The sequence below is a fragment of the Ranitomeya variabilis genome, chromosome 4, assembly GCF_051348905.1.
Source record: "Ranitomeya variabilis isolate aRanVar5 chromosome 4, aRanVar5.hap1, whole genome shotgun sequence".
NCBI lineage: Eukaryota > Metazoa > Chordata > Amphibia > Anura > Dendrobatidae > Ranitomeya > Ranitomeya variabilis.
Genome location: NC_135235.1, coordinates 8,608,721 through 8,752,899, shown reverse-complemented (window position 1 = coordinate 8,752,899; position 144,179 = coordinate 8,608,721). Strand labels below are relative to the sequence as shown.

The following is a 144,179-nucleotide window of genomic DNA, read 5'->3' as shown; positions in this document are numbered from 1 at the left end:
CGGGGGTTCTTGAATCTCCAGCGTGGATTTTTATAGGGTTTTTGTTGACCAGATAAGTTATCTTGCTATATTCTGCTATTAGTAAGCTGGCCTCTCTTTGCTGAACCTGGTTCATTTCTGTGTTTGTCATTTCCTCTTACCTCACCGTTATTATTTGTGGGGGGCTTGTATCTTGCTTTGGGGTCCCTTTCTCTGGAGGCAAGAGAGGTCTTTGTTTTCTTCTCCTAGGGGTAGTTAGATTCTCCGGCTGGCGCGAGTCATCTAGCGATCACCGTAGGCATGATCCCCGGCTACTTCTAGTGTTGGCGTTAGGAGTAGCTATTTGGTCAACCCAGTTACCACAGCCCTATGAGCTGGATTTTTGTATCTTGCAGACTTACACGTTCCTCTGAGACCCTGTCCACTGGGGTCGCAACAGTATGCCAGGCCTGTATTAAATGTTTAATGCATTGCAGAAGTGGGATTATAAGAAAGAAAATTTTGAGTTTTTTTTTTTTCCCTCTCTCATTTTTTTTTTTTCTTTTCCCCTTTACCTCAGAGTGGCTTAAGCTTGCTGCAGACATGAATGTCCAGACCTTGATTACAAGTGTGGACCAGCTTGCCGCTCGTGTGCAGGGTATACAAGATTATGTTACCAGAAATCCTAGGTCTGAACCCAAGATTCCGATTCCTGAACTGTTTTCAGGAGACCGATTTAAGTTTAGGAATTTCAGGAATAATTGTAAATTATTTTTGTCCCTGAAACCTTGTTCGTCTGGAGACTCTGCTCAACAAGTAAAAATTGTTATTTCATTCTTACGGGGTGACCCTCAGGATTGGGCTTTTTCGTTGGCGCCAGGAGATCCGGCATTGGCTGATATTGATGCATTTTTTCTGGCGCTCGGTTTACTTTATGAGGAACCCAATCTTGAGATTCAGGCAGAGAAAGCCTTGCTGGCTATGTCTCAGGGCCAGGACGAGGCTGAGGTGTATTGCCAAAAATTTCGGAAATGGTCCGTGCTGACACATTGGAACGAGTGTGCACTGGCCGCTAATTTTAGAAATGGCCTTTCTGAGGCCATTAAGAATGTTATGGTGGGTTTTCCCATTCCCACAGGTCTGAATGATACCATGTCCCTGGCTATTCAAATTGACCGGCGGTTGCGGGAGCGCAAAACCGCAAATTCCCTCATGTTGTTGTCTGAACAGACACCTGATGTGATGCAATGTGATAGAAAAACCGCAAATTCCCTCATGGTGTTGTCTGAACGGACACCTGATTTGATGCAATGTGATAGAATCCTGACTAGAAATGAGAGGAAAATTCATAGACGCCGGAATGGCTTGTGCTACTACTGTGGTGATTCTACACATGTTATCTCAGCATGCTCTAAACGTATAGCTAAGGTTGTTAGTCCTGTCACCGTTGGTAATTTGCATCCTAAGTTTATTCTGTCTGTAACTTTGATTTGCTCACTGTCATCTTATCCTGTCATGGCGTTTGTAGATTCAGGTGCTGCCCTGAGTCTTATGGATCTCTCATTTGCTAAGCGCTGTGGTTTTATTCTTGAACCATTAGAAAATCCTATCCCTCTTAGGGGTATTGATGCTACGCCATTGGCAGAAAATAAGCCGCAGTATTGGACACAGGTTACCATGTGCATGACTCCTGAACACCGCGAGGTGATACGTTTTCTCGTTCTACATAAAATGCATGATTTGGTTGTTTTGGGGCTGCCATGGTTACAGACCCATAATCCAGTCCTGGACTGGAAGGCTATGTCAGTCTCAAGTTGGGGCTGTCGTGGTATTCATGAGGATTCCCTGCCTGTGTCTATTGCTTCTTCTACGCCTTCGGAAGTTCCGGAGTACTTGTCTGATTATCAGGATGTCTTTAGCGAGTCCAGGTCCAGTGCATTGCCTCCTCATAGGGAATGTGACTGTGCAATAGATTTGATTCCAGGCAGTAAATTTCCTAAGGGAAGACTGTTTAATCTGTCGGTACCTGAACATACCGCTATGCGTTCATATATCAAGGAGTCTCTGGAGAAAGGACACATCCGTCCGTCTTCTTCCCCTCTTGGTGCGGGATTCTTTTTTGTGGCTAAAAAGGACGGATCTTTGAGGCCTTGTATTGACTATCGGCTTTTAAATAAGATCACTGTCAAATTTCAGTATCCTTTGCCGCTGTTGTCTGACTTGTTTGCCCGGATTAAAGGTGCCAAGTGGTTTACCAAGATAGACCTTCGTGGTGCGTACAACCTTGTGCGCATTAAGCAAGGGGATGAATGGAAAACCGCATTCAATACGCCCGAAGGTCATTTTGAGTACTTGGTGATGCCTTTTGGGCTCTCTAATGCCCCTTCAGTTTTTCAGTCCTTTATGCATGACATTTTCCGGAACTATCTGGATAAATTTCTGATCGTTTATCTGGATGATATTCTGTTTTTTTCTGATAATTGGGACTCGCATGTGGAGCAGGTCAGGATGGTCTTTAAAATTTTGCGTGAAAATTCTTTGTTTGTCAAGGGCTCAAAGTGTCTTTTTGGTGTACAGAAGGTTCCCTTTTTGGGGTTCATTTTTTCCCCTTCTGCTGTGGAGATGGACCCAGTCAAGGTCCGAGCTATTCTTGATTGGACTCAGCCCTCGTCAGTTAAGAGTCTTCAGAAGTTCTTGGGTTTCGCTAACTTCTACCGTCGTTTTATCGCTAACTTTTCTAGCATTGTGAAACCTTTGACAGATATGACCAAGAAGGGCTCCGATGTAGCTAACTGGGCTCCTGCTGCCGTGGAGGCTTTCCAGGAGTTGAAACGTCGGTTTACTTCGGCGCCTGTTTTGTGCCAGCCTGACATCTCACTTCCCTTTCAGGTTGAGGTGGATGCTTCAGAGATTGGAGCAGGGGCCGTTTTGTCGCAGAGAGGCCCTGGTTGCTCTGTTATGAGACCTTGCGCCTTTTTCTCTAGGAAGTTTTCGCCTGCGGAGCGAAATTATGATGTGGGCAATCGGGAGTTGTTGGCCATGAAATGGGCATTTGAGGAGTGGCGTCATTGGCTCGAGGGTGCTAAGCATCGTGTGGTGGTCTTGACTGATCACAAAAATCTGATGTATCTCGAGTCTGCTAAACGCCTGAATCCTAGACAGGCCCGCTGGTCATTGTTTTTCTCCCGATTTGACTTTGTTGTCTCGTATTTACCAGGTTCAAAGAATGTGAAGGCCGATGCTCTTTCCAGGAGCTTTGTGCCTGATGCTCCTGGAGTCGCTGAACCTGTTGGTATTCTTAAGGATGGTATTATCTTGTCAGCTATTTCTCCTGATCTGCGACGTGTGTTGCAGAGATTTCAGGCTGATAGGCCTGATTCTTGTCCACCTGACAGACTGTTTGTGCCTGATAAGTGGACCAGCAGAGTCATTTCCGAGGTTCATTCCTCGGTGTTGGCAGGTCACCCAGGAATTTTTGGCACCAGAGATCTGGTGGCCAGATCCTTTTGGTGGCCTTCCTTGTCTAGGGATGTGCGGTCATTTGTACAGTCCTGTGGGACTTGTGCTCGAGCTAAGCCTTGCTGTTCTCGTGCCAGCGGGTTGCTCTTGCCCTTGCCTGTCCCTAAGAGACCTTGGACACATATCTCCATGGATTTCATTTCTGATCTTCCGGTGTCTCAGGGCATGTCTGTTATCTGGGTGATATGTGATCGCTTCTCCAAGATGGTCCATTTGGTTCCTTTGCCTAAACTGCCTTCCTCTTCCGATCTGGTTCCTGTGTTTTTCCAGAACGTGGTTCGTTTGCACGGCATCCCTGAGAATATTGTGTCAGACAGAGGATCCCAGTTCGTTTCCAGATTCTGGCGATCCTTTTGTAGTAGGATGGGCATTGACTTGTCGTTTTCGTCTGCTTTCCATCCTCAGACTAATGGACAGACGGAGCGAACTAATCAGACTTTGGAGGCTTATTTGAGGTGTTTTGTCTCTGCTGATCAGGACGATTGGGTGACCTTCTTGCCGTTAGCTGAGTTTGCCCTTAATAATCGGGCTAGTTCCGCCACCTTGGTTTCGCCGTTTTTCTGCAACTCTGGTTTCCACCCTCGTTTTTCTTCGGGTCATGTGGAACCTTCTGACTGCCCTGGGGTGGATTCTGTGGTGGATAGGTTGCAGCGGATCTGGAATCTTGTGGTGGACAACTTGAAGTTGTCACAGGAGAGGGCTCAGCGCTTTGCCAACCGCCGCCGCGGTGTGGGTCCCCGACTACGTGTTGGGGATTTGGTGTGGCTTTCTTCCCGCTTTGTTCCTATGAAGGTTTCCTCTCCCAAATTTAAACCTCGTTTTATTGGTCCTTACAAGATATTGGAAATTCTTAATCCTGTATCCTTTCGCCTGGATCTACCTGTGTCGTTTGCTATCCACAACGTGTTTCATAGGTCCTTGTTGCGGCGGTACGTTGTGCCTGTGGTTCCTTCTGCTGAGCCTCCTGCTCCGGTGTTGGTTGAGGGCGAGTTGGAGTACGTGGTGGAGAAGATCTTGGATTCTCGTCTCTCCAGGCGGAGGCTTCAGTACCTGGTCAAGTGGAAGGGCTATGGTCAGGAAGATAATTCCTGGGTGGTCGCCTCTGATGTTCATGCAGCCGATTTAGTTCGTGCCTTTCACGCCGCTCATCCTGATCGCCCTGGTGGTCGTGGTGAGGGTTCGGTGACCCCTCACTAAGGGGGGGGTACTGTTGTGATTTTGCTTTTTGCTCCCTCTAGTGGTCATTAGTGATTTGACTCTGGAGCGTCTGTCTTTTCCTATATCCTCACCCGGGCCGTTAGTTCAGGGGCGTTGCTATATAAGCTCCCTGGACCTTCAGTTCAATGCCTGGCATCGTTGAAATCAGAGCTAATCTGTTGTGCTCTTGTCCTCTGATCCTGGTTCCTGTTTTTCAAGCTAAGTCTGCTTCTTTGCTTTTTGCTTTTGTTTTGTTTGGTATTTTTGTCCAGCTTGTTCCTATCTGTATCCTGACCTTTGCTGGAAGCTCTAGGGGGCTGGTGTTCTCCCCCCGGACCGTTAGACGGTTCAGGGGTTCTTGAATCTCCAGCGTGGATTTTTATAGGGTTTTTGTTGACCAGATAAGTTATCTTGCTATATTCTGCTATTAGTAAGCTGGCCTCTCTTTGCTGAACCTGGTTCATTTCTGTGTTTGTCATTTCCTCTTACCTCACCGTTATTATTTGTGGGGGGCTTGTATCTTGCTTTGGGGTCCCTTTCTCTGGAGGCAAGAGAGGTCTTTGTTTTCTTCTCCTAGGGGTAGTTAGATTCTCCGGCTGGCGCGAGTCATCTAGCGATCACCGTAGGCATGATCCCCGGCTACTTCTAGTGTTGGCGTTAGGAGTAGCTATTTGGTCAACCCAGTTACCACAGCCCTATGAGCTGGATTTTTGTATCTTGCAGACTTACACGTTCCTCTGAGACCCTGTCCACTGGGGTCATAACAGATGTCATAATATAGGGATATTACACACAGTGATGTCACAGTACAGGGATAATGCACACAGTGATGTCACAGTACAGGGATAATGCACACAGTGATGTCACAGTACAGGGATAATGCACACAGTGTTGTCACAGTACAGGGATAATGCACACAGTGATGTCACAGTACAGACATAATACATAGTGATGTCACAGTACAGGGATAATACATAGTGATGTCACAGTACAGGGATAATACACACAGTGATGTCACAGTACAGAGATAATATACACAGTGATGTCACAGTACAGGGATAATACATGCAGTGATGTCACAGTACAGGGATAATACATGCAGTGATGTCACAGTACAGGGATAATGCACACAGTGATGTCACAGTACAGGGATAATGCACACAGTGATGTCACAGTACAGGGATAATGCACACAGTGATGTCACAGTACAGGGATAATGCACACAGTGATGTCACAGTACAGGGATAATACACACAGTGATGTCACAGTACAGGGATAATACACACAGTGATGTCACAGTACAGAGATAATACACACAGTGATGTCACAGTACAGAAACAATACATAGTGATGTCACAGTACAGAAACAATACACCGTGATGCCATTGTTCAGTGATAATTTATACAGTAATGCTATTAGGTATTAGAAAAATAACTCCGCCACTCACATTTTCTCACTTCTATGATGAGGGGCTCTGTTATCCTCCTCCTTCTCGTTGTGCGGGCGGCTCAATACAATGACGTCATTGCACCACCTGTGGCCATATGCTGACATCCAACATGGTTGTGTTAGTTGGCGCTTCTTAAAACTGCTTAGAGCGGAGTGGCAGACAGACACTGCCAATCCACCAATCGGCGTTTACTTGCCTTCATATTGGCAGGTAGGTGACCTACGCACACCCTCTCCTCTGCAATGTGAAGACGAGTGAATGCTGATTGGTGGATAGGCAGCATAGGCCCCTCCCTCCCTGTCTCTCCTGTGTGGCCCCTATGTGACCACTGCCGATCAAACATGCCTGATGATGTTGCTGCCGCCTCCTGTGACCTGCCGCCATAGGTACAGGACATTCAGTGCCTAATGGTTTATACCCTGTTAGGTGATTCTGCAGTATTAGAGGGGTTTCATGAGCCTCTTCTTTTACAGCAACTTGGAATATAAAACTCGTCTTGCGCTCTGGGGGACCTGTCTGGTCCGGCATCATGCACACAACATACTGCTATGACCGGACACGGTCAGGCTTTATAGCTCTTCTGAATACAGCTATCCTCACAGTAAAGCTGATTGCTGGGAGGCCTTCAATTTCTAGGAAGAAGAGTTCAATTCTATAAATTTTGGAAATCCCATTAATATTAACAGGTCTTTTCCTTCTTCTGCCCTTCTAACCAGGCTGTTAATATGGTACATGCAGCCTTACCGCCAGGGCCGGACTGGCCATAGGGCACTTCTGGCAAATGCCAGAAGGGCCGGTGCCAGTGGTGGGCCGCTCAATCCGCCGCATTCAACTATACCGGCGTATAGACGCCGGTACAGTTGAATGCAATGATGGAGGAGAGAGCGTCTACAGACGCTCCTCTCCCATCATTCCCCGCTCTGCCTCTGACACTGCGGGTGCGCGATGATGTCATATCATCGCGCACCTGCTGTGTCCCGGGCAGACTGCAGCTGCTGAGACAGGAGCAGGAACCAGGAAGCAACGCTGGGCACGAGGAGAGGTGAGGAGAGTTTTTTTTTTCTGGACTGTGGGGCCATTCTCGGAGGAGGTGAGGGGAGGAAGAGAAGAGATGTGGGCTGTATATAGTTCTCTGTGGGCTGTGCTCTGTGCTGTATACTGCTGTGGGCTGTATATAGTTCTCTGTGGGCTGTGCTCTGTGCTGTATACTGCTGTGGGCTGTATATAGTTCTCTGTGGGCTGTGCTCTGTGCTGTATACTGCTGTGGGCTGTATATAGCTCTCTGTGGGCTGTGCTCTGTGCTGTATACTACTGTGGGCTGTATATAGTTCTCTGTGGGCTGTGCTCTGTGCTGTATACTACTGTGTGCTGTATATAGCTCTCTGTGGGCTGTGCTCTGTGCTGTATACTGCTGTGGGCTGTATATAGTTCTCTGTGGGCTGTGCTCTGTGCTGTATACTGCTGTGGGCTGTATATAGTTCTCTGTGGGCTGTGCTCTGTGCTGTATACTGCTGTGGGCTGTATATAGTTCTCTGTGGGCTGTGCTCTGTGCTGTATACTGCTGTGGGCTGTATATAGTTCTCTGTGGGCTGTGCTCTGTGCTGTATACTGCTGTGGGCTGTATATAGTTCTCTGTGGGCTGTGCTCTGTGCTGTATACTGCTGTGGGCTGTATATAGTTCTCTGTGGGCTGTGCTCTGTGCTGTATACTGCTGTGGGCTGTATATAGTTCTCTGTGGGCTGTGCTCTGTGCTGTATACTACTGTGGGCTGTATATAGTTCTCTGTGGGCTGTGCTCTGTGCTGTATACTGCTGTGGGCTGTATATAGCTCTCTGTGGGCTGTGCTCTGTGCTGTATACTGCTGTGGGCTGTATATAGCTCTCTGTGGGCTGTGCTCTGTGCTGTATACTACTGTGTGCTCTGTGCTATATATAGTTCTCTGTGGGCTGTGCTCTGTGCTGTATACTGCTGTGGGCTGTATATAGTTCTCTGTGGGCTGTGCTCTGTGCTGTATACTGCTGTGGGCTGTATATAGTTCTCTGTGGGCTGTGCTCTGTGCTGTATACTGCTGTGGGCTGTATATAGTTCTCTGTGGGCTGTGCTCTGTGCTGTATACTGCTGTGGGCTGTATATAGTTCTCTGTGGGCTGTGCTCTGTGCTGTATACTGCTGTGGGCTGTATATAGTTCTCTGTGGGCTGTGCTCTGTGCTGTATACTGCTGTGGGCTGTATATAGTTCTCTGTGGGCTGTGCTCTGTGCTGTATACTGCTGTGGGCTGTATATAGTTCTCTGTGGGCTGTGCTCTGTGCTGTATACTGCTGTGGGCTGTATATAGTTCTCTGTGGGCTGTGCTCTGTGCTGTATACTGCTGTGGGCTGTATATAGTTCTCTGTGGGCTGTGCTCTGTGCTGTATACTACTGTGGGCTGTATATAGTTCTCTGTGGGCTGTGCTCTGTGCTGTATACTGCTGTGGGCTGTATATAGCTCTCTGTGGGCTGTGCTCTGTGCTGTATACTGCTGTGGGCTGTATATAGCTCTCTGTGGGCTGTGCTCTGTGCTGTATACTACTGTGTGCTCTGTGCTATATATAGTTCTCTGTGGGCTGTGCTCTGTGCTGTATACTGCTGTGGGCTGTATATAGTTCTCTGTGGGCTGTGCTCTGTGCTGTATACTACTGTGGGCTGTATATAGCTCTCTGTGGGCTGTGCTGTATACTGCTGTGGGCTGTATATAGTTCTCTGTGGGCTGTGCTCTGTGCTGTATACTGCTGTGGGCTGTATATAGTTCTCTGTGGGTTGTGCTCTGCTGTATACTGCTGTGGGCTGTATATAGTTCTCTGTGGGCTGTGCTTTGTGCTGTATACTGCTGTGGGCTGTATATAGTTCTCTGTGGGCTGTGCTCTGTGCTGTATACTACTGTGGGCTGTATATAGTTCTCTGTGGGCTGTGCTCTGTGCTGTATACTGCTGTGGGCTGTATATAGCTCTCTGTGGGCTGTGCTCTGTGCTGTATACTGCTGTGGGCTGTATATAGCTCTCTGTGGGCTGTGCTCTGTGCTGTATACTACTGTGTGCTCTGTGCTATATATAGTTCTCTGTGGGCTGTGCTCTGTGCTGTATACTGCTGTGGGCTGTATATAGTTCTCTGTGGGCTGTGCTCTGTGCTGTATACTGCTGTGGGCTGTATATAGTTATCTGTGGGCTGTGCTCTGTGCTGTATACTACTGTGTGCTGTATATAGTTCTCTGTGGGCTGTGCTGTATATAGTACTCTGTGGGCTGTGCTGTATATAGTACTCTGTGGGCTGTGCTGTATATAGTACTCTGTGGGCTGTGCTGTATATAGTACTCTGTGGGCTGTGCTGTATATAGTACTCTGTGGGCTGTGCTGTATATAGTACTCTCTGGGCTGTGCTGTATATAGTACTCTCTGGGCTGTGCTGTATATAGTACTCTCTGGGCTGTGCTTTATATAGTACTCTGGGCTGTGCTGTATATAGTACTCTGGGCTGTGCTTTATATAGTTCTCTGTGGGCTGTGCTGTATATAGTTCTCTGTGGGCTGTGCTGTATATAGTTCTCTGTGGGCTGTGCTGTATATATTACTTTGTGGGCTGTGCTGTATATATTACTTTGTGGGCTGTGCTGTATATATTACTCTGTGGGCTGTGCTGTATACTACTGTGTGGACTGTGCTGTATACTTCTACGTGGGCTGTGCTGTATACTACTGTGTGGTCTGTGCTGTATACTACTGTGTGGTCTGTGCTGAATACTGCTGTGTGGGCTGTGTTATCTACTACGCGAGCTGTGCTATAGTATGCAGGCTGTGCTGTATACTATGCGGTTTGTGCTATATAATATGCGGGCTTTGCTATATACTATGGGGAGTATATTATATTCTATGGGGGAGGCCATGTTATGTACTATGTGGCTGTGTTATATACTATTGTGGGGGTATATTATATTCTATGGGGGAGGCTGCGTTATATACTATGGGGGGCTGCATTATATTCTATGGGGGGCTACATTATATATTATGGGGAGGTGGGCTGTATTATATTCTATGGGGGTTACATACTCTGGGGTGGCTGCATTATACTCTGTGGGGTGGCTGCATTATACTCTGGGGTGGCTGCATTATACTCTGGGGTGGCTGCATTATACTCTGGGGTGGCTGCATTATACTCTGGGGTGGCTGCATTATACTATATGTGGGCTGCATTATACTGTATCGAGGACTATGGGGAATACGTTATACTATATGAAGAACTATGGGGTGCATTATACTATGGGAAGTGAATTGTACTACATGGATGACTGGCGGTGCATTATACTATATGGAGCACTATGAGGATTGTATTATGCTATATGGAGGACTATGAGGATTGTATTATGCTATATGGAGGACTATGAGGAGTGTATTATACTATGTGGAGGACTGAGCAGTGTATTTTAATATATGGAGGACTATAGGGAGTGTATTATACTATATGGAGGACTATGGAGCACATTATAATATATGGAGGACTATGGGGTGTATTTTACTAAACAAGTAAAATGCTGCATATTCGGATTGTTTTTGCTGGAACAAAAAGCCTTGTTGTCAGCAGCACATTGCCAGTGTAAACTGTAGATGTGCTGCTGAAAACATGATACTGTATGGTGATCTATTAGTGATCGTTCTGTCTCATCATTATTCCTCAGCTGGTGGAAAGAGGCCGGGAAACAAGCGTTGAACAACTTCAGTATTGTCGATCAAACTCGTTTAGCGGCCTGAACTCAGCGCACGTAAATACAACAGAAAGGCTTCTGTGTGATGTGCAATATATTAGCATTTGGGGACCCATTTTAAACTTTGCCTAGGGCCCCACTTTGCCTAAAACCGGCCCTGCCTACAAGTGTACAAAGATATTATACAGTCACCATGTGACAAGTGGGCCTGTGTAACTTCAAATGCCAGGGCTGAATTTTAGTCCCAGTCCGGCCCTGATGCCGTTATACTGATTACACTGATACCTGCGATCAGGATTGTGCTCAGTAACTACAGACAGTGTCAGGTCAGTGCCTTTATACTGTTTACACTGATACCTTTGATCAGGATTGTGCTCATTGACTACTAACAGTGTCAGGTCAGTGCCGTTATACTGATTACACTGATACCTGTGATCAGGATTGTGCTCAGTGACTACAGACAGTGTCAGGTCGGTGCCGTTATACTGATTACACTGATACCTGTGATCAGGATTGTGCTCAGTGACTACAGGCAGTGTCAGGTCAGTGCCGTTATACTGATTACACTGATACCTGTGATTAGGATTGTGCTCAGTAACTACAGACAGTGTCAGGTCGGTGCCGTTATACTGATTACACTGATACCTGTGATCAGGATTGTGCTCAGTGACTACAGACAGTGTCAGGTTGGCGCCGTTATACTGATTACACTGATTCTTGTGATCATTATTGTGATCAGTGACTACAGGCAGTGTCAGGTCAGTGCCTTTATACTGATTACACTGATACCTGTGATCAGGATTGTGCTCAGTGACTATAGACAGTGTCAGGTCAGTGAGGTTATACTGATTAAACTGATACCTGTGATCAGGATTGTGCTCAGTGACTACAGACAGTGTCAGGTCGGTGCCATTATACTGATTACACTGATACCTGTGATCAGGATTGTGCTCAGTGACTACAGACAGTGTCAGGTCGGTGCCGTTATACTGATTACACTGATACCTGTGATCAGGATTGTGCTTAGTGACTACAGACAGTGTCAGGTCGGTGCCGTTATACTGATTACACTGATACCTGTGATTAGGATTGTGCTCAGTGACTACAGACAGTGTCAGGTCGGTGCCGTTATACTGATTACACTGATACCTGTGATTAGGATTGTGCTCAGTGACTACAGACAGTGTCAGGTAAGTTCTGTTATACTGATAACACTGATACCTGTGATCAGGATTGTGCTCAGTAACTACAGACAGTGTCAGGTCGGTGCCGTTATACTGATTACACTGATACCTGTGATCAGGATTGTGCTCAGTGACTACAGACAGTGTCAGGTTGATGCCGTTATACTGATTACACTGATACCTGTGATCAAGATTGTGCTCAGTGACTACAGACAGTGTCAGGTCGGTGCCATTATACTGATTTTACTGATACCTGTGATCAGGATTGTTCTCAGTGACTACAGACAGTGTCAGGTTGATGCCGTTATACTGATTACACTGATACCTGTGATCAGGATTGTGCTCAGTGACTACAGGCAGTGTCAGGTTGGTGCCATTTTACTGATTACACTGATACCTGTGATCAGGATTGTGCTCAGTGACTACAGACAGCGTCAGGTTGGTGGCGTTACACTGATTTAACTGATACCTGTGTTCAGGATTGTGCTCAGTGACTACAGACAGTGTCAGGTCGGTGCCGTTATACTGATTACACTGATACCTGTGATCAGGATTGTGCTCAGTGGCTACAGACAGTGTCAGGTCGGCACTGTTATACTGATTACACTGATACCTGTGATCAGGATTGTGCTCAGTGGCTACAGACAGTGTCAGGTCGGCACTGTTATACTGATTACACTGATACCTGTGATCAGGATTGTGCTCAGTAACTACAGACAGTGTCAGGTTGATGCCTTTATACTGATTACACTGATACCTGTGATCAGGATTGTGCTCAGTGACTACAGACAGTGTCAGGTCGGTGCCGTTATACTGATTACACTGATACCTGTGATCAGGATTGTGCTCAGTGGCTACAGACAGTGTCAGATTGATGCCGTTATACTGATTACACTGATACCTGTGATCAGGATTGTGCTCAGTGACTACAGACAGTGTCAGGTTGGCGCCGTTATACTGATACCTGTGATCATTATTGTGATCAGTGACTACAGGCAGTGTCAGGTCAGTGCCCTTATACTGATTACACTGATACCTGTGATCAGGATTGTGCTCAGTGACTACAGACAGTGTCAGGTCAGTGACATTATAGTGATTTAACTGATACCTGTGATCAGGATTGTGCTCAGTGACTACAGGCAGTGTCAGGTCGGTGCCGTTGTACTGATTACACTGATACTTGTGACCAGGATTGTGCTCAGTTACTACTGACAGTGTCAGGTTGGTGCCGTTATACTGATTACACTGATACCTGTGATCAGGATTGTGCTCAGTGACTACAGACAGCGTCAGGTCGGTGACATTATACTGATTTAACTGGTACCTGTGATCAGGATTGTGCTCAGTGACTACAGACAGTGTCAGGTTGATGCCGTTATACTGACTACACTGATACCTGCGATCAGGATTGTGCTCAGTAACTACAGACAGTGTCAGGTCAGTGCCTTTATACTGATTACACGGATACCTTTGATCAGGATTGTGCTCATTGACTACTAACAGTGTCAGGTCAGTGCCGTTATACTGATTACACTGATACCTGTGATCAGGATTGTGCTCAGTGACTACAGACAGTGTCAGGTCGGTGCCGTTATACTGATTACACTGATGAGTGTGATCAGGATTGTGCTCAGTGACTACAGACAGTGTCAGGTCAGTGACGTTATACTGATTCAACTGATACCTGTGATCAGGATTGTGCTCAGTGACTACAGGCAGTGTCAGTTCGGTGCCGTTATACTGATTACACTGATACCTGTGATCAGGATTGTGCTCAGTGACTACAGACAGTGTCAGGTCGGTGCCGTTATACTGATTATATTGATACCTGTGATCAGGATTGTGCTCAGTGACTACAGACAGTGTCAGGTCGGTGCCGTTATACTGATTACACTGATACCTGTGATCAGGATTGTGCTCAGTGACTACAGGCAGTGTCAGGTCAGTGACGTTATACTGATTACACTGATACCTGTGATCAGGATTGTGCTCAGTGACTACAGACAGTGTCAGGTCGGTGCCATTATACTGATTACACTGATACCTGTGATCAGGATTGTGCTCAGTGGCTACAGACAGTGTCAGATTGATGCCGTTATACTGATTACACTGATACCTGTGATCAGGATTGTTCTCAGTGACTACAGACAGTGTCAGGTTGGCGCCGTTATACTGATTACACTGATACCTGTGATCATTATTGTGATCAGTGACTACAGGCAGTGTCAGGTCAGTGCCCTTATACTGATTACACTGATACCTGTGATCAGGATTGTGCTCAGTGACTACAGACAGTGTCAGGTCAGTGACATTATAGTGATTTAACTGATACCTGTGATCAGGATTGTGCTCAGTGACTACAGACAGTGTCAGGTCGGCACTGTTATACTGATTACACTGATACCTGTGATCAGGATTGTGCTCAGTGACTACAGGCAGTGTCAGGTCAGTGCCATTATACTGATTACACTGATACCTGTGATCAGGATTGTGCTCAGTAACTACAGACAGTGTCAGGTTGGTGCCTTTATACTGATTACACTGATAACTGTGATCAGGATTGTGCTCAGTGACTACAGACAGTGTCAGGTCGGTGCCGTTATACTGATTACACTGATACCTGTGATCAGGATTGTGCTCAGTGGCTACAGACAGTGTCAGATTGATGCCGTTATACTGATTACACTGATACCTGTGATCAGGATTGTGCTCAGTGACTACAGACAGTGTCAGGTCGGTGCCGTTATACTGATTACACTGATACCTGTGATCAGGATTGTGCTCAGTGGCTACAGACAGTGTCAGTTTGATGCCGTTATACTGATTACACTGATACCTGTGATCAGGATTGTGCTCAGTGACTACAGACAGTGTCAGGTCGGTGCCGTTATACTGATTACACTGATACCTGTGATCAGGATTGTGCTCAGTGACTACAGACAGTGTCAGGTCGGTGCCGTTATACTGATTACACTGATACCTGTGATCATTATTGTGATCAGTGACTACAGGCAGTGTCAGGTCAGTGCCCTTATACTGATTACACTGATACCTGTGATCAGGATTGTGCTCAGTGACTACAGACAGTGTCAGGTCAGTGACATCATAGTGATTTAACTGATACCTGTGATCAGGATTGTGCTCAGTGACTACAGACAGTGTCAGGTCAGTGACATTATAGTGATTTAACTGATACCTGTGATCAGGATTGTGCTCAGTGACTACAGGCAGTGTCAGGTTGATGCCGTTATACTGATTACACTGATACCTGCGATCAGGATTGTGCTCAGTAACTACAGACAGTGTCAGGTCAGTGCCTTTATACTGTTTACACTGATACCTTTGATCAGGATTGTGCTCATTGACTACTAACAGTGTCAGGTCAGTGCCGTTATACTGATTACACTGATACCTGTGATCAGGATTGTGCTCAGTGACTACAGACAGTGTCAGGTCGGTGCCGTTATACTGATTACACTGATACCTGTGATCAGGATTGTGCTCAGTGACTACAGGCAGTGTCAGGTCAGTGCCGTTATACTGATTACACTGATACCTGTGATTAGGATTGTGCTCAGTAACTACAGACAGTGTCAGGTCGGTGCCGTTATACTGATTACACTGATACCTGTGATCAGGATTGTGCTCAGTGACTACAGACAGTGTCAGGTTGGCGCCGTTATACTGATTACACTGATTCTTGTGATCATTATTGTGATCAGTGACTACAGGCAGTGTCAGGTCAGTGCCTTTATACTGATTACACTGATACCTGTGATCAGGATTGTGCTCAGTGACTATAGACAGTGTCAGGTCAGTGAGGTTATACTGATTAAACTGATACCTGTGATCAGGATTGTGCTCAGTGACTACAGACAGTGTCAGGTCGGTGCCATTATACTGATTACACTGATACCTGTGATCAGGATTGTGCTCAGTGACTACAGACAGTGTCAGGTCGGTGCCGTTATACTGATTACACTGATACCTGTGATCAGGATTGTGCTTAGTGACTACAGACAGTGTCAGGTCGGTGCCGTTATACTGATTACACTGATACCTGTGATTAGGATTGTGCTCAGTGACTACAGACAGTGTCAGGTCGGTGCCGTTATACTGATTACACTGATACCTGTGATTAGGATTGTGCTCAGTGACTACAGACAGTGTCAGGTAAGTTCTGTTATACTGATAACACTGATACCTGTGATCAGGATTGTGCTCAGTAACTACAGACAGTGTCAGGTCGGTGCCGTTATACTGATTACACTGATACCTGTGATCAGGATTGTGCTCAGTGACTACAGACAGTGTCAGGTTGATGCCGTTATACTGATTACACTGATACCTGTGATCAAGATTGTGCTCAGTGACTACAGACAGTGTCAGGTCGGTGCCATTATACTGATTTTACTGATACCTGTGATCAGGATTGTTCTCAGTGACTACAGGCAGTGTCAGGTCAGTGCCATTATACTGATTACACTGATACCTGTGATCAGGATTGTGCTCAGTGACTACAGGCAGTGTCAGGTCAGTGCCATTATACTGATTACACTGATACCTGTGATCAGGATTGTGCTCAGTAACTACAGACAGTGTCAGGTTGGTGCCTTTATACTGATTACACTGATACCTGTGATCAGGATTGTGCTCAGTGACTACAGACAGTGTCAGGTCGGTGCCGTTATACTGATTACACTGATACCTGTGATCAGGATTGTGCTCAGTGGCTACAGACAGTGTCAGATTGATGCCGTTATACTGATTACACTGATACCTGTGATCAGGATTGTGCTCAGTGACTACAGACAGTGTCAGGTTGGCGCCGTTATACTGATTACACTGATACCTGTGATCATTATTGTGATCAGTGACTACAGGCAGTGTCAGGTCAGTGCCCTTATACTGATTACACTGATACCTGTGATCAGGATTGTGCTCAGTGACTACAGACAGTGTCAGGTCAGTGACATTATAGTGATTTAACTGATACCTGTGATCAGGATTGTGCTCAGTGACTACAGGCAGTGTCAGGTCGGTGCCGTTGTACTGATTACACTGATACTTGTGATCAGGATTGTGCTCAGTTACTACTGACAGTGTCAGGTTGGTGCCGTTATACTGATTACACTGATACCTGTGATCAGGATTGTGCTCAGTGACTACAGACAGCGTCAGGTCGGTGACATTATACTGATTTAACTGGTACCTGTGATCAGGATTGTGCTCAGTGACTACAAACAGTGTCAGGTTGATGCCGTTATACTGATTACACTGATACCTGCGATCATGATTGTGCTCAGTAACTACAGACAGTGTCAGGTCGGTGCCGTTATACTGATTACACTGATGAGTGTGATCAGGATTGTGCTCAGTGACTACAGACAGTGTCAGGTCAGTGACGTTATACTGATTCAACTGATACCTGTGATCAGGATTGTGCTCAGTGACTACAGGCAGTGTCAGTTCGGTGCCGTTATACTGATTACACTGATACCTGTGATCAGGATTGTGCTCAGTGACTACAGACAGTGTCAGGTCGGTGCCGTTATACTGATTACACTGATACCTGTGATCAGGATTGTGCTCAGTGACTACAGACAGTGTCAGGTCGGTGCCGTTATACTGATTACACTGATACCTGTGATCAGGATTGTGCTCAGTGGCTACAGACAGTGTCAGGTCGGCACTGTTATACTGATTACACTGATACCTGTGATCAGGATTGTGCTCAGTGACTACAGGCAGTGTCAGGTCAGTGCCATTATACTGATTACACTGATACCTGTGATCAGGATTGTGCTCAGTAACTACAGACAGTGTCAGATTGATGCCGTTATACTGATTACACTGATACCTGTGATCAGGATTGTGCTCAGTGACTACAGACAGTGTCAGGTTGGCGCCGTTATACTGATTACACTGATACCTGTGATCATTATTGTGATCAGTGACTACAGGCAGTGTCAGGTCAGTGCCCTTATACTGATTACACTGATACCTGTGATCAGGATTGTGCTCAGTGACTACAGACAGTGTCAGGTCAGTGACATTATAGTGATTTAACTGATACCTGTGATCAGGATTGTGCTCAGTGACTACAGGCAGTGTCAGGTCGGTGCCGTTGTACTGATTACACTGATACTTGTGATCAGGATTGTGCTCAGTTACTACTGACAGTGTCAGGTTGGTGCCGTTATACTGATTACACTGATACCTGTGATCAGGATTGTGTTCAGTGACTACAGACAGCGTCAGGTCGGTGACATTATACTGATTTAACTGGTACCTGTGATCAGGATTGTGCTCAGTGACTACAAACAGTGTCAGGTTGATGCCGTTATACTGATTACACTGATACCTGCGATCATGATTGTGCTCAGTAACTACAGACAGTGTCAGGTCGGTGCCGTTATACTGATTACACTGATGAGTGTGATCAGGATTGTGCTCAGTGACTACAGACAGTGTCAGGTCAGTGACGTTATACTGATTCAACTGATACCTGTGATCAGGATTGTGCTCAGTGACTACAGGCAGTGTCAGTTCGGTGCCGTTATACTGATTACACTGATACCTGTGATCAGGATTGTGCTCAGTGACTACAGACAGTGTCAGGTCGGTGCCGTTATACTGATTACACTGATACCTGTGATCAGGATTGTGCTCAGTGACTACAGACAGTGTCAGGTCGGTGCCGTTATACTGATTACACTGATACCTGTGATCAGGATTGTGCTCAGTGGCTACAGACAGTGTCAGGTCGGCACTGTTATACTGATTACACTGATACCTGTGATCAGGATTGTGCTCAGTGACTACAGGCAGTGTCAGGTCAGTGCCATTATACTGATTACACTGATACCTGTGATCAGGATTGTGCTCAGTAACTACAGACAGTGTCAGGTTGGTGCCTTTATACTGATTACACTGATACCTGTGATCAGGATTGTGCTCAGTGACTACAGACAGTGTCAGGTCGGTGCCGTTATACTGATTACACTGATACCTGTGATCAGGATTGTGCTCAGTGGCTACAGACACTGTCAGATTGATGCCGTTATACTGATTACACTGATACCTGTGATCAGGATTGTGCTCAGTGACTACAGACAGTGTCAGGTTGGCGCCGTTATACTGATTACACTGATACCTGTGATCATTATTGTGATCAGTGACTACAGGCAGTGTCAGGTCAGTGCCCTTATACTGATTACACTGATACCTGTGATCAGGATTGTGCTCAGTGACTACAGACAGTGTCAGGTCAGTGACATTATAGTGATTTAACTGATACCTGTGATCAGGATTGTGCTCAGTGACTACAGGCAGTGTCAGGTCGGTGCCGTTGTACTGATTACACTGATACTTGTGATCAGGATTGTGCTCAGTTACTACTGACAGTGTCAGGTTGGTGCCGTTATACTGATTACACTGATACCTGTGATCAGGATTGTGCTCAGTGACTACAGACAGCGTCAGGTCGGTGACATTATACTGATTTAACTGGTACCTGTGATCAGGATTGTGCTCAGTGACTACAAACAGTGTCAGGTTGATGCCGTTATACTGATTACACTGATACCTGCGATCATGATTGTGCTCAGTAACTACAGACAGTGTCAGGTCGGTGCCGTTATACTGATTACACTGATGAGTGTGATCAGGATTGTGCTCAGTGACTACAGACAGTGTCAGGTCAGTGACGTTATACTGATTCAACTGATACCTGTGATCAGGATTGTGCTCAGTGACTACAGGCAGTGTCAGTTCGGTGCCGTTATACTGATTACACTGATACCTGTGATCAGGATTGTGCTCAGTGACTACAGACAGTGTCAGGTCGGTGCCGTTATACTGATTACACTGATACCTGTGATCAGGATTGTGCTCAGTGACTACAGACAGTGTCAGGTCGGTGCCGCTATACTGATTACACTGATACCTGTGATCAGGATTGTGCTCAGTGGCTACAGACAGTGTCAGGTCGGCACTGTTATACTGATTACACTGATACCTGTGATCAGGATTGTGCTCAGTGACTACAGGCAGTGTCAGGTCAGTGCCATTATACTGATTACACTGATACCTGTGATCAGGATTGTGCTCAGTAACTACAGACAGTGTCAGATTGATGCCGTTATACTGATTACACTGATACCTGTGATCAGGATTGTGCTCAGTGACTACAGACAGTGTCAGGTTGGCGCCGTTATACTGATTACACTGATACCTGTGATCATTATTGTGATCAGTGACTACAGGCAGTGTCAGGTCAGTGCCCTTATACTGATTACACTGATACCTGTGATCAGGATTGTGCTCAGTGACTACAGACAGTGTCAGGTCAGTGACATTATAGTGATTTAACTGATACCTGTGATCAGGATTGTGCTCAGTGACTACAGGCAGTGTCAGGTCGGTGCCGTTGTACTGATTACACTGATACTTGTGATCAGGATTGTGCTCAGTTACTACTGACAGTGTCAGGTTGGTGCCGTTATACTGATTACACTGATACCTGTGATCAGGATTGTGTTCAGTGACTACAGACAGCGTCAGGTCGGTGACATTATACTGATTTAACTGGTACCTGTGATCAGGATTGTGCTCAGTGACTACAAACAGTGTCAGGTTGATGCCGTTATACTGATTACACTGATACCTGCGATCATGATTGTGCTCAGTAACTACAGACAGTGTCAGGTCGGTGCCGTTATACTGATTACACTGATGAGTGTGATCAGGATTGTGCTCAGTGACTACAGACAGTGTCAGGTCAGTGACGTTATACTGATTCAACTGATACCTGTGATCAGGATTGTGCTCAGTGACTACAGGCAGTGTCAGTTCGGTGCCGTTATACTGATTACACTGATACCTGTGATCAGGATTGTGCTCAGTGACTACAGACAGTGTCAGGTCGGTGCCGTTATACTGATTACACTGATACCTGTGATCAGGATTGTGCTCAGTGACTACAGACAGTGTCAGGTCGGTGCCGTTATACTGATTACACTGATACCTGTGATCAGGATTGTGCTCAGTGGCTACAGACAGTGTCAGGTCGGCACTGTTATACTGATTACACTGATACCTGTGATCAGGATTGTGCTCAGTGACTACAGGCAGTGTCAGGTCAGTGCCATTATACTGATTACACTGATACCTGTGATCAGGATTGTGCTCAGTAACTACAGACAGTGTCAGGTTGGTGCCTTTATACTGATTACACTGATACCTGTGATCAGGATTGTGCTCAGTGACTACAGACAGTGTCAGGTCGGTGCCGTTATACTGATTACACTGATACCTGTGATCAGGATTGTGCTCAGTGGCTACAGACAGTGTCAGATTGATGCCGTTATACTGATTACACTGATACCTGTGATCAGGATTGTGCTCAGTGACTACAGACAGTGTCAGGTTGGCGCCGTTATACTGATTACACTGATACCTGTGATCATTATTGTGATCAGTGACTACAGGCAGTGTCAGGTCAGTGCCCTTATAGTGATTACACTGATACCTGTGATCAGGATTGTGATCAGTGAATACAGTGTCAGGTCGGTGCCGTTATACTGATTACACTGATACCTGTGATCAGGATTGTGCTCAGTGACTACAGACAGTGTCAGGTCGGTGACGTTATACAGATTACACTGATACCTGTGATCAGGATTGTGCTCAGTGACCACAGACAGTGTCAGGTCGGTGCCGCTATACTGATTATAATGATACCTAGTGATGAAATCCGTCTTGTGGTTGTTGTTTATCCTTTATTTTCAGTTTTGTGTTAATGATATGCTCGTGCTCTGGGGCGGCCTGTGAGGGGATCTTTGGGGGTCTTCTTGTGGGGCTCAGCTATTCATAATGCTGACAGGTCACTGATCCCTCACTGACCTGTCCCCTAGTTTACATAATGAATATATGCACATATTGCAATGAAAAAAAACTTTCTTGAAGATGCACCTCCGGAGTTTCAACAAAATCTCTCATTAGATGTTATAAATCTGTCTTCAATCAATCTGTCTGATTTGGAAATAAAACTTCTTTCTCGTGGTCTGAACTTTGTTCCTACAACTCTGAATTGGACGTTTTTTCAACCTGAAAAGACATTAATAAATTGGTGAGAGATTTAACCATAAAAAACCTTTCTTTTAGATGAGGTGTCACAGGAACCTGTTCAATCTTTTCCTGATAATCAATTTAATGTTAACAAATTTTTCTGAAGAAAATGGTTTATTATGTCGTTTAATCTTAGACACATTTAATGTGCCATCTTATGATTCTAATATGATCTTTTCATTCAAAACAAAAAATCCGACTTTTCACCCAGTAAACACTAGAACTGACACCATGGAACGCTTTCAAGATAATGTGTAAGGCCTGTCCCACACGTCCAGATAATTCTGGTACTGGAAAAATCGGTACCGGAGTTATCCGTGTCCGTGTGTCCGTGAGCTCACGTGGCACATCAGTGTGGCACACGTGCGGCAGCCGTGTGCAGCCCGTGTGCCGACTGGGTACCACACGGACCGTGCAGGAGTCAGCGCTACAGTAAGCGCTGTCCCCTGCTTTGGGTGCTGAAGCCGCCATTCATTTCTTCTCTCCAGCAGCGTTCGCTGGAGAGAAGGAATGAAAAATCATTGTTTTGGGGTTTTTTTTGCGGTTGAAATAAAGATCTTTGTCACCACCCCCCTCCCACCCCGTGTGCGCCCGCCCGCTGGAAATATTTTATTTCCAGCGGGCGGGCGCACACGGGGTGGGAGGGGGGTGGTGACAAAGATCTTTATTTCAACCGCAAAAAAACCCCCAAAACAATGATTTTTCATTTCTTCTCTCCAGCGAACGCTGCTGGAGAGAAGAAATGAATGGCAGCTTCAGCACCCAAAGCAGGGGACAGCGCTTACTGTAGCGCTGTCTCCTGCACGGTCCGTGTGGTATCCAGTCGGCACACGGGCGGCACACGGCTGCCGCACATGTGCCACACTGATGTGCCACGTGAGCTCACGGACACACGGACACGGATAACTCCGGTACCGATTTTTCCGGTACCGGAATTATCTGGACGTGTGGGACAGGCCTCATTCAGCTTCCTATCCCTGTAAAGCTAATCTATCAAAGGCAGAACAAATTGCCCTAAGAAATCTTGAAAAACATTCTAATATCATCATAAAAATGTCAGATAAAGGTGGTTCGGTTGTGGTAATGAACGCATGTGTCTATGTCTCTGATATTATGGACACGATTTCAAAATATGAAACATATTCCATTCTCAAGAGCGATCCGACTACCAATTTCTCTGCTGAATGTGATTATATTATACAAGAAGGGTTTTCACAGGGCTTTTTCTGAAAAAAAAAAAGGAATATCTTTGTGTGGACAACCCAATAATCACTATTTTACATGCATTACCAAAGACTCATACAAATATATTTCCTCCTCCCATGCGCCCTATAGTGTCAGGAATAGGTTCCTTCATTATGTACTTGGGGTTAGGGTTACAAAATTATAGCATAACTGTGTTATCATTTCTCCTTTCACACAATTATTTTTTGTTTAACGAAAAATTCTTTATTCAAAATAAAAAGGCGTTTCAATGGGAGCTAAATTCTCCCCTTCAGTTGCAAACCTAGCGATGGCATGGTGGAAAGAACATTTCATTTTCAATATTGATAATTCATTTCTTAATTCTGTACAATGGTATACAAGATATATCCCCTTCATGATCTTGGGATTTTCCGTTTTTCTGTGTTCGTTTTTCGCTCCCCTCCTTCCCAGAGCCATAACTTTTTTATTTTTCCGTCAATATGGCCATGTGAGGGCTTATTTTTTGCGAAACAAGTTGTACTTTTGAACGACATCATTGGTTTTAGCATGTCGTGTACTAGAAAACGGGAAAAAAATTCCAAGTGCAGTGAAATTGCAAAAAAAGTGCAATCCCACACTTGTTTTTTGCTTGGCTTTTTTGCTAGGTTCACTAAATGCTAAAACTGACCGGCCATTATGATTCTCCAGGTCATTACGAGTTCATAGACACCTAACATGACTAGGTTATTTTTTACCTAAGTGGTGAAAAAAAATTCCAAACTTTGCTAAAAAAAAATAAAAAAATTGCGCCATTTTCCGATACATGTAGCGTCTCAATTTTTCATGATCTGGGGTCGGTTGAGGGCTTATTTTTTGCGTGGTGAGCTGGCGTTTTTAATGATACCATTTTGATGCAGATACGTTCTTTTGATCGCCCGTTATTGCATTTTAATGCAATGTCACGGCGCCAAAAAAACGTAATTCTGGCGTTTCGAATTTTTTTCCCGCTACGCCGTTTAGCGATCAGGTTAATGCTTTTTTTTATTGATAGATCGGGCAATTCTGAACGTGGCAATACCAAATATGGGTAGGTTTGATTTTTTTTTTTATTGATTTATTTTGATTGGGGTGAAAGGGGGGGTGATTTAAACTTTTATATATTTTTTATTTTTTTCACATTTTTTTTAACTTTTTTTTTTACTTTTGCCATTCTTCAATAGCCTCCATAGGAGGCTAGAAGCAGGCACCACTCGATCGGCTCTGCTACATAGCAGCGATCTGATGTTCGCTGCTATGTAGCAGAATTGCAGGTGTGCTGTGAGCGCCGACCACAGGGGGCGTTCACAGCTGCCGGGGATCAGTAACCATAGAGGTCTCAAGGACCTCTATGGTTATTATACAGAAGTATCACTGACCCCCGATCATGTGACGGGGGTCGGCGATGCACTCATATCCGGCCGCCCGGCCGGAAGTGCCCGTTAAATGCTGCTGTCTGCGTTTGACAGCGGCATTTAACTAGTTAATAGGTGTGGGCAGATCGCGATTCTGCCCTCGCCTATTATGGGCACATGTCAGCTGTTCAAAACAGCTGACATGTCCCGGCTTTGATGCGGACTCACCGCGGAGCATGCATCAAAGAGGGGGAGCTGACCTTGGACGTACTATCCCGTCCGAGGTCAGAAAGGGGATATAGATGATTTACTTCTGGTTTGGAATGATGACATTTCACTCATTCCCCCTTCTCTATGATGACCAATGTAATGTAAGATTCACACATTTTTTCTATAAAAATCAGATCTGCTTCTTGGATTTATGTTTGACTGGTGAACCAAACGACCTATTTCCAGTTGTACTTACTGCAAAAAAAACCGCTGGCAACACCCTATTACACGCACCAAGCTTTCACTCACCCCACACAATCAAATCCATACCTTTAGGAAAAGTTATTAGCGCTAAACATAACTGTAATGAAACTGCCCAATTCAACCTAGAAACGCAGATAATCAACAACCGTCTCAGCAGAAGAAGGTATCCCAATTGGATTATCAGCCGCGCTTGCTCCATTGCCGACACTAAGCCCAGACAAGATCTTATCGGCAACAATAATACTTCAAACAAATGTGAAAATAAAATAATAGACCAGCCAATCTTAGTCCTCACCTACAGCACTTATTTCAAATAAAAAAATAGTACGTCATAATATGTATGACAGTATTATGGATAAAATAAAGTCTTGGAAAACAGCATTAGATTAGAATCAAGACAAGCACCCACAATAGGTCGTGTTTTGTCACCTAGTTTTTATAACTGTAATAAAAACGTCAGACCTCACCATTGGTTATCTAGTGTGGGTTATCACAAATGTGAACAGTCCCTGTGTAAAACCTGCCCGCATTCCCAAAAAGCCCTTTGTTTTTCTTGTTCCACCAACAATTTTTTTGCTAGGACGGCCTGCCGAAGGAGATTTTGATAGACCAGGGAACCCCCTTCATGAGCAAGGTAATGAAGGAACTGTGTAGGGTCCTCCAGATTGCCCGGCTGAGAACCTCTGTGTACCGTCCACAGACGGATGGCCTAGTAGAACGCTTCAATAAAACCTTGAAAGCCATGCTCAAAAAGGTCTTTGAGAAGGACAGTCGAGACTGTGACTACCTGCTTTCGTTTTTGCTCTTTTCTATCAGGGAAATTCAAAAAGCCTCTACTGGCTTCTTGCCGTTCGAGCTACTGCATGGTCAACATCCGTGAGGGCTCCTGGACATCGCCAAGGAAACATGGGAAACTGAGGTCACGCAACACAGGAGCATTATAGAGCATGTCGCCCAGCTGCAGGAGAGAATGGCAAAAGTGATGCCTATCGTGAAGGAGCATCTTCTCCAGGCACAGGAAAGGGTGTATAACCCATCAGCGAGGCTGAGGCAGTTCCAGCCCGGGGACCGCATGCTAGTGCTTATCCCCACTGTGGAGAGTAAGTTCCTAGCCAAATGGCAAGGTCCATACGAGGTGGTGGAAAAACTGGGCAAAGTTAATTACAAAGTACACCAGCCGGGAGGAAGAAAGCCGCACCAGGTCTATCACATGAATTTGCTCAAACCCTGGCGAGACAGAGAACCACTGGGCACCCGTTGCCTGGGAGCCAGTCCCAAAGTAACTGTGGATGATGTCACCATTGCAGAGACCCTAACGCCGGCCCAGAGACAACAGTGTCGGGAGCTGTTGCAGTGGAACCGGGACCTATTCTCAGAGTTGCGGGGGCATACGCAGGTGGTCGAGCATCACATGTTGACGGAACCGCTTGTCACGGTGAACCTCAAGCCCTATAGTATTCCAGAAGCACGGAGAGAGATCATATCCAATGAGGTGAAATGGATGCTAGACCTTGGGGTGATAGAGGAGTCAAAAAATGGGTGGTCGAGTCCCATCATTCTCGTACAGAAACCTGACGGTGAGTGGCGGTTCTGCAACGACTACCGCAAGCTGAATGCAGTCTCTAGTTTTGACGCTTACCCGATGCCTCATGTGGACAAACTCATTGAGAGATTTGGACCCGTGATTAGTGTTGAGCATTCCGATACCGCAAGTATCGGGTATCGGCCGATACTTGCGGGTATCGGAATTCCGATACCGAGATCCGATACTTTTGTGGTATCGGGTATCGGTATCGAAACAACATTAATATGTAAAATACAACATTAATGTGTAAAATAAAGAATTAAAATAAAAAATATTGCTATACTCACCTCTCCGACGCAGCCTGGACCTCACCGAGGGAACCGGGAGCCTTCTTTGCTTAAAATGCGCGCTTTTCCTTCCTTCCGTGACGTCACGGCTTGTGATTGGTCGCGTCGCCCATGTGGCCGCGACGCGACCAATCACAAAGCCGGAACGTAATTTTAAAATACTGAATGCCTAGAAGGACCTGAAAATTACGTCACGGCTTGCTGTGATTGGTCGCGTCGCGGCCACATGGGCGGCACGCGACCAATCAGAAGCCGTGACGTCACGGAAGGAAGGAAAAGCGCGCATTTTAAGCAAAGAACGCTGCCGGTTCCCTCGGTGAGGTCCAGGCTGCGTCGGAGAGGTGAGTATTGCAATATTTTTTAGTTTAATTCTTTATTTTACACATTAATATGGATCCCAGGGCCTGAAGGAGAGTTTCCTCTCCTTCAGACCCTGGGAACCATCAGGAATACCGTCCGATACTTGAGTCCCATTGACTTGTATTGGTATCGGGTATCGGTATCGGATTGGATCCGATACTTTGCCGGTATCGGCCGATACTTTCCGATACCGATACTTTCAAGTATCGGACGGTATCGCTCAACACTACCCGTGATGCATATTACAACTCTGGACCTGACGAAGGGCTATTGGCAGATCCCCATGTCCCAGAGTGCCAGGAAGAAGACAACCTTCTCAATGCCTGATGGGTGTTTTCTATGCACCAGGATGCCCTTCGGTCTGCAGGGCGCCCCGGCCACCTTCCAGAGGGCGATGGATAGAATCCTAGCTCTGCATAAGAAGCATGCCGCAGCGTACCTCGATGACATAGTGGTCTTTAGCCCTGACTGGGCCAGTCATCTGCCAAAGGTACAGTTGGTTCTGGATCCTTTAAGAAGAGCGGACTTCACCATAAATCCGAAAAAGTGTGCCATAGGGAAGGAAGAGGCCACGTACCTGGGCTATGTGGTCGGAAGGGGCAAAATTAAACCACAGATAAATAAGATCAAGATGATTCAGAAGTGGCCGCAACCACTTACCAAGAAGCAAGTAGGGGCGTTTACCGGCGGTTCATCCCAAGTTTTTCTATAATCGCCGCACCATCTTCTTAAAGGTACAAAGTCGACCATAGTTTAATGGACCACGCTGTAATCGTGGGACCCTGCTGTAATCGTGTGATCCCGCTGTGATCTGTGTGACCCCGCTGCAATCGTGTGACCCCGCTGTGATCGTGTGACCCCGCTGTGATCGTGTGACCCCACTGTGATCGTGTGATCCCGCTGTGATCTGTGTGACCCCGCTGCAATCGTGTGACCCCGCTGTGATCGTGTGACCCCACTGTGATCGTGTGACACTGCTGTGATCATGTGACCCCGTTGTAATCGTGTGACCCCGCTGTAATCGTGTGACCCCGCTGTAATCGTGTGACCCCGCTGCATCCGCTGATTGTACCTGGTGTCACAATCACTGGATAAATTATTTCGAGTCTTTACAGCCGCCCTTCCCTGATTGCGATCTCTCGGGTCACTACATTGGCAGCGAGCAGATGGCGGAGATATCAACAGATTAGCAATGACCTTCGTCTTCAGGGCGCGTCTGACACTCATCTCATCATCTGTGATCGCGTCTATCATTAATGGTTTGATCAGTAACTTCGGGTTATCTCGGTGCTCACGGGGGCTGCAGCCTCATCACACGTGACCATCGGACAAGAGAACTTCGCCCTGAGAATAACTGAGAAGGAGGATTGAAAACGCTTACTCTGTAAGGCCAGTCTCACACATCCAGATATTTCCGGTACCGGAAGAAACGGTCCCGGAGCTATCCGTGTCCGTGTGTGCACGTAGGCCATCCGTGTGCTGTGCGTGTGTCTGAAGTGGACGAGGGCAGGGCCGCCCATGTATATCCATGATCTGGCTCAGCAAAACTTCCACACTCAGATTCCATTTTAACAAACATATCTTTACTGTTATACATTTTTCCTTAACACAGCGGAACACAATAATAAACAACACAAAATATGCCTATCCACAGAAATAACGTGTAATACAAACTGTCCCTCACTTTCCCTATCCACACGTTACCAGTCTCTTTGCTCCAGAAGGTTATCTTCCCACGTCGCAGGCCTGTCACTGCAGGGGGACGCTCCAGCCGAGGAGAAAACAACAGGGATTAAACAAAATTCCGTCTCTCAGGTCCAAACTGTAATCCTTGGGGTACGGCAGGTAGGGGTGGAATGTTCGGCCTCTCAACAGAGGACCCGCTTACAGTTCGTGGGTTCAGGGTCTGTGGAGATGTCACCGCTGAGTGGTCTGCAGTGTGGGAGCTGGGAAGAATCTGGAAGTCAGCTTTCAAGGGAGGGGAATCATCCAGGCAATCTCCTATGTCGCATATGTGGGAGGACGCCAGATCACACACTGATCTCTCTCTGCACCGACAGACTTCCCGGGCTTTTCTTCCTCTCCTTCCTGATCACATGACACAGCAGGGGGGAGCTTAGCCAATACAGTTGGTTTCACTGTAATCACATTCGACATAGGTACAACTTCTGGCCACACGGGGGCAGTGTCTGTCACAGATTCTTCTATGTCAATGATCACAGAACAGTCAGAGCCGGCCAGCTCATTACATGTCCGTGTTTATCGTCCGTGTGCTCTCCGTGTATTGAAACAATTTGTTTTAATTTTAAGCCTATGACTTTAAAAAAAGCACACGGACGGCACACGGACGGCATCCGTGTGCAATACATGTTTACACGCACCCATTGACCTTAACGGGTCAGTGTGATCCGTGCGCTCCCACGAACACTGACATGTCTCCATGTTTTGCACACGGTCCGTGAAAACACGCTGACATCTGCAGAGACACATTTATTTTAATGTATCTACGTGTGTCAGTGTCTCCGGTACGTGAGGAAACTGTCACCACACAGGAGCCAGTGACGTGTGAAACCGGCCTAATGTTCAGCCGCTCGTGGGCTGTAAGTCCTCATCCTCGCCTATCCTCATCCTCGCCTGTCCTCATCCTCGCCTGTCCTCGTCCTCGCCTGTCCTCGCCCTCACCTGTCCTCGCCCTCACCTGTCCTCGCCCTCACCTGTCCTCACCCTCGTCTGTCCGCGCCCTCGCCTGTCCTCATCCTCACCTGTCCTCGCCCTCGCCCGTCCTCATCCTCGCCAGTCCTCGTCTGTCCTCGCCCTCGCTTGTCCTCATCCTCGCCTGTCCTCGTCCTCGCCTGTCCTCATCCTCGCCTGTCCTCATCCTCGCCTGTCCTCGTCCTCGCCTGTCCTCGTCCTCGCCTGTCCTCGTCCGTCCTTGTCCTCGCCTGTCCTCGCCCTCGCCTGTCCTCGTCCTCGCCTGTCCTCGTCCTCACCCTCGCCTGTCCTCATCCTCGCCTCTCCTCATCCTCGCCTGTCCTTGCCCTCGCCTGTCCTCATCCTCGCCTGTCCTCGCCCTCGCTTGTCCTTGCCCTCGCCTGTCCTCATCCTCGCCTGTCCTTATCCTTGCCTGTCCTCATCCTCGCCTGTCCTCGTCCTCGCCTGTCCTCGTCCTCGCCTGTCCTCGCCCTCGCCTGTCCTCGCCCTCGCCTGTCCTCATCCTCGCCTCTCCTCATCCTCGCCTGTCCTCATCCTCGCCTGTCCTTGCCCTCGCCTGTCCTCATCCTCGCCTGTCCTTGCCCTCGCCTGTCCTCATCCTCGCCTGTCCTCATCCTCGCCTGTCCTCGCCCTCGCCTGTCCTCATCCTCGCCTGTCCTCGCCCTCGCTTGTCCTTGCCCTCGCCTGTCCTCATCCTCGCCTGTCCTCATCCTCGCCTGTCCTCGCCCTCGCCTGTCCTCATCCTCGCCTGTCCTCGCCCTCGCCTGTCCTCGCCCTCGCCTGTCCTCATCCTCGCCTGTCCTCGCCCTTGCCTGTCCTCGCCCTCGCCTGTCCTCGCCCTCGCCTGTCCTCGCCCTCGCCTGTCCTCATCCTCGCCTGTCCTCATCCTCGCCTGTCCTCGTCCTCGCCTGTCCTCGCCCTCGCCTGTCCTCGCCCTCGCCTGTCCTCATCCTCGCCTGTCCTCTCCCCTGCCAACTTCTCTTACATCAGCAGTGTGCTGTTCTTTCAGTTTGTTACAATGTATCAGTCAGTGTAGCTCAGGGGAATGACTGGGTACATTGTAACAAACCCTCAGCTGTAGGAGCCATGAATCCTTCCCTAGTGATTTCAGGTGCTGTCAGCGCCTTGTTCTGTTTGTCTCCACATTTAGTATTGTTCATTATCCTTATTTTCTTTCATGTTATATATAAAGTTTGTTTTTGCGGAGCAGATACGCTGTGTCCTTGGCGGTATCGACGGCGCCAGGTGACGGTGTCCTTGGCACCATATGTTCCATATGAGCATACACAAATGTATAGGAGGAGGCGACCGTGTCCAATCCTGAGGGCCACAGGGATACACAACTGGTCAGAACGACAGCGACAAGGATGGGCGGGGGAGGGGGCACAACACCGAGGTCTAGATGATCATCATCTATAAGGATAGGGGACGATGGGAGTGATCACAACTTCTGCAGCCCACAGAAGTCTGAGGGTACAAGGCGTTGGGGAAAATGATCACCAACAATGACATATACAGTTCTGCGCACAATACCGGCCGTCTGACATCTCTCGTGTTTCATTACTGGTTTTGGCAGAAAGGATCACAATTCCTGATTAGATATAGAGGAATAGGCAACCAACAGACCCAGCAGCCAAGACAGGCACGCTGCTAAGTGGGTGTCATTGACTCTTAATGTAAGGGGGTGTACTAATTAATAGCAGTGCAGATTTCATTAGAGACGTCAGTCATTCTGTAGGGAAACAGGTGTCGATTATGTCCCTTCTATAAAAGAGGCTGCACATCTTTTACCCGTGGATTTAGCCCTGGCTCAGTGAGTAAAATGGGTCGTTCCAGACATTGTACCGGAAGAGAAAGAACTTTGATCAAGAGATGAGAAAACATATAAAGAAGTGCAGACAATAATTGGCTGCTCAGGTAAAATGATTTCCAATGCTTTAAGATGGCAACAAATCCCGAAACACGAAGTAGGAAAAGGAATATTATCATCAGCGCACTTCACTGAATCACAAGAACGGCTGAGAAGCCTCCAAAGATCGGCTCCAGGGACATCAGAGAAGATCTTCAGTCACCGGTGAGTCCTGCAGCCATCAGAAGACTCCTACAAGAAGCCAAACTATCTGCAAGAAACCCTCGTAAAGTATCACTGGTGTGAGAAAGACGCAGCAAGAAGGATACAGTGCGCCAAAGACCAGACTGACCTAAAGAGAAGAGACGGAACGTTCTATGGAGAGATGAGAGCGAGATTGTCCTTAGTGGGTGTAACGGCCGCAGACAAGGTGAGACCACCCAAAAACACTGGATTCAGCCTCAGTAACTGGAGGTTACACCATGGAGGTGCGAGCAGAGTGGTCTGAGGAGGTCCTCATACTATGGAGTTGGGTCTATGTACCACACACCAGGAACCAGTGTGAATATATCCCAATAGTGAAGATGTCATGTCTTATGCTGAAGAAATGCCCTTGAAATGAACAACAACCACAAACACCGCAGCAAGTGGGTGACATCCTGGCTCTGGACCAACAAGACTGATGTTATGAAGAGGCCACCCAATCCCCAGACCTCAGCCTGATCCCCAGCTCTCAATCCAATCCCCAGACCTCAGCCTGATCCTCAGTTCTCAGTCCGATCCTCAGCCTGACCCCCCAGACCTCAGTTCGATCCCCAGACCTCAGCTCCAACCCCAGACCTCAGTTCCAACCCCAGACCTCAGTTCCAACCCCAGACCTCAGTTCCAACCCCAGACCTCAGTTCCAACCCCAGACCTCAGTTCCAACCCCAGACCTCAGCCCCATCTCCAGTCCTCAGCCCCAGACCACAACCTCATCTCCAGACCACAGCCTGATCTCCAGACCTCAGTCTGATCCCCAGATCGCAGCTTGATCCTTAGACCTCAGCTTGATCCCAGACCTCAGTCCCATCCCCAGACCTCAGTCCCATCCCCAGACCTCAGACCCATTCCCCGGCCTTAGCCCCATCCCCAGACTTCAGCCCGATGTCCAGACCTCGGTCCGATCCCCAGATCGCAGCCCGATGCTTAGACCTCAGCTCGATCCCCTGACCTCAGTCCGATCCCCAAATCTTAGCCTGATCACCAGACCTCAGTTCGATCCCCAGACCTCAGCTCCAACCCCAGACCTCAGCCCGATTTCCAGACCTCAGTCCGATCCCCAGATCTTAGCCTGATCACCAGACCTCAGCACGATCCCCAGACCTCAGCACAATCCCCAGACCTCAGTCCTATCCCCAGATCTCATCCCAATCACCAGACCTCAATATCATCCCCAGACCTCAGCCCGATCCCCAAACTTCAGCCCGATCCCCAGACCTCAGCCCGATCCCTGGACCTTAGTCCGATCCTAAGCCCAATCCCCAGACCTTAGTCCGATCCTCAGCCTGATTGCCAGACCTCAGCCCGATGTCCGATCCCCAGACCACAACCCTATCCCCAGACCTCAGCCCGATCCCCAGACTTTAGCCCTAGCCCCAGACCTCAGCTCGATCCTCAATCTGTTCCCCAGACTCAGCTTGATCCCCAGACCTCAGTCCGATTCCCAGACCACAGCCCCATCCCTCCTTAGCTAGGGGAGGGGAGCTCAAACTGTCCCTTGAGTTGGGACCCTAACTATCCTGTCCTGGGGTACTCTTGATGGTAGAGAGGCCCAAGTCTCCGACCTTACTATGCTCCTGTTCATACCTGGTCCCTCCCTCCCCCACTCCATGGAGCCTGGGACAGAAATGTAATATGAACAAGACACAAAGATAAAACAGGGATAACAGAAACCCTCTATCATACAAAAGCACTAACCAACAATAGGGAAGAGGATAGGGACAGGGAGGAATAAACAAAATGGGGATGGGGACTAGGTGATAAACACACCCGTACTACAGAACACCTCCACAACTACTCTCCAGAATACTCAGCTTTAGGGCACAGCACAGGAAGACAAATCTCCAATAGCCACAACAAACGAATTCAGCACAGCGTCTCCTAAGAGCAAGGAAGCAGCGCTATCAAGAGCAGGACAGAGAGGGTCTGACGAGGATTTATAGGGAGAGGTAATGACCAGAGCAGAAGCAGCTGAACTGGAGCTGCATGTTTCTGACCAGCATAGAAACATTAACCTCTTCAGCACCAGAAGAAACCAAATTCATTTAATATGGGATCCAAATGCACAGGCTAAATGGAAGATCTGCGATTCACAACACTCATTGATCTTCTACCTCCATATCTCCAAGGAGAATGTGACACGTGTGACACAACCCAGAATGTCTCCCCTCAGACTCCTCATGTGCCCCCTGATACTCTGATGAGGGCTTTACACCCTGTTGTGTTCTTTCCTCAGCTTTCGGCTGTCGCATGTAACGGCTGCAGCAGTCATGCAGGATTTCCAGAGGTGCTGAGCACTTGTGGCTGCTTCTCCATCACTCAGCGTCCCAATCATCCCTGACCATCTCCATTGGTTGAGGTCAATGATTGTGGAGCCCGTGTCCTCAGACACAGCCTCCATCCTTCCCCTTCTGGGTCACATCACTCTTAGGCCAGGATCACACATACGCGAGATACGGCCGAGTCTCGCAGGTGAAAACCCAGCTCTGGGGGAGCGTGCGGCCGCACAGCAATACTTGGAGCTGCACGCTCCGCTCTGGAGTGCTCGGCTGTATCTCGCGTATGTGTGATCCCGGCCTTACATAACCTGCAGATTCTGGGTCATCGTCCTGCTGAAGCACAAATGATGATCCTACTACGTGCAGTCCAGGTGGCTGCTGGTCCGAGTGCAGCGCCCCAGAGTCCTGGTCGTTGCAGTACTGTGGCTCCGCCGCTAAGGGGGGCTATGGTACGTCCGATGGCACTGAAGGAGTTCGTCTGACCAGGTATCACATACACCAATACATTTCACAGTCGGGCCTCCAGGGGGAGCTAAGGGTGCTATTTATTAGGCCACTCCTCACCACTGTGGGTAAACTGGGGGTCAGGCAGGAAGTTAGTAGAGAAAGCTGACTGGGTTGGACCAGACAACACCTGGTGGCAGAGGGTGTTGTGGGGGAAGATTCGGTAGGGTCCCTGTCAGGTTTGGGACCCTGACAGAGGCCTGGCTACAAGAAGGAACGTCACGGGACCGTGCCTGCTCAGCATAGCGGCGGTGCCCTAAGAAAGGAACAGAAGCGAGATATATTGTGCTGAGTGAGAAACGAGATCAAAGCAAGAAGGAGAAATACCAGTAGGAGTCGTGCTGTAAGACCGAGGCAACATCCTACTGAGGCGCACAACCGGCGGCCGGAACGCCGAGGAAGTATTACTATATTCAGCTTCAGGCAATACTTCAAACCAACGGCAGGACAGTCAGTCATAGGCGGGCTGTCTCACCTAAATCACCTATGCAGACTTGGGGGGCAACCTGTGGAGAGGGGCGACTCTAGGGTCCCGGAAGAGCTCCGAGCCTACCCGTCATACGGGTGCCGTCCCAACCGTAACATCAGGGAGGGACGGAGGATTAGCAGAACATCTAATCGAGTTGTGAGGGAACTTAAGAAACAGACACAACAGTTGTGGGGACTTTCCGTAAGCACAGCAGGGAAGGACCACAACACATAGCGCTAGCAGGTAGGCACAGATTTCCACCTGCAAAGAGAACTCTGGAGGTGCCATTGGACCGGCCGAACTTGCGCAGCCTGGTGAACCGTATTCCGGACTGAGGACCCAGAGACCTTCAGTAAAGAGGTAAAGAGACTGCAACCTGGTGTCCTCGTTATTTACTGCACCGCACCACCACCACCACCATCCACAACCATCATTTACTGTACGCCCCTCAGCAGGGTCACGGACCGGGCCTAGCCACCGTGACAACCCCAGAGCAGAGACTCAGAGGCCCGGTACCGGGTACCCCTCGGCCCTGCGGCAGTGGGGGCGCTACACGTGCACATAGCTGTGATATCTGTAGCGCCCCCACCGCCGCAGGGCCGAGGGGTACCCGGTACCGGGCCTACGGGTCTCTGCTTCTGGGGTTGTCACGGCGGCTAGGCCCCGGTCCGTGACCCTGCCGTGGGGCGCTCAGTGACTGATGGGTGTGATGATGGTAGTGGTGATGCGGTGCAGTAAATAACGAGGACACCAGGTTGCAGTCTCTTTACCTCTTTACTGAAGATCTCTGGGTCCTCAGTCCAGAATACGGTTCACCAGGCTGCGCAAGTCCGGCCGGTCCAATGGCACCTCCAGAGTTCTCTTCACAGGTGGAAATCGGTGCCTTCCTTCTAGCGCTATGTGTTGTGGTCCTTCCCTGCTGTGCTTACGGAAAGTCCCCACAACCGTTGTGTCTGTTTCTTAAGTTCCCCCACAACTCGATTAAATGATGTTCTTCTAATCCTCCATCCCTCCCTGATGTTCTGGTTGGGATGGCACCTGTTTGACGGGTAGGCTCGGAGCTCTTCTGGGACCCTAGAGTCGCCCCTCTCCACAAGGTGCCCCCCAAGACTTCATAGGTGATTTGTGTGAGACAGCCCGCCTTAGACTGACTGTCCTGCCGCTGTTTAGAGTATTGCTTGAAGCTGAATGTTATAATACTCCCTCGGCGTTCCGGCCACCGGTTGTGCGCCTCAGTAGGATGTTGCCTCGGTCTCACAGCACGACTCCTACTGGTATTCTCCTATTGCTTGATCTCGTTTCTCACTCAGCACAATCTATCTCGCTTCTAGTCCTTTCTTGGGCCCCGCCGCTTCCCGGAGCTGGCGCGGACCCGTTACGTTCTTTCAAATGCCAAGCCTCTGTCAGGATCCCACCCCTGACAGAGACCCTACTGTATCTTCCCCTACAACACCCTCTGCCACAAGGTGTTGCTTGGTTCCAACCCAGTCAGCTTTCTGATCTAACTTCCTGCCTGATCCCCAGTTTACCCACTATGGTGGGGAGTGGCCTAATGAATAGCACCCTTAGCTCCCCCCGGAGGCCCAGCTGTGAAATGTATTGGTGTCTGTGATACCTGATCAGATGAACTCCTTCAGTGCCATCAGACGCACCATAGCTCCCCATAGTGGCGGAGCCTCAGTACTGCAACGACCAGGACTCTGGGGCGCTGCACTCGCCCCTGGTTAAACACAGTACTCCGGGACTGGGAAGAAAACAACAATACATGTCAGCAAAAAGACATACAATTTTGTTGAGTGCAATAACAATAAGCATATTTGAACAGAGCTTCCCTTTATGGGAGGTGAGGACACTTGAACGTTACAAACATGGTAAAATATCATAGCAACATGCTATAAATAACTCTTCTTACCCAACCGGGTATTCTACTAAGGGCAAAATTGTTGAACAATAATTTAACATTGCCTTTAAGGACATACACTCTTAATCCACTAAAGACCTTCCTATAATCACATTATAAGGTATTTTAACTTCTTCATTCTCCTTCTTTAAATCTGCAGGACCGCCTGTCCTATCGGCACCAGACCTACTGCCTCTCCTTTCTGTTACAGGACCGCCCCGTTCAGCCAGGGCCTACTGCCTTTTCAACTACTATACACAGTATAGAACATAACACTACTTTCAGTTTAAGAGCACTAAGTCATCTCTACATGACTCCTATGAGGACTCAGGGTTTACCTTCTATCCTAACTTTCTATCAGCATTATCAAAACATTTTCTATCGAACATTAAGCCTTCTCATTATCTTTCTTCCTTTCATGCATGCTGGACACCACATCTATCCCTACGGGTCCACTGCATCCTTCTTCTATCTTTCACCTTTTACTTCTCAGAGCACATCATCAGTATTTCTTCACATTTAACTAATTAAACACATATAACTTTTCTCATATAAACATTATCATCATTTCCTTTGGTCAAGACATTATTGCTCCCTGTCTTAAAGCAATATTACTATTGAAGCGCGACAAATGAACATCCCCTTTAAGAGGGGACCAAGTCTCTGTGAGGTAGCGTATCTTCTCGAGCTACCAGTCTATACTCAGCAAAGGTTCCAGTGCGGTATCTTCACAAAGAGTCCTTCTTTAAGTAAAACCAGTAGGGAGCGCCTTTAATAAGGTGCAAACTATATACAAGAAGTTCGGATCATGCACTGTTCATGATTTCAGCAGTTCTAAAACTTGTGCAAAAACTTTGGAAAGACAAACAAAAACAAAACAATAGGGATCCCAGGTCAACAAAAGGATCTCTTTAAAAGTTTACCCTGAGCGGGTTTAGCCAAACAGGAAACAGTAACTATTTACATATTCATGGTATCGAGGTTTATTCTTCTAAGCCTGGGGGTGATCTTTGTAAGCCGCCAGACGTCAGCTGACGGTGGACAACTCCCGGCCGTGCAGGCTTCAGCCCTTGGTCCACGGCCGATGCGGCGGTAGTTTGTTCCCTCTCTTTCCAGTCCTTCCATTGTAGGATCAAGTACCGCTTATATTGTTCCCAATTCAGCACGGCAATGGTGTGACCTTCTCGCCGGACTCCATCCAGCCCAATTCGGAGGGCCTCCCACCGGAGAATGACTTCCTCCGGGCTCACATCTACGAACTCCCCCGTCTGGGTCGGTGGCAGAGGTATCAGCCTTCCCATTGCGCCGGGGGATAGTACCCCTAGCCCCGCCAAGAGGAAACAACTATTGTGGGGGCGAGGATCGATCGCAGGATCGGGGTCGGTGGGGGGAGCAGGGACGCTTTCTATACCTGCGTCTGATGTGATTCCACCGATGTTGGTCCGTTCCATTAACGAGGACGCTGGAGTCGGTGGCAGCCCGGACCGCAACTCCTCCTCGGCAGCCTCCGGGTACGGCTCCGCTCCCCATAGCTCCTCTTCGGCTAGTTCCGAGGTCGGGATAGGCAGACTCAGCTCCGCCACCGGCCCCGAGGAACTCAGGTCCTTCCGCTGCGGTGGACGCGGGTCCTCTTCCGATGGGTGAGGACACGCCGGGATCACCTCGCCATTGTTCAGGCTCCTGCTGTTCATCGTCGCTGTCTGACATTCGGTGACAGTGCATACATCTGACGCTGCCATTTCTCCAAGGTCGAGCTCCTCCTTCACCTCGTTCCCGCCGTCGCAAGTCAGGGGGCAATTCTCCCCTGCTGCTGGGCAGATCGTCATCTCGCAGCAGGAATTGGAGGGGGCGGTCGCCACTTCTGGCGCCGCTTTGGTAATCTCCTCCCATGGCACGCCCCTCTTCTTCCTCTGCGTTCCCTGTGACGCTGCAATGGCGGCGGTTATTGGCGCGAACTTTTAGCAGCAAGTGGCAACACACTTGTAATAAAGCACAGTCAAAGCACGATAAATCACAGTTCCAAGGCACACATGACCTGATTCTTCAGGCTTAAGTAGATCCTGTTCGTGACGCCAAGTTGTAGCGCCCCCACCGCCGCAGGGCCGAGGGGTACCCGGTACCGGGCCTACGGGTCTCTGCTTCTGGGGTTGTCACGGCGGCTAGGCCCCGGTCCGTGACCCTGCTGTGGGGCGCTCAGTGACTGATGGGTGTGATGATGGTAGTGGTGATGCGGTGCAGTAAATAACGAGGACACCAGGTTGCAGTCTCTTTACCTCTTTACTGAAGATCTCTGGGTCCTCAGTCCAGAATAGGGTTCACCAGGCTGCGCAAGTCCGGCCGGTCCAATGGCACCTCCAGAGTTCTCTTCACAAGTGGAAATCGGTGCCTTCCTTCTAGCGCTATGTGTTGCGGTCCTTCCCTGCTGTGCTTACGGAAAGTCCCCACAACCGTTGTGTCTGTTTCTTAAGTTCCCTCACAACTCGATTAAATGATGTTCTTCTAATCCTCCGTCCCTCCCTGATGTTCTGGTTGGGACGGCACCCGTTTGACGGGTAGGCTCGGAGCTCTTCCGGGACCCTAGAGTCGCCCCTCTCCACAAGGTGCCCCCCAAGACTTCATAGGTGATTTGTGTGAGACAGCCCGCCTTAGACTGACTGTCCTGCCGCTGTTTAGAGTATTGCTTGAAGCTGAATGTTATAATACTCCCTCGGCGTTCCGGCCACCGGTAGTGCGCCTCAGTAGGATGTTGCTTCGGTCTTACAGCACGACCCCTACTGGTATTCTCCTATTGCTTGATCTCGTTTCTCACTCAGCACAATCTATCTCGCTTCTGATCCTTCCTTGGGCACCGCCGCTATCCTGAGCAGGCACGGTCCCGTTACGTTCTCTCAAGTTGCCAAGCCTCTGTCAGGATCCCACCCCTGACAGAGACCCTACTGTATCTTCCCCTACAACACCCTCTGCCACAAGGTGTTGCTTGGTTCCAACCCAGTCAGCTTTCTGATCTAACTTCCTGCCTGACCCCCAGTTTACCCACTATGGTGGGGAGTGGCCTAGTGAATAGAACCCTTAGCTCCCCCCGGAGGCCCAGCTGTGAAATGTATTGGTGTCTGTGATACCTGATCAGATGAACTCCTTCAGTGCCATCGGACGCACCGTAGCTCCCCATAGTGGCGGAGCCTCAGTACTGCAACGACCAGGACTCTGGGGCGCTGCATATCTATGTTGGGTAACGTAGCAAGTACTTGGAATAAATCACCCACCATGTCACCAGCAGAGCCCCCCACACATTCACACCGCCCCTCCATGCTTCACAGTGGTCACCACACATGTAGAAACCATCCGCTCCGCTTTCCTGCATCTCACAAAGACACAACGGTTCATAACAAAAGTTTCTAATTCTGACTCCTGTGTCCACAGGAAAGATTTCCACTGATCTAATGTCTGGTCCTCGTGTTCTTGGCTCAAACAAATGTTGAAATTGATGGTTTTCGCAACAGCACTTGAAGATACCTTCAAGGTTCTAGCAATGAAGAAGCTACTGAGAAAATACCAAGAGGCTGTGAAGCTGTCATCAGAGTAAAATACGGTCACGAGGAGGAATCTGAGTAGTAACACAAGTTATTCTTTGTTGGTACAAGTGTCCCTTGGCGGCTTTTGTAGCTTTCCGTTTGAATCTACAATGAATCTACAATGTGTCTCATAACGTTTCACCAGTGCTGTACTTCAGAGAAGAAATCCAAGTATTCACTGCTGAGTCTGCAGAGATCTGGATCTTGTGATTTGCATTCTGAAAAGCGTCATCCTTACAATGTATCTGTCAAACAAGAAACTGACTGTCCATGCATCATAAGAGTTCACCTAAGCCACAGGCTACCTAATACTCCCAATGACAAGTAGCAGAATAGTGAGTGCAGCTCTGGAGTATAATACGTTAGATAACCCAGGATCAGTAATGTAATGTATGTACACAGTGACTGCACCAGCAGAATAGTGAGTGCAGCTCTGGGGTATAATACAGGAAGTAACTCAGGATCAGTAATGTAATGTATGTACACAGTGACTGCACCAGCAGAATAGTGAGTGCAGCTCTGGAGTATAATACAGGAGGTAACTCAGGATCAGTAATGTAATGTATGTACACAGTGACTGCACCAGCAGAATAGTGAGTGCAGCTCTGGGGTATAATACAGGAGGTAACTCAGGATCAGTAATGTAATGTATGTACACAGTGACTGCACCAGCAGAATAGTGAGTGCAGCTCTGGTGTATAATACAGGATGTAACTCAGGATCAGTAATGTATATACACAGTGACTGCACCAGCAGAATAGTGAGTGCAGCTCTGGAGTATAATACAGGATGTAACTCAGGATCAGTAATGTAATGTATGTACACAGTGACTGCACCAGCAGAATAGTGAGTGCAGCTCTGGGGTATAATACAGGAGGTAACTCAGGATCAGTAATGTAATGTATGTACACAGTGACTGCACCAGCAGAATAGTGAGTGCAGCTCTGGAGTATAATATAGGATGTAACTCAGGATCAGTAATGTAATGTATGTACACAGTGACTGCACCAGCAGAATGGTGAGTGCAGCTCTGGGGTATAATACAGGATGTAACTCAGGATCAGTAATGTAATGTATGTACACAGTGACTGCTCCAGCAGAATAGTGGGTGCAGCTCTGCTCAGCTGCTACTCACTGTGCTGACTGTGGGTGCGGTCGCTGCTGAACCTGCAGTGTGCTACTGAGCTCATGGGAACCACCACCTCTCCACCCGGGGACCTGCTCTCTCTCTTACCCAGGGAGTGAGTGGGTTTCCTGGGATGAATGAGGGGGCCAAGTCCCAGGCTTCTGCTTCCCGGACCAGGCTGGCGGGGGGCAGAAGGAACCAGCAACCAGCCTGCACATCAGAGGATTCGGGGGTGAGATGCTCCACCAGGAGTCGCAGCAATGTGGCTCCTACTCCCCCCAGGTCTGCAGAGACCCAGAGAAGCCGCAAGGCTTCCATGGAGGAGAAGCCTGCTAGCGTGCAGGATGACGGCCCTTCCGGAGGAAAGCTGAGTGCTCACGGAGGTGAGGCCGACCTCACTGAGGAGGGTTGGGCGCTGCAGAGACCCCGGGAGTCTGTGTCCACCTATGCCTCCCGGGTCATGAGCCACCTTCGTGAGTATGAAGAAGCAAGCATGAGATTGAGAAGGCTCCGGGAGGAGCTGCGCTGCACAAGCGCAAAAGCTGCAGGCGCCTCCAGACCCAGGAAGACGCAATTCCAGGCTGAGGTAAAGAGGCTGAAGCTGGAAATTAATGACCTGGAGGTAAGAAAAGCCTTTATCCAAGAAAAAAGTGGACCATTTAAAGAAAAATTGCAAAATGAAGACCGATTCAGAGAAATGGCTGATAACAGAGAGCAAAGGCAGATAGGGCTGCAGCCTGGGAGCCAGGTGGATGATGATGATGATGATGAGAAGAAGGACGACCAGCAGAAAGCCCCACCTGGCAGCCTGCTTAGTCACTCACAGGCCACGTGCAGCGAGCTCCCTGCTGGACAGGCGACAATGACATCTCGTCGCAGTTCTGCTGGCTCTGGGGAGGACAGTGACATCGGCCAGGGAGGGGCACTAATGGCAGAGATCAAGCTCCTGGAGTCCCCAGTGTGCCTTCAGAACTTCCATCTTGGTGATGATTTACCAGAGGAGGCACCTGGGGGCCACAAGAAAAAGGTGAAGAAGATCAAACCTAAGCTGCAGGAAGCGGTAAGCTATGTGTATGCCCCCCTCCCTGTACCCCCTGAGTCGGCTGCAGGGTCAGCTCGCTGTATAAGCCCCGTTGCCCAGCCCAGCCCAGCCCGGGTTCTGCTGTGGATCCGGTGCAAAGGCGCGGGGAGACTACAAAGCAATGTAGTGCAGCGCAGAGCTCCGTCTCTGCTTGTAGTAGCGGGGACGTAGCAGCAGGTGCATCAGCCGAGAGGCTGGACAGTGAGGGCGGCCCGGCAGTGAGGGCGAAAAATCAGGCCACGATACTGTGGTGCGCTCCCCAGTGGGAGGGGGGGAGCAGCCCGGTGTCAGGGGCAGCTCCGGTAGCCTCGGTGCCCCTGAATGCTGTTGCCGCTGATCACTTAGTTGAGAAGCGGCGGCAGTGTGAGGGGGTTACCGGGGCGTTCCGGTCCTCCCACCAAAGTCCTGTTCTGTGTGGGCGCCGCTGGTCAACAAGATCCTGATGCTAAGGATCAGCGGTGCCTCACAGTAGCTAAAGATCAACGGCGCCTGGTAGCAACCATGAAGCAGCGGAAAATATCAACTGATGATGCGGAGGGCACACATAAAACCAGGGGTGAGGTAACCTCCAGTTCTGTGGAGGAGACTCAGCCCCTTGTGCCTGATGATGCGGAGGCCAAAATGTCACCCCCTGTTGTCACTGGTCCAGCAGGAGTGAATGTGGTGGTGGGTATGGATGAGGAAAAGTCTTTGTCTAGTGGTGTGGTTGCTGGTTTGGTAGAGGGCGAGGAGGTTATGGAGGTGGGTAATGGTGATGCTGTTGGTGTGGATGTGGTCACTGGTCCGGTTGCCCCCCCGGTGGTGGCAGCACCTGTCAGGAGTTATGCCGCTGTCACCTCCGGGGGAAATAGGGCGTCCTCCTCGTCTCTGGGCTCTGGGGACGGCATGTTGCAACGGCGTCTCCTGGAGGCTCTAAAGAGGGGAGAGAGATCACTAATGGTAGAGGGTCGAGAGGTTGATCTATCCTTCTGGATAGAGAGGCATGGCCCCGGGGCCTTCCGAGAGCAAAGAGGGGGGGATACAGTGTGGTCCCTCCCAACAGCCGGGCCGGGTAGTGTGCGTAGGAATGTGGTCCGTCTTCGGTGGAGGGGCAGTGATGCATGTCCTCCAAGGTCGAAGGTTGTGGAGCTCCTGCTGAGGATGGGCTTCAAGGCGATTGACATCTACGCCTTGATACATCCCTATTCCACACCTGAGTTTGATGTCAGCTTTGTTTGGCCGGAGGGGCTTGAACTTTTCTGGTCGAACTATGAGTTGGCAAAAAATGAGCCCGGCTGGCGAGACTTTGCCGTTCAGGCGGTGTCTCGCCAAAACCAAGTCAAGAAAGTGACCGTGATGACTTGTAACGAGTCGCTTTCTTGTTATGACATCATGACGTGGCTTGGCCGGTATGGAGAGGTAGTGGAGATGCCAAAGAAAAACCGTGACGAGTTTGGTATCTGGTCAGGGGCCTGGACGTTTATGGTAAAACTTAAGCGTTCAGGTGGTACGGTTGCCCACATACCATCATCTGCCTTCCTGGGTAGGGATCGTATCCTGGTCTTCTACCAGGGGCAACCGAAGCTCTGTCACAGGTGCGGCGACCCCACACACTTCAGCGCAAACTGCAATGTGCAGAAGTGTGCATTGTGTGGGGATGTCGGCCATCTTGCTGCATCTTGTGTGGAGATTAGGTGCCACCTGTGTGGTGAGTTAGGTCACCCATTCAGCCGTTGTCCTCGCTCCTTCGCTAACGCAGTCGTGACCCCGGTGGGAGAAAGCCGTGAGGCTGATTCTGCTGGGGAAGGGACTAGCAAGGGTGAGGGAGCTGAGGGGCCAAGGAAGAAAAGCAATAAAAAGACGCCTGCCCAGCTAAGGCGTCTAGACAAGCGCAAACAGGATAGGGAGCTGGGTGAGCCTCGGGCTACTGGGGCGGCCCCTGTCCTGGATGCCAGTCTTGCTGCTGAGGCCCCAAGGGATGATGAGTTGGATGAGGAGGTCAGGAGGATCCACAGGGAGGAGAATGCCACTGCCTCAGAGTCCTCCCATTATGAAAGTATGGATGAGGATAATAGGCAGTGGCTAGAGGACAAGCGTAAGCTCGGCACCAAAAAGAAGAGAAAGAAGGGAGAAAAAAAAAAATCTTCTCTCACTCTGACCAAGGTACCTAAGGAAGGAAAAACCGACTCCCCTCTGGTTGGTCTTTCTAACTGGTTCCAAGCCCTTGAAAACATCTCTTCCTCTGAGGGGGAAGCTGAGGGTGAGGTTCTGGCTTCGGCGGGGCTCACAGGGGGCGCCGAGTCTCCTCCTTCTGGGAACATAAGATCTTTGGAGGGAGGGACTGGCCCAGAGTCCGGAGACGAGGACGAAAAAAATAAAAAACGCGCGGAAATGGATGGATACCTCCATGTCATTAAAGAGGGGGAAGGATTCCTCCTCTGAGGCAGAGGATAAGGGGAGTGGGAAAAAGAAAGCCATCTAACTCAATCACCAATGATGGCGGAACCCACTCCGTTGACGCTGGCGTCCATTAATGTCGCCAGCATAAAGTCAAATACAGCTAGATTTGCGGCCTTTGATTTTCTCAGCCTGGTTGAAGCTGACATTTTCTTTTTGCAAGAGACCAGGTTGCCAAACATGGCAGATGTGTTTAAAGCTAAGAGGGAGTGGAGACTCGGGCCCTCCTATTGGTCTCTTGCGGCCGAGCCGTATAGCGGAGTGGCGGTCCTTTTTACCGCACCGGTGGAATGCCGACGGGTTATTGAGTTAGAAATGGGGAGGTGCCTGATCTTAGATGTCCTCATGAAGGGACAAGAGCTCCGGCTCATTAACATCTATGGTCCCCAATCTAAGTGGGACCAGAAGTGTCTCTTTATGAGGATCAAGCCCTACCTTTTTACAAGTCGGCAGGTTGTCTTTGGAGGGGACTTCAATGCTGTCACGAGGCCCCGAGATAGAGGAGGTTCCAGAGACAAGCTGACTTACGATAGCGTCGCCCTTAATAGTATAGCTAGTGAGGCTCGCCTGGTGGATGTCCACATTCGGCACACCCCAGGCCACGAGGGGTTCACCTATCATAGAGGTAACTGTAGGTCCAGAATAGATAGGTTTTATTTAAAGGAGGAAGCTGTCTCTTCAGCAGTGTCTGTTGTTGAGGTGGAGTTCTCCGACCACTGTTTAATTTTGTTTTCTCTGAATGTTACAGAGACCCTCCGGATGGGAAGAGGCTTTTGGAGGCTCAATTCGTCTCTCTTGGAAGAAGCGGAGATAAGACAGTCCTTTGAGGATTTTCTTCAGAGCCAGGTACCCTTACTGGATCTTTTTAGTAGTAGGTCAGAGTGGTGGGAGATGTTCAAGGAAAGGGTGGCGAGATTCTTCCGCCAGCTCTCGAGCCTCAGGAGTCTGAGCAGGTACCGCCTGTATCAGGGTCTGAGGAGGAAACTCGAGCATCTTGTCTCAACTGGAGGTAGCCGCGAGGAGATCTCCAGAGTGAAATCTTTGCTTATGAGGTGTCAGTACGATAGACACGCATCTTTGGTTTTTGAGAGGGATTACGGGAAGTACCGCTTGCCCGACCCTTACAGAAACTGCAAGATGTCAGTGAATAGTAAAGTGGTTACAGGACTGGTCGACACTACGGGGTCCCTGAGGCGATCCAGATCAGGGATCCTGGAGGTTGTCAGATCCTTCTACTCGCACCTCTTGGGGAAGAGGGATCTTGATTGGGATGAGATGTCGGCTTTCCTGGCAGAAGCTGTCCCCAAACCAGGGGTAGACCCCTCTCTTGACGTTTTGACAGAAATGATCAGGGAAGAGGAAGTTCAGTTGGCGATTGAAGGGCTTGCCCCCCAAAAAATCGCCTGGTCCAGATGGCTTAACATCTGAATTCTATAAGACCTTTTTAGGATGTTTTGGTTCCCCTCTTGACTGAGGTATTCAATGAGTGTCTTTCCTCGGGCACTCTGCCGAAGTCAATGAGGAGGTCTGCTCTGATCATCTTGTCAAAGGGTAAGGACCCGTTTTGCATTGAGAATTGGCGTCCCATAGCGCTTCTCAATGCAGATAGGAAGGTTCTGGCAAAGGTGCTGTTTAATCGGCTGGTGAAATTTGCACCCCGACTCCTTTCGGAGGCCCAGCATTGCTCTGTTCCAGGCCGCAGCACATTTAGTGCTGTGCTCTGTGTCCGAGAGGCAGTGGAGCAGGGTAGGGCTGGTCACTGGAAGGGGTACATGCTGTCACTGGACCAGGCAAAAGCGTTTGATCGGGTTAATCACGAGTACCTCTGGTCCGTCCTTCTGAGATATGGCCTGCCGGGGGGATTTGTTGATTGGCTTAAGATCTTGTACAGTGGGGCAGAGAGTTTCCCGCTTGTGAATGGTTGGATTGGTAGCTCTTTTGAGGTTGGGTCCGGTGTTCGCCAGGGTTGTCCCTTGAGCCCGCTGCTGTACGTGTTTGCGATTGACCCTCTTCTTAGGAGGGTGGAGCGTGGACCGTTGGCCGGGATCGGGATGGATCAGGCAGCACCGGAGGCCACTCTGAGGGTGGTGGCGTATGCCGATGATGTCACTGTGTTTGCTTCCTCTCACGAGGAGGCAGGGTGGCTGATGTCAGAGGTAGATCGCTACTCGGAGGCATCGGGGTCCAAGATCAACCGGGATAAGTGTGAGAGTCTCTGGCTGGGAGGAGGAGATCCTGGTTTTGATCTCCCGGACACCCTTCCAGGACCCAAAGTCTCTGCAAAAGTCCTTGGCATCGAATTTGGCCAGGGGGATTACCCCAAACAAAATTGGGACAGCAGGCTAGAGATCGCCACTCAGAAGGTGAACCAATGAAAGGGTTGGTCTTTGACCCTAAGGGAAAGGGTAAACCTGATCAAAACTTAGCTGCTCCCTTTACTGATTTATCTGGGCAGTGTGTGCATCTTGCCGGAATCTCTCTGGACTCGGGTCTACAGTTTGTTCTTCCAACTGTTATGGGGGAATAGACTGAACCTGGTCAAGAGGGAGGTTACTTACCGTACGAGGAGACTAGGAGGGTTGGGTATGGTCAACCCTGTGGTATTCCTTGTGGATACCTTCATTAAGATCAATATCGCAAACCTCTGGAAAGAGAGGGCTCCTCCGTGGGTATTCTCCTGTAGGGGATGGTTTCAGCCTTTCTTCCAGGAATGGGAGACAGGAGGGCAAGTGAAGGATCTTCGCACACCGCATGGACATCTTCCAGCTTACGCTACCTTGGTTCTGAAGGTAATTCGTCGGTGGGGTCTGGGAATGTGGGAGATCAGGACTCTGCCAAGGAAACTACTTGACAGTAGGGTTCTTTTGACCCATTTCCAGAGGCCTCTGGCGCTCAGGGACTGCCCAAGTCGGGATCTTGGGGTGGGTTTGCATCTTTTGAATTCTATCAGGATCCCCTCGAAGTTTTGGGACTTGGCTTGGCGCTGCTTCCATGGGAAACTGTGTGTGAGGGACAATCTGAAGTGTAGGAGCTCTGAGGACAGGAATTGTCCTCGGGAGCATTGTGGTACCTTGCTGGAAAGCATGGACCACTTCCTGCTTCATTGTCCCTTCAACACAGAGGTGTACAACAGGGTGGGCGCCTTCATTGGCTGGTCTCGGCTGGCCGGTCTCTCCTATGCGGAATGGGCCTATGGAGCATTCGGAGACCTGGGTGGTCGGGACCGCTGCACCTTATTTCTAGTTAGCGCAGTGGTTAGGTATCACACGTGGAACGCACGGTGCTTAGTATCGACGCAACGAAAAATTCTCCCAGTGGACGATGTGTTTAGGACCATACTCGGTGACCTGGTGAAGGTGCGCTCTCTGGAGTATGGGAGACTGGGCGCACGGAGAGCCGCGCTCCTCTGGAGGGGCTTTTCTTTTAGTGTGCCCTAGTCTGGTCATCTCCTTTCCTGGTGGTGGGCTGCTGCTGACACTGTAGATTTTTGTTTTGTTTGATCGGTATACAGTGATGTAGGGCTGCAGGCGCCGAACTTGGGCTTCGTGAGTTGTGATTATTGTGGTGTGTGCTGCTGTATATAGTGTATATATTGTATATAGGGATATAGAATTGGGTGTAGGTGTTAGGTTGGGTGGTGGGAAAAGGGGGGAGGTGGGTTTATCTTGTGGGACTATGGGACACTGGGTTGTTTGGGGGAAAACTGGCACTGCCTGATCTGGCCTATGGACGTTGGACATGGACTCAGGCATGAGATGCAGGACCAGCTCTCAGGTCAGTGCGGGGGGTTAGGAATGGAGGATAGCTTAGTATTGTATATATTTGTTTAATTTGTAGTTATTTTATTTAAAACTAAAAAAAAAAAAAAAAAAAAAGTTCATGTATATATTTTGTTTGCCATTGTTTATTTTATTTGTTATTATTATTTTGTTTGGTGACCGGACCTGAAAATCAAAGTAGTTATTCTGTATATACTGTATAATATGTGTGAGAGGAGAGAATGAGCGGCTGGACCAGTGTTCAGTATATTGATTATTTTCTGGCTAATATTTTTGTTATGTTTTCTGCTATTATTGTTGTTATGTTTTTCATTTTTATAATAAAAGATCTACAGGATGTAACTCAGGATCAGTAATGTAATGTATGTACACAGTGACTGCACCAGCAGAATAGTGAGTGCAGCTCTGGGGTATAATACAGGATGTAACTCAGGATCAGTAATGTAATGTATGTACACAGTGACTGCACCAGCAGAATAGTGAGTGCAGCTCTGGAGTATAATACAGGATGTAACTCAGGATCAGTAATGTAATGTATGTACACAGTGACTGCACCAGCAGAATAGTGAGTGCAGCTCTGGAGTATAATACAGGATGTAACTCAGGATCAGTAATGTAATGTATGTACACAGTGACTGCACCAGCAGAATAGTGAGTGCAGCTCTGGAGTATAATACAGGATATAACTCAGGATCAGTAATGTAATGTACGTACACAGTGACTGCACCAGCAGAATAGTGAATGCAGCTCTGGGGTATAATACAGGATGTAACTCAGGATCAGTAATGTAATGTATGTACACAGTGACTGCACCAGCAGAATAGTGAGTGCAGCTCTGGAGTATAATACAGGATGTAACTCAGGATCAGTAATGTAATGTATGTACACAGTGACTGCACCAGCAGAATAGTGAGTGCAGCTCTGGAGTATAATACAGGATGTAACTCAGGATCAGTAATGTAATGTATGTACACAGTGACTGCACCAGCAGAATAGTGAGTGCAGCTCTGGAGTATAATACAGGATGTAACTCAGGATCAGTAATGTAATGTATGTACACAGTGACTGCACCAGCAGAATAGTGAGTGCAGCTCTGGAGTATAATACAGGATATAACTCAGGATCAGTAATGTAATGTACGTACACAGTGACTGCACCAGCAGAATAGTGAGTGCAGCTCTGGGGTATAATACAGGATGTAACTCAGGATCAGTAATGTAATGTATGTACACAGTGACTGCACCAGCAGAATGGTGAGTGCAGCTCTGGGGTATAATACAGGAGGTAACTCAGGATCAGTAATGTAATGTATGTACACAGTGACTGCACCAGCAGAATAGTGAGTGCAGCTCTGGAGTATAATACAGGATGTAACTCAGGATCAGTAATGTAATGTATGTACACAGTGACTGCACCAGCAGAATAGTGAGTGCAGCTCTGGGGTATAATACAGGATGTAACTCAGGATCAGTAATGTAATGTATGTACACAGTGACTGCACCAGCAGAATAGTGAGTGCAGCTCTGGAGTATAATACAGGATGTAACTCAGGATCTGTACAGTGATATCAATTGCCAATGTCCTTATGGGGAAGGTGAGGTAGACAGTGAGGCTGTAGGTGGGGCAGAAGGTGGTACAGACAGTAGAGGGCCCCTGGGCAGGATCAGTACATAGGCTCTTTGAGGTCCAGTAGTTCATTATAATGTGTCTGTGACAGAAGCTGCTTGCAGCTCTGGAGGTGGTAGTAGGCCCATTGCCTCTGGGGCCGCGGTGGTTGAACCAATGGTTTGTCCGCCCCTGGGTGGTGGATTGAGACACTAATGGACAAGTCACAATATCGGTGACTTCTGTGCAGGGGAGGGCCTGTGGCCACTACACATACAGCATCCATGGATAATGGGGCCACCTATCTGGCGGCTGAGATCGTATAAAGTCTAGGATGATGTAGAAGGTCGGGATGTATTTCGTGTGTAAGGACAGAGGAGATGTTTATAGGACAATACATGGTGATCAGTCTCCAGCTGCTCTGGTCCCATGGTCCAGGCCTCCCTCCGGCTGCGGTTTATGGCTGCGGCTCCTCACCTCTGATATGACCCTGATCTGATAGGGCTTCCTCCTCCCACCTGCTCGTGTATTTTATGGCGCACACACCTGTCTGCAGCACATTTCACAGATCAGCGGAATTGTGAGAACAAGGTGAGTGATGGCCGCAGAGGTCGGACCGCCGGGGAGGAGGAAGGAGCGAGCGAGGACTGGGGTAATAGAGGAGATATTGTTATTTGCTATTATCAGAGTTGTTTATTATTGTTACTTTCCTTTGGTTGATACATTGTGTCACTCGTATAATCACCATTCTCAGAATCTAGATTTGTGCTGCGGATACAGGAACTCCTCACCTAAGTTGTGGGTAATTCTTACTGGGAACCTTTCAGATATAATCCTCCTGTCCTTCTGTCCATCCATCCGCACGTCCTTCCATCCATCCATCTATCCATCCATTCTTCCGTCCATCCATCCATTAGTCTGTCCATCAATCTATCATCCATCCATCTATCTATCCATCCGTCTATCTATCCATCTGTCCGTCCTTCCGTTCATCCATCTATCCATCCATCCTTCCATCCATCCATCCATCCATCCGTCCTTCCATCCATCCATCTATCCGTCCAGCCATCCATCCGTCCAGCCGTCTGTCCGCCCATCCATCTATTGTCCATCTATCCATCCTTCCTTCCATTAGTCTGTCCATCCATCTATCATCCATCCATCTATCTATCCATCATCCATGTGTCTAGCCATCCATCCGTCCATCCATCCAGCCGTCCATCCATCTGTCTGTCCATCTAAGTTGTGTGTAATTCGTCCTGGGAACCTTTCAGATATAATCCACCTGTCCTTCCGTCCATTCATCCGCCCGTCCGTCCATCCATCCATCCATCCATCCATCCATCCATCCATCCTTCCTTCCATCCATTAGTCCGTCCATCCATCTCTCATCCATCCATCTGTCTATCTATCCATCCATCCATCCGTCCATCCATCCATCCATTGGTCCTTCCGTCCATCCATCTGTCTGTTATCCATCCATTTGTCCATCCATCCATCCAGCCGACCGTCTGTCCGTCCATCTTTGGCGGATTTAATTCTTCCCTAAAACCTGTAGAGTGAGTTCTTAGGTCAGTGATTGCCGTGTTCGGCCGGTGGTGGGGCACGTAGTGCAGGGGTCCTGGGTGGTAACAGGATGTTAGAGGCAGCGCTCCCACCTCTGGACGCCAGGATAGGGGGGGCGCACAGTGCGGCCGGCGTGCTCACAATCTTTATAGAACAATGGTTCCTCCACGACGTCAGCACATAACCTAGAACAACACAAAGTAAGAAATGAGGAGCCAGTAATAGTTATCGTCACATGTGGGGCTTAGGTGACAGTGGTGATAACGATGCGTGTACCCACCGAACCGCGACAAAGGGTCCCCGATCAGGATGTCCGATCTCTACCGTAACCTCTGTGCCCACCGGCATCACTAGGGCTGATGTTATAATCAGAAATGAGCTGGAACCCAGCACAGAGGTGCTGCAGTGTAAAGCATGGCACAGCTGCATGTCCCCTACCGCATCACAAATCCTGTCTCTTAAAGGGAATCTGTCAGCAAGATTTCAGCCCAAGTTACGTACATGCGCATGTAGCTCTGTCACAGACAAGTCCAGCAATATTTGTACTTGGCTCCTCCAGAATTGAGAACTCAGCGCTTGAACTGATATGTAAGTGAGGCTGAAGGGCTATGGTAGATCTGAAGCCTCCGCCACTCCAGCTCTATTCACCACCCAGCGCTGCCTCCTCCGCCTTCACTGGCAGCTTCTTTCAGAATGGAGGCTGTAGATCAAGCAGGAGGAGGCAGCACTGGGCGGGGAATAGAGCTGGAGTGACGGAGGCTTCAGATCTACCATAGCCCTTCAGCCTCACTTGCATATCAGTTCAAGCGCTGATTTGTCAGTAAGTCGGGCAGCCCTAGAGCAGAGCGAGCCTCAAGGTTCCTCTCCGCATGAACAGAACTAAAAAGAATACGTCCAACTTCATTGTAAATCCAAGTAATGTCAGCGCCGGCCATCACCTCCTCCCCATCCAAAGGCCAGAAGGTGCAGGACGAGAACGTCACAGTGCATGGACCGGCCATACAGGAAAAACGGGCATGGTCTAAACATTCAGGGACCGAGGAACAATTTAGATACATGATACAGCTCATGATTAGATACATGATACAGCTCATGATTAGATACATGATACAGCTCATGATTAGATACATGATACAGCTCATGATTAGATACATGATACAGCTCATGATTAGATACATGATACAGCGCATGATTAGATACATGATACAGCGCATGATTAGATACATGATACAGCTCATGATTAGATACATGATACAGCTCATGATTAGATACATGATACAGCGCATGATTAGATACATGATACAGCTCATGATTAGATACATGATACAGCTCATGATTAGATACATGATACAGCGCATGATTAGATACATGATACAGCGCATGATTAGATACATGATACAGCTCATGATTAGATACATGATACAGCTCATGATTAGATACATGATACAGCTCATGATTAGATACATGATACAGCGCATGATTAGATACATGATACAGCTCATGATTAGATACATGATACAGCTCATGATTAGATACATGATACAGCGCATGATTAGATACATGATACAGCTCATGATTAGATACATGATACAGCGCATGATTAGATACATGATACAGCGCATGATTAGATACATGATACAGCTCATGATTAGATACATGACACAGCTCATGATTAGATACATGATACAGCTCATGATTAGATACATGATACAGTGCATGATTAGATACATGATACAGTGCATGATTAGATACATGATACAGTGCATGATTAGATACATGATACAGCTCATGATTAGATACATGATACAGTGCATGATTAGATACATGATACAGGGCATGATTAGATACATGATACAGCTCATGATTAGATACATGATACAGTGCATGATTAGATACATGATACTGCTCATGATTAGATACATGATACCGTCAGGAAATAGGACGTACAGTATTTGATTCTACATTACCACACACACTGAGCTCTGCTACATTCATTAGTTCTGTGTAAGGTACACATGCTGCAGCCGTGGTCCCCTTCACAGCACTTCCTAAATAGCTTTTCCCCCTCACTTGTTTAAATTTAAACCACTCATCCCCCTCCCTCAAGAATGTGTTGGTTAGCAGAAAACCAGTTCTTTGTTTGCAGCCATGTGCTTCCATTTGCGTATGAGAGCTATTCAAGAGGGAATAACTTGACCCCAATTAGTGATAGAGATATGAAAGTTACATATTCCGAATGTCCACCGATAGATCTATAACTCAGTGAAATCTCTAGGAAACAAACCCAACGAAATCCAAGGAATGGATTTCTCCGTAAGCAGGTCATGTATCCACTTCGTGTTTTTACTTAAATAACCTCCATGTCATGTTGAGTATAATAATTATGTCTTTCTTCTATGAGGTTCATCCTAAGAGATATGGGTAATAACTGTTCAGAAAGGGGAGTTCCCCAACCACCCAGTGAGGTCAGCACAGGAGGAGTGCCTTAAGTTTGAGCCCAGGTATAAATCTCAGAGGCGGGATGAGAGGGAAAGTCTTTAGGCTATGTGCACACGTTCAGGATTTCTCGCGTTTTTTCCGTGTTTTTTCGCGATAAAACCGCAAAAAAAACCCGCATATATTTAGCATCCTATTATTAGAATGCAATCTGCAATTTTTGTGCACATGTTGCATTTTTTTCAGCGGCGGACTCGCATTCCGGAAAAAAACGCAGCATGTTCATTCCTTGTACGGAATCGTGGGGATACGGCACACATAGGATTGCATTGATCCGCTTACTTTCCGCACGGGGCTATGCCCACCATGCAGGAAGTAAGCGGATCATGTGCGGTTGGTACCCAGGGTGGAGGAGAGGAGACTTTCCTATGTTTGACAAGTGTGACCAACCTGTCAATCAGTTTTCCAAGCGATGCTACAGATCGCTTAGAAAACGCTAGCATTCGGCAAGCTAATTACTCTTGTAAAACGCTAGTGTTTAGCGGAAAAATGCATGCCAATTTTATATGCGTTTTACCCGCGGCACAGTTGCGCAATTGCCCCAGAAATTTCTGCGGCAATTCCGGACATGTGCACATAGCCTTAGTCTTTGCCCAGGAAAAGAGCTAAAAGCAGCTCTGCAAGCTGCTCTGCTGTATTTTGATGTCGCCCCTCCCCCACCACATGGTTCTCCATGATCTGAAAGCACTGTAAGTGTCTTTTTCAACTTTAATCCCTTTTATTTTGTAATCGCCTTGTACATAGTATAATTGCCTCATTTTGTAATATAATTTTTATACTTATGTAAACGCTGCCTAATCTTTTTGGAGTAAAAGCTATAATATTTACTAGTGTTGTTCTCCTTGCTCTAAAACGTACCTTAAGTCCTCTGACCTAAGCAATAGCTACTAATTGGGTTGGCTCCTGACCCGCTATTAATCATAATAAATAGGAGCTGGTGGCAGCGCAGCGTGCTGGGCTTGTGGGGCAAAACTGGCAGTGACGGAAAGGGTTTTATAAGTGTATTGCCAGGCTGCGGCTGGGAATAGTTATATCGCCCTCACTGGTAGTGTGCCTTTCTGGCGACTAATTATCCTAGGTGCAGTTCCCTGACTGACCTGAGGGTAAGGGGGCGCCAGAGAGCTGCAAGTTCCAAAACGGAACTGGGAAGTGAGATATAAATAAATACCCGAAGAAAGAACCAGGGCAACCAAACACCCCCAGTTCATGACATATTGGTGGCAGCGGTGGGATAATCAAAAATATCCCCCCTGTGATTCATGACAGATACAGTTCATGATTAGATACATTATATATCATTGGTATAAGAAGATCCTCATCCTCCTTGATATTTATTTTTCTGTCATCTTCATTCACAGATGATTGGAGTCTCACTGGTGATCGTCCTCCTGGTGGCGGCTGTGAAAGGTCAGACACAAGTGATGCACGTATATTGTGTCTATGCAATGTTCTGCAGCTCTATAGGAAGGGCAATGCTATGCTGACCTGCAATATACCGTACATCACTATTTCTGTTAGGACTGGAGGTGGAGGAGCGATGCTCTGCAGAGAGGTCAGTGGTGTAATAATCTGCAGTATATATCACTGTGTATCTGTCAGGAGGAGGAGCGATGCTCTGCAGAGGTCAGTGGTGTAATTATCTGCAGGATATATCACTATGTATCTGTCAGGAAATGGAGGAGCGATGCTCTGCAGAGAGGTCAGTGGTGTAATAATCTGCAGGATATATCACTATGTATCTGTCAGGAGGTGGAGGAGCGATGCTCTGCAGAGAGGTCAGTGGTGTAATTATCTGCAGGATATATCACTATGTATCTGTCAGGAAATGGAGGAGCGATGCTCTGCAGAGAGGTCAGTGGTGTAATAATCTGCAGGATATATCACTATGTATCTGTCAGGAGGTGGAGGAGCGATGCTCTGCAGAGAGGTCAGTGGTGTAATAATCTGCAGGAGATATCACTATGTATCTGTCAGGAGGTGGAGGAGCGATGCTCTGCAGAGAGGTCAGTGGTGTAATAATCTGCAGGATATATCACTATGTATCTGTCAGGAGGTGGAGGAGCGATGCTCTGCAGAGAGGTCAGTGGTGTAATTATCTGCAGGATATATCACTATGTATCTGTCAGGAAATGGAGGAGCGATGCTCTGCAGAGAGGTCAGTGGTGTAATAATCTGCAGGATATATCACTATGTATCTGTCAGGAGGTGGAGGAGCGATGCTCTGCAGAGAGATCAGTGGTGTAATAATCTGCAGGAGATATCACTATGTATCTGTCAGGAGGTGGAGGAGCGATGCTCTGCAGAGAGGTCAGTGGTGTAATCTGCAGGATATATCACTGTGTATCTGTCAGGAGGTGGAGGAGCGATGCTCTGCAGAGAGGTCAGTGGTGTAATAATCTGCAGGATATATCTCTGTGTATCTGTCAGGAGGAGGAGCGATGCTCTGCAGAGAGGTCAGTGGTGTAATAATCTGCAGGAGATATCACTATGTATCTGTCAGGAGGTGGAGGAGCGATGCTCTGCAGAGAGGTCAGTGGTGTAATAATCTGCAGGATATATCACTGTGTATCTGTCAGGAGGAGGAGCGATGCTCTGCAGAGGTCAGTGGTGTAATAATCTGCAGGATATATCACTGTGTATCTGTCAGGAGGTGGAGGAGCGATGCTCTGCAGAGAGGTCAGTGGTGTAATAATCTGCAGGATATATCACTATGTATCTGTCAGGAGGTGGAGGAGCGATGCTCTGCAGAGAGGTCAGTGGTGTAATAATCTGCAGGATATATCACTATGTATCTGTCAGGAGGTGGAGGAGCGATGCTCTGCAGAGAGGTCAGTGGTGTAATAATCTGCAGGATATATCACTATGTATCTGTCAGGAGGTGGAGGAGCGATGCTCTGCAGAGAGGTCAGTGGTGTAATAATCTGCAGGATATATCACTGTGTATCTGTCAGGAGGTGGAGGAGCGATGCTCTGCAGAGAGGTCAGTGGTGTAATAATCTGCAGGATATATCTCTGTGTATCTGTCAGGAGGAGGAGCGATGCTCTGCAGAGAGGTCAGTGGTGTAATAATCTGCAGGACATATCACTATGTATCTGTCAGGAGGTGGAGGAGCGATGTTCTGCAGAGAGGTCAGTGGTGTAATAATCTGCAGGATATATCTCTGTGTATCTGTCAGGAGGAGGAGCGATGCTCTGCAGAGAGGTCAGTGGTGTAATAATCTGCAGGATATATCACTATGTATCTGTCAGGAGGAGGAGCGATGCTCTGCAGAGAGGTCAGTGGTGTAATAATCTGCAGGATATATCACTATTTATCTGTCAGGAGGCGGAGGAGCGATGCTCTGCAGAGAGGTCAGTGGTGTAATAATCTGCAGGATATATCACTGTGTATCTGTCAGGAGGTGGAGGAGCGATGCTCTGCAGAGAGGTCAGTGGTGTAATAATCTGCAGGATATATCACTATGTATCTGTCAGGAGGTGGAGGAGCGATGCTCTGCAGAGAGGTCAGTGGTGTAATAATCTGCAGGATATATCACTATGTATCTGTCAGGAGGTGGAGGAGCGATGCTCTGCAGAGAGGTCAGTGGTGTAATAATCTGCAGGATATATCACTATGTATCTGTCAGGAGGTGGAGGAGCGATGCTCTGCAGAGAGGTCAGTGGTGTAATAATCTGCAGGATATATCACTGTGTATCTGTCAGGAGGTGGAGGAGCGATGCTCTGCAGAGAGGTCAGTGGTGTAATAATCTGCAGGATATATCTCTGTGTATCTGTCAGGAGGAGGAGCGATGCTCTGCAGAGAGGTCAGTGGTGTAATAATCTGCAGGACATATCACTATGTATCTGTCAGGAGGTGGAGGAGCGATGTTCTGCAGAGAGGTCAGTGGTGTAATAATCTGCAGGATATATCTCTGTGTATCTGTCAGGAGGAGGAGCGATGCTCTGCAGAGAGGTCAGTGGTGTAATAATCTGCAGGATATATCACTATGTATCTGTCAGGAGGAGGAGGAGCGATGCTCTGCAGAGAGGTCAGTGGTGTAATAATCTGCAGGATATATCACTATTTATCTGTCAGGAGGCGGAGGAGCGATGCTCTGCAGAGAGGTCAGTGGTGTAATAATCTGCAGGATATATCACTATGTATCTGTCAGGAGGTGGAGGAGCGATGCTCTGCAGAGAGGTCAGTGGTGTAATAATCTGCAGGATATATCACTATTTATCTGTCAGGAGGTGGAGGAGCGATGCTCTGCAGAGAGGTCAGTGATGTAATAATCTGCAGGGTATATCACTATGTATCTGTCAGGAGATGGAGGAGCGATGCTCTGCAGAGAGGTCAGTGGTGTAATAATCTGCAGGATATATCTCTGTGTATCTGTCAGGAGGAGGAGCGATGCTCTGCAGAGAGGTCAGTGGTGTAATAATCTGCAGGATATATCTCTGTGTATGTCAGGAGGAGGAGCGATGCTCTGCAGAGAGGTCAGTGGTGTAATAATCTGCAGGATATATCACTATGTATCTGTCAGGAGGTGGAGGAGCGATGTTCTGCAGAGAGGTCAGTGGTGTAATAATCTGCAGGATATATCACTATTTATCTGTCAGGAGGTGGAGGAGCGATGCTCTGCAGAGAGGTCAGTGATGTAATAATCTGCAGGATATGTCACTATGTATCTGTCAGGAGGTGGAAGAGCGATGCTCTGCAGAGATGTCAGTGGTGTAATAATCTGCAGGATATATCACTATGTATCTGTCAGGAGGAGGAGGAGCGCTGCTCTGCAGAGAGGTCAGTGGTGTAATAATCTGCAGGATATATCACTATATATCTGTCAGGAGGTGGAGGAGCGATGCTCTGCAGAGAGGTCAGTGGTGTAATAATCTGCAGGATATATCACTATGTATCTGTCAGGAGGAGGAGGAGCGCTGCTCTGCAGAGAGGTCAGTGGTGTAATAATCTGCAGGATATATCACTATATATCTGTCAGGAGGTGGAGGAGCGATGCTCTGCAGAGAGGTCAGTGGTGTAATAATCTGCAGGATATATCACTATGTATCTGTCAGGAGGAGGAGGAGCGCTGCTCTGCAGAGAGGTCAGTGGTGTAATAATCTGCAGGATATATCACTATATATCTGTCAGGAGGTGGAGGAGCGATGCTCTGCAGAGAGGTCAGTGGTGTAATAATCTGCAGGATATATCACTATGTATCTGTCAGGAGGAGGAGGAGCGCTGCTCTGCAGAGAGGTCAGTGGTGTAATAATCTGCAGGATATATCACTATATATCTGTCAGGAGGTGGAGGAGCGATGCTCTGCAGAGAGGTCAGTGGTGTAATAATCTGCAGGATATATCACCGTGTATCTGTCAGGAGGTGGAAGAGCGATGCTCTGCAGAGATGTCAGTGGTGTAATAATCTGCAGGATATATCACCGTGTATCTGTCAGGAGGTGGAGGAGCGATGCTCTGCAGAGAGGTCAGTGGTGTAATAATCTGCATGATATATCACTATGTATCTGTCAGGAGGTGGAGGAGCGATGCTCTGCAGAGAGGTCAGTGGTGTAATAATCTGCAGGATATATCACTATGTATCTGTCAGGAGGAGGAGCGATGCTCTGCAGAGAGGTCAGTGGTGTAATAATCTGCATGATATATCACTATGTATCTGTCAGGAGGTGGAGGAGCGATGCTCTGCAGAGAGGTCAGTGGTGTAATAATCTGCAGGATATATCACTATGTATCTGTCAGGAGGTGGAGGAGCGATGCTCTGCAGAGAGGTCAGTGGTGTAATAATCTGCAGGATATATCACTATGTATCTATCTGTCAGGAGGTGGAGGAGCGATGCTCTGCAGAGAGGTCAGTGGTGTAATAATCTGCAGGAGGTGGAGGAGCGATGCTCTGCAGAGATGTGAGTGGTGTAATAATCTGCAGGATATATCACTATGTATCTGTCAGGAGGTGGAGGAGCGATGCTCTGCAGAGAGGTCAGTGGTGTAATAATCTGCAGGATATATCACTATGTATCTGTCAGGAGGTGGAGGAGCGATGCTCTGCAGAGAGGTCAGTGGTGTAATAATCTGCAGGATATATCACTGTGTTTCTGTCAGGAGGTGGAGGAGCGATGCTCTGCAGAGAGGTCAGTGGTGTAATAATCTGCAGGATATATCACTTTGTATCTGTCAGGAGGAGGAGCAATGCTCTGCAGAGAGTTCAGTGGTGTAATAATCTGCAGGATATATCACTGTATCTGTCAGGCGGTGGAGGAGCGATGCTCTGCAGAGAGGTCAGTGGTGTAATAATCTGCAGGATATATCACTATGTATCTGTCAGGAGGTGGAGGAGCGATGCTCTGCAGAGGTCAGTGGTGTAATAATCTGCAGGATATATCACTGTGTATCTGTCAGGAGGTGGAGGAGCGATGCTCTGCAGAGAGGTCAGTGGTGTAATAATCTGCAGGATATATCACTATGTATCTGTCAGGAGGTGGAGGAGCGATGCTCTGCAGAGAGGTCAGTGGTGTAATAATCTGCAGGATATATCACGATGTATCTGTCAGGAGGTGGAGGAGCGATGCTCTGCAGAGAGGTCAGTGGTGTAATAATCTGCAGGAGGTGGAGGAGCGATGCTCTGCAGAGAGGTGAGTGGTGTAATAACCTGCAGGATATATCACTATGTATCTGTCAGGAGGTGGAGGAGCGATGCTCTGCAGAGAGGTCAGTGGTGTAATAATCTGCAGGAGGTGGAGGAGCGATGCTCTGCAGAGAGGTGAGTGGTGTAATAATCTGCAGGAGGTGGAGGAGCGATGCTCTGCAGAGAGGTCAGTGGTGTAATAATCTGCAGGAGGTGGAGGAGCGATGCTCTGCAGAGAGGTGAGTGGTGTAATAATCTGCAGGATATATCACTATGTATCTGTCAGGAGGTGGAGGAGCGATGCTCTGCAGAGAGGTCAGTGGTGTAATAAGCTGCAGGATATATCACTATGTATCTGTCAGGAGGTGGAGGAGCGATGCTCTGCAGAGAGGTCAGTGGTGTAATAATCTGCAGGATATATCACTGTGTATCTGTCAGGAGGTGGAGGAGCGATGCTCTGCAGAGAGGTCAGTGGTGTAATAATCTGCAGGATATATCACTTTGTATCTGTCAGGAGGAGGAGCGATGCTCTGCAGAGAGTTCAGTGGTGTAATAATCTGTAGGATATATCACTGTGTATCTGTCAGGAGGAGGAGCGATGCTCTGTAGAGAGGTCAGTGGTGTAATAATCTGCAGGATATATCACTGTGTATCTGTCAGGCGGTGGAGGAGCGATGCTCTGCAGAGAGGTCAGTGGTGTAATAATCTGCAGGATATATCACTATGTATCTGTCAGGAGGTGGAGGAGCGATGCTCTGCAGAGGTCAGTGGTGTAATAATCTGCAGGATATATCACTGTGTATCTGTCAGGAGGTGGAGGAGCGATGCTCTGCAGAGGTCAGTGGTGTAATAATCTGCAGGATATATCACTGTGTATCTGTCAGGAGGTGGAGGAGCGATGCTCTGCAGAGAGGTCAGTGGTGTAATAATCTGCAGGATATATCACTATGTATCTGTCAGGAGGTGGAGGAGCGATGCTCTGCAGAGAGGTCAGTGGTGTAATAATCTGCAGGATATATCACTGTGTATCTGTGAGGAGGTGGAGGAGCGATGCTCTGCAGAGAGGTCAGTGGTGTAATAATCTGCAGGAGATATCACTATGTATCTGTCAGGAGGTGGAGGAGCGATGCTCTGCAGAGAGGTCAGTGGTGTAATAATCTGCAGGATATATCACTATGTATCTGTCAGGAGGTGGAGGAGCGATGCTCAGCAGAGAGGTCAGTGGTGTAATAATCTGCAGGATATATCACTATGTATCTGTCAGGAGGTGGAGGAGCGATGCTCTGCAGAGAGGTCAGCGGTGTAATAATCTGCAGGATGTATCACTATGTATCTGTCAGGAGGTGGAGGAGCGATGCTCAGCAGAGAGGTCAGTGGTGTAATAATCTGCAGGATATATGACTGTGTATCTGTCAGGAGGTGGAGGAGCGATGCTCTGCACAGATGGTGTAATTCTCTGTCTCCCCGTTGCAGGTGGCGAGGTCTGCTATTCCAGGATTGGGTGTTTCACAGACAATGTTCCTTGGGCCGGGACGGTGGAGCGGCCGATATCCCAGTTGCCGTGGTCTCCGGAGAAGATCAATGTTCGCATTTTGCTCTTCACTACTTCTAATCCCAGTAACTTCCAGGTAAGAGACATAAAGCCTCTTATCCCGGCATCAGAGATCAGCTCCTCTGTCCCTGGAATCAGAGATCAGTTCCTCTGTCCCCGGCATCAGAGATCAGCTCCTCTGTCCCCGGCATCAGAGATCAGCTCTTCTGCTCCCGGCATCAGAAATCAGCTCCTCTGTCCCCGGCATCAGAGATCAGTTCCTCTGTCCCCGGCATCAGAGATAAGTTCCTCTACTCCCGGCGTCAGAGATCAGCTCTTTCTGCTCCCGGCGTCAGAAATCAGCTCCTCTGTCCCCGGCATCAGAGATCAGTTACTCTGTTCCCGGCATCAGAGATCAGCTCCTCTGTCCCCGGCATCAGAGATCAGCTCCTCTGCCCCCGGCATCAGAGATCAGCTCCTCTGTCCCCGGCATCAGAGATCAGCTCCTCTGTCCCCGGCATCAGAGATCAGCTCCTCTGTCCCCGGCATCAGAGATCAGCTCCTGTGTCCCCGGCATCAGAGATCAGCTCCTGTGTCCCCGGCATCAGAGATCAGCTCCTCTGTCCCCGGCATCAGAGATCAGCTCCTGTGTCCCCGGCATCAGAGATCAGCTCCTCTGTCCCCGGCATCAGAGATCAGCTCCTCTGTCCCCGGCATCAGAGATCAGCTCCTCTGTCCCCGGCATCAGAGATCAGCTCCTCTGTCCCCGGCATCAGAGATCAGCTCCTCTGTCCCCGGCATCAGAGATCAGCTCCTCTGTCCCCGGCATCAGAGATCAGCTCCTCTGTCCCCGGCATCAGAGATCAGCTCCTCTGTCCCCGGCATCAGAGATCAGTTCCTCTGTCCTCGGCATCAGAGATCAGCTCCTCTGCTCCTGGCATCAGAGCTCAGCTCCTCTATGCCCGGCATCAAAGATCAGCAACTCTGTCCCTGGCATCAGAGATCGGTTTTGTGGATTCTGGCCCCAACCATTTGACCATGAGGTCGAGCTCCTGCTCAGCGGATAGGTTGAGGTCAGCAATGGCGGCCTTGAAGGTTGCTTTCCAGTCTCATAGTTCTCTGCACGGTCGTCGAATTTCGAGAGGCTGGTGTTGATTAGCTCTCTGCTCACCATGAACCTGGCAAACTCGGACATGTCCGATCCTTCACTCCTTGTTACCGTAGTAGCTTGTGGTGCCCCTCGTAACCTCTGGAGATTCTGATAACTGTTGCTTGAACTGTGGAGACAGGCTGCAGTGTGCCTTGCGGTCGTCTTGCGGTGATGACTGCTCCTGAGGGGGTGCATCACGGCGTTGGTCTTGGGTCTCTGCAGGGGCTGTGGGCGATACTGGCACCATAGGTTGGGCTGACTTGGACGTTTCTGCAATGTTGGGTTGAACGTCGCTGGAGAAGATGTGTGCTGCGGGTATCTGTTTCTGCACGTAGTTGCTGGTACGAACAGCTGGGTTGTCTTCTTCCTGTGGTGGCAGGCAAATCGGGTCAAGGATTTGCTTCTATGCTTGCTCGAGTATTTTTACTTCGGCTAGTGCGATTTCTTCCTCCATTTCTGTTTGAAGAATCTTTGCTGGAGCCTCTGCTTTCCAGGCTTCTGCCTCTGCTTTCCAGGCTTCTTCCTCTGCTTTCCAGGCTTCTGCCTCTGCTTTCTTGACTCCTGCCTCTGCTTCTGCCTCTGCTTTCTTGACTTCTGCTTCAGCTTTCTTTTCTGTGTAGGAAGGTCTTAGTTTGGATCGCTCTGCGTTTAAAAAGGCCTCTAGAATTCTGTCGCTGAGAGCTGAAGTTCTTGAGCAGGATAATTTGTATGACCGAGCAGAGTGTTTGAATGAGGCTGACCTGTGCGATCTAGTTTCTTGCAGATGGGCAATACGAAGCTCCTCTTTATCTTTGGCGTCTTGCACGGTGGCGTCCCTTTCTCTGTCTGTGGAATCTGCCTTGCTTAACTCTGATAGGGCTTCGTTGATTTTAGAGTCTTTTAGGAAGGCAGCATACTTTGCGGACAGTCTCTTGTATCTGCCGTGGGCCATGTCTAGCTGTCTTATAGTGTCCTGTAAACTCGCTGCATCATCTTTGTGGCATTGGACGCTTGACATGAGGGAGGCAACTCGTTCCCATAGGTCGTCCAGGTTGTCATTGAACTCATCCCTTGTGGAACCATAATTCTCGAGGACCTTTAGTGTTGGCTTGAGGGAGCGTACTGGTCGTGCATCTGGGTCTGCTGTGGAAGCGAGCCCTGCTTCCTGGTCTTCATAATGGACAGCATCAGGTTGTATTTGCTCTGTTTCAGCATTGGGGAGCTGCATAAGATCCTTTTCGGCCATTTTGATTTGATCTTTAAGAAACTGAACTTTTGAATTGGGGTCTGGAAATTGCGGTGCAGCTTTGTTGAGACCCCCTGATAAGATTCCCAAGGTGTTTTTGGAGAATTGTGGGGTTCTGCAGTCAGACGATTTGCAGCGATGTGGTATAATACATAGAATCTTTATGCACAATGCGGTCTGAGGTTATGCTGCAGGAGATTTCTTAGCAGAGGAGGGCTGCAGTATTTCAGCAGGCAGAGCACAGGCACATGGATAGGGATATAAGGGTGATGATTCTTGCCAGGCTTCAGGGCAGTCTTTTGACTGTTCTGTCCCCACATGAGGCGAATGGAGGTGTGGTTGACTAATAGGGGTTGTGAGAGATTCGTACCTTCTGTTTCCTCGATGCAGGGCAGACAGGACCAATGCTGTTCAGCATTCGGAGAGATGATGCACACGAGGGATTGTGCAATCCAGACTTGTTTATTTTGTAAATCTGGACATACAGCGTATTACTGGTAATACAGTACTTTCTCCAGAAATGCAGGTGTAGACAAGGTACAGTAAGATGAAGCACCAAGTACGACTGCAAGTGTGAGCAGCAAGAGGTCAAAAGACTGATGCCTTCCTAAGCCCGGTTCAAGCGTGTCCTCTCACAACAGCAAGCAGAGATCAGCTGTTCTGCTCCCTGCATCAGAGATCAGCTCCTCTTCACCCGGCATCAGAGCGCAGCTCCTCTGCGCCCAGCATCAGAGATCAGTTCTTCTGCTCTCGGTGTCAGAAATCATGTCACGGGGTTACTGCAATGGCAGAAGACCGCAGCATCTGGTTGCTCCTACTCCACCGCTGAGAAGTAGCACTTCTCTGGTTCATTAAACGTGTTTATTTCTTCCAGCAGAACAGGGGTTAATCGGCCAAGTTGGAAATTCCTGTGTTCAGCTGTGCTCAGTTAGCCACTTCGTTTCCCTATAAAATCTATGCTCGATTACCTAGTCCTTGTCAGAGTTAGCACTTGCTGCGTGACAATAGGAGGGAGAGAAGTTGGTATGAGAAGGAGAGCTGGAGGAGTTAGAAGTGACTGTTTGGTTTGTACGCTTGATAATTCCATATCCTTTCCAGTTTTGATTTTTTTCCTTTCCTGCACACCCTGGTGGATTTCTTTGTTATATCTGAGTGAATATTTTGTGTGTTTGTAGTTTTCAGTTTACCCTTGTCTTTGTTGCCCTCTTTGTCGAGTTGGTATACTGTAGTGGATGGCAGCACCCCGGCTTACCTGGGTGAGGGAATGGGACAGATGAAGGGCTAACTTAAGAGATAAGGCAAGGGCGAAGGCCCCGGCGTCTTCGCCATCTGAAGTATCCCAGAGAACAGGGCGAGCTAGGGCACCCTCTAGTGTTTGGGCCAGGAAAGGAGCCACTGGTCCCAGGTCACTTGACCGTTGTCTTTTGACAGACCAGGCTCTTCTGCTCCCGGCGTCAGAGATCAACTCCTCTGCACCCGGCCTCAGATATCACCTCCTTTGCTCCTAGTGTCAGAGATCAGCTACTTTGCTACTGGCGTCTGAGCTCAGCACCTCTGCTCCGAGCGTCAGAGCTCATCTCCTTTGCTCCCGGCATCAGAGCTCAGCTCCTCTGCTCCCAGTGTCAGAGATCAGCTCTTCTGCTCCCGGCATCAGAGATCAGCTGTTCTGCTCTCGGCATCAGAGATCACTTCTCCTACTCCCGACGTCAGAGCTCAGCCCCTCTGCTCCTAGCGTCAGAGCCCATCTCCTCTGCTACCAGCATCAGTCCTCAGCTCCTTTGCTCCCGGCGTCAGAGATCAGCACCTCTGCTACCGGCATCAGAGTTCAGTTCCTCTGTTCCTGATGTCAGAGCTCAGCTCCTCTGTTCCTGGCATCAGTGCTCAGCTCCTCTGCTACCGGCGTCAGAGATCAGCTACTCTGCTCCCGGCGTCAGAGTTCATCTCTTCTGCTCCCGGAATCAGAGATCACATCCTCTGCTCCAGGCGTCAGAGATCAGCTACTTTGCTACTGGCGTCTGAGCTCAGCACCTCTGCTCCAAGCGTCAGAGCTCATCTCCTCTGCTACCAGCATCAGTATTCAGCTCATTTGCTCCTGGCGTCAGAGATCACCTCCTCTGCTCCCGGCATCAGAGATCAGTTCCTCTGTTCCCAGCATCAGAGCTCAGTTCCTCTGCTCCCAGCATCAGAGATCAGCTCTAGGGTTGAGCGACTTTCATTTTTTAAAGATCGAGTCGGGTTTTGTGAAACCCGACTTTGTCCAGAGTCGAGTCGAGTGCAGTCGGCCGATTATCGCTAAAAGTCGGGGATCGACCGAAACACGAAACCCAATTCAAGTCAATGGGGAAGCATAGTCGGCAGTGAGTGGAGGCCAGGAAAACACCTACAGTGCCCATTTTAATGCCAAAAACATCCATTCTTGTTTCTGAAGCTTGTCAATCTTAATTAACTTTATAATAATAGTTGTTCAATGGAACTTGGGGGTCATTTGGCAAATTTGTGGGGGGTAGGGCTGGTTCAAGGTTTTAGTGGGCCCAGGAATCGTGGACTACGTCACGGCGGTGGAGCAGGGAGAGGTAAGTATTTCAACGTTGCAAGTGCTGTGATCCTGAGCAAGCAGGGGGGGCCCACTCGTTCGCATTGGCACTGGCACAGGGCCCCTCAAAGTACGGCGGTGTGTTTGCACGGCGGGGGCGCCTCCCACCAGCAGCGACACTTTTGCGTACTCTGAGGGGCCCTGTGCCAGTGACGTCACCAACGAGTATGCCCCCCCCCACCTGATGAAGGAACCTGCACTTTCATCTGCACCTTCCTCTTTGTCCCTGTGTAAGGTGGTATAGGATGCGGGAAGGGGAACCTGACATTCAGCAGGGTCAGATTCTGGCTGTGTAGAGTGTAAGGGGAATGTAGTGGTCTAGGTCAATGTACCAGCAGACTCATCTAGCAGTGGCTGGGCAATGGGCAGGATGAGGAGGAAACAGATATAGGGCCAAAGAATAAAGTAGGCTAAATGCAGTTCAAAATTGGTAACAGGACTAAACAGGCGGCATTGCTTTGTTCAGTGGAGTAGCAAACCCAGGAGCAGCAGACACTGTTTTAAGGGCCTAACCACACTAGTAGGCCAAATGCAGTTTAATATCTGATACTATAGGCCGAAAGCCAGAAGGTGGAAGCTCAGCTTTATTCAGTTGAGGGCAAACACCAGGGAGGGGCAGACACCGTTAGTAGTCCCTAACCACCAATTTTTAGAAACACAGCACTTAATGAGAGCCAGAAGGTTGAAGCTCAGCTTTATTCAGTTGAGGACAAACACCAGGCAGGGGTAGACACCGTTAGTAGGCCATAACCAAAGTTGAAGGCCAAATGCAGTTTAATTTCTGATACTATAGGCCGAAAGCCAGAAGGTGGAAGCTCCGATTTAGACAGTGGAGGACAATTTGAATTAGGGACTGCAGACAGACTTAGTAGGCTGTCCCCTGTGGACCATGCATCCAACACATTAACCCATTGCGCCGTAATGGACACGTAATCTTCCGTGGCCATGCCTACAGGTCCATGCGTCTGTTGTCAGGTGCACCTTTGTACTCACAGATTGCCAGAGTGCATGGACAATGCGGTCTTTTACATGCTGGTGGAGGGCTGGGATGGCTATTCTCGCAAAAGAAGTGTTGACTGGTTAGCTTGTAGCGTGGTACAGCGTAGTCCATCATGGCCTTATTAATAGTAAATAAAATATATAACTAGGCTCTATGAACTTTTAAATAGGTTCCAGGGGTACACGGGCAGCATTGGTGTGGTCAGTGGAGGAGTATTGCAAGAAGGGACCGCAGACAGGCTAACGAAGGCCTAAAATAACAAACAATAGGCTCATGGCAGTTTTAAATCGGTTACATGGATACACAGGCAGCATTGTGGTCAGCGGAGGAGGATTGCAAGGAGTGTCTGTCCCAGTACTCCCAAAAAATAAATAGATGTTAATGTCTCGCAAAACAACTATAAATAAAAAAAAGGGTGGCATGCTTAGGTACAGGGGTGGGCTCATCTGCAGAGTTTATGACAAAGTAATTTGGCAGTAAATTAGTATTTACTGGTGTCAATATAGGACACTGACCCAGACTACTTTAACTAGCATCATAGATGTCAACAAATTGGTATTGTCAGTGCCAGGCATTGAATGATGTCAGCGCATAGACTAAACATTGGTGGAGCTGTGCGAGATAATTTTGCACGTGGTAGAGCACAGTTTGAGCTGGGGGGGGGGTGAACTCTCTTGTGGCCGGCGGTACCGTCCCAGGGCCCCTCATGTTACAACGGTGTGTCTGACGTTGGGTGCGCACCACCACCGCCAGAGACACTACATTGTACTATGAGGGACCCAGTGGCAGTGCCGTCGACCAAAAGCGGGCACACCCACCTCTTCAGACAATCAGCACTGTAACGGGTGCTTGCGCCAAGTGGCGAGACCACGGCCCCGTGGGGGGAGTTTTCCCATTGGGGGAGGTGTAAACATGTCGTGTGCTGGACAAACAGCTGCTGCAAATTAACAGATTGGAAGACTCAGTAAGACCAGTCCACAAGCAAGACCTTTTTATAGGAAAGCTAGGTGTCAGCCGGGAAAGGTGGGGCAAAATAATTTGAAATCCAGGAGTGGTTCATTTTAATGAATGTTAGATCATCCACATTTTGGGTAGCCAGACGAGTCCTTTTTTCGGTTAATATTGAACCAGCAGCACTGAATACTCTTTCTGATAGCACACTAGCAGCTGGGCAAGCAAGCTCCTGCAATGCATATTCTGCCAATTCAGGCCAGGTGTCTAATTTGGATGCCCAGTAATCAAATGGGAATGATGGTTGAGGGAGAACATCGATAAGGGATGAAAAATAGTTAGTAACCATACTGGACAAATGTTGTCTCCTGTCACTTTGAATAGATGCTGCAGTACCTGTCCTGTCTGCGGTCATTGCGAAATCACTCCACAACCTGGTCAGAAAACCCCTCTGTCCAACGCCACTTCTGATCTGTGCACCTCTAACACCTCTGCCATGTAGCCCCCTGCAGCTCGTGTGAGAACCATCACCGGCGCTGTGTGCTGGGAATGCCTGAATCAAACGGTCTACAAGAGTAGCTTGTTTGGTTGCTAATATTTGTTCGAGGTTCTCATGTGGCATAATATTTTGCAATTTGCCTTTATAGTGAGGGTCAAGGATGCAGGCCAACCAGTAATCGTCATCGCTCATCATTTTAATAATGCGTGGGTCCCTTTTGAGGATACGTAAGGCATAATCCGCCATGTGGGCCAAAGTTCCAGTTGTCAAATCTGCGGTTGTGCTGGTTGGAGGGGCAGTTACAGGCAAATCTACGTCACTTGTCTCCCTTACAAAAACAGAACCCGGCCTTGCAACGCCACTAATTTCTGTTGGCCCAGGAGAAGCTTCCTCATTCAAAAAGTACTCATCCCCATCATCCTCCTCGTCCTCCTCCTCCTCTTCGCCCGCTACCGCGTCCTGTACACGGCCCTGACCAGACAATGGCTGACTGTCATCAAGGCTTTCCTCTTCCTCGGCTGCAGACGCCTGCTCCTTTATGTGCGTCAAACTTTGCATCAGCAGACGCATTAGGGGGATGCTCATGCTTATTATGGCGTTGTCTGCACTAACCAGCCGTGTGCAGTCCTCAAAACACTGAAGGACTTGACACAGGTCTTGTAGCTTCGACCACTGCACACCTGACAACTCCATGTCTGCCATCCAACTGCCTGCCCGTGTATGTGTATCCTCCCACAAAAACATAACAGCACGCCTCTGTTCGCACAGTCTCTGAAGCATGTGCAGTGTGGAGTTCCACCTTGTTGCAACGTCTATGATTAGGCGATGCTGGGGAAGGTTCAAAGACCGCTGATAGTTCTGCATACGGCTGGAGTGTACGGGCGAACGGCGGATATGCGAGCAAAGTCTGCGCACTTTGAGGAGCAGGTCGGGTAACTCTGGGTAACTTTTCAGGAAGCACTGCACCACCAGGTTTAAGGTGTGAGCCAGGCAAGGAATGTGTTTCAGTTGGGAAAGGGCTATGGCAGCCATGAAATTCCTTCCGTTATCACTGACTACCTTGCCTGCCTCAAGATGTACAGTGCCCAGCCATGACTGAGTTTCTTTCTGCAAGAACTCGGACAGAACTTCCGCGGTGTGTCTGTTGTCGCCCAAACACTTCATTGCCAATACAGCCTGCTGACGCTTGCCACTAGCTGTCCCATAATGGCACACCTGGTGTGCAACAGTGGCAGCTGCAGATGGAGTGGATGTGCGACTGCGGTGTGTGGACGAGCTCTCGCTTCTGCATGAGGAGGAGGAAGAGGAGGAGGGGGGGCGAACGCCTACAGCCAACTCTTTCCTTGACCGTGGGCTAGGCAGAACTGTCCCGATATTGCTGTCCCCTGTGGAGCCTGCATCCACCACATTCACCCAGTGTGCCGTGATGGACACGTAACGTCCCTGGCCATGCCTACTGGTCCATGCATCTGTTGTCAGGTGCACCTTTGTAGTCACAGACTGCCTGAGTGCATGGACGATGCGGTCTTTAACATGCTGTTGGAGGGCTGGGATGGCTTTTCTAGAAAAGAAGTGCCGACTGGGTAGCTCGTAGCGTGGTACAGCGTAGTCCATCAGCGCTTTGAAAGCTTTGCTTTCAACTAACCGGTATGGCATCATCTCTAATGAGATTAGTCTAGCAATGTGGGCGTTCAAACCCTGTGTACGCGGATGCGAGGATGAGTACTTCCTTTTCCTAACAAGAGTCTCATGTAGGGTGAGCTGGACTGGAGAGCTGGAGATCGTGGAACTAGCGGTGGTGTCGGTGGACATGGGTGAGTGAGAGAGGGTTGGAGATGGTATTCTTGCCGGTGCCCTACATGCAGTGTTTCCTACTACTAACCTGGTGATTCCCTGACTGCTTTGGCCTGGCGACGAAAGCTGCACAGATACTGCAGGTGGTGTGGGAAATGGTCGGCTTACAGGGAGGGAAGGGATGTAGCGTTGCTGACTAGCTTCATTGGCCGAGGGTGCTGCAACCTTTAGGGACGTTTGGTAGTTAGTCCAGGCTTGCAAATGCATGGTGGATAAATGTCTATGCATGCAACTTGTATTTAGACTTTTAAGATTCTGACCTCTGCTTAAGGTTGTTGAACATTTTTGACAGATGACTTTGCGCTGATCATTTGGATGTTGTTTAAAAAAATGCCAGACTGCACTCTTTCTACTATCGGATACCTTTTCAGGCATTGCAGACTGAGCTTCTTTAACCGGATGGCCACGCTGTCCTCCATCTGGTTTTGGTTTTGCCACGCGTTTTGGGCCAGATACGGGCCCGGCAGATGGAACCTGTTGTGATGTTGATGCCTGCTGCGGCTCCTCCTCCTCCGCTTCAGAACTACTGCCGCCTGCACCCTGTTCCCCCAATGGCTGCCAATCGGGGTCCACAACTGGGTCATCTATGACCTCCTCTTCTATGTTGTGTGCAACTTCGTCTGTGTCACCGTGTAAGCCGGTGGTATTGCGTTCGTGACGGAGCACCATAGTCTCCGCTGGTTTTGATTCTGCCTCAGTACACTGCGAGGGCAATGTTCTGGTCTGAGTCAAAGGAACAGCATAGTAATCTGGCTGTGGCTGTGCATCTGTGCACTCCATGTCCGATTCAACTTCTAATGGGCATGGCCTGTTAACTGTTTCACTGTGTAACCCAGGAACGGTATGTGTAAAGAGCTCCATGGAGTAACCTGTTGTGTCGACTGACGCATCCTTCACTGTTGTTTTTAGTGAAGGACACAAGGAAGCGACTTGTCCCTGACCGGGAGCATCCACTGACGATGCACTGCTCTGACATTTGGCACTTTCCGAGGAGGAGGCGAAAGAGTTAGGCCGGAGACACACTGGTGCGAGAGACGGCCGAGTCTCGCTGGTTAAAAGCAAGCTGTGGCACCTGCACTCTGGAGCGGAGCGTGCGGCTCCATAGCAATACATGGAGCTGCACGCTCAGCTCCGGAATGCAGGTGCCGCAGCTTGCTTTTAACCAGCGAGACTCGGCCGTATCTCGCACCAGTGTGTCTCCGGCCTTAGAGGCAGAGTCAGCAATGAAAGCCAATACTTGTTCCTCCTGCTCCGGCTTCAAAAGTGGTTTTCCTACTCCCAGAAAAGAGAGCGTTCGAGGCCGTGTGTAGCCAGACAACGAACCTGGCTCAACAACTCGAGACTTAGGTGCTGTACTGCTTTTACCACGACCACCTGATGCTCCACCACCACTACCATCATTACCAGCTGACAATGACCGCCCACGGCCACGACCTCTTCCACTAGACTTCCTCATTGTTTGCAAAACGTAACCAAAGTAACGGTATTTGTTACTGTAAAACAACTTATAAGGTGAACTCAAACTTCTGTAGGATTTATATATACCTTTATAGGTGCCTGACACTGAAAGGAAAATCAGGCCCAATGTTACACACTAGGTTTTCTGTGCCCCAAAAATTTGAGACAGATGGCACACACAGGACCAGCACTCAAGCAGAAATGCCAATCTTAATCTCCCACTATTTTTTTTTTTTTCTGGGAGAATTTACCTTAAAAAAAAAAAAAAAAATGGCCAAGTATTACGCAGTGTTTTTGGTGGCACACAATGAGAGACAGATGCGACACACAGCACTGGCACAGAGGCAGACTTGCCAATCTTTATCTCCCTGCAGTAATCTCAGAAAAGTATGTCAGGCAGCTATAAAAAGGACTGCTGCACACAAAAGTGTGGACAAAAACACAAGATAGCTGTGCAGAAAGGAAGGAACAACAGGATTTGTGCTTTGAGAAAAGCAGTTGGTTTGCACAGCGGCGTACACACACAGCAACGCAGCTATCAGGGTCAGGGAGCCTTCTAGTGCAGCCCAATGAGCTACAGCGCTGAGGAAAAAAAATGTAGCTTCCACTGTCCCTGCAAACAAAAGGTGGTGTTGGACAGTGGAAATCGCTACAGCACAAGCGGTTTGGGGGTGAATGTACCCTGCCTAACGCTATCCCTGCTTCTGAAGAAGCGGCAGCAACCTCTCCCTACGCTCAGATCAGCAGCAGTGAGATGGCGGTCGGCGGGAACGCCCCTTTATAGCCCCTGTGACGCCGCAGAAAGCAAGCCAATCACTGCAATGCCCTTCTCTAAGATGGTGGGGACTGAGATCTATGTCATCACGCTGCCCACACTCTGCGTTCACCTTCATTGGCTGAAAAATGGCGCTTTTAGCGTCATTGAAACGCGACTTTGGCGCGAAAGTCGCGTACCGCATGGCAGACCCCACACAGGGATCGGCTCGGTTTCATGAGACGCCGACTTTGCCAAAAGTCGGCGACTTATGAAAATGAACGATCCGTTTCGCTCAACCCTAATCAGCTCCTCTACTCCCGGCATCAGAGATCAGCTCCTCTGTTCCTGGCGTCAGAGATCAGCTTCTCTGCTCCCGGCGTCAGAGATCAGCTCCTCTGCTCCCGGCGTCAGAGATCAGCTCCTCTGCTCCCGGCGTCAGAGATCAGCTCCTCTGTTCCCGGCGTCAGAGATCACCTCCTCTGCTCCCAGCATCAGAGATCAGTTCCTCTGTTCCCAGCATCAGAGATCAGCTCCTCTGCTCCCAGCATCAGAGATCAGTTCCTCTGTTCCCAGCATCAGAGATCAGCTCCTCTGCTCCCAGCATCAGAGATCAGCTCCTCTGCTCCCGGCGTCAGAGATCAGCTCCTCTGTTCCCGGCGTCAGAGATCACCTCCTCTGCTCCCAGCATCAGAGATCAGTTCCTCTGTTCCCAGCATCAGAGCTCAGCTCCTCTGCTCCCAGCATCAGAGATCAGCTCCTCTGCTCCCAGCATCAGAGATCAGCTCCTCTACTCCCGGCGTCAGAGATCAGCTCCTCTGCTCCTGGCATCAGAGATCAGCTCCTCTGCTCCTGGCATCAGACATCAGTTCCTCTGCTCATGGCGTCAGAGATCAGCTCCTCTGTGCCCGGCCTTGCACCCACCCTTTGTAATAATGGGACCTTTAGGGGTTAGGTGGATGTTGGTGCTGGTGGTGTGGCTTTTGATGCCTGATTGCAGGCCATATTAGTGTCCTCCGGCTGCTGATTGTCGCTGTCACCTGACTCGACCATTATTATTTGTAGGAGGTGAACGCTGTTAACCCTTCCACCATCTCCGCCTCGAACTTCAGGACAAGCAGGAAGACGCGGTTCATCATTCATGGCTTCGTAGATGAAGGGGAGGAGAGCTGGCTGACGGACATGTGTAAGGTGCGTGTCCGCTGCCCGCCAGCTGCCCAATGCCAGTACTCTGCCCACTGCGCACACGCTGCTGACTTCCCGCACGCTGCCGACTTCCCGCACGCTGCCTACTTCCCGCATGCTGCCCACTTCTAGCATGCTGCCCACTTCCCGCTTGCTGCCCACTTCTGCATGCTGCCCACTTCCTGCACGCTGCCCACTCCGCGCACACTGCCCTGCCTCTGCAGCACTCACGTATGTCACCTCTTCTCTCTACAGCTCATGCTACAGATAGAGGACGTGAACTGCTTCTGCATCGACTGGAGTGGCGGCTCGCGGACTCTTTACACACAGGCTGCCAATAACATCCGGGTGGTGGGGGCAGAAGTTGCCTATTTTATTGATATTCTCTTGGTAGGTGGTCCACTGATGGGAAAATGTGTGGGTTGGATCGGTGATTGGAAGTTCTTCTCCAGTGGAGAACCCTGGATTTGCTTTCTGTCACAGCAGTGGGAGATTGTGTACCTGACGCCCTTTGTGTGTCTGATATCCTACATGTGCCAGATGCCCTACGTGTTCTGGATGCCCTATGTGTGCCCGACGTCCTAAGTGTGTTCTGTGTGTGCCCTATGTGTGCTTTAAGTGTACCGGGTGCCCTAAGTGTGCCTGATGTTCTATGTGTGTTCCATGCCTTAAGTGAGCCCTTTGTGTGCCCAATGCCCCTTGTGGTGCCCGATGCCCAATTGTACCTGATGTGTACCCGATGCCCTATGTGTGTTTGATGCCTTATGTGTGCACAATGCCCTATGTGTAGCTGTGCCTAAGCGTGCCTTATGTGTGCTCGCTGCACCATGTGTGCCCGATGCCCTCTGCATTATGCGCCTTATGTGTGCCTGATGCCCTATGTGTGCCTTATGCGTACCTGGTGCCCTATGTGTGCCCAACGCTCTGTGTACCCAATGCCCTAAGTGTGCCATATGTGTACCCGATGTGTGTTCGATGTCCTATGTGTTCCAGATGCCCGAAATATACCCAATGCCCTAAGTGTGCCTTATGTGCGTCCAATGCCCTATGTGTGCCCGATGCCCTAAGTGATGCACTAAGTGTGCCCTATGTCCTATGTGTGTTTGATGCCTTATGTGTACCCGATGCCCTATGATTTCCAGATGGCCTATGTGTTTCAGATGCCCTATGTGTGCCTTATGCATGCCCAATGCCCTATGTGGGCCTGATGTGTACCCGACACCCTAAGTCTGCCTTATGTGTGCCCCATGCTCTAATTGTGCCTATGTGAGACCGATGCCTTGTGGCGCCCGATGTTCTAAGTGTGTGCCTGATTCCCTAAGTGATGAAGTGCCCAATGTGTGCCCGATGTCCTATGTGTGTTTGATGCCTTATGTGTTCCAGATGGCCTATGTGGGCCCGATGTGTACTCGATGCCCTAAGTGTACCTTATGTGTGCCTGATGCCCTATGCTTCCCCAATGTGTGCCTGATGCCCTATGCTTCCCCAATGTGTGCCTGATGCCCTATGCTTCCCCAATGTGTGCCTGATGCCCTATGCTTCCCCAATGTGTGCCTGATGCCCTATGCTTCCCCAATGTGTGCCTGATGCCCTATGCTGCCCTCCGTCGTTGTCACTGATCAGCCTTAACACACTGGGATCTCCCTATGCTGTAATACCATTATTACGACTCGGTGACAATTTTTCTTTTTTCCAGAGTAACTTTGGTTATTCTCCTGCCAACGTTCACGTCATCGGTCACAGTCTGGGGGCGCACGCGGCCGGAGAGGTCGGGAAGAGGAGGAGCGGAATCGCAAGAATAACAGGTGATTTTATTTAGAGGAAATTAGAAAGAAATAAAAAGTGCTCAGCGAAATATTGAAATATACAAGATCTCTGCTTGAAGTCCGCAAATAAGAATGGACATTTTATACTTCTTGAAACTGAATAACTCAGCACAAGAAGCAACTAATCTGCACTGATACAATGTAGCAAACAGCAGAATGTGTCATTCAGTGATTCATGGATAATTCCTGTAATCCGGGATCACTGCTCATCGCCGTTTTAGTGCACTGTAATACAAGATCACTGCTCGCCCCCCACTTAGTGCCCTTTTATCCGGAGAACTGCTCGTCCCCCTCTTAGTGTCCTTAATCTGGGATCACTGCTCATCCCCCTCTTAGCGCCCTGTAATGCGAGATCACTGCTCTTCCCTCTTTTAGTGCCCTGTAATCCGGGATCACTTCTCTTCCCTCTTTTAGTGCCCTGTAATCCGGGATCACTGCTCTTCCCTCTTTTAGTGCCCAATAATCTGGGATCACTGCTCTTCCCTATTTTAGTGCCCTGTAATACGGGATCACTGGTCATCCTCCTCTTAGTGCCCTGTAATCCGGGATCACTGCTCTTCCCTTTTAGTGCCCTGTAATCTGGGATCACTGCTCATCCCCCTCTTAGTGCCCTGTAATCCGGGATCACTGCTCTTCCCTCTTTTAGTGCCCTGTAATCCGGGATCACTGTGCGGCGCCCCAGGGTCCTGGTCGTCGCCGTGGTATTGCTTTCTTCTCGTGGAGAGTGATGCTATGTTTGGAGGCAAAGAAGGATAACTGCATCCAGGAATCACAAACATGCAACACATTTCACACTCCAGGCCACCAGGGGGAGCTCCTGCTCCTATTTATTAGGTCACTCCCTATATATATATATATATATATATATATATATATATATATATATATATATATATATATATATATATATATATATATATTATACAGTGCCTACAAGTAGTATTCAACCCCCTGCAGATTTAGCAGGTTTACACATTTGGAATTATCTTGGCATTGTGACATTTGGACTGTAGATCAGCCTGGAAGTGTGAAATGCACTGCAGCAAAAAAGAATGTTATTTCTTTGTTTATTTTTTTTTTAAATTGTGAAAAGTTTTTTCAGAGGGTCATTTATTATTCAACCCCTCAACCCCCCAGAATTCTGTTTGGTTCCCCTAAAGTATTAAGAAGTAGTTCAGGCACAAAGAACAATGAGCTTCACATGTTTGGATTAATTATCTCTTTTTCCAGCCTTTTCTGACTATTTAAGACCCTCCCCAAACTTGTGAACAGCACTCATACATGGTCAACATGGGAAAGACAAAGGAGCATTCCAAGGCCATCAGAGACAAGATCGTGGAGGGTCACAAGGCTGGCAAAACCCTTTCCAAGGAGTTGGGCCTACCTGTCTCCACTGTTGGGAGCATCATCCGGAAGTGGAAGGCACTGCATACGACCCCAAGAATACCATCCCTACAGTCAAGCATGGTGGTGGCAACATCATGCTGTGGGTCTGTGTCTCAGCCAAGGGGCCTGGCCATCTGGTCCGCATCCATGGGAAGATGGATAGCACGGCCTACCTGGAGATTTTGGCCAAGAACCTCCGCTCCTCCATCAAGGATCTTAAGATGGGTCGTCATTTCATCTTCCAACAAGACAACGACCCAAAGCACACAGCCAAGAAAACCAAGGCCTGGTTCAAGAGGCAAAAAATCAAGGTGTTGCAGTGGCCTAGTCAGTCTCCTGACCTTAACCCAATTGAAAACTTGTGGAAGGAGCTCAAGATTAAAGTCCACATGAGACACCCAAAGAACCTAGATAACTTGGAGAAGATCTGCATGGAGGAGTGGGCCAAGATAACTCCAGAGACCTGTGCCGGCCTGATCAGGTCTTATAAAAGACGATTATTAGCTGTAATTGCAAACAAAGGTTATTCCACAAAATATTAAACCTAGGGGTTGAATAATAATTGACCCACACTTTTATGTTTAAAATTTATAAAAATTTAACTGAGCAACAAAACTTTTTGGTTTGTAAGATTTATGCATCTGTTAATAAATCCTGCTCTTGTTTGAAGGCTATAACTTATTTGCATCTTATTAAACCTGATAAATCTGCAGGGGGTTGAATACTACTTGTAGGCACTGTATATATATATATATATATATATATATATATATATCTATATATATATATCTGGTAGTCTGTAGGGAAAGTTAGAACGTTCCAGACTAGAGTCTGAGGTGGACAGAGGGTCCAAGGAGCTGTGCATGCCCTCAGAGCTGCAGCTCCCAGAAAGAGACATTCAGAAGGCAGAACTGTATTGCAGCGAGCGTGAAGGGAGTCGCAGCAAAGGAGAGGATACCAGAAGGGGACCAGCCCCGCTCAGGCTGCCTCCTTCTAAGGCGCAGAATCCCAGTAGCCGGAACACCGAGGGAGTAAGGACCTTTAGGCTTTGCTCCAGAGACCGGCAGGACAGCTAATTGCAAGTTACCTGTCCGCCCTACACCCAGGAGGCACGATGGCAACCCATGGAGGCCGGGGCATGATAGAGTCCCTATAAACAGGCTCAAGTTACCAGTCATACGGGTTTGTCCTATCCTATATGGGGGACAGAGAGAGAGACATAACATCTGTGAGACCCTTATGTGAAGCCAGAGGCAGTAAGGGTCTACACCACTTCAGCGCAAGGGAAGGCTACTGATTTCCACCTGGATAAGGGGACTCTGGATTTTCCTCCCAACCGGCCGGACTGCCTGCCCTGTGATCTGTACCCTGGACTGTGGATGCTGAAGCCTTCAGTAAAGGTAAAGAGACTGCAACCTTGTGTCCTCGTTCTTCTCTGCGCCTCTCACCATCCACCATCTACTCACTGGGAAGCCCTGGGGACACACTTCACCTGTGGGAAGGTATACCATCTAGCTGCCATAACATCACACCAGCGGAACCCTTAAAGCAGCGTCGGTCACCCTGACCGAATACCACAGGTGGCGTCACCAACATTATCGCTTTAAAGACCTTTCCCCTTTAACACGGACATCCCAGGGCCACGGACCTAGTCAGCCACCGTGACATCTCCCCTGTGAACCGAAGGACCCGGTACCGAGTACCCCACGGCCCCATGGGGGCGCTCCAACTTCTCTTCCCTCTTTTAGTGCCCTGTAATCCGGAATCACTGCTTTTCCCTATTTTAGTGCCCTGTAATCCGGAAACACTGCTCTTCCCTATTTTAGTGCCCTGTAATCCGGAATCACTGCTCTTCCCTATTTTAGTGCCCTGTAATCTGGGATCACTGCTGTTCCCTATTTTAGTGCCGTGTAATCCAGGATCACTGCTCTTCCCTATTTTAGTGCCCTGTAATCCGGGATCACTGCTTTTCCCTATTTTAGTGCCCTGTAATCCGGGATCACTGCTGTTCCCTATTTTAGTGCCCTGTAATCCGGGATCACTGCTGTTCCCTATTTTAGTGCCCTGTAATCCGGGATCACTGCTCTTCCCTATTTTAGTGCCCTGTAATCTGGGATCACTGCTGTTCCCTATTTTAGTGCCGTGTAATCCGGGATCACTGCTGTTCCCTATTTTAGTGCCCTGTAATCCGGGATCACTGCTTTTCCCTATTTTAGTGCCCTGTAATCCGGGATCACTGCTGTTCCCTATTTTAGTGCCCTGTAATCCGGGATCACTGCTGTTCCCTATTTTAGTGCCCTGTAATCCGGGATCACTGCTGTTCCCTATTTTAGTGCCCTGTAATCCGGGATCACTGCTCTTCCCTATTTTAGTGCCCTGTAATCTGGGATCACTGCTGTTCCCTATTTTAGTGCCGTGTAATCCAGGATCACTGCTGTTCCCTATTTTAGTGCCCTGTAATCCGGGATCACTGCTTTTCCCTATTTTAGTGCCCTGTAATCCGGGATCACTGCTGTTCCCTATTTTAGTGCCCTGTAATCCGGGATCACTGCTGTTCCCTATTTTAGTGCCCTGTAATCCGGGATCACTGCTGTTCCCTATTTTAGTGCCCTGTAATCCGGGATCACTGCTGTTCCCTATTTTAGTGCCCTGTAATCCGGGATCACTGCTTTTCCCTATTTTAGTGCCCTGTAATCCGGGATCACTGCTCTTCCCTATTTTAGTGCCCTGTAATCCGGAATCACTGCTCTTCCCTATTTTAGTGCCCTGTAATCCGGGATCGCTGCTCTTCCCTATTTTAGTGCCCTGTAATCCGGGATCGCTGCTCTTCCCTCTTTTAGTGCCCTGTAATCCGGGATCACTGCTGTTCCCTATTTTAGTGCCCTGTAATCCGCAATCACTGCTGTTCCCTATTTTAGTGCCCTGTAATCCGGGATCACTGCTCTTCCCTATTTTAGTGCCCTGTAATCCGGGATCACTGCTGTTCCTTCTTTTAGTGCCGTGTAATCCGAAATCACTGCTCTTCCCTATTTTAGTGCCCTGTAATCCGGGATCACTGCTCTTCCCTCTTTTAGTGCCGTGTAATCCGGGATCGCTGCTCTTCCCTATTTTAGTGCCGTGTAATCCGGGATCACTGCTCTTCCCTCTTTTAGTGCCCTGTAATCCGGAATCACTGCTCTTCCCTATTTTAGTGCCCTGTAATCCGGGATAACTGCTCTTCCCTATTTTAGTGCCCTGTAATCCAGGATCACTGCTCTTCCCTATTTTAGTGTCCTGTAATCTGGGATCACTGCTCTTCCCTATTTTAGTGCCGTGTAATCCGGGATCACTGCTCTTCCCTATTTTAGTGCCCTGTAATCCGGGATCACTGCTCTTCCCAATTTTAGTGCCCTGTAATCTGGGATCACTGCTCTTCCCTATTTTAGTGCCCTGTAATCCGGGATCACTGCTCTTCCCTATTTTAGTGCCCTGTAATCCGGGATCACTGCTGTTCCCTATTTTAGTGCCCTGTAATCCGGAATCACTGCTTTTCCCTCTTTTAGTGCCGTGTAATCCGGGATCACTGCTTTTACTTATTTTAGTGCCCTGTAATCCGGGATCACTGCTTTTCCTTATTTTAGTGCCCTGTAATCCGGGATCACTGCTCTTCCCTATTTTAGTGCCCTGTAATCCGGGATCGCTGCTCTTCCCTCTTTTAGTGCCCTGTAATCCGGGATCACTGCTCTTCCCTATTTTAGTGCCCTGTAATCCGGGATCACTGCTCTTCCCTCTTTTAGTGCCCTGTAATCTGGGATCACTGCTTTTACTTATTTTAGTGCCCTGTAATCCGGGATCACTGTTGTTCCCTATTTTAGTGCCCTGTAATCCGGGATCACTGCTCTTCCCTATTTTAGTGCCCTGTAATCCGGGATCACTGCTCTTCCCTATTTTAGTGCCCTGTAATCCGGGATCGCTGCTCTTCCCTCTTTTAGTGCCCTGTAATCCGGGATCACTGCTCTTCCTGTCATGAATCCCAATGGCTAGGGATAGCACAGGACAAGCAAAGTACAAATATATTACGGACGAGCTCTAGGGTGATGGAACCTGGGCTGACCGCTGCCCTACGCCTGACAAACGCAACTAGAGATAGCCAGGGAGCGTGCCTACGTTGGTTCTAGACGCCACGCACCAGCCTAAGAGCTAACTAGCACTGCAGAGAAAATAAAGACCTCACTTGCCTCCAGCGGAATGAACCCCAAAAGATATAGTTGCCCCCCACATGTATTGACGGTGAAATGAGAGGAAGGCACACACATAGAGATGATATATATAGTTTTAGCAAATTGAGGCCCGCTGTAAACTAGAAAGCAGAACGATACAAAAGGGGACTGAGCGGTCAGCAAAAAACCCTAATCAAAAAACCATCCTGAGATTACAAGAACCCATGTGCCAACTCATGGCACATGGGGAGAACCTCAGTCCACTAGAGCTACCAGCTAGCATAGAGACATAATAAGCAAGCTGGACAAAAAACCAAACAACTGAAAATCAGCACTTAGCTTATCCTGAAAGATCTGGGAGCAGGTAGGCAGGAACCAAACAGAGCACATCTGAATACATTGATAGCCGGCAAGGGAAATGACAGAAAGGCCAGGTAAAATAGGAAACACCCAGCCACTGATGGACAGGTGGAAACCAAAGGCCGCAACCCACCAAAGTCACCCAGTACCAGCAGTAACCACCAGAGGGAGCCCACAAACAGAATCCACAACAGTACCCCCCCCTTGAGGAGGGGTCACCGAACCCTCACGAGAACCCCCAGGGCGATCAGGGTGAGCTCTATGGAAGGCGCGGACCAAATCAGTCGCATGAACATCGGAGGCGACCACCCAGGAATTATCCTCCTGACCATAACCCTTCCATTTAACCAAATACTGGAGTTTGCGTCTGGAAATACGAGAATCCAAGATCTCCTCAACAACATACTCCAATTCTCCCTCCACCAGCACCGGAGCAGGAGGCTCAACCGAAGGAACAACGGGCACCTCATACCTCCGCAACAACGACCGATGGAACACATTATGAATAGCAAACGATGCTGGGAGATCCAAACGAAAAGATACAGGGTTAAGAATCTCCGAGATCCTATAAGGACCGATGAACCGAGGCTTGAACTTAGGAGAAGAGACCTTCATAGGGACAAAACGAGAAGACAACCACACCAAATCCCCAACAAGAAGTCGGGGACCCACGCGGCGACGGCGATTAGCAAACTGCTGAGTCTTCTCCTGAGATAACTTCAAATTGTCCACCACCTGATTCCAAATCTGATGTAGCCTGTCCACCACCACGTCCACTCCAGGACAATCCGAAGGCTCCACCTGACCAGAGGAAAAACGAGGATGAAACCCCAAATTACAAAAAAAAGGAGAGACCAACGTGGCCGAACTAGCCCGATTATTAAGAGCAAATTCGGCCAGTGGCAAAAAAGCAACCCAGTCATCTTGATCAGCAGAAACAAAACACCTCAAATAAGTTTCCAAGGTCTGATTAGTTCGCTCCGTCTGGCCATTCGTCTGAGGATGGAATGCAGACGAGAAAGACAAATCAATGCCCATCTTGGCACAAAACGTCCTCCAAAATCTAGACACAAACTGGGATCCCCTGTCAGAAACGACATTCTCCGGAATCCCATGCAAACGAACCACGTTCTGAAAAAATAAAGGGACCAACTCAGAGGTGGAAGGCAACTTAGGCAAGGGCACCAAATGAACCATCTTAGAAAGGCGGTCAAACACAACCCAGATAACGGACATTTTCTGTGAAACCGGGAGATCAGAAATAAAATCCATGGAAATGTGCGTCCAAGGCCTCTTCGGGATGGGCAAGGATAACAACAACCCACTGGCCCGAGAACAGCAAGGCTTAGCTCGAGCACACACTTCACAAGACTGCACAAAGGTACGCACATCCCTAGACAAGGAAGGCCACCAAAAAGACCTGGCCACCAAGTCTCTAGTACCAAATATTCCAGGATGACCAGCCAACACAGAAGAATGGACCTCGGAGATGACTCTACTGGTCCAATCATCCGGAACAAACAGTCTTTCTGGTGGACAACGATCCGGTTTATCCACCTGAAACTCCTGCAATGCACATCGCAAGTCTGGGGATACGGCGGACAATATTACCCCATCCCTAAGGATACCAGTAGGCCCAGAGTCTCCAGGAGAGTCAGGCACAAAACTCCTGGAAAGAGCATCTGCCTTCACATTCTTTGAACCTGGCAGGTATGAAACCACGAAATTGAAACGAGAAAAAAACAACGACCAACGAGCCTGTCTAGGATTCAAACGCCTGGCAGACTCAAGGTAAATGAGATTCTTGTGATCAGTCAAGACCACCACACGATGTTTAGCACCCTCAAGCCAATGACGCCACTCCTCAAATGCCCACTTCATGGCCAAAAGCTCCCGATTACCCACATCATAATTGCGCTCGGCGGGCGAGAATTTTCTAGAGAAGAATGCACATGGCTTCATCACCGAGCCATTAGAACTTCTCTGTGACAAAACCGCCCCCGCTCCAATCTCGGAAGCATCAACCTCAACCTGAAAAGGAAGTGAAACATCTGGTTGACACAACACAGGAGCAGAAGAAAACCGGCGCTTAAGTTCCTGAAAGGCCTCCACGGCCGCAGGAGACCAATCAGCAACATCAGCACCCTTTTTAGTCAAATCAGTCAAAGGTTTAACAATACTGGAAAAATTAGCAATGAACCGACGATAAAAATTAGCAAACCCCAAGAACTTCTGAAGGCTCTTAACAGATGTAGGTTGTGTCCAGTCACAAATCGCCTGAACCTTGACGGGATCCATCTCAATAGTAGAAGGAGAAAAAATGTACCCCAAAAAAGAAATCTTCTGGACTCCGAAGAGACACTTTGAGCCCTTCACAAACAGAGAATTGGCCCGCAGAACCTGAAACACCTTCCTGACCTGTAGAACATGAGACTCCCAGTCATCAGAAAACACCAAAATATCATCCAAATACACAATCATAAACTTATCCAGATATTCACGGAAAATATTGTGCATAAAGGACTGAAAGACTGACGGAGCATTGGAGAGTCCAAAAGGCATTACCAAATACTCAAAATGGCCCTCAGGCGTATTAAATGCGGTTTTCCACTCATCACCCTGTTTTATCCGCACCAGATTATACGCACCGCGAAGATCTATCTTAGTGAACCACCTAGCCCCCTTAATGCGAGCAAACAAATCAGTCAATAATGGCAATGGATACTGATACTTGACTGTAATCTTATTCAGAAGGCGATAATCTATACAAGGCCTCAGGGAACCATCTTTTTTTGCCACAAAAAAAAAACCTGCTCCCAGAGGGGACGAAGATGGACGAATATGTCCCTTTTCCAAGGACTCCTTAATATAATTCCGCATAGCAGTATGCTCTGGCAGTGACAGATTAAATAAACGACCCTTAGGGAACTTACTGCCAGGAATCAATTCTATAGCACAGTCACAATCTCTATGCGGAGGGAGCGAATTGAGCTTAGGCTCCTCAAAAACATACCTATAGTCAGACAAAAACGCAGGGATCTCAGAAGGAGTAGATGAAGCGATTGAAATCGGAGGTGCATCATCATGAACCCCCTGACATCCACAGCTTAACACAGACATTGTTTTCCAGTCCAGGACAGGATTATGAGTTTGTAACCATGGCAGACCCAGCACTAGTACATCATGTAAATTATAAAGTACAAGGAAGCGAATCACCTCCTGATGAACGGGAGTCATGCGCATGGTCACTTGTGTCCAATACTGCGGTTTATTCATAGCCAATGGTGTAGAGTCAATTCCTTTCAGAGGAATTGGAACTTCCAGAGGTTCCAGACTAAAACCGCAGCGTTTAGCAAATGACCAATCCATAAGACTCAGGGCAGCGCCCGAATCCACATAGGCATCGACGGAAATGGAAGACAGTGAAAAAATCAGAGTCACAGACAAAATGAACTTAGGCTGCAGAGTACCAATGGCAAAAGATTTATCAACCCTTTTTGTGCGTTTAGAGCATGCTGATATAACATGAGCTGAATCACCACAATAGAAACACAATCCATTTTTCCGCCTATAATTTTGCCGTTCACTTCTGGACTGAATTCTATCACATTGCATAGTCTCAGGTGCCTGTTCAGAAGACACCGCCAACTGGTGCACGGGTTTGCGCTCCCGTAAACGCCGATCAATCTGAATGGCCATAGCCATAGACTCATTCAGACCTGTAGGCGTAGGGAACCCCACCATAATATCCTTAATGGCTTCAGAAAGACCATTTCTGAAGTTTGCAGCCAGGGCGCACTCATTCCACTGAGTAAGCACCGACCATTTCCGAAACTTCTGACAATATATCTCCGCTTCATCATGCCCCTGAGAGAGGGCTAACAAAGCCTTTTCAGCCTGAATCTCTAGGTTAGGTTCCTCATAGAGCAATCCCAATGCCAGAAAAAACGCATCCACACTGAGCAATGCAGGATCCCCTGGTGCCAATGCAAATGCCCAATTCTGAGGGTCGCCCCGCAGGAAAGATATTACAATCTTGACCTGTTGAGCAGGGTCTCCAGAGGAGCGAGATTTTAAAGAAAGAAACAATTTACAATTGTTCCTGAAATTCAGGAAGGTAGATCTATCTCCAGAAAAGAACTCTGGAATAGGAATTCTAGGTTCAGACATGGGAGTGTGAACAACAAAATCCTGTATGTTTTGAACTTTTGCCGCGAGATTACTCAGGCTGGAAGCCAAACTCTGGACATCCATGTTAAACAGCTAAGATCAGAGCCATTCAAGGGTTAAGAGGAGGTAAGAAGCAGCTAGACAGCAATTAAGGGCTAGGCAGCAAAACTCTGAAGGGAAAAAAAAAAATAAAAATATCCCTTAAACACTTCTCTTTCTCCTGCTTCAGCCCAAACAATTAACACTTTGTGGGCCGGCTATACTGTCATGAATCCCAATGGCTAGGGATAGCACAGGACAAGCAAAGTACAAATATATTACGGACGAGCTCTAGGGTGATGGAACCTGGGCTGACCGCTGCCCTACACCTGACAAACGCAACTAGAGATAGCCAGGGAGCGTGCCTACGTTGGTTCTAGACGCCACGCACCAGCCTAAGAGCTAACTAGCACTGCAGAGAAAATAAAGACCTCACTTGCCTCCAGCGGAATGAACCCCAAAAGATATAGTTGCCCCCCACATGTATTGACGGTGAAATGAGAGGAAGGCACACACATAGAGATGATATATATAGTTTTAGCAAATTGAGGCCCGCTGTAAACTAGAAAGCAGAACGATACAAAAGGGGACTGAGCGGTCAGCAAAAAACCCTAATCAAAAAACCATCCTGAGATTACAAGAACCCATGTGCCAACTCATGGCACATGGGGAGAACCTCAGTCCACTAGAGCTACCAGCTAGCATAGAGACATAATAAGCAAGCTGGACAAAAAACCAAACAACTGAAAATCAGCACTTAGCTTATCCTGAAAGATCTGGGAGCAGGTAGGCAGGAACCAAACAGAGCACATCTGAATACATTGATAGCCGGCAAGGGAAATGACAGAAAGGCCAGGTAAAATAGGAAACACCCAGCCACTGATGGACAGGTGGAAACCAAAGGCCGCAACCCACCAAAGTCACCCAGTACCAGCAGTAACCACCAGAGGGAGCCCAAAAACAGAATCCACAACATCTTCCCTATTTTAGTGCCCTGTAATCCGGGATCGCTGCTCTTCCCTCTTTTAGTGCCCTGTAATCCGGGATCACTGCTCTTCCCTCTTTTAGTGCCCTGTAATCTGGGATCACTGCTCTTCCCTATTTTAGTGCCGTGTAATCCGGGATCGCTGCTCTTCCCTATTTTAGTGCCCTGTAATCCGGGATCACTGCTCTTCCCTATTTTAGTGCCCTGTAATCTGGGATCACTGCTCTTCCCTATTTTAGTGCCGTGTAATCCGGAATCACTGCTCTTCCCTATTTTGGTGCCCTGTAATCCGGGATCACTACTCTTCCCTCTTTTAGTGCCCTGTAATCCGGGATCACTGCTCTTCCCTCTTTTAGTGCCCTGTAATCCGGGATCGTTGCTCTTCCCTATTTTAGTGCCCTGTAATCCGGGATCACTGCTCTTCCCTATTTTAGTGCCCTGTAATCCGGGATCGTTGCTCTTCCCTATTTTAGTGCCCTGTAATCCGGGATCACTGCTCTTCCCTATTTTAGTGCCCTGTAATCCGGGATCACTGCTCTTCCCTATTTTAGTGCCCTGTAATCCGGGATCACTGCTCTTCCTCTTTTAGTGCCGTGTAATCCGGGATCGCTGCTCTTCCCTATTTTAGTGCCCTGTAATCCGGGATCACTGCTCTTCCCTCTTTTAGTGCCCTGTAATCTGGGATCACTGCTCTTCCCTCTTTTAGTGCCCTGTAATCCGGGATCGCTGCTCTTCCCTATTTTAGTGCCCTGTAATCCGGGATCACTGCTCTTCCTCTTTTAGTGCCGTGTAATCCGGGATCGCTGCTCTTCCCTATTTTAGTGCCCTGTAATCCGGGATCACTGCTCTTCCCTATTTTAGTGCCCTGTAATCCGGGATCGCTGCTCTTCCCTATTTTAGTGCCCTGTAATCCGGAATCGCTGCTCTTCCCTATTTTAGTGCCCTGTAATCCGGGATCGCTGCTCTCCCCTATTTTAGTGCTCTGTAATCCGGGATCGCTGCTCTTCCCTCTTTTAGTGCCCTGTAATCCTGTGATCTCTTTCTTGCTCTCACAGGACTGGATCCTGCTGAACCCTATTTCCAGGGGACTCCAGTTGAGGTGAGGCTGGACCCCTCAGATGCTGCATTTGTTGATGCCATCCACACAGACGCTGCCCCGATAATCCCCAATGTAGGCGAGTATACTCCAGGAGGAGACACTGCAGGGAATAACTCCTACCCTCCACTTAGGTCTCAACAGGCTGAGTGATAAAAGTTGTGTCCTACCAGGTTTCGGAATGAGTCAGTTGGTCGGACATGTGGACTTCTTCCCGAATGGTGGAGAGGAAATGCCAGGATGTAAGAAGAACGCACTGTCACAAATAGTGGACATTGATGGCATCTGGCAAGGTAAAAATATCACCTGCAGTCCTATGTAACACCACAGATAACACAGTGATAACTCTGAGTACAGATAATGAAGTAGATATCACCTGCAGTCCTATGTAACACCAGAGATAACACAGTGATAACTCTCTGAGTACAGATAATGTAGTAGATGTCACCTGCAGTCCTATGTAACACCACAGATAACACAGTGATAACTCTCTGAGTACAGATAATGTAGTAGATGTCACCTGCAGTCCTATGTAACACCACAGATAACACAGTGATAACTCTCTGAGTACAGATAATATAGTAGATGTCACCTGCAGTCCTATGTAACACCACAGATAACACAGTGATAACTCTCTGAGTACAGATAATGTAGTAGGTGTCACCTGCAGTCCTATGTAACACCACAGATAACAGTGATAACTCTCTGAGTACAGATAATGTAGTAGATGTCACCTGCAGTCCTATGTAACCCCACAGATAACACAGTGATAATTCCCTGAGTACAGATAATGTAGTAGATGTCACCAGCAGTCCTATGTAACACCACAGATAACACGGTGATAACTCTGAGTACAGATAATGTAGTAGATGTCACCTGCAGTCCTATGTAACACCACAGATGACACAGTGATAACTCTCTGAGTACAGATAATGTAGTAGATGTCACCTGCAGTCCTATGTAACACCACAGATAACACAGTGATAACTCTCTGAGTACAGATTGTTCTGTCTTCATACACGTTGATACGGTGTGTGATCCGACATACGGCATAAACCACTTCTGTCTCCCAAATAAGCAGACTGTCCTCTGTAGTCTAACTTGTTTATTGGTAAACATGAGCGCGGTAAAACTAGAATAATACAAATGATATGTATAAGTATTGGGCTAAACGATAACACAACTACAACTAACAGGGAAACATACAGTATGGTGCAACTTCTACATAACTACATACAGCAGATTCCTGGTAACCACATTTCCTGTGTACTGGCTGCTATACAGTTAATCACACACTGTACTACACTACATTGTAGGAACAGGGGTAATGACCTTACCGGATAAACTTAACAAGGATTAGAAGTAAGTGAGGTAGTTCCAACAGCAGATAACGCGTGTGTCCAGGGAGATGCACAGAGAGAGAATGGGAATTTCCCCATCCCAGAATGCCTTGCTGAAACCCACAATGCAACACTCTATTATTACATGAAAAACACAGGTTATAAATTTATCCACCACTGGGTGGTGCTATAACACAGCAAAACCAGAACTAGTGCTAAACCTTGTGTCCTTCTTTTAGAAAGGACAGAACACTCCCCGCTTGGCATCAACCGATGCCACCTACAGGTTCTTTTGGCGAAAACAGTAAGACAAGTTCCGCCACTGGTCTGAGGAATAGTTTGCTTTCCCCAGACTTGCCTACTTTGACCTCGACCTTGCGGATCTTCCCATCTTTGCTTGGGAATACTTTAGTGATGAGGCCTAGTGGCCACTCATTACGGTGTGACTGGCTGTCTTTCATGAGAACGACATCACCAGTTTTGATGTTTGGTTTGTCGGTCTGCCACTTCTTCCTTGGTTGTAAGGTGGAGAGGTACTGCTTCCTCCATCTGTCCCAGAAGGTATTGGAGAGACTTTGGACTTGTCTCCATTGTCGTCTGTAGAGGTCCTTGTTGCTAAATTCTCCAGGTGGAGCGCTGAGAACGCTGGCTTTCTGAGTAAGTAACATGGCAGGAGTGAGAATGGTCGGATCCTCAGAGTCACTAGAAAGTGAAGTCAACGGTCTGGCATTAATGATGGCCGAAACTTCTGCTAGGAATGTGGTCAAACTTTCATGTGTGAGTCTTGCACTACCTGCCTGCAAGAAAATGGAGTCAAGGATTCTGCGTGCTATTCCTATCATCCTCTGCCAAGCACCTCCCATGTGAGAAGAGTGTGGTAGATTGAAAGTCCAGGTACATCCCTGCTCACTCAGGTATCTTTCCACACCGGTGGTGTCTAGGTTGGAAGGAATTTGAAGTTCTTTCACTGCTCCTACAAAGTTGGTACCTCTATCGGAGCGTATGTGCTTCACGGGACCTCTGATGGCGATGAAACGTCGGAGTGCATTTATAAACCCTGAAGTGTCCATGGACTCAATTACTTCAATGTGGACTGCTCTAATGGACATACAGGTGAACATAACAGCCCAACGTTTGGCATTGGCCTGGACTCTTCTAGTGTTCCGTGCAACCACAGACCATGGTCCGAATACGTCCAGTCCGACGTTGGTAAAGGGAGGTTCTGTACTAAGTCTGTCTGGTGGGAGATTGGCCATCTTCGGCTTTTGAGTCCCGCCACGGAGTTTGCGACAAATCACACAATTGTAAATGAGTTTACTCACGCATCGCTTTGCTCCGACTATCCATAGTCCAGCAGTTCGTAGATTTCCTTCAGTAAACAGTCGTCCCTGATGTTTCACCAAGTGGAGGTGTTGCACAAGCAGGGTCGTGACATGATGATGTCCAGGAATTATTATAGGGTGTTTCTCCCCAAATTCCACTTCAGCTTCTTGAAGACGACCTCCAATTCTTAACAGCCCATCCTGGTCAATGATTGGATCAAGCTTCTTCAAGACACTATCTCTGGAAACGGGTTGGCTTTTATTGAGGTTATCTATTTCTTTGGCGTAACATTCACGTTGTATGGTACGAATTATGACGTTCTTGGCATTTTCCATGCTTGGAACGGTAAAGGCACACTTGCAGTGGTGCCAACCTTTGCAAGGTTTCTGGATGGCGGGTGACGTTGACTTGTAGGATCGAGCCACATGAATTAAACAAACAAGGGCACGACCAAGTGAGTCCCAAGTTGAGAACCTGTTGAAGCGGTGGGATTTGAGGTGATTGTCTTTAGTCACCGTACGTAGAACGGATACCTGAGGACGGATTTCCTCATCTGCCTCTGGATCCACCAATTCAAAGATGTTTGACTCGTCCACATATGGCGTCGAACGGTATAAGAATGTAGGACCGGTGAACCAGGTTGTGTCCTTAAGTTGTCTTGCTTCAACGGATCTGGTTGCGTGGTCCGCCGGATTGTGGTGCGTGGACACATAGTGCCACTGTTTAGGTTCGGTGGATCTCCTGATCCTTAGCACCCGATTGCTGACATAGACATAGAAGCGACGAGTTTCATTACAAATGTACCCCAGCACTACCTTGCTGTCAGTGTAGAACTCAACTTCTTTGATTTCCAGGTCCATTTCTGTTGAGATAAGCTCAGCTAACTCTACTGCCAGCACAGCTGCACAGAGTTCCAGTCTGGGTACTGTGTGTTCACGGAGTGGGGCCAATTTTGTCCGGCTCATAACAAGCCTTACGTGGCATTGTACGTTGATGTCAGTTGTTTTCAAATACGCCACTGCTGCAATTGCCTTGGTTGAAGCATCGCAGAAGATACAAAGCCTTTGCACCTCGATTTCTGATGAAGGCACAGAAGCATATGGCCGTGCCACGTAGAGACTCGACAGGGCTTCTAAAGAATTTTTCCATCTTTCCCACAGTTCTCTTTTATCGCTGGGAAGCGGATCATCCCAATCGGATGTCTCTTGGGTGAAGTCTCTCAACATCATTTTACCTTGGATAGTTACAGGGGTTACAAATCCCAGAGGATCGTACAAGCTGTTCACAACGGACAGGACGCCTCTACGCGTGAAGGGTTTCTCTTCTTCGCTGATCTGGAAGGTGAATGCATCCTTTTTTAAATCCCAGAGTAGACCCAGGCTCCGCTGCATGGGAAGGGAATCCATGCTTAAATCCAAGTCTTTTAAATCGGTTGAGTAATCTTGAGAGGGAAAAGCTGCCATTAGTTTCTGGCTGTTGGAAGCAATTTTGTGCAACCTCAAATTGGATGAAGCGAGCATTTCTTGTGCCCTTTTCAGGAGGCTGACTGCTGACTCCTCTGTGGGTGTGGATTTCAGGCAGTCATCTACGTAGAAATCCTTTTCCACAAAAGATCTTACATCCGATCCATACTTCGCTTCACCTTCTCTGGCTGAATGTCTAAGGCCATAGATAGCGACAGCAGGGGAAGGGCTGTTCCCGAAAATGTGAACCTTCATACGATATTCCACGATGTCCTTGTAGGGGTCATTATTGTGGTACCAGAAGAACCTCAAGTAGTTTCTGTGTTCTTCTTTAACAAGGAAGCAGTGAAACATCTGTTGTATGTCAGCCATAAATGCTACTGCGTCTTTGCGGAAACGAAGAAGTACTCCCAGAAGTCTGTTGTTGAGGTCTGGACAGGACAGGAAGACGTCGTTTAAAGAAACACCTTCGTATCTGGCACTTGAGTCAAATACCACTCTTATCTGACCTGGTTTCTTCGGATGATACACGCCGAAAATAGGTAAGTACCAACATTCCTCGGAATCTTGAAGTATAGGTGCAATTTCCGCATGGCCACTCTGGAATATTCTCTCCATGAAGGTAAAGAAGTGTTGTTTTGTTTCTGGTGCCTTCTGCAGTTTGCGCGTAAGGGAGACAAATCGACTGTAGACAAGTTCTCTGTTGTTGGGTAAGCGTTGCCTCTGTGGTTTGAATGGTAAAGGTGCGACCCAACTCTTTGATTCATCTCTTACTATCTCTCGCTCCATGATATCCAAGAACAGTCTGTCCTCTATGGACATTGCTACCTGGTTGTCTTCTCTTGTTCTGTGGAAAACTGTGCACCCTATATGATCTTGCTCACCGTCGCACGCATGGTCTTCACAGGAAGGATCAGCTAACGGACAAGGTGGAGGGGTGTGGTGTGGCAATTCTTTAATCAGGAAACTGTTCTCGCATGGCTGGAAGAGAGATGGGCATCCATTCTCGAGGGTATTGGTGAGCATGCTATTGACTGATGTCGGCCTGTGTGCTCCACCCAAACAGACATCTCCCACAATGACCCATCCTAGGTCAAGTCTCTGAGCATATGGGGCGTTTTGTGGGCCGTTGATCTGCCCTCTAGCCTTGTGGACCCGTAGTATGTCTCTTCCGAGAAGTAAGACGATAGGAGCTCCTTGGTCAAGCTCTGGTATCAGGTGAGCTATACATCTCAAGTGGGTGTGATGAGCTGCTACCTCTGGTGTAGGTATCTCAGACCTGTTGTCTGGAATCTGGTTGCACTCCAGTATTGATGGCAAGGATAAGCAGGTTTGACCGTCTATAGACTCTACTTTGAATCCAGTTGCTCTCCTCCCCGCCGTCTCGACAGTACCTGCACATGTCTTCAAGGAGTACGGAGAGCCGGGACCAGCAATGTTGAAGGTGTCGAAGAGAAAGGACTTAGCTAGAGACCTGTTGCTCTGATCATCCAAGATTGCATATACCTTGATCGCCTTATCCCGTTGGCTCGCTGGGAATACTCTGACAAGACAGATCTTTGAGCAGGATCTTCCTGCTACGAGTTCCTTGCAGATCTCTGTGCACCGAGAAGTGACCACTGGGGTGTCCATGTCAGTGTCCATCTGTTTTTCGGCAGACTCTTCTACTTGCGACGATACCCCTGAGGGTGGTCCAGGATGTAAGGCCGTGTTGTGTTCCACACTACTACATTCTGTGCATTTCACACTGGATTCACAGTTCTTGGCGAAGTGTGAGGTTGTCGCGCAGCATCTGAAGCATATCTTGTTTTCCTTTAGGAAACTCTTACGGTCTTCTAGAGACTTCTCCCTGAAGGCTCTACATTTTAGTAGAGGATGAGGTTTCTTGTGTAGGGGGCAGTATTTGCTGAGATCCTGCGGTTTGTCCTCTTCTGGAGAGGACTTACTTGCCCTGTAAGGAAAACCTGTGGAGGTAACATTAGTTTTGTGGACTGCCACTGGTGTTTTACTGGGTTTTACACCAGAGGCAGTGGTACATGACATAGTGAAATCGAAACTAGGGTCATTTCTAACTTTAGCCTGCTGAGCAACAAAGTCTACAAACACCCCAAAAGGAGGAAATGGTACCTTATGAGCCTGTTTGTAACGGGACCCGTGACTGACCCATTTTTCTTGTAAGTTATAAGGGAGCTTTTGGACAATCGGGTTGAAACCTCTGGCAGTGTCCAGGAATGCCAACCCTGGTAGATCACCTTCTGCCTGAGCAGCATGTACCTCCATTAACAAGTCGCTCAGTTCCCTGAGCTTTTGATAACCCTTATTTGCTATCTTGGGGAAATCATCAATTCTTTTATACAAAGCATTTTCTATAGCTTCTATTGACCCATAACATTCTTCGAGTCTCTCCCACACCATACGAAGTCCTGTGTGTGGGTACTTTATGTTAATGTTCCTGATTCTTTTGGCATGTTCAGCTGACTCGCTCCCAAGCCACTTAACCAGTAGATCTAACTCTTCACTACTGGAAAGATGCAAGTCTCTGATGGCATTCTGAAAAGAGGCTCGCCATGCTCTGTAGCTTTCAGCTCGATCAGTGAACTTTACAAGTCCCTTGGTCACCAGCTCCCGGCGGGTAAAGAACCTTGCAAAGTTCATAGTGGCTGAGTCTGTGCCGACGTGAGCTGGTGTGCTGTTGTTATGCGGTGTTTGTGGTGCATCCTCATACCTGGTAGGAGCTTCTGGCATAGGAAAGTCTGTATAAACCCGTTCAGTGGCGAAGGGTGTCCCTGTCAGTCTGGGCGGAGGCCGTACCTTCTGTTCCGTAGGACGGTAGTGGTGATCAATGTCGTTTCGCAGTATACTTTCCTGCTTCCAGTACGGTGTTCGGAGGAAGGATCTCTGGTAATCTGTATAGGCTGGTTGGTGTAACGGATCAGAGTTGTCTTCCACTTTGGAATGTTGGCGGACATATTCTGAGACGCGTTGAGCAGGGTCCTGATGATCAAGGTCTGGTCCGCGTATGTCGCTGCCTCGCTCGGATTCAGGAAACTCCACGGCTTCTAAAAACTCAGCTTTGGCTATTGCGGCTGCTGCTTCTTTTTCAGCGGAAAGCCTTTCTAAGGTCGCTTGCAGGCGGGCTCTTTCTGCTTCTTGCTCTGCTTCTTGGCGGGCTCTTTCTGCTTCTTGCTCTGCTTGCAGGCGGGCTCTTTCTGCTTCTTGTTCTGCTCGCAGGCGGGCTCTTTCTGCTTCTTGGCGGGCTCTTTCTGCTTCTTGGTCTGCTTGTCTTAACTTTAACTGCATCTCTTGTGCAGCGAAGGAGGATCTCACTTTCGCCGCCTCAGCTTCTGCTCGGGCGAGGGTGGCAGACCTTTTCGAGGAAGACTTGCTAGAGCGGCTTGTTTGGGATCTCGTCTTGAGTGAAGATGTTTGACTTGCAGACATTTTATGTCCGTTTGCAGGCTGTAGGACGTCTCAGAGCGGGTAGGGGTGACTTCGGCGTGGACTGAGACGTGTGGTGCTTGGTGGGCTGCACTCTCGGTACTTGTGACTGTATGGCGGCCGCTGCGGTATCTGCAGGTAGTGCGGTGTGGTACAAGCGGCTGCGTAGGTGGTATTTGCTTTCGCTGGCGTCTAGCCTCCCTTTACTGTAATCCCGGCGCCCAGCTTCCGTTTTACTGTTCTGTCTTCATACACGTTGATACGGTGTGTGATCCGACATACGGCATAAACCACTTCTGTCTCCCAAATAAGCAGACTGTCCTCTGTAGTCTAACTTGTTTATTGGTAAACATGAGCGCGGTAAAACTAGAATAATACAAATGATATGTATAAGTATTGGGCTAAACGATAACACAACTACAACTAACAGGGAAACATACAGTATGGTGCAACTTCTACATAACTACATACAGCAGATTCCTGGTAACCACATTTCCTGTGTACTGGCTGCTATACAGTTAATCACACACTGTACTACACTACATTGTAGGAACAGGGGTAATGACCTTACCGGATAAACTTAACAAGGATTAGAAGTAAGTGAGGTAGTTCCAACAGCAGATAACGCGTGTGTCCAGGGAGATGCACAGAGAGAGAATGGGAATTTCCCCATCCCAGAATGCCTTGCTGAAACCCACAATGCAACACTCTATTATTACATGAAAAACACAGGTTATAAATTTATCCACCACTGGGTGGTGCTATAACACAGCAAAACCAGAACTAGTGCTAAACCTTGTGTCCTTCTTTTAGAAAGGACAGAACACAGATAATGTAGTAGATGTCACCTGCAGTCCTATGTAACACCACCGATAACACAGTGATAACTCTGAGTACAGATAATGTAGTAGATGTCACCTGCAGTCCTATGTAACACCACAGATAACAGTGATAAATCTCTGAGTACAGATAATGTAGTAGATGTCGCCTGCAGTCCTATGTAACACCACAGATAACACAGTGATAACTCTGAGTACAGATAATGTAGTAGATGTCAGCTGCAGTCCTATGTAACACCACAGATAACACAGTGATGACTCTCCGAGTACAGATAATGTAGTAGATGTCACCTGCAGTCCCATGTAACACCACAGATAACACAGTGATAACTCTCTGAGTACAGATAATGTAGTAGATGTCACCTGCAGTCCTATGTAACACCACAGATAACACAGTGATAACTCTCTGAGTACAGATAATGTAGTAGATGTCACCTGCAGTCCTATGTAACACCACAGATAACACAGTGATAACTCTCTGAGTACAGATAATGTAGTAGATGTCACCTGCAGTCCTATGTAACACCACAGATAACACAGCGATAACTCTGAGTACAGATTATGTAGTAGATGTCACCTGCAGTCCTATGTAACACCACAGATAACACAGTGATAACTCTCTGAGTACAGATAATGTAGTAGATGTCACCTGCAGTCCTATGTAACACCACAGATAACACAGTGATAACTCTCTGAGTACAGATAATGTAGTAGATGTCACCTGCAGTCCTATGTAACACCACAGGTAACACAGTGATAACTCTCTGAGTACTGATAATGTAGTAGATGTCACCTGCAGTCCTATGTAACACCACAGATAACACAGTGATAACTCTGAGTACAGATAATGTATTAGATGTCACCTGCAGTCCCATGTAACACCACAGATAACACAGTGATGACTCTCCGAGTACAGATAATGTAGTAGATGTCACCTGCAGTCCCATGTAACACCACAGATAACACAGTGATGACTTTCTGAGTACAGATAATGTAGTAGATGTCACCTGCAGTCCTATGTAACACCACAGATAACACAGTGATAATTCCCTGAGTACGGATAATGTAGTAGATGTCACCTGCAGTCCCATGTAACACCACAGATAATCTGTTTCTCCATTGTGACTTTCTTCTTCTGTTTCCGGCAGGGACTCGGGATTTTGTCGCCTGCAATCACCTGCGCAGTTACAAGTATTACTCAGAGACTATTCTGCAGCCGGACGCCTTTGTTGGGTTCCCCACCTCTACTTACAGCTCATTTTCCTCGGTAAGGTTTTGGGGTCGAATAGTCGGGGACAGTTTCAGACACACGGGTCCCCAATGTCCCCACATCAGCGAAGCACAGAGCCATTTATGTTGCATTTCTATGACTGTTAGGCAAGTGACAGGCGACCACACTCCTGTTGCTCGGCGCCCGTTCACCTCCTCACAGTATGATGGAGAATTACGGGCACTGGATGATCACCGACGCTGGCTCTTCTCCTGCATCATTTCATGATATTGATGTGCTGCCGAGAACGGTTGTCATAGATCGCAACCATGGGGGTCAAAGCTGAACCACCCACGCTGTTATCTTTGTGTAACGAACAGCTCTCTGTTGCCCCCTATCGTCAGGATAATTACACCATTGACCGAATATTAACAGAGGAGGCTGTGGCTGTTTCCACTATGGCCGGTTATTGGTAAGCTAACAGTGAGCGTATGGTATAAACGCCTCCAATTCCCACGGTTGGGTTTGGTGTATATATCCCGGTATAGTCACTGCTAGATACATGATAACCCAAGAACTAATCACCACCACCAGTTGTTTTTATACAGGCTGACTGGAGGCCTGGTTCTGGCAGCAGATGGCTTTGGGGTGCGGGTTACAGAATAAAAGGAGCAGAACTGTTACATTTTATATTTAATCCAGAACGACAGGCAATGTTTATAAAAAAAATATACAAAATAGTTTACAAAGGGACAAAGTAATACAGCATTTACAATTACATGAACTAAAAATAAATTAAGAAGGAAACTTACTAGGCTGATCACAAAGATCATTCGGCCTAGCGAAAGCACCTCGATCGAATGTCTGGTTAACAGGAATCACGCATACACTGACATCTATCTCGCTACATGATCACAGAATACAATTTGTCTTGACCTTTTATCAGCACCTGAGTTATCCCCCCCCGCCCGTGATGACCTCTTGTGGGGCGGGTTGTGGGTTGCCCTCAGCCCTTCAAGATTTTATGAAATTCCCAACATTAACAATATCTTCAGTCCAGATGTTCGCAGAAGTTCAAAATCACCGCCATAGTGTGATGTGTTCAGAGTGTCGGCATAGTGTGATCTGATCAGAGTGTCGGCATAGTGTGATGTAATCAGAGTGTCGGCATAGTGTGATGTGATCAGAGTGTCGGCATAGTGTGATGCGATCAGAGTGTCTGCATAGTGTGATGCGATCAGTGTCAGCATAGTGTGATCTGATTAGAGTGTCGGCATAGCGTGATGTGATCAGAGTGTCGGCATAGTGTGATGCGATCAGAGTGTCGGCATAGTGTGATGCGATCAGAGTGTCTGCATAGTGTGATGCGATCAGAGTGTCTGCATAGTGTGATGCGATCAGAGTGTCTGCATAGTGTGATGCGATCAGAGTGTCGGCATAGTGTGATGCGATCAGAGTGTCGGCATAGTGTGATCTGATCAGTGTCGGCATAGTGTGATGCGATCAGAGTGTCAGCATAGTGTGATACGATCAGAGTGTCGGCATAGTGTGATGCGATCAGTGTCAGCATAGTGTGATCTGATTAGAGTGTCGGCATAGCGTGATGTGATCAGAGTGTCGGCATAGTGTGATGCGATCAGAGTGTCAGCATAGTGTGATGCGATCAGAGTGTCGGCATAGTGTGATGCGATCAGAGTGTCTGCATAGTGTGATGCGATCAGAGTGTCTGCATAGTGTGATGCGATCAGAGTGTCTGCATAGTGTGATGCGATCAGAGTGTCGGCATAGTGTGATGCGATCAGAGTGTCGGCATAGTGTGATCTGATCAGTGTCGGCATAGCGTGATGTGATCAGAGTGTCGGCATAGTGTGATGCGATCAGAGTGTCGGCATAGTGTGATGCGATCAGAGTGTCAGCATAGTGTGATCTGATTAGAATGTCGGCATAGCGTGATGTGATCAGAGTGTCGGCATAGTGTGATGCGATCAGAGTGTCTGCATAGTGTGATGCGATCAGAGTGTCAGCATAGTGTGATCTGATTAGAGTGTCGGCATAGCGTGATGTGATCAGAGTGTCGGCATAGTGTGATGCGATCAGAGTGTCAGCATAGTGTGATGCGATCAGAGTGTCTGCATAGTGTGATGCGATCAGAGTGTCTGCATAGTGTGATGCGATCAGAGTGTCTGCATAGTGTGATGCGATCAGAGTGTCTGCATAGTGTGATCTGATCAGTGTCGGCATAGTGTGATCTGATCAGTGTCGGCATAGTGTGATCTGATCAGTGTCGGCATAGTGTGATCTGATCAGTGTCGGCATAGTGTGATCTGATCAGTGTCGGCATAGTGTGATCTGATCAGTGTCGGCATAGTGTGATCTGATCAGTGTCGGCATAGTGTGATCTGATCAGTGTCGGCATAGTGTGATCTGATCAGTGTCGGCATAGTGTGATCTGATCAGTGTCGGCATAGTGTGATCTGATCAGTGTCGGCATAGTGTGATCTGATCAGTGTCGGCATAGTGTGATCTGATCCATGTCGGCATAGCGTAATCTGATCAGTGTCGGCATAGCGTGATCTGATCAGTGTCGGCATAACGTGATGTGATCAGTGTCGGCATATTGTGATCTGACCAGTGTCGGCATAGTGTGATCTGATCAGTGTCGGCATAGTGTGATCTGATCAGTGTCGGCATAGTGTGATCTGATCCATGTCGGCATAGTGTGATCTGATCAGTGTCGGCATAGTGTGATCTGATCAGTGTCGGCATAGTGTGATCTGATCAGTGTCGGCATAGTGTGATCTGATCCATGTCGGCATAGTGTGATCTGATCAGTGTCTGCATAGTGTGATGCGATCAGAGTGTCGGCATAGTGTGATCTGATTAGAGTGTCGGCATAGTGTGATGTGATCAGAGTGTCGGCATAGTGAGATGTGATCAGAGTGTCTGCATAGTGTGATGCGATCAGAGTGTCTGCATAGTGTGATGCGATCAGAGTGTCGGCATAGTGTGATCTGATCAGTGTCGGCATAGTGTGATCTGATCAGTGTCGGCATAGTGTGATCTGATCCATGTCGGCATAGTGTGATCTGATCAGTGTCGGCATAGCATGCTCTGATCAGTGTCGGCATAGTGTGATCTGATCCATGTCGGCATAGTGTGATCTGATCAGTGTCGGCATAGCATGCTCTAATCAGTGTCGGCATGGTGTGATCTGATCAGTGTCGGCATAGTGTGATCTGATCAGTGTCGGCATAGTGTGATCTGACCCATGTTGGCATAGTGTGATCTGATCAGTGTCAGCATAGTGTGATCTGATCAGTGTCGGCATAGTGTGATCTGATCAGTGTCGGCATAGTGTGATCTGATCCATGTCGGCATAGTGTGATCTGATCAGTGTCGGCATAGTGTGATCTGATCAGTGTCGGCATAGTGTGATCTGATCAGTGTCGGCATAGTGTGATCTGATCAGTGTCGGCATAGTGTGATCTGATCAGTGTCGGCATAGTGTGATCTGATCAGTGTCGGCATAGTGTGATCTGATCCATGTCGGCATAGCATGCTCTGATCAGTGTCGGCATAGTGTGATCTGATCCATGTCGGCATAGTGTGATCTGATCAGTGTCGGCATAGCATGCTCTAATCAGTGTCGGCATGGTGTGATCTGATCAGTGTCGGCATAGTGTGATCTGATCAGTGTCAGCATAGTGTGATCTGATCAGTGTCGGCATAGTGTGATCTGACCCATGTCGGCATAGCGTGATGTGATCAGTGTCGGCATATTGTGATCTGACCAGTGTCGGCATAGTGTGATCTGATCAGTGTCAGCATAGTGTGATCTGATCAGTGTCGGCATAGTGTGATCTGATCAGTGTCGGCATAGTGTGATCTGATCAGTGTCGGCATAGTGTGATCTGATCCATGTCGGCATATTGTGATCTGATCAGTGTCGGCATAGTGTGATCTGATCAGTGTCAGCATAGTGTGATCTGATCAGTGTCGGCATAGTGTGATCTGATCAGTGTCGGCATAGTGTGATCTGATCAGTGTCGGCATAGTGTGATCTGATCCATGTCGGCATAGTGTGATCTGATCAGTGTCGGCATAGTGTGATCTGATCAGTGTCGGCATAGTGTGATCTGATCCATGTCGGCATAGTGTGATCTGATCAGTGTCGGCATAGCATGCTCTAATCAGTGTCGGCATAGTGTGATCTGATCAGTGTCGGCATAGTGTGATCTGATCAGTGTCAGCATAGCGTGATGTGATCAGTGTCGGCATATTGTGATCTGACCAGTGTCGGCATAGTGTGCACTGATGCTCTTGGATTAGAAGATGGAGAAAATAAATGTCTCCATCTTCTCCATAGTGTCAGTGTGTGGAAATGGACTATACTCAGATGTCATCTGAGTGCAAGTCTGATGTTTTCCATCCACTCACTGACGTGCACGGCCGAGTGTGATCCGAATTTCAGATCAATCTTGGGCATGCAGTGACTTTTTTTTTCCCTTACTCCACGTTGGACCAAGGAAAAAATCTGACACGTGCATGGCCCCATAGAATAACATTGGTCAGCGCGTGATCCGATATTTTGTCAGATCGCACTCATACCGAAAATCCGGCTTTTACAAGAGAACCTTGATGAAGACCTTGTCAGGTGGAAACGTTGGATATATCATCTGTATATTCACTTGTGGGGATCAGTGACCCCAGGGTCACTGACCTGTTGCTTCAGTGCTGACATTTTACACTTCTGGTGATTTGCATTTCTCGGGGGCTGTCGCTTGACTTTCACATTCTCGTGTCACAGCTCCAGATCGCCCAGGATATGGGGACATCTGCGTCACATCCCTGGTGCCCACACTGGACGCAGCGCGCGCCGCCACTCAGATCTCCCAGAATCAGAACGTGGAAAGATTGGGGGAGACTCCAGATAATCTCGGGGCAGGAGCCTTCATGGGATGTTTCTTATTTCTGCTTTGTTCTAGGGTTCGGGGTTCCCGTGCCCCAGTGAGGGGTGCCCAAGAATGGGACACTTTGCAGATAGTTACAAGGGCGCCTCCGGGCAGAAGTTCTTCCTCAACACCGGTGATATGTCCAGCTTCGCTCGTAAGTCTCACCTCCCCGATGCCATTATGTAACTATGAACTTTGCTGGTGATTTTGTGTCTCCGTTGTGAACCATTTCCCAAATCTCTGTTGTCAGTGTATGGAAACATTCTGGTTACATCCCAACCCTAAAAACCTCGTCTTGACCTTGTTCTACTCACACAGCTGAGGGGTTGTGACAATGTATCCAGTGTAGACGCCTTGATACGTCACGAAGCCTCAATGTCCAATCACTAATGTATAGACATATGTAATATGATCAGATTTACAGCGGGGTCCACAGTATAACGCTCGGCTTCCTGATGCCCCCAGGCTGGAGATACAAGGTCACCATAGAGGTCGTCGGATCTCTGAACGTCCAGGGATTTTTCCAAGTTTCCTTGTTTGGTCCCAATGGAAACACTCGTCAGTATCAAATCTACAGGTACGTGAAGGGACAGAGACTGCACCTGTCCAGATGGTGGCACACAGTGCCCATGTAATGCCAGGCTGTGCCCATGTAATGCCAGGCTGTGCCCATGTAATGCCTAGATGGTGGCACACAGTGCCCATGTAATGCCAGGCTGTGCCCATGTAATGCTCAGATGGTGGCACACAGTGCCCATGTAATGCCAGGCTGTGCCCATGTAATGTCCAGATGGTGGCACACAGTGCCCATGTAACGCCAGGCTGTGCCCATGTAATGCCCAGATGGTGGCACACAGTGCCCATGTAACGTCAGGCTGTGCCTATGTAATGCCCAGATGGTGGCACACAGTGCCCATGTAATGCCAGGCTGTGCCCATGTAATGTCCAGATGGTGGCACACAGTGCCCATGTAACGCCAGGCTGTGCCCATGTAATGCCCAGATGGTGGCACACAGTGCCCATGTAATGTCAGGCTGTGCCCATGTAATGCCCAGATGGTGGCACACAATGCCCATGTAATGCCAGGCTGTGCCCATGTAATGCCAGGCTGTGCCCATGTAATGCCCAGATGGTGGCACACAGTGACCATGTAATGCCAGGATGTGCCCATGTAATGCCCAGATGGTGGCACACAGTGCCCATGTAATGCCAGGCTGTGCCCATGTAATGCCCAGATGGTGGCACACAGTGCCCATGTAATGCCAGGCTGTGCCCATGTAATGCCCAGATGGTGGCACACAGTGCCCATGTAATGCCAGGCTGTGCCCATGTAATGCCCAGATGGTGGCACACAGTGCCCATGTAATGCCAGGCTGTGCCCATGTAATGCCCAGATGGTGGCACACATTGCCCATGTAATGTCAGGCTCTGCCCATGTAATGCCCAGATGGTGGCACACAGTGCCCATGTAATGCCAGGCTGTGCCCATGTAATGCCCAGATGGTGGCACACAGTGACCATGTAATGCCAGGATGTGCCCATGTAATGCCCAGATGGTGGCACACAGTGCCCATGTAATGCCAGGCTGTGCCCATGTAATGCCCAGATGGTGGCACACAGTGCCCATGTAATGCCAGGCTGTGCCCATGTAATGCCTAGATGGTTGCACACAGTGCCCATGTAATGCCAGGCTGTGCCCCTGTAATGCCCAGATGGTGGCACACAGTGCCCACGTAATGCCAGGCTGTGCCCATGTAATGCCAGGCTGTGCCCATGTAACGCCCAGATGGTGGCACACAGTGCCCATGTAATGCCAGGCTGTGCCCATGTAATGCCTAGATGGTGGCACACAGTGCCCATGTAATGCCAGGCTGTGCCCATGTAATGCCCAGATGGTGGCACACAGTGCCCATGTAATGCCAGGCTGTGCCCATGTAATGCCCAGATGGTGGCACACAGTGCCCATGTAATGCCAGGCTGTGCCCATGTAATGCTTAGATGGTGGCACACATTGCCCATGTAATGTCAGGCTCTGCCCATGTAATGCCCAGATGGTGGCACACAGTGCCCATGTAATGCCAGGCTGTGCCCATGTAATGCCAGGCTGTGCCCATGTAATGCCCAGATGGTGGCACACAGTGACCATGTAATGCCAGGATGTGCCCATGTAATGCCCAGATGGTGGCACACAGTGCCCATGTAATGCCAGGCAGTGCCCATGTAATGCCAGGCTGTGCCCATGTAATGCCAGGCTGTGCCCATATAATGCCCAGATGGTGGCACACAGTGCCCATGTAATGCCAGGCTGTGCCCATGTAATGCCCAGATGGTGCCACACATTGCCCATGTAATGTCAGGCTCTGCCCATGTAATGCCCAGATGGTGGCACACAGTGCCCATTTAATGCCAGGCTGTGCCCATGTAATGCCAGGCTGTGCCCATGTAACGCCCAGATGGTGGCACACAGTGCCCATGTAATGCCAGGCTGTGCCCATGTAATGCCCAGATGGTGGCACACAGTGCCCATGTAATGCCAGGCTGTGCCCATGTAATGCCCAGATGGTGGCACACAGTGCCCATGTAATGCCAGGCTGTGCCCATGTAATGCTTAGATGGTGGCACACAGTGCCCATGTAATGCCAGGCTGTGCCCATGTAATGCCCAGATGGTGGCACACAGTGCCCATGTAATGCCAGGCTGTGCCCATGTAATGCCCAGATGGTGGCACACAGTGCCCATGTAATGCAAGGCTGTGCCCATGTAATGTCCAGATGGTGGCACACAGTGCCCATGTAATGCCAGGCTGTGCCCATGTAATGCTCAGATGGTGGCACACAGTACCCATGTAATGCCAGGCTGTGCCCATGTAATGCCCAGATGGTGGCACACAGTGCCCATGTAATGCCAGGCTGTGCCCATGTAATGCCAGGCTGTGCCCATGTAACGCCCAGATGGTGGCACACAGTGCCCATGTAAGGCCAGGCTGTGCCCATGTAATGCCTAGATGGTTGCACACAGTGCCCATGTAATGCCAGGCTGTGCCCATGTAAAGCCCAGATGGTGGCAGACAGTGCCCATGTAATGCCAGGCTGTGCCCATGTAATTCCCAGATGGTGGCACACAGTGCCCATGTAATGCCAGGCTGTGCCCATGTAATGCCCAGATGGTGGCACACAGTGCCCATGTAATGCCAGGCTGTGCCCATGTAATGCCTAGATGGTGGCACACAGTGCCTATGTAATGCCAGGCTGTGCCCATGTAATGCCCAGATGGTGGCACAGTGACCATGTAATGCCAGGCTGTGCCCATGTAATGCCCAGAAGGTGGCACACAGTGCCCATGTAATGCCAGGCTGTGCCCATGTAATGCCCAGATGGTGGCACACACTGACCATGTAATGCCAGGCTGTGCCCATGTAATGCCCAGATGGCACACAGTGCCCATGTAATGCCAGGCTGTGCCCATGTTATGCCCAGATGGTGGCACAGTGTCCGTGTAATGCCCAGAGACATACCGTGCCAGGCACTGTTGTAATGGTGCCCATGTAATGCCAAGATGGTGACACATGGGGTCCATTTAGTGTCATAAGGTGCCCATATATTACCCAAGGAGAACCAGGTGGTGCTATACTGTGCCAATATGGAGCCCACCTGGAGCCATGTTGCAGGCTGGCCTGGATGATGGAGGTTATACTTAGAATGTAAGTCCGCGGGGGCAGGGTCCTCGCCCCTCTGTATCAGTCTGTGATTGTTAGTTTTGTTTACTGTAAACGATATCTATAACCCTGTATGAAACCCCTGCTCATGTACAGCACCATGGAATCAATGGTTCTATATACATAATAATAATAATAATAATAACTTTCCTCTATGCAGTGGCTACATCAACACAGGGAGCTCATACACGGGGTACATCGATGTGGAGACCGACGTTGGGAACCTCAACAAAGTGAAATTCATCTGGAACAATAACGTCATTAACCCTCTCTTCCCCACAATCGGGGCCTCATCTGCAACCGTCCAGTATGGAAAAGATGGAGTAACGTAAGTAAAACCTGTTATCCATGGTCACCATACCCACCCTGGGGTGAGATCAGGGTCCACTGCACCCATTAGTAGACACCTGGGTGGCTCAGTGGGGCATAGAGCAGTCACCATACCCACCCTGGGGTGAGATCAGGGTCCACTGCACCCGTCAGCAGCCACCTGGATGCCTCAGTGGGGCATAGGCAACCTACATCCTCCAGGACAGAATGTTTGGGGTCACGGCTGTTATGGTTGGACCTCACGGTCTCCAGAGTCTTCAGAGCGTCTATCTCTGACCACCTCATTACAGACTTACAACTGGTGTAAGATAAGCCTTCGGGCAGCCATGTCTGAGCAGGGTTAGGTCCAGCAGATACACGTGGTGAGGTGGGGTCCACGATGCTCTGGCCTCTGAGTCCCTGTACAGTAACCATCAGGTCTGTCCACCAGGTGCCCTTGGCCCTGACTTGTCCTCTCCACCTGTGCATGTCACCTAATACTTTGCACGACTCCCTACGGAGTTCCTTGGCCCCACAGTTTGCAGGCTGGTCTGCGGTGGCCACCTAGTGTCTCTGCTGTCTGGGACAGTGCTGTCACTAGACCCGGGCACTGCAGCTGCCCTGCGGCCGCTCTGTTCCCATGTTCCTGAATGTGGCACCCGGGCCTCACTCCCTTTACAAAGCCGCTATCCTGTCCCCTGGAGCTCTTACCCCAGGAACCTCTCAGCTCTTTGCGATGGGTCTTCCTGTCCTGAGAGCCACGGATGACTTGCGCTGGTTTAACCCTTTGTAATCTTCTTTTGCAGTTACAGATTCTGTGGCAGCGGAACAGTCAGAGAAGAAGTCCTGCAGACCCTGAATCCCTGCTAACTCCGAGAAATAAAGATCCATCTGCACAACGTCTGCGGCTGAGTTATTCCACCAAATATGAAGAATAGAGACCAAAATGTCAAAGATGTCTTATCACTCCCAGAGCAGCACTCACAATTCTGCTGGCTCCATGTGCCACAGTGTAATGCATTGTCATTCCTACTAACAGGTCACACTGATTACCCCACAGCAAAGTCCACACTGAACAAGCAGGGGGCTGGCGGGCAGAGCTGCTGCAGGCTCAGTGACAGGATCGGCTGTCTATTGGCAGCATTATTCCACTGAAGTGAATGGCGCCATGATGGGGCCCAGGCCCCTACTAAGACAATGCTGGCACAGAAATCAGCGCTGACCCCATAACTTCCCTCCCAAGGAACGGCAGACTGGAAGTGATGCCAGGAGTCGGACCCTCCAACTCAGTACAGAAATCTCAGCCGCCTGGTGCCTGCCCGGGCTATGGTCCAGTGTGCGAGCCGTGGTCCAGTGTGCAGGCCATTGTCCAGAGTATGGGCCGTGGTCCAGTGTGCAGGCCGTGGTCCAGTGTGCAGGCCGTGGTCCAGTGTGCGGGCCATTGTCCAGAGTATGGGCCGTGGTCCAGTGTGCAGGCCGTGGTCCAGTGTGCGAGCCGTGGTCCAGTGTGCAGGCCATTGTCCAGAGTATGGGCCGTGGTCCAGTGTGCAGGCCGTGGTCCAGTGTGCGGGCCATGGTCCAGTGTGGGACCCGTGGTCCAGTGTGGGGGACGTGGTCCAGTGTGGGGGCCGTGGTCCAGGGTGGGGGCCGTGGTCCAGTGTGCGAGCTGTGGTCCAGTGCCCGGGCTATGGTCCAGTGTGCGAGCCGTGGTCCAGTGTGGGGGCCGTAGTCCAGTGTGGGGGCCGTAGTCCAGTGTGTGGGCCGTGGTCCAGTGTGCGAGCCGTGTTTCAGCGTGCGGGCCATTGTCCAGTGTGCAGGCCATGGTCCAGTGTGTGGGCCATAGTCCAGTGTGCGGGCCGTGGTCCAGTGTGCGGGCTGTGGTCCAGTGTGGGGGCCGTAGTCCAGTGTGTGGGCCGTGGTCCAGTGTGCGAGCCGTGTTTCAGCGTGCGGGCCATTGTCCAGTGTGTGGGCCATAGTCCAGTGTGCAGGCCATGGTCCAGTGTGTGGGCCATAGTCCAGTGTGCGGGCCGTGGTCCAGTGTGCGGGCTGTGGTCCAGTGTGGGGGCCGTAGTCCAGTGTGGGGGCCGTGGTCCTCCAGTGTGCGGGCCGTGCACCCCTAAACTAAGGGTAGGTGATTTTATGCAGAGTCGACAAGGAGTCTACACCAGACTCCGGAGGACAACTAATCTATCAATCTATCACCTCCAGAGAAAACTGTTCTGCTCTTCACACAAATTATAGTAGACTATTTTCCATGTCATGACCAAGTGGCAAATGTAACGGATTTAGTAAAATAAAGTGCAGTGGGCACCACAAAAGTAAAGATAAGGGTACTAATAATTCTGTGCCAAAACAGATATGGGAAGAAGGAGAGGAAAGTTTCATAGAAAAACACATCGTGCACACCAATAATGAAAAAAATGTCTGAAATTTGATTAAAGCAGAAAAGAAACTAAAAAACAAGTTAAAGGGAACCTGTCACCCCCAAAATGGAAGATGACCTAAGCCCACCAGCATCAGGGGCTTATCTACAGCATTCTGGAATGTAAGCCCCGATGTATCCTGAAAGATGAGAAAAAGAGGTCAGATTTTACTCACCCAGGGGCCGCTGCGGTTCTGGTCCGATGGGCGTCGCGGTCCGGGGCCTCCTATCTTCATAGGATGACGTCCTCTTCTTGTCTTCACGCTCCGGTGCAGGCGTACTTTGTCTGTCCTGTTGAGGGCTTAGCAAAGTACTGCAGTGTGCAGGGAAAGGTCAGAGAGGCCCAGCACCTCAACAGGACAGATCAGTACACCTGCGCCGGAGCAGCAGTGTGAAGTCAAGAAGAGGACGTGATCTTAAGAAGATAGGAGGCCCCGGACCGCGACGCCCATCGGACCGGACCGCAGCGGGATCGCCCCTGGGTGAGTATAATCTAACCTCTTTTTCTCATCTTTCAGGATACATCGGGGTTTATCTACAGCATTACAGAATGCATTACAGAATGCTGGAGATAAGCCCCTGATGCTGGTGGGCTTAGCTCATCTTCCATTTTGGGGGTGACAGGTTCCCTTTAAAAACATTTAAAATGTACAAAAGTTGCACAGAAAAATCCGGATGTGGACAAATTAATCTAATAATGGAACAGCCAAGAAACCAGGCACCAAATAATCTTAATCCTAGACCAGCGCAATGCTCAACAGTAAGATAATAACTGCAGAACAACGATGAAGGAGAAGGGCAAATGATAAACTATGATGTAAAATAAAACACATCAGATAAACATACTGCCCAGCAGAGCAGCCACACACAATGTAGATAAAAAGCCTGAAAAATCCCTACAAGGATGTACCTTTGTCAGTACTTAAAGCAAAATACCGCCACACCATGACCAGGCCACATATTACCATCGCATAGTGACCGAATAATACCAGATACATGGAACAAATACCACTACACCATGACTAGACCACAAATTAACACATAGTGATGAAATAATACCAGACACAAGGAACAAATACTGCCACACCATGACCAGACCACATTACCACCACATAGTGACCGAAACATACTACATACAAGGAACAACACCACACCCTGACTAGACCACATATTACCACTATATAGTGACCGAAAAATACCACATACAAGAAACAAATACCACCACACTCTGACCAGACCACATATTACCACCACATTTTGACCGAATAACATCATAGACTCATAGAAAAATAGAGTTGGAAGGGACCTCCTGGGTCATCTGGTCCAACCCCCTGCTCAAAGCAGGATTCACTAAATCATCCCAGACAGATGTCTGTCCAGCCTCTGTTTGAAGACTTCCATTGAAGGAAAACTCACCACCTCTCGTGGCCGCCTGTTCCACTCATTGATTACTCTAACTGGCAAAAAGTTTTTTCTAATATCTAATCTGTGCCTCTTCCCATTCAGTTTCATCCCATTGCTTCTAGTCTTTCCTTGTGCAAATGACAATAATGATGATCCTTCTACAATGTGACAGCCCTTGATATATTTGTAAACAGCTATTAAGTCTCCTCTTAGGCTTCTTTTTTTGCAGCGAAACATTCCCAAATCCTGTAACTGTTCCTCATAGGACATGGTTTGCAGACCGGTCACCATTCTGGTCGCTCTTCTCTGAACTTGCTCCAGTTTGTTGATGTCTTTTTAAAAATATGGTGCCCAAAACTGGATACAGTATTCCAGATGAGGTCTGATCAAAGATGAGTAGAGGGTAATAATGACTTCACGTGATCTAGACTGTATGCTTTTGTTAATACATGACAGAATTGTATTTGCCTTTTTGCTGCTGCATCACACTATTGACTCCTATGCAGTCTGTGATCTATTAGTATACCCAAGTCTTTTTCACATGTGCTGTTGCTTAGCCCTATTCCTCCCATTCTGTAAGTGCTTTTTTCATTTTTTTTGCCAAGATATAGTACTTTACATTTTTCCCTGTTAAAAACCATTCTATTAGTTGCTGCCCACTGCTCCAGTTTATTTATATCTTTTTGAATCCTCTCTCTCTTCTCTAGTATTAGCTATCCCTCCTAGCTTTGTATCATCAGCAAATTTAATCAGTGTACCCTCAATTTCTTCATCTAAATCATTGATAAAGATGTTGAACAATACAGGGACCAGAACAGAGCCCTGTGGTCCCCACTTGAGACATTCTTCCAACCAGATATGCAGCCATTTACGACCACTTTTTGGGTCCGATCACTAAGCCAGTTATAAATCCACCTAACAGTTGCCTTGTCCATTCCATACTTAGTCATTTTTTCAATAAGGATGGTATGAGATACTTTGTCACATGCTTTGCTGAAGTCAAGATATACTATATATACAGCATTTCCCTAATCCACCCAGTCAGTGATTCTTTCATAGAAGGAAATTAAGTTAGTCAGATGTGACTTATTAGTTACAAACCCATGCTGACTCTGGTTAATCACTTCATTCTTATCCAGATACTTACAAACATGTTGTTTAATAATTTGTTCAAAGATCTTTCCTGGTATAGAAGTCAGACTCACCGGCCTATAGCTCCCTGGGTCCACCTTCTTCCCATTTTTGAAGATAGGAACAACATTTGCTCTTCTCCAGTCTTCTGGGACTTCTCCTGTTCTCCAAGAATTTTCAAAGATTATGGAGAGTGGTTCAAAAATGTCTTCTGCTATCTCCTTCTGGGGTGTAATTCATCTGGACCTGGAGACTTGAATTAATTTATGTTAGCTAAGTGTTTCCTCACTATCTTTCTGTTTATAGATATCCTAAACAGATGCAAAATAGGAATTTAAAAGTTCGGCCTTCCCAACATCCTTTCTTACTATTTCATCATTTTCATCCTGTAAAAATCCTATAGCATCTTTGACTTTTCTTTTACTTTTGACATATCCCCAAAATCCTTTTTTATCTCTTTTGACGTCTCTTGCAAGCCTTAATTCATTGTCGGCTTTAGATAATTTGATTCGTGCCCTGCAGGTTCTGCAGACATTATATTCTTCTTTAGATATGCCTCTTTCTATTTGATAAACATTTCTTTCTTCCTTTTTAGCATGTGTTTAAGTTCTGTGTTCATCCATCCTGGTTTCCTTAAATGCATTGTATTCTTCCCTCTTTTCGGAATTGTAAACGATTGTGCTTTGAGAATCTCATTTTTCAAGTTTTCCCAACCTTGCCGGACATTTTTGTCCTTAACCCCTTAATCCCATATGACATATTATCCCGTCAAGGTGACCTGGGACTTAACCCCCAGGGACGGGATAATACGTCATAGCGATCGGCCGCGCTCACGAGAGGAGCGCGGCCGATCGCGGCCGGGTGTCAGCTGACTATCGCAGCTGACATCCAGCACTATGTGCAAGGAGCGGTCACTGACCGCCCCCGGCACATTAACTCCCAGCACACTGCGATCAAACATGATCGCAGCGTTCCAGGGGCATAGAGAAGCATCACGCGGGGAGGGGGCTCCCTGCATGCTTCTCTGAGACCCACGGTACAAGGCGATTTGCTCACCTTGTACCGAGCGTCTCCTCCCTGCAGGCCCCGGATCCAAAATGGCTGCGGGGCTGCATCCGGGTCCTGCAGGGAGGTGGCTTACCAAGCGCCTGCTCAGAGCAGGCGCTGGTAAGCCAGGAGCAGTGCAAGTCAGATCACTGATTGCATTGCAAAGTGTCAGATCAGCGATGATGCCCCCCGGGGCAATGTTATAAAGTGAAAAAATATATATTTAGATGTGTAAAAAACAAATTCCTAAATAAAGAAAAAAAAAATATTGTTCCCATAAATACATTCCTTTATCTAAATAAAAAATAACAAACAATAAAAGTACACATATTTAGTATCACCGCATCCGTAACAACCCGACCTATAAAACTGTCCCACTAGTTAACCCCTTCAGTGAACACCGTAAAAAAAAAAGGAGGCAAAAAAAGCTTTATTATCATACCGCCGAACAAAAAGTGGAATAGCACGTGATCAAAAACACAGATATAAATAACCATCATACCGCTGAAAACGTCATCTTGTCCCTCAAAAAACGAGCCGTCATACAGCATCATCAACGAAAAAATAAAAAAGTGATAGTCCCCAGAATAAAGCGATGCAAAAATAATTATTTTTTCTCTAAAATAGTTTTTATCGTATAAAAGCGCCAAAACATAAAAAAATTATATAAATGAGGTATCGCTGTAATCGTACTGACCCGTAGAATAAAACTGCTTTATCAATTTTACCAAACGCGGAACGGTATAACCCCCCCCCCCAAAAAAAAAGAAATTCATGATTTTTGGTCATACTGCCTCACAAAAATCTGAATAAAAAGCAATCAAAAAATGTCACGTGCCGGAAAGTGTTACCAGTAAAAACGTCAACTCGTCCCACAAAAAACATGACTCTGTGGACCAAAATCTGGAAAAATTATAGCTCTCAAAATGTGGTAACGTAAAAAAATTTTTTTTGCAATAAAAAGCATCTTTTAGTGTGTGACAGCTGCCAATCATAAAAATCTGCTAAAAAACCCGCTATAAGAGTAAATCAAACCCCCCTGCATCACCCCCTTAGTTAAGGGAAAATATAAATTTTTTAAAAAATGTATTTATTTCCATTTTCCCATTAGGGTTTGGGCTAGGGTTAGGGCTAGGGTTAGGGTTGGGGTTAGGCTTTGGATTACATTTACGGTTGGGATCAGGGTTAGGGGTGTGTCAGGGTTAGGGGTGTGGTTAGGGTTATGGTTGGGATGATTAGGGTTAGCAGTGTGTTGGAGTTAGGGGTGTGGTTAGGGTTGGGGTTAGGGGTGTGTTTGGGTTAGGGTTTCAGTTAGAATTGGGAGTTTCCACTGTTCAGGCACATCAGGGGCTCTCCAAACGCGACATGGCGTCTGATTTCAATTCCAGCCAATTCTGCGTTGAAAAAGTAAAACAGTGCTCCTTCCCTTCCGAGCTTTACCGTGCACCCAAACAGGGGTTTACCCCAACATATGGGGTATCAGCATACTCAGGACAAATTGGACAACAACTTCTGGGGTCCAATTTCTCTAGTTACCCTTGGGGAAAAAAAATTGGGGGGGCTAAAAAACCATTTTTGTGGGAAAAAAAGATTTGATTTGGGGGGTTTCTACTGTTTAGGTGCATCAGGGGCTCTGCAAATGGAACGTGACGCCTGCAGACCAATCCATCTAAGTCTGCATTCCAAATGGCGCTCCTTCTCTTCCGAGCTCTGCCATGCGCCCAAATAATGGTTACCCCCCACATATGGAGTAACAGCGTACTCAGGACAAATTGCACAACAACTTTTGGGGTCCAATTTCTCCTGTTACCCTTGGGAAAATACAAAACTGGGGGCTAAAAAATAATTTTTGTGCAAAAAAAAGAATTTTTATTTTCACGGCTCTGCGTTATAAACTGTAGAGAAACATTTGGGGTTCAAAGCTCTCACAACACATCTAGATAAGTTCCTTAGGTGGTCTACTTTCCAAAATGGTGTCACTTGTGGGGGGTTTCAATTTTTAGGCACATCAGGGACTCTCCAAACGCAACATGGCGTCCCATCTCAATTCCAGCCAATTTTGCATTGAAAAGTCAAATGACGCTCCTTCGCTTCCGAGCTCTGCCATGCGCCCAAACATATGGGGTATCGGGGTAATCAGGACAAATTGTACAACAACGTTTGGGGTCCATTTTCTCCTGTTACCCTTGGTAAAATAAAACAAATTGGAGATGAAGAAAAATTTTTTGTGAAAAAAAATTAAATGCTCATTTTTTTTTAAACATTCCAAAAATTCCTGTGAAACACCTGAAGGGTTAATAAACTTCTTCAATGTGGTTTTGAGCAGCTTGAGGGGTGCCGTTTTTAAAATGGTGTCACACTTGGTTATTTTCTATCATATAGACCCCTCAAAATGACTTCAAATGTGATGTGGTCCCTAAAGAAAAATGGTGTTGTAAAAATGAGAAATTGATGGTCAACTTTTAACCCTTATAACTCCCCAACAAAAAAAAATTTTGTTTCCAAAATTGTGCTGATGTAAATAGAGCGCCCCCACCGCCGCAGGGCCGAGGGGTACCCGGTACCGGGCCTCTGAGTCTCTGCTCTGGGATTGTCACGGTGGCTAGGCCCGGTCCGTGACCCTGCTGTGGGGCGCACAGTAAATAATCGATGTAGACGGTGGTAGTGGTGCGGTGTAGTGCCGGTCGCAGTAAATAACGAGGACACCAGGTTGCAGTCTCTTTACCTCTTTACTGAAGGTCTCTGGGTCCTCAGTCCGGAATACGGTTCACCAGGCTGCGCAAGTCCGGCCGGTCCAATGGCACCTCCAGAGTTCTCTTTGCAGGTGGAAATCTGTGCCTTCCTGCTAGCGCTATGTGTTGTGGTCCTTCCCTGCTGTGCTTACGGAAAGTCCCCACAACTGTTGTCTGTTTCTTAAGTTCCCTCACAACTCGATTAGATGATGTCCTGCTAATCTTCCGTCCCTCCCTGATGTTACGGTTAGGACGGCACCCGTATGACGGGTAGGCTCGGAGCTCTTCCGGGACCCTAGAGTCGCCCCTCTCCACAGGTTGCCCCCTATGTCTTCGTAGGTGATTTAGGTGAGACAGCCCGCCTATGACTGACTGTCCTGCCGTTGGTTTGAAGTATTGCTTGAAGCTAGATATAGTAATACTTCCTCGGCGTTCCGGCCGCCGGTTGTGTGCCTCAGTAGGATGTTGCCTCGGTCTCACAGCACGACTCCTACTGGTATTCTCCTATTGCTATGATCCCGTTTCTCACTCAGCACAATCTATTTTGCTTCCAGTCCCTTCTTGGTCACCGCCGCTATGCTGAGCAGGCACGGTCCCGTTACGTTCGCTCAAATTGCCAAGCCTCTGTCAGGATCCCACCCCTGACAGGGGCCCTACCGAATCTTCCCCCACAACACCCTCTGCCACAAGGTGTTGCCTGGTTCCAACCCAGTCAGCTTTCTTCCTAACTTCCTGCCTGACCCCCAGTTTTACCAGTATGTGAGGAGTGGCCTAATGAATAGAACCCTTAGCTCCCCCTGGAGGCCCGGCTGTGAAATGTATTGGTGTCTGTGATACCTGGTCAGATGAACTCCTTCAGTGCCATCAGACGTACCATAGCTCCCCTTAGTGGCAGAGCCACAGTACTGCAACGACCAGGACTCTGGGGCGCTGCACTCCCCCCCGGTTAAATCCAGTACTCCTGGACTGGGAAGAAAACAACAATACAGGTTAGCAAAAAGACATACAATTTTGTTGAGTGCAATAACAATAAGCATATTTGAACAGAGCTTCTCTTTATGGGAGGTGAGGACACTTGAACGTTACAAACATGGTTATTACAGGCTATAAACAACTCCTGTTACCCAACCGGGTATTCTACTTAGTGCAAAATTGTTGAACAATAATTTAACATTGCCTTTAAGGATGTACACTCTAAATCCACCAAAGACCTTCTTATAACACATTATAAGGCTTGAGCAACTGTACTACATTCTCCTACTTTACGTCTGCAGGACCACCTGTCCTAACTGCTCCAGGCCTGCTGCCTCTCCTTTCTTTACAGGACCGCCCCTTTCAGCCCGGGCCTACTGCCTTTTCAACTACTATACACAGTATAGAACATAACATTTACTTTCAGTTTGAAATCACTGAGCCATCTCTATATGGCTCCTAAGAGGACTCACTGACTAACCCCGTACGGGTTTTAGCAGCAACATAGCAGGAAACAAACAGTTTGAGGAACTATTTACAATGGTAAAGCGTTCAGATATTTACTTAAACCAATCAGGGGGCAGCAGGGGTGGATTAAGGGTAGCCAGGGCCCCGGGCTGTTCAGACACTGTGGGCCCCCCCGGTCATGTGACGGGGGTCACGTGACGGGGGTCACGATATACCTGAACCAGATTATTCCAGAAAAATGGCCGGGCCCTACTCTACTGTAACCTATTAAATATTTGTTAAAATATGCAATAAAATTTAGGTATATTTTGACCAATATCACATACAAGGAACAAATACCACCGCACCATATCAAGACCACATATTACCACCACTTGGTGACTAAATAGCACATACAAGGGACAAATACCACAACACCATTTCCAGACCACATATTACTACCACATAGTGACTGAATACCACAATACTGATCAGTAATAATAATAAAAAAAAAAAACCACAATGCTATCACCATAATTGCCAGTATTCACAGGAGATCTGTACTTAGTAAGCAGTGTCTGTGTACAGGTAATACAGAGATCTCTGGTGGTATTATACACAGGAGCTCTGTATATAATGTATAGGTAATACAGTGATCACCAGTGACATTATACACAGGAGCTCTGTATATAGTGTATAGGTAATACAGTGATCACTGGTGACATTGTACACAGGACCTCTGTATATAGTATACAGTGTATAGTGTCAGTGTATAGGTAACACTGACTCACCAGAGACGTCTCTAGGTGAAGTCCTTCTTTCATCCAGCACAGACCGCTATCATTTCTTCCAGCCAGGGCTTGTTTCTGCAGGAAATAACACAGTTATCTCAAGGTCCGCTTGCAGAACACATTACTTAGTTTTTCCCAATTTCTACATTACACCACATGAAGAAAAAAAGGCGATATAGTGTCACTCTGCACAGTAACAGGACCGCCCCCCCCCCATTTAAAACAGTATACTCAAAAAATAAAATAAATACATCACTGCAGTAATAATATCCCTTAATTAGCCCCTATGGTAATAATATTCCCCATCCTGGCCCCAGGTATCTCATTCCTGGCTCCTGCAATATGTTCTCACATCCTGCTCTCAGTCATGAGTATCCATTCTTTCTACCCCGTATGATTTCCCCATCCTGCCCCATCTGTCTCCATCGTATCCATCCTGCCCCATGATCCAATCCTGCCCCAGCCCCATGTCTTTCATTCTGCCCCATGTCTCCAATCATGCCCTGTATCTACATTCTGCCCATGCCTCCAGTCCTGCCCCCAGTGTGTCCAGCAATCTGCCCCAGTATGTCAAGCATCAGCATTGCCCCCAGACCAGTGTGTCCAGCAATCTGCCCCAGTGTGTCCAGCTGCCAGCATATTACCACCAGTGTGTCCAGCAATCTGCTCCAGTGTGTCCAGCAATCATCTGCCCCAGTGTGTCCTCCAGCATTGCCCCAATGTCTCCAGCATTGCCCCAGTGTGTCCACAATCTGCCCCAGACTCCAGCATTGCCCCAGTAAGTGTCTCCAGCAATCATCTGCCCCAGTGTCTCCAGCATTGCCCCAGTGTGTCCACAATCTGCCCCAGACTCCAGCATTGCCCCAGTCAGTGTCTCCAGCAATCATCTGCCCCAGTGTGTCCTCCAGCATTGCCCCCAGTGTATCCAGCATTGCCCCCAGTGTCTCCAGCATTGCCCCAGTGTGTCCACAATCTGCCCCAGACTCCAGCATTGCCCCAGTGTGTCCAGCAATCATCTGCCTCAGTGTGTCCTCCAGCATTGCCCCCAGTGTCTCCAGCATTGCCCCCAGTGTCTCCAGCATTGCCCCAGCGTGTCCACAATCTGCCCCAGACTCCAGCATTGCCCCAGTGTCTCCAGCAATCATTTGCCCCAGTGTGTCCTCCAGCATTGCCCCCAGTGTCTCCAGCATTGGCCCCAGTGTCCAGCATTGCCACAGTGTGTCCAGCAATGTGATCTGCCCCAGTGTGTCACTGTCACTGACTGACTGACTGCACTGCAGTGTCCAGCATTATAATCCGCCCTGGGCCCTGATTATTGTCGTTACTTAGTTAGGTCACGGTGGTTAGCAAATAACAAAAAAAAAAAAAAAAACGAGTTCTCCTCACCTGACCTGTGCGCTCCAGCGGCGAGCTCCCTCCAACAGCACGCACTCGCCGGCGACTGACAATGATGTCAGACGCCGGCGAGTCTCGCGACGTGTGTGCTGCGCTTGTGGCCGACTTCAGCTGCTAGCCTCCAATTGGCTGGCGGCTGTTGTTAACTATTGACGTGCGGGCCCGTGCCCGCACGTCAATAGGAAACCAACACAGCGGCGCCAGTAGGGGCCCGGTGAACAGATGAGACGGGGCCCGATGCGGGCCCCCTCCCTCTGCCCACCAGGTCCGGGCCCTAATGATACTTACATACGCCAGTCAGTCAGGGGGGCACAGCCATGCACGGTGCACTGCAGACAGTAATGGCGGCGGCCGGCGGGCAATCTGTGCGGTAGCCCAGGGCCCCCCCACACCACTGGGCCCTGGGCTACCGCCCATATTGACCCTCTGATAATCCGCCCCTGGGGGGCAGCACCGGCGGAGGCAACCCCTTTGGATATTGCCCGCCGCCTGGTACTGCGTAAGGTGGAGCACTGTCCCATCTGGGGGTTTGTGTACCCACTGTCTTCAGTGCTGGAGCAGTAGACACGAGGGTCACCTGAGGAGGCACCTGCGTGGCCACAACTGCGGTGGAGGTCACGACGCGGCAAGTCGTGGTCTTCACGATCGTGCCCGTTGGGGTGACCATGGTGGTCTCAGTGGTGATCGTGGGCCGACCACAAGGGGGCACCTTAGCTACAGGAGATATCTTCTCCGGCACCTTAGTCGGGGGTTCCATCAGCTTTTTCTTGTGGACATTCAAAGCAAACCATCCCTTCTCCCCAAAGTGCCGGGTGTAGGTGACTTCATCCCCTGGGTGGAGGTCCCGGTCCGGGTGACCCTCCCGCAAGTGAGATTCAACATCCCTCCGATTAACAAACACTTCCGCATACAGGCCCGGTTCTTTGATGAAGCCCCAACCTCCGCGGAGCCTGAAGGTGACGATGGTGCCCTGCCTGCGCGGGGCCTGGTGAGCGGTGGGGTCCTTGCGGGCCCGATCCTTGACCGCCAAATCTTTCTGGCGGTAGGCCTCTAGCCCGGCCTGGTATTCTTTCTGTTTCTCCTCCCATTGCTGCTCTAGCTGGACCTGGTATTCCTCCCAGCTTAGGGCCTGTACCATCTCTCCCTCCTGGGTCTTCACCCCGGGGAACCCCATAAGGTTGGATCCTGGGTTCACCCAGCGGCACACTGTGCGCTCTGCACGGACTTCACACAGCAGAGCAGTGGGTCGAAGCGGGGCCTTCAGGCGGTGTTCCATACCCGTGGGCTCCTCCCATGGCAACAGGCGCTGAAGTCTATGGGCCCCGGGGAGAGGGGGTGCCGCAACGGGGCCTACTAGCAAGCCCTCGGCCGGCGGGACAGGGTCGGCGGACTCACCAGCCGATGCAGGCTCCTCCTCCGCGGCGAATTCCTCTGGCGGTGTCAGCGAGGACCTCGGCAGCAGTATCGGATCTGATGCTGGAAGACTGCTGTCCGGTGCCGCCTGGTGCGGAGCCTTGGCCTTCACATTCAGCTGAAGGAGCTGGTCGAGCAAGCTCTCCATCTCGACCCGCAGGAGTTCGGTGCTGTCCACGGAGAACGGGCTGCTGTGCTCATCCGGGTAGTTGGGGGAGACTTCCACTTCAACCCCACTTTCGGGTTCAGAGCTGCTGGCCATGGCGTCCTCCACGTGGGTCGCTTCCTGGTCTTTTTCCCGCTCTCTCCTTCGTGGGCGGTGTCGTCTTCTCGGTCTCCGCCCTCCATTGAGGATCAGGAGGCGGATCTCCGCTGCTGACGGACACGTCCTCACAGTGCAGAAATATTTAGACTGGGCGGCCATTGTCCTTCGCGCCCTTCAGCTTGTCTACGCCTACTCCACGCCTCTCTTCTTCTCCCGCGCTCTCCTCAGCGCTGTAATGGCGGCGGAATTTGGCGGTAAATGGCGCGGCAAGCAGTAGTACACAGTCTCTCAATAAAGTACAGTCCAAGCACAGTAAATCACAGTTCCAAGGCACACATGACCTGATTCTTCAGGCTTAAGTAGATCCTGTTCGTGACGCCAAGTTTGGAGCGCCCCCACCGCCGCAGGGCCGAGGGGTACCCGGTACTGGGCCTCTGAGTCTCTGCTCTGGGATTGTCACGGTGGCTAGGCCCGGTCCGTGACCCTGCTGTGGGGCGCACAGTAAATAATCGATGTAGACGGTGGTAGTGGTGCGGTGTAGCGCCGGTCGCAGTAAATAACGAGGACACCAGGTTGCAGTCTCTTTACCTCTTTACTGAAGGTCTCTGGGTCCTCAGTCCGGAATACGGTTCACCAGGCTGCGCAAGTCCGGCCGGTCCAATGGCACCTCCAGAGATCTCTTTGCAGGTGGAAATCTGTGCCTTCCTGCTAGCGCTATGTGTTGTGGTCCTTCCCTGCTGTGCTTACGGAAAGTCCCCACAACTGTTGTGTCTGTTTCTTAAGTTCCCTCACAACTCGATTAGATGATGTTCTGCTAATCTTCCATCCCTCCCTGATGTTACGGTTAGGACGGCACCCGTATGACGGGTAGGCTCGGAGCTCTTCCGGGACCCTAGAGTCGCCCCTCTCCACAGGTTGCCCCCTATGTCTTCGTAGGTGATTTAGGTGAGACAGCCCGCCTATGACTGACTGTCCTGCCGTTGGTTTGAAGTATTGCTTAAAGCTAGATATAGTAATACTTCCTCGGCGTTCCGGCTGCCGGTTGTGCGCCTCAGTAGGATGTTGCCTCGGTCTCACAGCACGACTCCTACTGGTATTTCTCCTTGTTGCTTTGATCTCGTTTCTCACTCAGCACAATCTATCTCGCTTCCAATCCTTCCTTGGGCACCGCCGCTATCCTGAGCAGGCACGGTCCCGTTACGTTCTCTCTAGTTGCCAGGCCTCTGTCAGGATCCCACCCCTGACACACAAGGTGTTGCCTGGTTCCAACCCAGTCAGCTTTCTTCCTAACTTCCTGCCTGACCCCCAGTTTTACCAGTATGTGAGGAGTGGCCTAATGAATAGAAGCCTTAGCTCCCCCTGGAGGCCAGACTGTGAAGTGTATTGGTGTCTGTGATACCTGGTCAGATGAACTCCTTCAGTGCCATCAGACGTACCATAGCTCCCCTTAGTGGCAGAGCCACAGTACTGCAACGACCAGGACTCTGGGGCGCTGCATAAAGTAGATATGTGGGAAATGTTACTTATTAAGTATTTTGTGTGACATATCTCTGTGATTTAAGAGCATAAAAATTCAAAGTTGGAAAATTGCGAAATTTTCGCCAAATTTCCGTTTTTTCACAAATAAACGCAGGTAATATCAAAGAAATTTTACCACTATCATGAAGTGCAATATGTCATGAGAAAACGATGTCAGAATCACCAGGATCCGTTGAAGCGTTCCAGAGTTATAACCTCATAAAGGGACAGTGGTCAGAATTTTATAAATTGGCCCGGTCATTAACGTGCAAACCACCCTCAGGGCTTAAGGGGTTAAGGATATCCAGCCATTGGATCCCTTCGATTCTCTTTCTGAGTTCCTTAAAATCTGCCTTTCTGAAATCTAACCTGGAAGTCTGAGTCTTCACAGGTCTTCCTCCTCTAGTTATCCAAAATAATAAAATAGCATGGTCGCTACCTCCTAGAGTCCCAGCCACTCTTAAGGTACCTTCACACGAAACGACTTTGTAACGATATCGCTAGCGATCCGTGACGTTGCAGCGTCCTTGCTAGCGATATCGTTTCGTTTGACACGCAGCAGCGATCAGGATCCTGCTGTGATATCGCTGGTCGCTGAATAAAGTCCAGAACTTTATTTGGTCGTCCGATCGCCGTGTATCGTTGTGTTTGACAGCAAAAGCAACGATACCAGCGATGTTTTACACTGGTAACCAGGGTAAACATCGGGTTACTAAGCGCGGCCCTGCGCTTAGCAACCCGATGTTTACCTTGGTTACCCGGGGGCCTCGGCATCGTTGGTCGCTGGAGAGCGGTCTGTGTGACAGCTCCCCAGCGATCAAACAGCGACGCTGCAGCGATCGGCATCGTTGTCGCTATCGCTGCAGCGTCGCTTCGTGTGAAGGTACCTTACCTCCTCGACCATTTCCTCCCTGTTTATAAGGATTAGATCCAAGGTAGCAGATTCCATTGTTTTCTCCCCTGCCTTTTGGAAGATAAAATTGTCAGCAAGAGAGGATAAGAATTTGCTTGACCTGTTAGTTTTACCTGAGAGAGATTCCCAACAAATGTCTGGATAGTTGAAATCTCCGATGACCACTATGTCATATTTTTTGGAGAATTTGGCCATTTGATGCATAAAGAGTTCATCCATATCTTCAGCTTGCACAGGCGGCCTGTAGTAAATCCCTACAATGGTGTCCTTTCCATTGTTTTCTCCTTGTATTCTTACCCAGACAGTTTCCACAGAACTCCCAGTCCCTGAAGCTTCAATCTCTGTGCAGATATATGCTTTTCTAAGGCTACTTTCAGACTTGCGTTTCCCTGATCTGCGGCAGGCTGCGGACTTCCTCCGTGAAGCCCCGCCCTCGGCCGCACCTCAGTCGCTAGCTCCGCCTACTTCTGCATGCGGCCCGCATGTGACCTCCGTACCTATCTTTAACATTAGGTACGCAGGTCGTGCGGCTGTATGCGGGTGCTGCCGCATGTGTCGTTTTGACGATGCGGAAAAAAAAATGCTACAGGCTGCCTCCTACACTGGTCGCCACATAGTCAAAACGACGCATGCGGCAGCATCCGCATACAGCGGCACGGCCTACATACCTAATGTTAAAGATAGGTACGGAGGTCGCATGCGGGCCGCATGCAGAAGTAGGCGGAGCTAGCGGCGGAGGTGCGGCCGAGGGCGGGGCTTCACGGAGGAAGTCCGCAGCCTGCCGCAGATCAGGGAAACGCAAGTCTGAAAGTGGCCTAACATACAATGCAAAACCTCCTCCTCATTTATCAAGTCTGTTTCTTGCAAATAAGTTATATCCTTCTAGTCTTGTATTCCATATACAGGCAACATATACCACTACACCATGACCACACCACATAGTCACGGAGGAATACCACATACAAGGAACTAACACAACCACACATTACCACTACATAGTGACTGACTACTGTAATACCACATACAAGGAACAAATACCACCACACCATGCCCAGACCACATATTAACACCATACTGTGAGTGAATAATACCACATACAAGGAACAAATACCACCACACCATGACCGGATTACATAAAACCACCACATAGTGACCAAATTATACCACATGCAAGGAATAAATATAGCCACACCATAACTAGACCACAAAAAACCACCACATAGTGACCAAATAATACCACATACAAGGGACAAATACCGCTACTCCATGACCAGATCACATATTATCATCATAGTGAATGAATAATACCATGTGATATAAGGAACAAATACTGCCACACCATGAATAGACCACATATTACTACCACATAGTGACCGAATAATACCACATGATACAACAAATACTGTCAGACAATGACCAGATTACATATTACCACCATATAGTGACCAAATTATGCCACATACAAGGAATAAATACTGCCACACCATGACTAGACCACATATTACCACCACATAGTGACCAAATAATACCACATGATACAACAAATACCATCAGACAATGACCAGATTACATATAATTACCATATAGTGACCAAATTATACCACATACAAGGAATAAATATAGTCACACCATGACTAGACCACATACTGACCAAATAATAACACATACAAGGGACAAATACCGCCAAACCATGACCATATCACATTACCATCACATGGTCATGGAGGAATACTACATACAAGGAACAAATACCGCCACACCATGAATAGACCACATATTACCACCACATAGTGACCGAATAATACCACACACAAGGAATAAATACTGCCACACCATGACTAGACCACATATTAGCACCATATAGTGACCAAATAATACCACATACAAGGGACAAATACCCCCAAACCATGACCAGATCACATATTACTATCACATAGTGACCGAATAATACCACACACAAGGAACAAATACCACCAGACCATGACCAGACCACATATTAACACAACATTTTGACTAAATAATACCACATACAAGAAACAAATACCGCAACACCATGACCAGACCACATATTACTATTACATAATGAGCAAATGTTGTGAGGATCTGATGTAGGTTATAAAAATCACCTAGTCAGGTTAACGATGCATCTATTTTAATTCCATGCATCCATGCTTGTACAACAAATCCAAGTAGATGGCCAACATACAATGTCCTCAGTGCACAAGTCCCCAATCTGAGATCGGTAGTTCCACTGGCCCCGTACCAAGTGGTACCCACTGTCTCCCAACTTTTGGTTGTCCCACAGCTTTTGGTATTTCCAGCCGGTATAGTGTGCAGTCACCACCTATGTTCCTCCAGACGATGGATATCACGACTGTAGCTCATGGATACCCCTCCAGCCAACAATCAATCTCCAAAACTCCATAGATCGTCCATCCATCCTAGCTCGGATCCTCTCCCTTCAAAGCCACTTCAACCACTACCTGATTCAACCCTGTCTCTTTTTCTCCCTCCTCAAACATTTTTCTTTAGCTCACAGAACAAAGCATATTCCATCACCTTGGACTGTATATGAGACCCCATATGGTGACGGCTCCCCTGGATCTAATATCCCCATCCACACAATGGGCCTAGGCTGGTAGAACAATGGATTGATAGGGTGATTGCTTTACATTTACCTTTAGCAATCTCCTGTCTGGCTTTAGGTATACATAAGATCTAGCCTGCTGTCTTCCTCTGCTTACTGTCACTGAATGTAACATTGATTCCTGAGGATGGACTAACGAGCAGGAAAATCACTAATAAAACAAAGCAAGAAAATATCTAATAAAACACAATATCGAAGCAACCGGTGCACCGTGCTGGAAAAAGTCTCTATCTCTTAGAGCTGTGGACTCTGCTCTACGTCCATTCGCCTATAGTCTTTAGTAAGCGGCCATATCCTCACAAATACTACCACATACAAGGAACCATGACCAGACCACATATTACCACCATATAGTCACTGAGTAATACCACATACAAGAAACAAATACCACCACACCTAAACAAGACCAAGTATTACTACCACATAGTGACCGAATACTACCACATACAAGGGACAAATATCACCACACCATGACCAGACTGTTGTGACCCCAATGGCAGAGGGTCTCAGGAATAATGCTAAGTCAGTAAATACAGAAAACCAGCTCATAGGGCAGTGGTAACTGGGCTGACCATATAACTAATCCTAGCACCACAAATACCAGCAGCCGGGGAACGTTCCTACGTTGATCCTAGACGTCTCGCGCCAGCCGGAGAGCTAACTACCCCTAGAAGGGAAAAGAAAGACCTTTCTTGCCTCCAGAGGAAATACCCCAAAAAGTTGGATAGAAGCCCCCCACAAATAATAACGGTGAGGTAAGAGGAAAAGACAAACATAAGAATGAGCTAGGAATTTAGCAAAGAGAGGCCCACTAGCTAATAGCAGAATATAGAAAGATAACTTATATGGTCAGCAAAAAATCCTATCAAAAATATCCACACTGGAAATTCAAGAACCCCCGAACCGTCTAACGGCCCGGGGGGAGAACACCAGCCCCCTAGAGCTTCCAGCAAGGTCAGGAATCACATTTAGTACAAGCTGGACAAAAATGATAGCAAACAAATAACCCAAAAAACAAAGAAGCAAGACTTAGCTTAATATAACACGAACCAGGACCAGCAAACAGGAGCAAACAGAATGTGTCTGATAACACCGATGCCAGGCACTGGACTAAGGTTCCAGGAGGTTTATATAGCAACACCCCTGAAGTAACGACCCAGCTGGGTGCAGACAGAGGGAAGGAAATCCCAGAGTCATATCACTAGTAACCACTAGAGGGAGCCAAAAAAGTCTAATTCACAACAGTACCCCCCCCCTTAAGGAGGGGTCACCGAACCCTCACCAAGACCACCAGGGCGATCAGGATGAGCAGCGTGAAAGGCACGAACCAAATCGGCCGCATGCACATCAGAGGCAACCACCCAGGAATTATCCTCCTGACCATAACCCTTCCACTTGACCAAATACTGAAGCCTCCGCCTGGAGAGACGAGAATCCAAGATCTTCTCCACCACGTACTCCAACTCGCCTTCAACCAACACCGGAGCAGGAGGCTCAGCAGAAGGAACCACAGGCACAACGTAGCATCGTAACAAAGACCTATGAAACACGTTGTGAATGGCAAACGAAACCGGAAGATCCAAGCGAAAGGACACAGGATTAAGGATTTCCAATATCTTGTAAGGACCGATGAAGCGAGGCTTAAATTTAGAAGAGGAGACCTTCATAGGAACAAATCGAGAAGACAGCCACACCAAATCCCCAACACGAAGTCGGGGACCCACACCGCGGCGGCGGTTGGCAAAACGCTGAGCCTTCTCCTGTGACAACTTCAAGTTGTCCACCACATGATTCCAGATCTGCTGCAACCTATCCACCACAGAATCCACTCCAGGACAGTCAGAAGGCTCCACATGTCCCGAGGAAAAACGAGGATGGAAACCAGAGTTGCAGAAAAATGGCGAAACCAAAGTAGCGGAACTAGCCCGATTATTTAGGGCAAACTCAGCCAACGGCAAGAAGGTCACCCAATCATCCTGATCTGCCGAAAGAAAACACCTCAAGTAGGCTTCCAGAGTCTGATTAGTTCGCTCAGTTTGTCCATTAGTCTGAGGATGAAAGGCAGACGAGAACGATAAATCAATGCCCATCCTAGCACAAAAGGATCGCCAGAACCTGGAAACAAACTGGGATCCTCTGTCAGACACAATATTCTCAGGAATGCCGTGTAAACGAACCACATTCTGAAGGAACACAGGAACCAGATCGGAAGAGGAAGGCAGCTTAGGCAAAGGCACCAAATGGACCATTTTTGAAAAGCGATCACATACCACCCAGATGACAGACATACCCCGAGACACCGGGAGATCAGAAATGAAATCCATGGAAATATGTGTCCAAGGCCTCTTCGGGACAGGCAAGGGCAAGAGCAACCCGCTGGCACGGGAACAGCAAGGCTTAGCTCGAGCACAAGTCCCACAGGACTGCACAAATGACCGTACATCCCGTGACAAGGAAGGCCACCAAAATTACCTAGCCACCAGATCTCTGGTGCCAAAAATTCCCGGATGACCTGCCAACACCGAGGAATGAACCTCGGAAATGACTCTGCTGGTCCACTTATCAGGAACAAACAGTCTGTCAGGTGGACAAGAGTCAGGTCTACCAGCTTGAAATCTCTGCAACACACGTCGCTAATCAGGAGAAATGGCTGACAAAATAACTCCTTCTTTAAGAATACCAACAGGTTCTGTGACTCCAGGAGAGTCAGGCACAAAGCTCCTTGAAAGAGCATCAGCTTTCACATTCTTTGAACCTGGTAAATACGAGACCACAAAGTCAAAACGGGAGAAAAACAATGACCAGCGGGCCTGTCTAGGATTCAAGCGTTTAGCAGACTCGAGATACATCAAATTTTTGTGATCAGTCAAGACCACCACACGATGCTTAGCACCCTCGAGCCAATGACGCCACTCCTCAAATGCCCACTTCATGGCCAGTAATTCCCGATTGCCCACATCATAATTCCGCTCAGCAGGCGAAAACTTCCTAGAGAAGAAAGCACATGGTCTCATTACCGAGCAACCAGGGCCTCTCTGTGACAAAACGGCCCCTGCCCCAATCTCAGAAGCATCCACTTCAACCTGAAAGGGCAGTGAGACATCAGGCTGGCACAAAACAGGCGCCGAAGTAAACCGGCGCTTCAACTCCTGGAACGCCTCCACGGCTGCAGGAGCCCAGTTAGCAACATCAGAACCTTTCTTGGTCATATCCGTCAAAGGTTTAACAACGCTAGAAAAATTAGCGATAAAACGACGGTAGAAGTTAGCAAAACCCAAGAACTTCTGAAGACTTTTAACTGACGTGGGCTGAGTCCAATCATGAATAGCTCGGACCTTGACTGGGTCCATCTCCACCGCAGAAGGGGAAAAAATAAACCCCAAAAAGGGAACTTTCTGTACTCCAAAGAGACACTTTGAGCCTTTAACAAACAAGGCATTCTCACGCAAAACCTGAAACACCATCCTGACCTGCTCCACATGTGAGTCCCAATCTTCAGAGAAAACCAGAATATCATCCAGATAAACAATCATAAATTTATCTAGATACTTCCGGAAAATATCATGCATAAAGGACTGAAACACTGAGGGAGCATTAGAGAGCCCAAAAGGCATCACCAAGTACTCAAAATGACCTTCGGGCGTATTAAATGCAGTCTTCCATTCATCACCTTGCTTAATGCGCACAAGGTTGTATGCACCACGAAGATCTATCTTGGTGAACCACTTGGCACCTTTAATCCGGGCAAACAAGTCCGACAAGAGAGGCAAAGGATACTGAAATTTTACAGTGATTTTATTCAGTAGCCGATAGTCAATACAAGGTCTCAAAGATCCGTCCTTCTTAGCCACAAAAAAGAATCCCGCACCAAGAGGGGAAGAGGATAAACGGATATGCCCCTTCTCCAGAGACTCCTTGATATATGAACGCATTGCGGCATGCTCAGGTACTGACAGATTAAATAATCTTCCCTTAGGAAATTTACTACCTGGAATCAAATCTATGGCGCAGTCACAGTCCCTATGAGGAGGCAGAGCACTGGATCTGGACTCACTGAATACATCCTGATAATCAGACAAATACTCAGGAACTTCCGAAGGAGTAGAGGAAGCAATAGACACCGGCGGGGAATCAGCATGAATACCCTGACAGACCCAACTTGACACAGACATTGCCTTCCAATCCAAGCCTGGATTATGAGTCTGTAACCATGGCAAACCCAAAACGACCAAATCATGCATTTTATGCAGAACAAGAAAACGAATCACCTCCCGATGTTCAGGAGTCATGCACATGGTCACCTGCGTCCAAAACTGCGGTTTATTTTCCGCCAATGGCGTAGCATCAATACCTCTAAGAGGAATAGGATTTACCAACGGTTCAAGAACAAAACCACAGCGCTTGGCAAATGACAGATCCATAAGACTCAGGGCAGCACCTGAATCCACAAACGCCATAACAGGGTAGGAAGACAATGAGCAAATTAAAGTCACAGACAAAATAAATTTAGGTTGCAAATTACCAATGGCGACAGGACTCACAACCCTTGTTAGGCGTTTAGAGCATGCTGATATAACATGTGTAGAATCACCACAGTAAAAACACAACCCATTCTGACGTCTATGATTTTTCCGTTCATTTCTAGTCTGAATTCTATCACATTGCATTAAATCAGGTGTTTGTTCAGACAACACCACCAGAGGATTAGCGGTTTTGCGCTCCCGCAAACGCCGGTCAATTTGAATAGCAAGCGCCATAGAATCATTCAGACTTGTAGGAATGGGGAAACCCACCATCACATTCTTAATGGCTTCAGAAAGGCCATTTCTGAAATTTGCGGCCAGAGCACACTCATTCCACTGAGTAAGCACGGACCATTTCCGAAATTTTTGGCAATACACTTCAGCTTCATCCTGACCCTGAGAAATAGCCAGCAAGGCTTTTTCTGCCTGAATTTCAAGATTGGGTTCCTCGTAAAGCAATCCGAGCGCCAGAAAAAACGCATCAATATTCACCAATGCCGGATCTCCTGGCGCTAGCGAGAAAGCCCAATCCTGAGGGTCGCCCCGTAAAAAAGAAATAACAATTTTAACTTGCTGAGCAGAATCTCCAGATGAACGGGGTCTCAGAGAAAGAAACAATTTACAATTATTCTTGAAATTCCTAAACCTAAATCGATCTCCAGAAAACAATTCCGGAATAGGTATTTTAGGTTCAGACATAGGACTACTGGTAACAAAATCTTGTATACCCTGCACACGAGCTGCCAGCTGGTCAACACTTGTAATCAAGGTCTGCACATTCATGTCTGCAGCAAGCACACGCCACTCAAAGGTAAAGGGGAGGAAGAGAAGGAAGGAAAAAAAAAACAAAACTCAGAATTTCCTTTCTTATTATCCCACTTCTGCAATGCTTTAAACATTCAATATGGGCCTGGCATACTGTTGTGACCCCAATGGCAGAGGGTCTCAGGAATAATGCTAAGTCAGTAAATACAGAAAACCAGCTCATAGGGCAGTGGTAACTGGGCTGACCATATAACTAATCCTAGCACCACAAATACCAGCAGCCGGGGAACGTTCCTACGTTGATCCTAGACGTCTCGCGCCAGCCGGAGAGCTAACTACCCCTAGAAGGGAAAAGAAACACCTTTCTTGCCTCCAGAGGAAATACCCCAAAAAGTTGGATAGAAGCCCCCCACAAATAATAACGGTGAGGTAAGAGGAAAAGACAAACATAAGAATGAGCTAGGAATTTAGCAAAGAGAGGCCCACTAGCTAATAGCAGAATATAGAAAGATAACTTATATGGTCAGCAAAAAATCCTATCAAAAATATCCACACTGGAAATTCAAGAACCCCCGAACCGTCTAACGGCCCGGGGGGAGAACACCAGCCCCCTAGAGCTTCCAGCAAGGTCAGGAATCACATTTAGTACAAGCTGGACAAAAATGATAGCAAACAAATAACCCAAAAAACAAAGAAGCAAGACTTAGCTTAATATAACACGAACCAGGACCAGCAAACAGGAGCAAACAGAATGTGTCTGATAACACCGATGCCAGGCACTGGACTAAGGTTCCAGGAGGTTTATATAGCAACACCCCTGAAGTAACGACCCAGCTGGGTGCAGACAGAGGGAAGGAAATCCCAGAGTCATATCACTAGTAACCACTAGAGGGAGCCAAAAAAGTCTAATTCACAACACCAGACCACACATTACCACCACATAGTTAACGAATAAAACTTCATATTAGGAAGAAATACCGCCACACTATGACCATTGTGAGATAGCACTACCTGAGTGTGTTGGGGAAATTCGCTTGGCACGGGATTAAAGCACTCAGGCACGGTTTCTCCACATAAACATTCTATCCGGTTTATTAAACATCATAAACCGCACCACGAACAGTTCATTATTTACATCAACGGAACACATTAACCACCGACAGTCTGTTCCAATGGCAGAAACTTCTCTGCCCATAACTCTCTTTATCTGGGAGTTACCTTACAGGAGCTTCGGCTCCATACACTGACTCCTGTCAGTCCCGGTTCCCAGGGGAAAGCTGCCTCACTGGGATCACCGTCCTTGTGACCAGGGCACCTTAGATAGTCCAGACCCGCAGTAGGAACTGTAGCTTCCCCAACACAGTAGCCATCACAGGCTGTGCAGATACGGCCTCTCCATGGGCTATTCAGGAAGTCCAGTCCCAGGCACTTCCAACACACAGGCCCTCAGTCCATGACTTCACCATGTGCTTCCAGGAATCCAGTCCACTCCAGGACATTCCAACACACTGACCATTCAGTCTATAGCCTCACCATGTGCTTCCAATAATCCAGTCCACTCCAGGACATTCCAACACACAGGCCATGCACTCTGAACCAAACCCTGGTCACATTATGTAGCTGCAATCACTCCCATAGATGGGTGGTGTGTGTGGTTAGCCAGTCCCACTCAGCTCACCAGCTAACCCTACAAGCCTCCCTTTACAACTATACAAATACTTGTTAGACTACAGGTCCCAGAACAACAGTACTACAGGCTTACAGCACAGACTCCCTCTGCAACACATACCGGCTATTTAAAATCATGCTGGACACTTTCATTATCATCATTACAGATACGCCTCCATGCGTATCCTGAGGAGCACTTACAGCGCCCCCTGGTTTTAACATGGGTCACTGCATCTAATACCCTCTCCCTCTGTTCAAACTTGCAGGGTTGAATACTTGACATAAACCAGGGGTCCCAAGACCCGGTACCCTTGTCACCTTGCCCTACAAGTCGACCGTCTCAGTCGGTTTTGGGCGTCATTCAGCATCACACCTTTGTTAGGCCTCCCCCGCCCCCAGCGGTCAGTTTGTTGGTCTTGGGCTTCAACCCTTGAGTCACCATCTGTCTGTGTCACCAGACCCTTTTTAGTCAACCCAATTTCCAAGTGTACCCCTTCACGTGACCTTTCTTTCCATGGCCTCCTTGCACTGTTGTTGCGGTCATGAGTCCACCGTCCAGTCGAGCCTACTGGCTGGTCTGAATCTGACCCGCCTGGGTCACTCAGCCCTGAGTGTTGTGAATTTGGATTCTGGGCTCCCCCGGTGGCCGCTTGTGGAATTGGACTTGTCATCCTCTTTCCTGTTTCACCTGATTCCATCAGTAGTGGGTGTCGCTATTTAAGCTCATTTCTCTGGTGGTTTCTTGCCGGTCAACAATGTTATCTGATGCCTCTCAGTGCTTGTTCCTGCTTCTAGACAACTACTAGATAAGTTGGACTTTTGTCCATGTTTTGTTTTGCCTATTTGTTCCAGTTCACAGCTGAAGTTTTGTTACTGTGTCTGGAAAGCTCTCGTTGATCAGGGATTGCTACTCTGGCGTTATGAGTTAATGCCAGAGTTTAAGGTAATCTCTGGATGGTGTTTTGTTAGTGTTTTTCTGCTGACCATGAAAGTATACTATCTGTCTTCTGCTATCTAGTAAGCGGACCTCAAATTTGCTAAGACTATTTTCCTGCTGCGTTTGTTGTTTCATCTGAACTCACCGTCATTATATGTGGGGGGCTACTGTCTTCTTTGGAATATTTCTCTAGAGGTGAGCCAGGTCTTATATTTCCCTCTGCTAGCTATTTAGGTCTTAGGCCAGAGCTGGGCATCTAGCGATAAATAGGAAATGCTACCTGGCTATTTCTAGTTGCGCGGCAGGCTTAGTTCATGGTCAGTATAGTTCCATCTTCCGAGAGCTTGTCCCTCTATAGGCTTGCTATGATCTCTGCCTGCAGAGATCATGACAGTTTGACCGGCCAATAAAGTGTTAAAGACCCAGGTTGAGAAAGGAGAGTTATAAGAAGTCTGCTGGAATTTTTTTTTTTTTTTTTTCCTCCAGTCTGCCTTGCTGCAGTCTTTTTTCTCTCTCTCCTCCTAATCTCTGTATGCTCTGTGTGCACCTGACAATAATGGATCTCCAGAGTGTAACTGCGGGTTTGAATAATCTCATCACGAAAGTACAAAATTTACAAGATTTTGTGGTACATGCTCCGGTATCTGAGCCGAGAATTCCTTTGCCGGAGTTCTTCACAGGGAATAGAGCTAGCTTCCAGAATTTCCGAAATAATTGTAAGCTTTATTTGTCCCTGAAGTCTCGTTCAGCTGGAGACCCTGCTCAGCAGGTTAGGATTGTGATTTCCTTGCTCAGGGGTGACCCTCAAGATTGGGCCTTCTCATTGCCAGCAGGGGATCCTGCGTTACGCGATGTGGATGCGTTTTTTCTGGCCTTGGGCTTGCTTTATGAGGAACCTCATTTGGAACTTCAGGCAGAAAAAACTTTGATGGCACTATCTCAGGGGCAAGACGAAGCTGAAGTTTTCTGCCAAAAATTCCGTAAATGGTCTGTGCTTACTCAGTGGAATGAGTGCGCCTTGGCGGCAACTTTCAGAGAAGGTCTCTCTGATGCCGTTAAGGATGTTATGGTGGGGTTCCCTTTGCCTGCAGGTCTGAATGAGTCCATGACAATGGCTATTCAGATTGATAGGCGTCTGCGGGAGCGCAAACCGGTGCACCATCTGGCGGTGTCTATGGAAAAGACGCCAGAAAGTATGCAGTGTGATAGAATTCTGTCCAGGAGCGAGCGACAGAATTTTAGACGGAAGAATGGATTGTGTTTCTATTGTGGGGATTCTACTCATGTTATATCGGCATGCTCTAGGCGTACAAAGAAGCTTGATAAGTCTGTTTCCATTGGCACCATTCAGTCTAAGTTTATTTTGTCTGTAACCCTGATTTGCTCTTTGTCATCCATTGCCACGGACGCCTATGTTGACTCTGGCGCCGCTCTGAGTCTTATGGATTGGTCCTTTGCCAATCGTTGTGGTTTTGATTTAGAGCCTTTGGAGACTCTTATTCCTCTGAAGGGGATTGACTCCACCCCATTGGCTAATAATAAACCACAATACTGGACACAAGTAACCATGCGTATCAATCCGGATCACCAGGAGATTATTCGTTTCCTGGTGCTGTATAATTTACATGACGATTTGGTACTGGGATTGCCATGGTTGCAGTCTCACAACCCAGTCTTGGACTGGAGAGCAATGTCTGTGTTGAGCTGGGGATGTAAGGGTATTCATGGGGACGTACCTTTGGTTTCTATTTCGTCGTCCATTCCCTCTGAAGTCCCTGAGTTCCTCTCTGATTATCAAGACGTCTTTGACGAACCCAAGCTTGGGTCGTTACCTCCGCACCGTGAGTGCGATTGTGCCATAGATTTGATACCGGGTTGTAAATATCCAAAGGGTCGTTTGTTTAATTTGTCTGTGCCGGAACATGCTGCTATGCGGGAATATATAAAGGAGTCTTTGGAAAAGGGACATATTCGTCCATCTTCTTCTCCCTTGGGAGCTGGGTTTTTCTTTGTCTCAAAAAAAGACGGCTCTTTGAGACCATGTATTGATTATCGGCTTCTGAATAAGATCACTGTTAAGTATCAATACCCATTGCCATTGCTTACTGATTTGTTTGCTCGTATAGAGGGTGCTAAGTGGTTCTCTAAAATTGATCTTCGTGGGGCGTATAATTTGGTGCGGATCAGGCAGGGGGATGAGTGGAAGACCGCATTTAATACGCCCGAGGGCCACTTTGAGTATTTGGTCATGCCTTTTGGTCTTTCTAATGCCCCTTCAGTTTTCCAGTCTTTTATGCATGATATTTTCCGCGATTTTCTGGATAAATTTATGATAATATATCTGGATGATATTCTGATTTTTTCTGATGACTGGGACTCTCATGTCCAGCAGGTCAGGAGAGTTTTTCAGGTTCTGCGGTCTAATTCTTTATGTGTGAAGGGGTCTAAGTGCGTTTTTGGGGTCCAGAAAATTTCCTTTTTGGGGTATATTTTTTCTCCCTCTTCCATTGAGATGGATCCCGTCAAGGTGCAAGCTATTTGTGACTGGACTCAGCCCTCCTCTCTTAAGGGTCTTCAGAGATTTTTGGGCTTTGCCAACTTTTACCGCCGATTTATTGCTGGTTTTTCGGATGTCGTTAAACCACTGACTGATTTGACCAGACAAGGCGCTGATGTTGCTAATTGGTCCCCTCATGCTGTAGAGGCCTTTCAGGAGCTTAAGCGCCGTTTTGCCTCTGCCCCTGTGTTGCGTCAGCCTGATGTGAATCTGCCTTTTCAGGTTGAGGTTGACGCTTCGGAGATCGGAGCTGGGGCAGTGTTGTCGCAGAAAGGTTCCGACTGCTCCGTCATTAGGCCTTGTGCCTTCTTTTCTCGCAAATTTTCGCCCGCAGAGCGGAATTATGATGTTGGGAATCGGGAGCTTTTGGCCATGAAGTGGGCGTTTGAGGAGTGGCGCCATTGGCTCGAGGGGGCTAGGCATCAGGTGGTGGTATTGACTGACCACAAAAATTTGATTTATCTTGAGACTGCCAGACGCCTGAATCCTAGACAGGCGCGCTGGTCTTTATTTTTTTCTCGCTTTAATTTTGTGGTGTCATACCTACCGGGTTCTAAGAATGTTAAGGCAGATGCCCTTTCTAGGAGTTTTGACCCGGACTCTCCTGGTAATTCTGAACCCACAGGTATCCTTAGGGAGGGAGTAATTTTGTCGGCCGTTTCTCCTGATCTGCGGCGGTCCTTGCAAGAGTTTCAGGCGGATAGACCGGATCGTTGTCCGCCTGATAGACTGTTTGTTCCGGATGATTGGACCAGCAGAGTCATCTCTGAGGTACATTCTTCTGCATTGGCAGGTCATCCCGGAATTTTTGGTACCAGGGATTTGGTGGCAAGATCCTTCTGGTGGCCTTCTCTGTCACGAGATGTGCGAGTCTTTGTGCAGTCATGTGACGTTTGTGCTCGGGCCAAGTCTTGTAGTTCTCGGGCTAGCGGACTGCTGTTGCCCTTGCCTATTCCTAAGAGGCCTTGGACACACATCTCGATGGATTTTATTTCAGATCTGCCTGTTTCCCAGAAGATGTCTGTCATCTGGGTGGTCTGTGACCGTTTCTCTAAAATGGTCCATTTGGTTCCTCTGCCCAAGTTGCCTTCTTCTTCTGAGTTGGTTCCTCTGTTTTTTCAGAATGTTGTCCGATTGCACGGTATTCCTGAGAATATTGTTTCTGACAGAGGTACCCAATTTGTGTCTAGATTTTGGCGGGCATTCTGTGCTAGGATGGGCATAGATTTGTCTTTTTCATCTGCTTTTCACCCTCAGACTAATGGCCAGACCGAGCGGACTAGTCAGACCCTTGAGACATATCTGAGGTGTTTTGTCTCTGCTGACCAGGATGATTGGGTTGCTTTTTTGCCATTGGCAGAGTTCGCCCTCAATAATCGGGCCAGTTCTTCCACCTTGGTGTCCCCGTTTTTCTGTAATTCGGGGTTTCACCCTCGATTTTCCTCCGGTCAGGTGGAATCCTCGGATTGTCCTGGAGTGGATGCGGTGGTGGAGAGATTGCATCACATCTGGGGGCAGGTTATGGACAATTTGAAGTTGTCCCAGGAGAAGACTCAGCGTTTTGCCAACCGTCATCGTCGTGTTGGTTCTCGGCTTTGTGTTGGAGATTTAGTGTGGTTGTCTTCTCGTTTTGTCCCTATGAGGGTCTCTTCTCCTAAGTTTAAACCTCGGTTCATCGGCCCTTATAGAATATTGGAGATTCTTAATCCTGTTTCTTTCCGTTTGGACCTCCCTGCGTCCTTTTCCATTCATAACGTTTTTCATCGGTCGTTATTGCGCAGGTATGAGGTACCTGTTGTACCTTCAGTTGAGCCTCCTGCTCCGGTGTTGGTTGAGGGTGAGTTGGAGTACGTTGTGGAGAAAATTTTGGACTCTCGTGTTTCCAGACGGAAACTCCAGTATCTGGTCAACTGGAAGGGTTACGGCCAGGAGGATAATTCTTGGGTCAATGCATCTGATGTTCATGCTTCTGATCTTGTTCGTGCCTTCCATAGGGCTCATCCTGGTCGCCCTGGTGGATCTGGTGAGGGTTCGGTGCCCCCTCCTTGAGGGGGGGGTACTGTTGTGAATTTGGATTCTGGGCTCCCCCGGTGGCCGCTTGTGGAATTGGACTTGTCATCCTCTTTCCTGTTTCACCTGATTCCATCAGTAGTGGGTGTCGCTATTTAAGCTCATTTCTCTGGTGGTTTCTTGCCGGTCAACAATGTTATCTGATGCCTCTCAGTGCTTGTTCCTGCTTCTAGACAACTACTAGATAAGTTGGACTTTTGTCCATGTTTTGTTTTGCCTATTTGTTCCAGTTCACAGCTGAAGTTTTGTTACTGTGTCTGGAAAGCTCTCGTTGATCAGGGATTGCTACTCTGGCGTTATGAGTTAATGCCAGAGTTTAAGGTAATCTCTGGATGGTGTTTTGTTAGTGTTTTTCTGCTGACCATGAAAGTATACTATCTGTCTTCTGCTATCTAGTAAGCGGACCTCAAATTTGCTAAGACTATTTTCCTGCTGCGTTTGTTGTTTCATCTGAACTCACCGTCATTATATGTGGGGGGCTACTGTCTTCTTTGGAATATTTCTCTAGAGGTGAGCCAGGTCTTATATTTCCCTCTGCTAGCTATTTAGGTCTTAGGCCAGAGCTGGGCATCTAGCGATAAATAGGAAATGCTACCTGGCTATTTCTAGTTGCGCGGCAGGCTTAGTTCATGGTCAGTATAGTTCCATCTTCCGAGAGCTTGTCCCTCTATAGGCTTGCTATGATCTCTGCCTGCAGAGATCATGACACCTGAGCTAACTGAGGAGGCACTACTTTGAACTCTTCTATTCTTTAGGGTAACTTTTCGTATCTCCAGACCCCGGATTGGAAGTGGTCGCCATCTTATATTCTGCAGCTGTTTATTAATCTGCAGCCAGTCCAGTCTTAGCTGCTCTGTCTCCCGCAGGTATGTCACCCGGTATTCAAGAAGCATTCGAATGTTCTTAAGGCTTTCTACTGAGCCAATTACGACAAATGGAACCATTCCATCTTCACCAGCTACCTGGACTTCACCATTATCCGGAATCCTCACTCTTGCCACACCAGATCTATTCACCAGGTCCTACATCACTTTTCCAAATATTACAATGACTTTCCCCACCAGATTCCTGGGCATTTGAACTATGTCTTCCACAAAGCCCAGCTTTCCTGGCATTCTCCAAACATCGAGCGGCTTCCTTAGTCCTCAACAGGATCATCTGTTTCGTGCGGAGACATTGTAGGTGCATATCCTTCAGGATTGCCACCCGCTTCACTGTGACTTCCCTAGTCGACAGTATCACCAACTGTTTCATCTCTGGTGCCCAGTTCACACTATATGCCTCTACTGCCTTTTTAAAGGCCTCATGCACTCCATCACTGGTACATGCATCTCGCACGTCTTCAAGTACCTCTATCACTCACTTGAAGAGCGGGGTCTCACTCTCTTCATGGACAGATGGCTCCCATTTTGCCTCGAACCTTTCCATCAAGACATCTGCCACAACCGGGTGACTGTCTTGTTCTGCTTTTAGTGCCAACTCTTCTTCCACTTTAAACTCTACCAGACCCCTGGCCAGGATGGGCATTGGCAGCTTCACCTCGTTACCACTCTGGCACGGCCGCTGTGAGTCTGAAACCACCATCTTCTCCTCTTGCAGAAGACCTCTTAATGCTTCTCTGAGCACTTCCACATCTTCCACATCTTCCCTTAGGGCCTTGGTCACAGTTTGCCATATTGTCACTAACTTCTCCCATCCTGTGGTTTGGTTGAGTTTTCCATCACTCGAGAAAGTATCTGCTTCAGGCCCCACACCTTTGGTGGCTTTCTCCACCTCTGCACGCCTGGACTCAGCACGATCATCTTCAGCTCTCTCTGGGGTCTCATTGGCCAGATCCTTAGCTTTGTCCCGTTTCTCTGGTACTTTAGAGTACTTCACACACTCCAAGTTCTCAGCATCAGGTTTTCTGGAACCTTCACCATCTTCCGTCACCTCACCTTTATTCAAATTTTTACAAGGTGCAACTGGTTCAACCACTTTGCGCCTTTTACGTCTCTGACGACGGGAGGAAGACTTGCCACGTGTACCCGGGTCAATGTTATTGTACTCCACTTACATGGCATTAGAGTCACTGTCTGAATGGGAGTCACCACTACTCACTCTGTCACTCTGGCACAACGAGTCCCCACTTAAACACATCATATTTTCTGGTATGGCTTCCACTGCCATCCTCACTTCACCCTGTAGAGCCCTGATGTTCCACTGTGTCAGTGCTTCTGTCAGCACACCATTGTACTCAGCCCTAATGGTTGCTACTGGCAATGACATGTCCCAGTCACCCCCAGAGTCTGTGTTACAGCCCACAGTATGGTGGTATTTATTTACCACATCACTAACAGTCATCTTGGGGTATACGTCAGGTGACATCATGTCAGTAAGTTGGGCAGACACACCCTTCCCACTGGTCAACCCCATGTCTGACCCGTCAATTTTGGGAGGTATTTCTGTCTTAATGTACGCCCCCGCAACAGTAGAGAGACTTCCATCCTCCTGCTGTAGAGGAACGCCCTCCTCCCACAAGTCTGAAAACAGCCTAGAGTCCCGGCCCACTATCACCAGACAGGGTAAGTTTGGGACTATGGCGGCCTCAAGACTTGTATGGCCCCTGACCGTCTCGATTTGCACCAAGGCCACTGAATAAACCTTAGTGTCCCCATGAATGCAGGTGACGTCGATCTTCCTTTTGGACATTACAAATGTATCTTCCACAGTCCTTACCAGGGTCACCGAGCTCCCAGAATCGACCAGACCAAAAACATTCTCTACCTCTGCGTTCAACTCCAGAACACACCTATGTAGCCACTTACCAGGAGGGTAGTTCTTATGGCAAATTGGACACACATAGTACCATTGTCCCTGGCAACCGTCCACCTGTGCCACCCCTTTAACTTCAGGAGGCTCTGCTCCATTTTGGGTAACTACCACTTCCTGGGATTCCTTATTGGCCGAGCAATCCACAGCACAGCATGGACCTACATAGCATCAACTACGTTGTTCCCGGCTACAGTCCAATGGTGCATTCGCTGCTGCCTCTTTTTTGCCACCACCTCTATTTGGGTTACCCCCCTTTTGGGACTCCGTCTCTTTAGGGTCACCACCCCCTTTTGGGCAACTACTCCCTTTAGGGATACCGCACCCTTTTGGGACTCCACCCCTTTTTTGGCAACCATCTCCGTTTGGGTTACTGCCCCTTTTTTTGGGACACCACCCCTTTTTGGACAACAATCCCTATTTGGGTCACTACCTACTTTTAGGGACACCACCCCTTCCCTGGGATACACCCCGTGGACTCCCCCATGGCACTCTCAGGCACCAGTTCGCCCAGTACAAAAAAAAGGTTTCCTTAGGTTGGCACTGGCCCTTTAAGAGTCTGCACGATATGGACCAAAGTCCTCTCATGACACCTAACCAGCTCCTGCTGGCGCTACCACAGCTCCTGCTGCATTCACAAACCACCAGCACCACCGGGTGCTGATCACAAGCCGCTGCATCTCCTGCTGCTGCAGAACCTTTTTCTGAAACTGCTGCTCCTCTCCGCAAGGCTCTGCACCGCTTACTTCGTGGACCCGCCGATCCACAGCAACTCTTCGTAACCCTGCTGAGTTACAACAATCACGTACACACGTGTTTCCTAGACAGTTGCCCGGAGTCTAGCACCAAATGTGAGATAGCACTACCTGAGTGTGTTGGGAAAACTCGCTTGGCACGGGATTAAAGCACTCAGGCACGGTTTCTCCACATAAACAGTCTATCCGGTTTATTAAACATCATAAACCGCACCACGATCAGTTCATTATTTACATCAACTGAGCATCATAAGCACCGACAGTCTGTTCCAATGGCAGATACTTCTCTGCCAGTAACCCCCTTTATCTGGAGTTACCTTACAGGAGCTCCGGCTCCACACACTGACTCCTGTCAGTGCTGGTTCTCAGGGGAAAGCTGCTGAACTGGGGTCACCGTCCTTGTGACAGGGAACTTCAGATAGTCCAGACCCGCAGATGG

General features: G+C 48.3%; 1 protein-coding gene across 3 annotated transcripts; it reads left to right on the top strand.

The window, feature by feature from the left end:
- Positions 1-32,022: 32,022 nt before the first annotated feature.
- LOC143769417 (pancreatic triacylglycerol lipase-like) lies at positions 32,023-109,456 on the top strand. 3 transcript variants are annotated; one of them, XM_077257917.1, is made up of 13 exons: positions 32,023-32,238; positions 56,446-56,494; positions 63,181-63,335; positions 75,788-75,913; positions 76,163-76,297; positions 77,604-77,712; positions 89,928-90,047; positions 90,142-90,261; positions 99,520-99,638; positions 104,567-104,687; positions 104,999-105,110; positions 108,409-108,576; positions 109,364-109,456. In XM_077257917.1, exons 2-13 carry the CDS (start codon positions 56,446-56,448, stop codon positions 109,425-109,427), a joined length of 1,398 nt encoding a protein of 465 aa, XP_077114032.1. In that variant the 5' UTR covers positions 32,023-32,238; the 3' UTR covers positions 109,428-109,456. The 3 variants fall into 3 exon arrangements, with proteins under 3 accessions (XP_077114032.1, XP_077114030.1, XP_077114031.1); XM_077257915.1 differs by lacking the exon at positions 32,023-32,238 and adding an exon at positions 51,598-51,677; XM_077257916.1 differs by lacking the exon at positions 32,023-32,238 and adding an exon at positions 51,602-51,616.
- The last annotated feature ends 34,723 nt before the right edge of the window (positions 109,457-144,179 follow it).

Coding starts and splice junctions, on each gene's coding strand:
- LOC143769417 (XM_077257915.1), top strand. CDS start 51,624: ATGGCCGCAGAGGTCGGACCGCCGGGGAGGAGGAAGGAGCGAGCGAGG. Junction 75,914..76,162: donor GGCTGACGGACATGTGTAAG/GTGCGTGTCCGC, acceptor TTCTCTCTACAG/CTCATGCTACAGATAGAGGA. Junction 90,262..99,519: donor CATTGATGGCATCTGGCAAG/GTAAAAATATCA, acceptor TGTTTCCGGCAG/GGACTCGGGATTTTGTCGCC.